Below are 144,179 nucleotides of genomic sequence, written 5' to 3'. Positions count from 1 at the left end.
TGACATGATAATGCTGGTAAGACGTTTCCCTTCATGGGTGCGGTGAGATTGCGATGACAAAAAATTTCTCCTTTCTAAAGGGTGTGAGGCTTTGGAATTTCTTGCTCCAGAAAACTGCGCAGGCTGAGATAGGTTGTTAATCAGCAAAGGGAGTAAAGCTCATGGGGAGGGGTTGGGGAAGTGGATGAGGAAAGTTGGATCAGTCACAAACATATTGAATAGCAGAGCAGGCTTGAGGGGCCAAATGGCCTCTTTGTGTTCCTATTCACCATGGCCTTACAATTCAACAAATCAATACTGATGAAAGGTCATCAAACCCAAACATTAATTCTGTTTCTTTGCCTACAGATGCTGCCTGGCTGGTTGAGGATTTCAAGCATTAACAGTATGTTGCTTTTGAAATTATTATCAATGACTACTGTCCTGTGAAAGAAAGAAAACTCTGAAGTTACATCGCAAATTTCACACCTTTAGGGTATCCCAAATTATGTTTCAATTAGGAAATGTGGCAGCAAATTTTTACACAGTGAGGTCCCATGAATTGAATGATAATCTGTTTCAGGATATTGGTTGAGGATAATTGTCAGACTCTAGGGAAAACTCACTTGTTTTTCTTGGAATAGCGAAGTGGGACTTGAGTAGGGAGAAAGTAGAATGAAAGCAGAAAATGCTCAGAGTACTCAGCAGGTGAGGCAGCACAGGTGAAATGACTCAATCAAAAATGTGGCTTTGGTTTAAATATCAGCCAAGAAACAGCTCCTCTGGCAGTGCTGCATTCCCTCAGCGATGCTCTGAAGTTTCCAACCTGACTTCCAGTTTCAGCAATGTGCCTTGGGCTGTCGATGAAGCTTCCACCCATTGAGATGCAGCCAATTACTGCTCAAGTCCTGGCAGGAAAGGCAGCTTTGGTCACAAGGCAATCATCGCAAATGATAAAAGGTCCTTTGTGTTTCTCAGTAGCCAATGTTTGCTTGGATGGGACTCATCTTGAAACATGCAGATTGAAAACTGTGTAGGAAATTTTTATATTTGATATTTGAACTCTCCTCCATGACCTTGGTCTCTGCGGTCTCTTCTGCAGTCTTTTGTGCCATTTAATTACACTTCTTGTTAGCAAATGCTATAAATGATTGCAAGCTTGTATGCTTTTTTTTCCAGAATAACCACAATGTATTGAGGTTAATCCTAATGAAATCATTCTCAATACATATTGAACTTTCATACATATTGAACTGGGGTGATGTTTTCCATGCCTGGGGTGTTAGAATCACAGGTCACAGTCTCATAATAAGGGGTTGGCTATTCAGGACAGAGAAGTAAGTTTTTCATCCAGAGAGTAAATGATGGTTTGGAATTCTCTAAGAGGGCTGTAGAGACTCTGACTGAGTAGATTCAAGACAGAGACCGATATGAAGGGAACCAAGGATTCCCTTGGTTCCTTACTTTCCTGTACTAAGGCTTTCCTGTACTAAGAGATCAGCCATGATCTTATTAAATAAAAGCAGAGGCATGAGGGACAGAATGGCCTACTCCTGCTTCACAGCTCCACAGCTTATCATCTCCAGGGTTAAAACAAATGTTCCAAGGTTCAAAAATTTTTAAAGTGTTCTGAACATTTTAATTATTTCCTTTGGACATATAAATGTGCCAGCGTTTTGGTGGACTGAAGAATTATACTTCTCTTTGACATTTTCCTAATTTGCTTCGATTACTTTGAATGTTGCACTAAAATCAAATGTAAACGGGATTGACGTTAATAGTTTACAGCTTGGATTATTCTTGCCTCCAGGAAACCATTCTGTCCTTTTGTATTTAATTGGTAAACTGCATTGTCTTCATGACACACATGAATTATATTTACAGTGATGGTTCGGCAGTGACCTCCTGTGAGTTTTTAATCATAAACATGAATCATATTACATTTCAATATTAAAGCACGTGCTGATTTCATAATGCCTTGTTAATAGGTTGGATTGTCCTGACTGATAGCTGCCTGCTCTAGAGGGAATCTCTGGCCAGCAGCTGTTGCTTCGTGGGTCTCAGATTTCCCTCTGTACATCTGACTGGCCACACTGTTGATGATTCACCATCAGGCCCTGTGGCACAACGGTGACTCCCCAAAGATGCCTCAGAGGACCAGCCTTTGAATGATGCCTCTACTCAATGAATGGGATCATGACCCTGTCTGGAAAGGTCATTGCAGGTAAGCGCTTTATTTTATATTGTTAAAATTTTGTTTTAATTATCTTTAATATTTTAATGTGCTTTTAATTCTTTTTAACCTTTATAATAATTTTATTTTATATTACTTAAACATATTTGAATGGGTTTTCAGCAATTTCCAACCATCAGTTGGAAATGCCTTTTTTTTGTACAATACGTTGGTGAGGCTGCATTTGGAATATTGTGTTCAGTTTTGGTCACCCTGCTATAGGAAAGGTACCATTAAGCTGGGAAGAGTGCAGAGGAGATTTACAAGGATGCTGCCGGGATTTGAGGGACTGAGTTATGAAGAGAGGTTGTGCAGGTTGGGACTTTTATCATCGTAGTGTATGAAAATGAGGGGTGATCTTATAGAAGTGTATAAAATCATGGGGGGGGGCATAGATAGGGTTAATGTGCAAGTCTTTTTCCTAGGGTTGGGGAATCAAGAACCAGAGGGCAGAGGTGAGAGGGGAGAGATTTAATAGGATCATGAGGGGCAACTTTTTCACCCAGAGGGTGGTCAGTATATGGAACGAGCTGCCAGAGGAAGTGGTTGAGACAGGTACATTAACAACATTTAAAAGGTACTTGCACAGGAATGCGGATAGGAAAGGTTTAGAGGGATATGGACCAAACGTGGGCAAATAGGACCAGCTTAGATGGGGATCTTGGTCGGCATGGACCAGTTGGGCTGAAGAGCCTGTTTCTGTGCTGTAGGACATTACTCTATCAAATGGTGAGCTATAAATGACAGACAGAATATTCCAGGATGGAACCTCAGAGATAGATGAGACCTAAATGATGCTCAGAGCCCTTTCTGAATCATGGGATCCCTCTCTGGGAACAATGAGTTAGCTCGTCCGGTCCTTCTCACCTGGAAATAAAATGGGAGGCTATGGACAAGACCAACCAGTAGGCTGGTATCGGGGTGATCTTTACAGTTGGACAGACAAAAAACTGGGGACAGATCTGTCAATTAACTTTTGGTTGTTCATGGCTCCATCATCTCCTTCTGCTGACGAGCAGCAGAGATTCAGAAGTGGGGATATTCGCTAAAGATTGCAAAAAGTTCAATTCCATTCACGATTCCTCAGCAGATGAAGCAGCCCACACCTGCGTGCAGCAAGATATTGACAGCATTCAGTCATGGTCTGATAGGTGGCAAGTGATTTTGCCCGTCATCAGCTCATGCCTGACTGTTTACATCTTACTGTATGAGTGGTAAGTGGAAATGACCATCTCCAACAAGAGAGAGTCCAACCACCTACATTTGATAGTCAATGGCATTACCCTCAGCGAGTCCCTCACCCTTTATATCCTGGGTGTCACCATTGACCAGAAACTCAATTGGATCGTCCACATACCATGGTGACAGGAGGACCTCATAGAAACATTTAGAACGTTGAAAGGACTGGACAGAGTAGATGTGGTTAAGCTGTTTCCCTTGGTGGGTGAGTCCAGGACTAGAGGTCACAATCTTAGAATTAGAGGGTATGGGTTTAAAACAGAAATGAGGAGAAATTTCTTTAGCCAGAGGGTAGTGAAATTATGGAATTCTTTGCCACGTACAGCTGTGGATGCCCAATTGTTGGGGGCTTTTCAGGAGGAAATGGATAGGTATCTAATTAGTCAAGGTATCAAGAGATATGGGGATAAGGCCGGAAATTGGGGCTAGATAGGAATAGTTTTAGTTTAGCTCATGGAGCAGACTCGATGGGCCGAATGGCCTACTTCTGCCCCTTTGTCTTGTGATCTTGAGGACAAGAGGTTGGGTACCCTGTGACAAGTGACTCATCTCCTGACACCCCAAGGCCTTTCCATTCTCTATGAAGCACAAGGGAAGAATGTGATGGAATACTTTCCAATTGCCTGGATGAGTGCAACTCTTAAGAAGCTTGGCACCAATTCAGGACAAAGCAGCCGCTTGATTGGCACCACATCCACCACCCTAAGTAATCATTCCCTCCACCAGCAGCTCACAGTGTACAGAGCATCCATAAAATGCATTGCACTCAGTCGCTCAGATTACCCAAACAGCACCTTCCAAACCCAAGAAGACAGCTCACCTCCACCTGCTCATGGGCAGTTAAATATGGGCAATAAACACTGACCTTACAAATAATGCCTACCTCCTTGAAGTGAATAAGATGAAATATAAGTGGTAAGATAGTGAGCTTTGGAATAATTGATTAAAATTGCTCTTCTGGTTGACTGTGAAGATTGCAGGGAGGGGACTTCTTGGCTTTCTTGATTTTAGGCCCTTTTGGGCCACATTAACCAAGGAGACGACCATGACAGAGTTAGAGAGAGATTCGGCTCGGCTCTTCAACCCCAGAGTCCACACTGACCATCAACCACCCATTTGCACCAATCCTATATTGATCCCATTTTATATTTTCTCCACATTCCCACCAGCTTCCCATAGATCCTGCCACTTACCTACACACTAAGAGCAAGTTACTGTGCTACCTTCCAACCTACAGGTCTTTGGGATGTGGGAGGAAACCGGAGCAGTCAGGGGAAACCACGTGGTCACAGGGAGAACGTGCAAACTCCACATAGACAGCTCCAGAGGGCAGGATTGAATGTGTTTCTGGCTCTGCGAGGCAGCAGTTCTACTAGCTGCGCCACTGTGCCAGCCTTTTGATTATAGAGCAGTACCGATACTAAACCATTTCTAAATAAGAAAAAACTAGTATTAATAACAGAATTATTATTATTTCATAAGACAACAGGAGTTAAAACAATCCTAGCTTTCTACTTTAAGATGGTACAAACTTTGATTATATATACATTCCAAAACAATTCTATAACACACCCTTTTCTACAATAACATGTAGTATCTGTTACACTGTAAAATATCCCATGATGTTATGAAATAAAGTGTTGCACTAAAGTTAAGAAGGAGGCACAAGAACATATTATTAAATGCTTAATCAAAGAAGTGTAGTTTATGCAGTTTTAAAGGAACAGACAGAGGTGGAAAATAAATGGATCTGAGGAAAAGAATTCCAGAGATTAGGGTCTGGGCAGCTGAAGCCACTCATAATGGTGGGAATTGGGGGATGGATAAGAACACAATTAGGATTGTTGAGCTGAGGGGGGGGTCACAAAGATGAGGGAGCTTTGTGCAGAAACTGTTGTGTCTCCAAGAACAAAAACAATGCATTTTCTGATCCCCATGTCACTCACATGGACAAGAGTCATAGAGCTTTTCAGCCCACCAACTAATTAACCCACCAAGTGGCCAATTAACCAACCACTTATTTTTTAACATTGTATTTGCATCTGTCTCTACCACTTCCTCTGGCAGCTCTTTCCAAATGACCACGACCCTCTGTGGTCAGATTTCCTTTAAATTTCTTCCTTCTCACCTTAAACCTGTTGTTCTAGACTCCCCTGCTATGGGAAAAAAGATTCTGACTAGTTATCCTATCTGTGCCCCTCGTAATTTTATTAACCCCTATAAGGTCACCCCTGAGCCTCCTGTGTTCTGATGAGAATAAACCCAGACTATCTAATCTCTGTATAACTACAGCCCTCCACTCCAGGCAACATCCTGGTGAATCTCTTCTACACTCTCTCTATTGCTGCAACCCTTCCTGCAGTGTAGCGACGAGAACTGTACACAATACTCCGGCGTATCAAATGCCTTCTTCATCACCCTTTCCATTTGGTTTGCCACTTAACGAGCATTGGACTTGCACCCCAAAGTCTCTCTGAACATCAATTCTCCTAAGGTCCCTACCATTTACTCTGTATGTCCTACCAGAATTGGGCTTCCCAAAGTGCATTACCTCACACTTGTCTGGATTAAATTCCATCTGCCACTGCTCTGCCCAGTTTTCTCACTGATCTATGTCCTGCTCTGTCCTTAAATAACCTTCTTCACTATTTATGATTCCAACAATTTTCATGTTAACTATAAAATTACTAATCATACCTCCTACATTCTCATTCAAGTCATTTATATATTACAATCACAAAGGTCCCAGCACCAATCCATGCAGTAAATCACTGACTTCCAGTCAGAAGAATATCCATCCACCACTACCTCTGCCTCCTATCACCAAGCCAATCTTGGATCCAGTTTGCCAACACGCCTTGGATACCTTTTAGCTTGACCTTCTGGACCAACCTACCATGCTGGACCACGCCAAAAGCCTGATGAAAGTCCGTGAATACTACATCTACCACTCTGCCTTCATCAACTTCCTCAGTTACCTCCCCAAATAAAAACTCAACCAGACGAATGAGACATGATCTCCCCTGCACAAAACCATGCTGACTCCTTCTAGTCAGTCCCTGCCTTTCCAAGTGAACATAAATCCTGTTCCTCAGAATTTTCTCCAACAACTTCTCTACCACTGCTGTAAGACTCTTCGGCCTGTAGTTTCAAGGCTTGTTTCTACCACCGCTTCTGAACAAGGGGACAACATTAGCAGCATTAGGTACCTCACCCGTCGCTATCGAAGCTGTAAAAATCTCCGTCAGAGCCCCAACAATCTCCTCCCTTGCTTCCCTTAGCACCTTGGGTTAGATACCATTGGGCCCTATGAGTTTATCCACCCTAACGTGTGCCAATATTTCTAACTCTTCCTCCTTCCTAAAACCAACATGCTCCAGAGTATCAATGAGCCCCTCCCTTCACATTTCTCTCCCTGATAGAACGTGAACATGAGAAGTATGCAGAAGATCCTCTCTAGAGATTGTGTTGCATCCTGATTTGAAATTATTCTGACAGATTTTGCAGGGGAATGCTGGCATATTCATCTGTCTCCCTACAGAAGTGGTCACAAGTTCATTTCAAATGTCTGAGTACGTGGAAGCCCAAACTTGCTGATAGCTGCTCTTTGACATTGGACTTCTCACAGCATAGGGGGTCAAAACTCCAGTATCTCCCCAGAACTTAGGTGGGGGATCTGTCTGAACAACCTACTCCAGGTTGGAATGGATGCACATTGATTTCAAACACAACTGGATGTAAGAGGACTAGAGTAATTGGTTTATTATTGTTACATGTACTGAGGTAGAGTGAAAAGCTTTGTTTGCATGTCATCCAGACAGATCATGCGTACATAAGTACATCGAGGTAGTACAAAAAGTAAAAAAGAACAGAGTGCAGAATATAGTGTTACAGTTACGGAGAAAGTGCAGTGCAGGGAGACAAATAAAGTGCAAGGACCATGATGAGGTAGATTGAGAGATCAAGAGTTCATCTTTAGCCTATAAGAGGTCTGTTTAAGAGTCTGATAACATTGGGATAGAAGCTGTCGAGTCTGGTGTTCTCAAGCTTTTGTATCTTCTTCCCAATGGAAGGGGAGTGGCTGTGGGAAAAGTAGATGTTTAGCCTACAAAGACAGAAATCGACAGATTGATGAGCATGGTGGGACTAATATTCTGAGATGCATCTATTTCATTGTGAGGAGAATTGTAGATAAGGCAGATGAACTTAGAGCATTGGCATTGGTATTGGTTTATTATTGTCTCTTGTACTGAGGTACAGTGAAAAACGTCTTGCATACCGTTCATACAGATCAATTCATTATTCAGTGCAGATACATTGAGGTAGTACAGGTAAAAACAATAAGAGAGTATAGAGTAAAGTGTCACAGTTGCAGGGAAGTGCAATGCGGGTAGACAATAAGGTGCAAAGTCAGAACAAGGTAGATTGTGAGGTCAAGAGTCCATCTATAAGGGAACCGTTCAATAGTCTTATCACAGTGGGATAGAAGCTGTCCTTGGGCCTGGTGGTACGTGCCCTCAGGCTCTTGTATCTCCTGCCTGATGGGAGAGGAGAGAAGAGAGAATGACCCGGATGGGTGGGGTCTTTGATTATGCATGGATTAGCATGTGGAATTATGATGTTGTCGCCATGAGTGAGACTTGGTTGCAGGAGGGGCAGGACTCACAGCTCAATGTTCTGGGGTTCTGATGTTTTAGGTATGATAGAGAGAGAGGTATTAAAAGGGGGGAGGGGTGGCATTATTCATCAGGGAAAATGTCACAGCAGTGCTCAGAGAGGGCATACTGAAGGGCTTGTCTACTGAGGTAATATTGGTGGAACTGAGGAATAAGAAAGGGATGACCACATCAATGAGACTATATTTTAGATTGCCCAGTAGTCAGCGGGATTTAGAGGAACAAGTTTGTACATAGATAGCAGACATTTGCAAGAAAAATAAGGCTGTGATAGTGGGTGATTTTAACTTTCCACATATTGACTGGGACCCCCATACTGTAAAGGGATTAGATGGGTCAGAGCTTGTCACATGATACTGGATCTCCTCTTAGGGAACAAGACAGGGCAGGTGACAGAAGTGTGTGTAAGAACATAAGAACATAAGAAATAGGAGCAGGAGTAGCCCATCTGGCCCATCGAGTCTGCCCTGCCATTCTATAAGATCATGGCTGATCTTGCCATGGACTCAGATCCAACCACCTTCCTTTCGCCATAACCCTTAATTTCCCCTACTATGCAAAAATCTATCTAACTGTGCCTTAAATATATTGGGGAATATGTAGGCGAACACTTTGGATCTCGTGATCATAATTCCATTAGTTTCAAGACAATTATGGAGAAGGATAGGACTGGTCCTTGGGTTGAGATTCTAAATTGGAGTAAAGCCAATTTTGATGGCATCAGAAGGGATCGGGCAGGCGTGGATTGGGATAGGCTGTTTTTTGGCAAAGAAATATGTAGTAAGTGGGAGGCCTTCAAAAGTGAAATACTGAGAGTACAGAATTTGTACGATCCTGTTAGAATAAAAGGCAAGGCTAACAGGTTTAAGGAACCTTGGTTATTGAGGGATATTGAGGCCCTGGTAAAGAAAAAGAAGGAGGTGCATATCAGGTATGGGCAGTTAGGATCAAATGAGGTGCTTGAGGAGTATAAGGAATTCGATAGAACACAAAAGAGAGAAATCAGGAGGGCAAAAAGAGGACATGAGGTTGCTCTTGCAGGCAGGGTGAAAGAGAATCCCAAGGGTTTCTATAGCTATATTAAGATCAAAAGGGTAGCAAGGAACAAAATTGATCCTCTTGAAGATCAGTGCGGTCATCTATGCATGGAGCTGAGAGAGATTTTTTTGCGTATTTACTCTGGAGACGTACAGAGAGACTATAGAACTGAGGCAAAAGAGTAGTGAGTTCATGGACCGTATCCGGACTATGGAAGAGGAGGTGCTGGCTGTCTGGAAGTGAATGAAGGTGCATAAATCCCTGGGGCTTGACAAAGTGTCCCCCTGGACTTTGTGGGAGGCTAGTGCAGAAATTGCAGGGGCCCTGGCAGAGATATTTAAAACATCCTTAGCCACGGGTGAGATGCCAGAGGATAGCTAATGTTGTGCTGTTTTTCAAGGAAGGCTCTAAGAATAAGCTGGGAAATTATAGGCTGGCGAGCCTGACGTCAGTCGTGGATAACTTATTGGAAGGTTTTCTAAGGGACAGGATATATAAGTATTTGGATAGACAGGGCCTGACTGGGGATTGTCAACATGACTTTGTGCGTGGTAGGTCACATCTAACCAATCAGAGTTTTTTTGAGGAGGTTACCAAGAAGGCTGATGAGAGAAAGGCAGTGAACATTGTCGAAGTGGACTTTAGCAAGGTCTTTAACAAAGTCGCGCATGGGAGGCTGCTCCAGAAAGTTAAGTCGCTTGGCATTCAGGATGAGGTAGCTAATTGGATTCAACATTGGTTTAGCGGGAGAAGCCAGAGAGTGGTAGTAGATGGTTGTCTCTCTGACTGGAGGCCTGTGACTAGTGGTGTGCTGCAGGAATCAGTGCTGGTCCATTGTTGTTTATCATCTACATTAATGATTCAGATGGTAATGTGGATTACACCAAGATTGGGGGCATAGTGGACAGTGAGGAAGGAGATCAAACCTTGCAGCGTGATCTTGACCAGCTAGGAATATGGGCTGAAAAATGGTAGATCGAATTTAATGCAGGCAAGTGTGAGGTGTTGCACTTTGGGAGGACAAACCAGGGTAGGACTTACACAGTGAATGGTAGGGCTCTGAGGTGTGCATTAGAACAGAGGGACCTGGGAATACAGATACATAGTTCTTTGAAAGTGGCGTCACAGGTAGACAGGGCCGTAAAGAGAACTTTTGGCACTTTGGTCTTCATAAATCAGAGCATTGAGTACAGGAGTTGGTGTGTTGTGTTGAAGTTGTACAAGACATTGGTGAGGCTGAATTTGGAGTATTGTGTGCAGTTCTGGTCACCTACCTACAGGAAAGATATCAATAAGCTTGAAAGAGTGCAGAGAAAATTTACAAGGATGTTGCCACGACTTGAGCACCAGAGTTATAGCTGAATACGTTAGGACTTTATTCCCTGGAGTGCAGGAAAATGATGGGAAATCTTATAGAGGTATTCAAAATTATGAGGGGCATAGATAGGGTGAATGCATGCAGACTTTTACCCCTAAGGTTGGGTGAGACTAGAACTAGAGGTCATAGGCTTAGGGTGAAAGCTGAAATATTTAAGAGGAATCTGAGGGGGAGCTTCTTCACTCAGAGGGTGCTGTGAGTGTGGAACGAGCTGCCAGCGGAAGTGGTAGATGCAGGTTCGAATCTAACATTTAAGAGAAGTTTGGATAGGTACATGGATGGGAGGGGTTTGGAGGGATATGGTCTGGGTGCAGGTAGATGGGACTAAGCAGAAGATCAGATTAGCATGGACTAGATGGGCCGAAGGGCCTGTATCTGTGCTGTAGTACTCTATGACTAAGAGAGAATTACCAGTGTGGGAGTAGTCCTTGATTATGTCGGCTGCTTTTCCAAGACAGCAGGAAGTGTAGACAGAGTCAATGGAGGGGAGGCTGGTTTTCAGGATGGACTGAGCTGTGTTCACAACTTTCTGTAATTTCTTGCAGTCTTGGGTAGAGCAATTGCCTTCCCAAGTGGTAATGCATCCAGATAGGATGCTTTCCATGGTGCATCTGTAAAAATTGGTGAGAGTCATCAAGGACATGCTGAATTTCCTTAGCCTTCTGAGGAAGTAGAGGCGTTGGTGAGCTTTCTTGGCCAGAGCACTCACATGGTTGGACCAGGACAAATTGTTGATGATGTTTACACCGAGCCACTTGAAAGATTCCAACATTTTTTATGGTTTGAGTTCTCTTGAATGTTTTTAATTCGTTTTGAGTGTTTTAGTTGTTATATTTTCCTTAACAGTTATGAGATTTTTTTCTTTTTTTTAAGTAGTTTTAGAATATTTTTGAAGAGAGTGGAGCAGCCAGTGGATCTGCTGCCTCACAGCTCCAGTGACCTGGGTTAGATCGTGACTTGGGTGCTCTCTGTGTGGAATTTGCACGTTCTCCTTGTGACCGCTTGGATTTCCTCAGTTGTTTATCCCTTCTGCTGCCATGGGCATGCAATGTAAAGATGTGGTAAATTATCCTCAGCGGAATAATTACAGCAAAGCTTTTAACAGGACCAAGACCCGAGGCAGGTAGCCTACCAGTGACACCTAATGGTGGTGTTGGTGGCTGGGGTTTTATGCCTGTCCTGATCCAAAAATCTGGAACTGCATCCGTGGTTGGGAGTGTCCCAGAAACCTGAAGAACCAGGTCGAGGATTTCTGCTCTCACTTTCAATAGGAGGAGGGTACTGAAAAAGTGTAACCTGGGAGATATATTCAGTTCCTCTCCATATCATTCAACATGCCAAACAGAAAGTAAAACTGGCTTGAAAACTTATCTTGCGTTATTTACTAGGTACAACAGAATGGCTCTGTCGTTTAGTACTGAGGAGTAATACCTCTATGGAACATACTGTCCTGTAATATTGTTCTATATTAAAATGAAACACTTGAAAAATCTTTGGAAGATTAAATTCACAATTTTTTAAATATTTGTGTGCTTTGTAGCAGTTTTTTGTCATATTTTCGTTCGAGCAGTTGCATTGATTTGTTACGCCATTGAAGGGGTTGGTTGAAGTAAGTGGGAAGTCAGTTACAGCAGAACAGAAACTTGCCCGTGTGATGTGACTCTGTGAGGAAAGTCGGAGATCATTAGCACCTGTAAGTTACTTTAACGTGTGACTTTCATGTCTCTCTGATCCAACGGTATGGTCTCACCCCAGAAATGTTTCACAGCTGACTGCGTGAGCACCAGACACCAGCAGTAGCTAGTCACTAAAAGTTGAGTGGATGTTTGGTGAAGGACACAACTGACCCTTGAGATGGAGGAAGATTTGGGAACCTCTCTAGGGATTGTGGGCATAAGATCCATCACTAAACAATGGCGTCTGCTGGAGCCCCAACTTGTCAGTTGAAAGAGGCAACTAGAAGACTGAATAACTTGGAATATAACTGAGCTGAGCTTGAGAAGTACAGGTAGCAGGCACGGTAGTGTAGCGGTTAGTGTAACGCTTTACAGCGCCAGTGACCTGGGTTCAATTCCGGCCGCTGTCTGTAAGGAGCTTGTACGTTCTCCCCGTGTCTGCGTGGGTTTCCTCCGGGTGCTCCGGTTTCATCCCACATTCCAAAGAAGTACGGGTTAGGAAGTTGTGGGCATGCTATGTCGGCGCCGGAAGCATAGCGACACTTGCGGGCTGCTCCCAGAACACTCTACGCAAAAGATGCATTTCACTGTGTGTTTCAATGTACATGTGACTAATAAAGACATCTTATAAAAAGATACACACCCTCTCTGATTGGCTGTGTTAGTTTTCTTCATTATTGATGTGTTGGCTGCTGTTGTTCATTGTGTGGAGAATGTTGTGGCTTATCATCTGCCTTAGACAAACTGTGGGTCATTCTGTAATTATTGGATGGCCTCCCCATCTTGTGTCATCGCAGTCCTTGGAGAAACAGGGAACTGGAAACTTTGTATAACCAGTATCACATGTGATTTGTCAGCAACAATCTCTCTCTGAGTCAGAAGGGGTAGGGTTAAGGTCCCACTCAGATACTGGAATGTGTAACTTAGTCTGTGATGGGCTGGTGGAGTTCTGTAGTATTGGAAATGCCTTCTTTTGAATAAAACACTCAACCAAGGTACTGTCTGTTCTCTTGGGTGGTAGGAGATCCAAGAACTATGAACTTGAAGAAAAGCAGGGGATTCTTCCTAGTGCCCTGGCCAATATATATCTCTCAACCAATACCTAAAGCAGATCATCTTATCGTTGTCATGATACCATCTGTGGGAGCTTGTTGTGCACAGACAGACCTTCCTCCTAATTTATAACGCTAACTTTGAAGCATCCTGAACTAGTGTAAAACACACGATGCATTTATTCAATATCATTTATTATTTCCCATTAATTTTACTTAAGGAACAGAACCCGGGGCTCAACCAGTCAGTATTGTGACCAGTGTTCACTCAGTTCAGAATCCCCCATTTTAATACTTTTGGAAATCTGCAGTAACCAACATTTTTTTGCTTTCAGGTTGTATATCAGAATTGATCAAGCCAGTTACCGCAGGGCATAACTAGAGACAAGAATGGTTTCCAGTGAGTAACTCCAACTAAAATTACCATTTTTAACAGGCTCTTTATGCTTAATAATTACTAAAATGTGAGTGATCTGCTATGCAGACCTGGTACGGAGCAATCTGTGGCATAAAAAATGTTTTACTTGCAGTTATTGCATTAAAAACAGAAGAGTATATTATATTTTATTCTCTCTCTATATATTAGCAGAATGAACGCAAAAGGCTCAGACTCCAAGTGAGTCAATGCTGCCTTCACAATCCCACCTACTACATCAATGGGACTGTGATATTCTGTCCAGGTTGTTAAATGTGTAAGGCCAGGGAGGGAGGTGTTGGTGACCTGCAAAGTGGCTGGAGGCAGCACCTCTACTTTCTCATCTCTCTGTTGTATTGTGTGCCCATTATTCCTGAGAGAACAGACCTTATGAGCAAGTGTTGATCTGATGGATGGAGAACAAGGGCAGGCATGGTAGTGTAGCGGTTAGTGTAACGCTATTACAGCGCCAGTGACCTGGGTTCAATTCTGGCTGCTGTCTATAAGGAGTTTGTACGTTCTCCCCGTGTCCGCGTGGGTTTCCTCTGGTTGCTCTGGTTTCCTCCCACATTCCAAAAAAGTACGGGTTAGGAAGATGTTGGCATGCTATGTCGGCACCAGAAGCGTGGCGACACTTGCGGGCTGCCCCCAGAACGCTCTACGCAAAAGGTCCATTTTACTGTGTGTTTTGATGTACATGTGACTAATAAAGAAATCTTATCTTATCTACCTGGTGAGCAGTTGAGCTTCAAGAGAAATAAGGATAGACTTCACCGTTGGGATAGATTGAAGGGGATGTCACTGTGTGTGTAGACAGAAACTGGTGATGCAGATGCTTCAGAAGACAGAACAGGGATGGTGCTATGTGCACAGATGATTGCAGCTGAATGTATTTTGAGCTGGGCTGGTCATCAAAATTCTTCCCTCCTGGCCTCCCTTATATCAGTGAGACCAAGTGCTGACTAGGTGACTGCTCTGCTGAGCATCTCCGATCTGTCCACCATAACCTTCTCGAGCTTCTGGTTGCTATCTATTCCCCTCCCCATTCCCACACTGAACTCCCTTCTCCACTGCCAGGGTGAGGCTAAACGTAGACTGGAGGAACAGCACCTCGTATTCTGTCTGGATAGAATACAACCTGACAGAGTGAACTTTCCTTTCAGATAAACTGCAACTCCTCTGTCCCTTCTCTCTCCTCCTGGTCTACCCAGTTTGTCCTACACCCCCCCCCCCCCACAGTGAGTCCCCCATTACCCTGTTTCTCTCCCCTTTCTTCACCTCTTCTACCATCTCCGTCTGCCCATCACCCACACACTCCTCCCACTGGGTCCCCCTCCCCCACTGTTCCCATCTGCCCCCCCCCCCACCTGCCTTATTTGGTTCCATGCTCCACCTTCCTCTCCTATCAGATTCTATATTCTGCAACCCTGTGTTGCCCCCACCTATCACCTCCCGACCTCTGTCGCTATTCCCCCTCTCCCCTCCTCCATCTGCCCCTCGCCCCCCTCACCTGGAACTACCTACCGCCCGCCAACTCTTGCTCCACTCCTTCCCCTCACCTCTTTACACTGGCTACCTCCCCTCTTATCTTTCAGTCCGGATGAAGGGTCTTGACCCAAGACATCAACAGTCTATTTTCCTCCACAGATGCTGCCTGACTTGCTGAGTTCCTCCAGCATTTTGGTTGTTGATCAAGATTCTTCCTACGTTGCTGACCCCCACCGGTCAAATCTTATTGGTCTTCTCCTCCTCCCTTTGCTGGATCATAGGATCTCCGACCAGTCGTGCATTTAGGAGACCATTGAAGTAGAATCAGAATCAGAATCCGATTTATTATCACTGACACATGACATGAAATTTGTTGATTTGCGGCAGCAGTACATCACAGAAAAAGGCCCATCCAGTTCACACTGACCATCAACCACACTATTTACATTAATCCTGTTTTATCGCCCCACATTCTTCCATTTTTTTATTCTTCCCTCATAAAATCAGATTCTTAGGCTTATAAAATTAGTAGCTCATTTCTAGAATTTGATTCAGGGCAGTTTTTTTAGGAACAGCGAGGCAATTGACGTTACAGCACTGCTAAAATCAAGTCAGCAGGGTTAGGCTTAGAAATTCATATTTGTTTGGTGCCGCTAAAAAGAATATAAGGAGTTGCCGTTGTATTCTACTGCGCTGATTCATAACGTCATAAGATTTCTTTATTAGTCACATGTACATTGAAACACACAGTGAAATGCATCTTTTGCGTAGAGTGTTCTGGGGGCAGCCCGCAAGTGTCGCCACGCTTCCGGCACCAACATAGCATGCCCACAGCTTCCTAACCTGTATGTCTTTGGAATGTGGGATGAAACCGGAGCACCCGGAGGAAACCCACGCAGACACGGGGAGAACGTACAAACTCCTTACAGACACAGCACGGAAACAGGACCTTCGGCCCACTGAATCTATGCTGACCATTTGCAATAATCTTCCATTGATCCTACTTTTTATCCTCCCCACATTCCCTTCAACCCCCTCCATATTTTACCACTTACCTACACACTCGGGGTAATTTTCAGCGACCAACTCATACAGTATGTCTTTGGGATGCGGGAGGAAATCAGAGCACCTAGAGGGAACCCATGTGGTCACAGGGAGAATATGCAAACCAGACACAGATAGCACCCAAGGTCAGGATTGAACCTGTCTCAGTTGCTGGGAGGCAGCGGCTCTAGTAGCAGTGCCACTGTGCCTATCTTGCTCCCATTCCTTGCCTTCCACTTTCCTCATCTTGAATTCCAACACCCTTGTGTTGCTCCTTTCCATTCTCCCTTTAAACTTTGAAATTGCGAACAACATCATCCTCATCATGGTTGCTGCCTCTGACAGGATGCGAAAACTGGGAATAAAATGATAATGAGTTAGCTGCATTAAAAATCCACATCTCAGCACCTGCCACAGACATTCTCGTCCTCCTCTGTTTTGAGGTCATATCACAGGTAAGATTATACCAATGCATCATTATGGGTACAGCAGTGAAGGGGTTTTGTGCCTGGACTAGTAATCCAGAATTAATGGACTAGAAACAGAAGTACAAATCCTACCAAAGCCACTGCAAGTTTAAATTCAGCTAATTGAATGAATCTGGAGTCAAAAACCGGTATCAATAATGGTGATTATGAAGGTTCTGGATTGTAGTAAAAACCCAAGTGGTTCACTAATTTCTTTTAGTGAAAGAAATCTCCTGTCTTTGGCCGGGCTGGCCTATATGTGACTGAACTGAATGTCCCAGTTACTCAGAGGCAACAAATTCTGTCCTTGCCAGTGGTGGCCATCAACTGGGAATGAATTTAAATGAAAAGTATTCTCTACACATTGACCGATCTTAGAGGGAAGTTGTATGAGTGTCCTGGACGTCCAAGCAAACAACTTCCCTGCTCCAGCCCCTTGAATTCATCTTAAACGGAACTTTGCAGCAACTCAGTTCAGACCAAAGCTGCGTGGAAATTGCAGGGACAAGTAGTGTAGTAGTCTTGTCACCCCACTGGTAATTCAGATACTCAGATCCCACCTTGGGGCTACAGAATTTAAATTAAATGAAGCAATTAGAAATAAAGAGTTTAGTATATATACTGGTTGCTGTGAAGTCTTTGATTTGTCAAAAAAATCTTCAAGTGTGCTTCAAATGTGCTTTGAGGATGGAATTTTGCTGTCCCTAAGAAACCTCTGAACTGGCTTAGCTAGCCACTCAGTTTTACTAAAGTGTCCCTACAAGTGCAATAAGAATAAATTATTATACAACCAACTATCGTCATCAAAGGCCCTAAAAGCTCTGACCCAGGTTCAATTCCGGCCACTGTCTGTAAGGAGTTTGTACGTTCTTCCTGTGTCTGCGTGTGTTTCCTCCAGGTGCTCCGGTTTCCTCCTACATTCCAAAGATGTACGGGTTAGGAAGCTGTGGGTATGCTATGTTGGTGCCAGAATCGTGGTGACACTTGCGGGCTGCCCCCAGAACACTACGCAAAAAGATGCACTTCACTGTGTGTTTTGATGTACATGTGACTAATAAAGATATCTTATCTTATATCTGAAGATGTACCTAGATTGAGAGATTTGTCCCATGGAGTAATGAACATGCCCAACAGACTCTCACCCTTCCGACAACATTCACAAGCCCTGTAATACTTGACCACCAGCAGAGGGGGTGAGCCAGTATCATTCTGGGCCCCAAGGCATCAGGTCAAAGGTGGGCAGCTGATAACCACTCATTACCCTCCCTCAGCTGGTGAATAACTGAACAGCAGTTAAACGAAGCAATGAAAGTAGCAGAATGTACTCAGGGACTAATTCTCATCATCAGTGGGCAAACTGTCACTGACCAGTCAAAAGCTAGAACAAATTCAATGGGCTGAATGATCTGTGCTTTGATTCTAGAATTCTATGATTGGCAGGTTTCATTCCCTGGAGGATATCCATCGACCACTTTGGCAATTATGTTTATTTCCATTGATGGTAGGTCTGATATCTAGCTTCTTCTTGTCGAGGTGCTCTGTTAGCTAACTACCACACAACTTCATGTGCCAGTGAGGAAGTCTCGGCAATAAAACACCTCTAATTATCCAATTCTCAGGTACCATTTTGACACAATGGCTGCCTTTGGTTTCACATTTGCTGAGAGTAAGCACCTTAGATAATTTGCCTGAGCTTCTGTTATAATAACATTGGAATGCACTGTCTTGGATTTGATCTAACATTCAAATTCACCCCTCTAGTACTTGCCCATATATCCACACCAACCTGTTCTGGATAGAGAAGATCAGTCAGACTGGCTCTCCACACCGACCGCTATAGACTGTGGATGCAGATGGCTTCAGATCTTGAAGCCCCATCATCACAACTCCCTGATGACCGGTTGACAGCTTGCCCCATCAAATGCTTTTGAAAATTCTTTAAACATGTCCGATAATAAGACACTTAAAAAAAAGTTTGAGTAAACTTATATAATTAAAATAAAACTACTAAAGATGTAAAAAACTAAATTTAACTAAGAACACAGTTGAAATTAATTAAAACATTATGACATATGTGAGATACTTCCTGAGGCTCATCTCTATACTCAGGGTCAACAACTCCTTGAAAAGAATAGATTCACACCTCTATCTTTAGCCTTCCCTGCCACAGAACACAGGGGCCAATGCTCTTCAGAACAGGCAGCTTTTGGGGATGGTTTGCATTCACTTCATTTAGCCTGGAGTTTTCTTCTCATAAATTTTGGATTGCGAACATTTTGTGTCACACCTTGTGCACCTGGTGTTCTCCTCCCTCAGCTTGTTGCCAGAGAACTTGGAGTGAGACTGTGAAGCACTTGCACCTCTACACTTCTATTTCTGTAACTCTGTCAGTCTTGGAAATACTTCACTGGAATTTATCCTGAGATCTAGATCATTGATCCCAAGAGAGGAGTTCACTTATTTACTTATTTTGGCTAACTGTGTCCATGCTGGCTCCCAGCAGGGCAAATACCATCAGTGTTACTCCTCTCCATATTTCCCTGTCCTCCTGCAGCTTATTCTCTCTCGCATACCCATCAACTCCCCTTTGATTCTTTTGCCACTTACCTACAATTACCTTATTTATAGTAGTCAGTTCATAGAGTCATATGGCATGAGAACATGCCCTTTAGCCCAATCACCATCAAGGGAATCAAAAACTAGAGCATAGATTTAAGGTGAGAGGGGAAAGATTTAAAAGGGACCTTGGAGTGGGGGACAGGAGGGGACAACTTCTTCCTGCAGAGTGTGGTCAGTATAGGGAACGAGCCACCAGAGGAAGTGGTTGAGGCAGGTACAATAACAACTGTTAAAAGACATTTGGACGGGTACATGAAAAGGTTTAGAGGGATATGGGCCAAACGCAGGCAAATGGGACTAGCTTGGTCGGCATGGATGATTTGGGCCAAAAGGCCTGTTTCCATGCTGTATGACTCCATGACTAAGCGCTCACATACAGGCTGCCTCCAAGTTATGAACACCCGACTTATAGACACCCTTACATACGAACAAGCTCCCATAATAGTATTAGATTCAAAAGTAGAAGCCATGGCCGAGAAAGCTCACCAGCGCCTCTACTTCCTCAGGAGACTAAAGAAATTTGGGTTGTCCCCTTTGACACTCACCAACTTTTACAGATGCACCATAGAAAGCATCCTATCTGGATGTATCACGGCTTGGTACAGCAACTGCTTTGTCCAAGACTGCAAGAAACTGCAGAGAGTTGTGGACACAGCCCAGCGCATTACGGACACCAACCTCCCCTCCTTGGACTCTGTCTTTACCTCTCGTTGTCTTGGTGTAGCAGCCAGCATAATCAAAGACCCCACCCACACGGGACATTCTCTCTTCTCTCCTCTTCCATCAGGTAGAAGATACAGGAGCCTGAGGGCACGTACCACCAGACTTAAGGACAGCTTCTACCCCACTGTGATAAGACTATTGAATGGTTCCCTTATACAATGAGATGGACTATGACCTCACGATCTACCTTGTTGTGACCTTGCACCTTATTGCACTGCACTTTCTCTGTAACTGTGACACTCTGTACTGTTATTGTTATTACCTGTACTACATCAATGCACTCTGTACTGCCTCAATGTAACTGCACTGTGTAATGAATTAACCTGTACAATCAGTTTGTAAGACAAGCTTTTCACTGTACCTCGGTACATGACAATAATGAACCAATACCAATACCAACACCAAGTCCGACGTACATACATATGTTTGTTCCTATGAATGGCAGAACTGGGTTCCTCTCTCTGTCCACTTTGAGTATTTAATCTTTCTTATCAATCTTATGTGCTTTAGATGCCACTCATTACAATACTGTGGAGATATGGTTACTGTAGCGACTGATATTTGTGTATTTTCCGACTTACTGACAAAATTGACTGATGGACGTCTATAAAAACACAACCTGTTTGTTACCCAGGCATGGCCTGTACACTCATCCTACTTTAATCTCCCGACATTCCCCTCAATAACTCCTAGATTCTATCACTGACAAGCACACCAGGGGCAACTTACAGTGGCCGGTTAACCCACCAACCCATACATCTTGGAGGGATATGGGAGAAAACCGGAGCACCTGGGGAAATCGTCACGGCCACGGGGTGAACGTGCAAACTCCACAGAAACAGCACCCGAGGACAGGACTGAACCCAGGTGCAATGAGGCAGCAGGTCTACCAGCTGTGCCACTGCGTCACCCAATCAATAAAATACATTAGCCTACTGGCACATCGACGTGATATGGTTTGCCACATAGTTTGAATTCCATCAGGCTTGTTGCAGAATTTAGTTAATTAAATAAATCTGATCTCCTGGTTATCACTGACTCTCTGCATTTCAATCCACAGACATTAAAATCAGAAAAGCAAGCAACAAATTCTCTACAGAACCATTGGCTGAAAGTGACATCAATTAGATTAAATGTAAATTGTACACCATGCACATGGAAATCTCTGTCCCCAAGAAAAAAATGCAGATGCTGGAAATCTGAAAGAAAAACAGAAAATTCTGGAAATACTCAACAGGTCCTTTATTTTTTTTTATTTCTGCTCTGTGTATGATCATTATCTTGGAAAAAAGTGTAATTGTATCAGAGTAGATGAGAATATTGGTGATGGTCCAATGCAGGTAATTTACTCAGGAAAACGGCCTTGAAAATTGGTAGGCAATAGGGAATTCACAATTTTTGTTAATGCTTGCTTTAAAGGGAAAATACGGTTGTGTATGATATCACATTGTGCAGTTGGAAGAATTTTCTTGGTTTTTGATCCCCCCCCCCCTCTGCTAATGCAAACCTGCTGTGCTGTCTGACACTTTGAATAACCACACTATGCAAGCAGTCAGCATTTATATTTGAAATGAGCCTGCTGCAGTTTCAACGTTCAAAATATTCCCAATAAAATCTTCAACAATGTGTTGCTGGGTTTTAGCTGCCGTGTCAGTGATGATCCAGATTTTCACTGCCAACTGTGAAGAGAATAGTTGAAGGTCAAAATCATTGCAACTCCGGTCAAAGGGCAGTGGAGGTAGATTGGTCCAACTATGGACACTCAAGAGACCGCAGAAGCTGGAATCTAAGCATCAAACAAACTGCTGGAGGAGCTCAGCGGGTCAGGCAGCATCTGAGGAGGGGAATGGACAGTCGATGTTTCGTTGAGACCCTTCATCTGGTTTGGACAGCCAACGTTTTGGGAAGGGTCTTGACCCGAAACGTTGACTGTCCATTTCCCTCTATAGATGCTGCCTGACCAGCTGAGTTCCTCCAGTAGTTAGAATCATAGAGTCATATAGCATGGAAACAGGCCCTTTGGCCCAACTGGTCCATGCTGACTAAGATTCCCATCCAAGAGACTCCCACTTACCCACATTTGGCCCATAACCTTCTAAATCTTTCCTATCCAATGTTTTTGTTTTTTTAGTCCCCACTATGCTGAGATTGTGTCTTTTGGAGCTAAGTTCTCTTGTTAAGGTACCTTTAAAAAACTGTGGCTGGTTACAACGGCTGGCAGAGCGTCTGTCACCCACCTTCCTTTGCTTATCCCCAACCTCATGACATTCAGGAGGGGGCTTGTGGGCTGTTTCTCTTTCCTTGCCCAGCATTGGAAAGGAGGGGGTGAGTAGAAGAGAGGAAAATAAAGTTTGAATGTTTGCTTAACAGTGCCAGTTTCACAGGTGCAGAACAGGCAGAGAAATTGAGCCTCCAGCTTTTGGGCATAGTTTGCTCTCACGTTATTTAGATTGTAATTTTCTTTCCATAAATGTTACAATAGAAGAGGACTGGTGTATATTTTGCCCAATAATATCTGACAGTATTTTCACTTAACACGCTCTCCTCTTTGCAACAATATTTGAGGTGGTTTAGAACAGCTTGTTCCAAGAGACTAGGGTTGTGAGACTGGGATGCACTTTGCAGCTCATTTCTAACTCTGTAATTTTGTCAGTCTTGGATATTTTACTGGATTAACATCCAGAGGTCTGGGCTATAGATTCAGGGAGATGTCCCTACAGTCCAGCAGCAGAATTTAAAATTAAAACAGAACATGCTGGAAACACTCAGCAGGTCAGGCAGTATCTGTGGAGAGAGAAACAGTCCATGGTTCCAGTCTGAGACCCTTCGTCAGAACTGGCAAAATGTCTCAGACCGAAATGTTAACTGTTTCTCAAGCCACAGATGATGCCTGACCTGCTGAGTGTTTCCAGCATTTTCTGTTTTTATTTTGGATTTTCCACCATTTGTAGATGTTTTGATTTTCATTTACCGCAGAATTTAAATTCAGTTAAGTAAGTAAATATGGAATAAAAATTATTGATAACTATGAAACTGGCAAACTGTCATTAAGTTCCAGATGGTTCATGAATGACCTTAATGAGGGGAATCTGTCCTTGCCCAAACCAGCCAATATGAGACTCCAGGCCCAGCAATGTGTTGACCCTTACCTACCATCAGGTCTAGCCTGGCCTGTCCCTTCAGCCAGAAAGTTGGGATGGATATTAAATGCCAGACTTCCAATGGATGCGCATATGCCATGAATAAACAGAGTGAGGGTCAGACAGACAGACACATAGATAGATAGATAGATGGATGGATAGATAGACAGATGGATAGACAGATAAACAGATGGATAGATATGAATAAATAGATGGAGAGATAGAGAGATAGATAGATTGATAGATAGATCGATAGGTCGATTGATAGAGACATAGATCGATAAAGGTTAAAACGCAATCTGACCCCAGCCCAGCCATGGCCAATCCAAACCTGACTAGACTATGGCCAATCCAAACATAACCCGAGTCTGAATGTTCATAATTCTTTCCATGCTCTTTCTGATCTGAAGGCATTTTCAGAAAAGTGGAAAAAAGACTTGCCATGCTGCTCATGCCTTGCTACTGATAGGGAGCAGAGGACACACAGGGTTGTGCTCAGAAAGTCATCCTGATCAGGATGGTTCTGAGCTGGACCGACCCAACCTGAGCTGAACCCACCAAGAATCCACCGCACTGGATCTGCACCCAACGCATCGAGGTTTGGGCCAGGTAGCCCAGCTCCAGCACAATCTGCAATTGCTCGAGTAACTTGGTCCCATGCAGCTAGAATAGTTAACGATCAATTAACTTTCTAGCTCTTCAAGTGTGTGAGTGTTCAATTGCAGTTTTATTGTGTGTCCTACTGAAGCTATCTGCTGATGTAAAGCTTTTATGCAGCACATTATAGTTCTTCGCAGCATCTCAGGACTTGACAGTGGATACATGGATACATCCAAAACACCTGCCTTATCATGAGTTGTTAGGTCCTTTCACCTTGCTAGGTTTACTAAAGGGTCCAGCCTTTGTCTTATGCTCTACAAGTTCTGTGCACTTTCAGCTTGGTTCAGTACAATCCTGGATAGGTACTGCTACATGGTGTGCTGACTGGGGCAACCATCCTTCAAACAGTCCTCACAATGCATTTCTTTGTTCAACCATTGCCCACTGTGTTAGATGCCACTCTGACTCTGGTGCCAGATTTTCCCCACTGGTTTTGCTGATCATATCTGTCTCGATACATTTATCTCCTGGGTTAGTTGACAGATGGTCAAAAAATAATTATTGGCCTTCGCAGTGCAGAATACATTATAATCAGAGGTATTCTGGCAATGGGCAGGGTCAGCTGGCTGGAACAGATCCCTGAGGTGAACCGAAAGCATGCAAGGGACTGAAAATCTGATCTTAAATGCCGTTCACTGGGATGTTCAGAGCCTGTGAACATGATAGATACTGTGAAGGACAGAATAACATATTTCTCATATTTGACGCAGAAGGTCAGTCAACCTGGGGAGCCGAAGAGATGAGAAAGCTCCCCATTAACTTCTCTGTAACTTATTCTCTCTCACGTGCCCATTGACTCCCCCGATTTACACTGGTGGTATTACACAATGGTCAATTAACCTACCAACCAGGATGTGGTAGGAAATTGGAACATCTGGGGAGGGGGGTGGGGGGTGGTGGAAACTCAGGTGATCACAGGGAGAATGTGTCAACTTCACACTGTAGCACCTGTGGTCAGAATCGGACCTGGGCTGCTTGAGCTATGAGGTAACAGAACTAGCAGCATATGAAGTCATAAAAATTTGAAGAAAGAGTAGAAAGTCCTTCAAGTTTGCTTTGCCATTCATCAAGATCATAAGTGATGATCACGGCCACTTAATCTACCAATTTACACAACTTTGGAGACCTGGGACACTGCATATGCTGGAATATGGAGCAACAAAAAAATGACTGCTGGAGAAATTCAGTGGGTCAGGCAGCATCTATGGAGGGAAACGGACAGTCAGTGTTTCAGGTCAAGAGGTGAAGGGCCTCAACCTGAAATGTCGACTGTCCATTTCCCTCCACAGATGCTGTCTGTCCTGCTGAATTCCTCCAGAAGTTGTTTTTTGCCATACGTCTTTGGGATGTGGAAGGAAGCTGGAGCGCCAAGGGAAATCTCACGTGGTCACAGGGAGAACATGCAAACTCCACACAGAGAGCACTGGAGGTCGGGATTGACCCTTGGTTTCTGGTACTGTGAGACAGCAGCTCTACTGGCTGTTCCAGTGCGTTAATCCGTAAGCGTTCATGATTTAGCCTGTCTTTTAGTTATGTAAAAACAGGGTAATTGAAGTCTATAAAACTACATCTCCTCAAGCAGTTAACACCTTTTTTCGAGGAAAGGGAAAAGTCAAGATTGTGGTCATTGAATCCACAGTCCACAGCATAGAAAAAAATCATTCAGCCCATTTAGTTTTGTGCAGGTTCTTTGATAGATTTATCCATCTAGTGTCTCTTCACTTCCAAAGCAATTTGGATAAATACTTGAAAATCTAAAAAACTGCAGATGCTGGACATCTGAAACAAAAACAGAAAATGCTGGAAACATTCAGCAAGTCAGGAAACATCTGAGGAGCGAGAAACAGAGTTCTGAGGAAGAGTTCTTGACTTGACACATTAACTCTGTTTCTGTTTACAAAATCTGCAGGGATTTTGCAGAAGGTAACTTAATAAATTTCCTTTTGAAATCTACAGTGGAATCTGCTTCCACATAACTCTCAGGAGGTGCATTCCAGATTGCTAAACAAAAGGTGGGCTTCTCTCCATCACGTTTGATGTTTTGGACAATAGCCTATAATCTTCATTCTCTATTCACATTCAAGTAAATCAGTTCCTCTGTATTTATCTGTCAAAATTGTTCAAGGCAACCAAATTACTTCTTAATCACCTTTGCTCTACTCTGGATGGAGATGGTTCTTTGCAATCCTGCAAAAACTGATCAGTTGTAAGAGCCATGCGTCCAACTCTGAGCCCCACACTTTAGAAAGGACGTGAAGGTCCCAGCGTCGATGCGGAAGAGGTTTACTGCAATGGTTCCAGAGATGCGAGATTTCAGTTACAATGTTGTTCTCCTTGGAACAAAGGAGATTGAGAGGTAATTTGATAGAAGCAGACAGGATTGTGAGGGTTTAAAAAGGGTAAAAGAAAGCTGCTGCCTTGAGCAGATGTGCTGAGAACCAGGTGACACAGATTTAAAGAGAAGAGTGAAAGATATGCAGAGGCTGTGAGGAAATGCTTTTCTCTGCATAGAGTGGTGTTGATCTGGACTCTCTGCTTGGTAAGCCACAAAGTCATGGGCAGTGAAGGAAAAGAATTACTGTGGGGAAGAGCAGAGGAATGAGACTGAATAAATTACTCTGTGAAGAGCTGGCATGAACGATGGGCTAAATAGCCTCCATCTGTGCCATAATTATTCCACGATTCTACCATCATGATTCAGCTATACTAAGTTCTAAGTTCCTTAATAAAGAGTCATAGTCATACAGCACAGAAATAGGCCCTCGGCCCAACTGGTCTGTGCTGAGCAAGCTCGTCCCATTTGCCCGCGTTTTGCCCATATCCCTCTCTAAACCTTTCCTATCCAAAGTGTCTTTTAAATGTTGTTGATGGACCTGCCTCAGCCATTTCCTCTGGCAGCTCATTCCATATACCAACTACCCTCTGGGTGAAAAAGTTGCCCTTCAGGTTCCTTTTAAATCTTTCCCCTTTCACTTTAAACCTGTGCCCTCTTGATTCCCCAACCCTAGGAAAAAGTGTGTGCTTTCACCTTATTTATGCCCCTCATGGTTACAGTATATACACCTGTATAAGATCACTACTCAATCTCCTACCCTCCAAGGAATAAAGTCCTAGACTGCTCAACATCTCACCAACGTCTTAGACAACTGTAACATAATATCGCAACTTCTATACTCAGTGCCCTGACTGATGAAGGCCAGCGTGCCAAAATCCTTCTTCGCTCCCCTGTCAACCTGTGACACCACTTTCAGGGAAAGATGCTGCATAATATTGCATCAGCACAGTTCACCAGTGCACGTATTGTTGGAGATAAGCTTACCTTTAAGCCTGATATTTTTGGCCTAAAGGCAGGTTTATTTTCCTTCAAGTGGGATACGGTACAAGGGATTATACACATTAAAAATTTTTTTAAAACTACAGATGCTGAAAATCTAAAATAAAAACAGAAAGTGCTGGAAATACTCAGCAGGTCAGGCAGCCTCTGTGGGATGAGAAACAGAGTTAATGTTTCAGATCGAAGAGGGTGCAAGGAATTATACTCAATGTTTGCCAATGGCAGGGTGTAAACATGCAGCTAATCTCTTTTTTTCATAACTTGTTTTAGCCTGGCAAAGCAATTCTGGACAAATAATTTTGAAGTGAATTTCCATTTTGGGTGCAGGTGAGGTGAGTATGAAGTGATCTGACTGCTCACCTATGTTGGGGGGGGGGGTGCAGAGGCAGCCATTTCTACCTCCCACTTTAATGTTGCGTATTTTTGTTTCCTCCTCAGCTGTGTTGAATTGAACAGATTAAAATGAATATGTCCTTTCCTTCAAATGTCAGACAGAGGATTAAACAACTCTTAACATTTTTGTTCGATACATATGCCATTAATTATTATAGAATTACCTGGAAAACCAGTTGCGCTTTAAAATATGGATCCACTTTAGCTGAACATCACTCGATGCAGCAACTGCTTCCATCTGTATGAAGACTGGCTTCAGTTGTAAGGCTGTAGTTGTGAAATTACTTGATTTTTGCTTTATTCTTTTTTTAAGGATTGATAAAATATTTCTCCAACTCTCAGGTTATAACTTTCTTCCTGAAGTGGTATTTTATACACATAATCCGCATTTTTCCTTGCAAAGATTTCTCCTGGTCTCGTAAGCTCGTAGTGACTGACACAGAGGCCTGAGCCCACATTCCACCCAAGATCTAGGGCTATTGGTGGAGGAAATCTCTGTATTCAGCTGCAATATGTACATGTGCACTTTCCAAGATGTATCTTAGCACCAAATCGTTCTGTAAATTGCCCACTGACCCTGAAGCGTGAGTTTTCTTTCCTTTGTATTTGGTTCCTCTTCACTGGGTTGCTTTTGCATCAAAAAAGAACCTGGCATCTCTTGGCAATCCCCACCCCCTCCCTGTCTCATATTTCCTTATGACATAGAAAGTGGACATTTGGCCCATCAAGTGAATACCAGCTTGCAGAGCAATCTGTCCCGTTCCCCCACTTATTTCCCAGTAACCTATTCTCTCTCACATGCCTCACTTTCCACTACCGCTCACCTACACTGGGAGTAACAATAACTGTTTAACCTACCAGTATGTCTTTGGGAGGTGGGAAGAAACAGGAGCACCCGGGGGAAACCTACATGGTCAGAATCAAACCCAAGGTCAGAACAGAACACTGGTCACTGGAGCCCTGACTCACAGCACTACCTGCTGCACTGCTGAGCCCATGCTGCAACAACACATTAGAAGATATTCCCAAGGTGACCCAAAGATAAACCTACCCAATTTTTCTTGGTTCTCCCTATAGGACCAAAAAGCTAAATGAATGGGAGTCAGGGACCGGTGGGTATCTGGAGTAGTTTGTAAGAACTAAGGTGTATCATCCCACAGTGTGATGCTTGCAGTGAAGTCATTTTAAAAGATTAGGAAGCAAAGTTCTATTTTCAAACTGATTTATTTTTAAAAAGCAGGTCTACTTACAAGGAACTACAAATGAAGCAGCTCTTTAATTGAACAATTATCCAAACTGTGTGAAACAAGGCCAGTTGAAAGCAATAGTTCTCCAGATACCTTTTCATGGTATTCACAGTGCACTTACATCAAGAATGCAACACATGTACATTTTTAAGCTGTGTGTCTATGACCTTAATTCTTATAACTTTGAGTAAATGAACTGATAACAAATTGAACTGAAGTAAGTCAGTGTGATATTGAAACACATCGTACCACTGCTTTGCTGAGCAAACATAAATCTGGAAGGAAATAAATGATTATAAAGCAAAAAAAAAACCCCAAAAAAACTCAAAAAATAAAGAAGCTGCTGATAGCTAATTGAAATTTACAAGGCTTCATTTTCAGTATGTAAATAATTTCTTGGGAAGCACAAACAACAGTGAAGCTTGACGTCAAAATGTTTGCTTATTATCTTCCTAACCTCGTGTTCTCAAACCTACAACAACAAAAGTCAGTTCTTACCGAAGCTTCTCCTAAGTTTCCTACTTTGTTCATTACACAAGATTCATTCCCCAAATTACTCATTAATGCTAGGTGAACATTCAAGAGGTTCAAAGCTGTCAGCCATAAAATATGGACATGGGAGTCTTTGGATGCTGTCCAACTTCTACAGCACGTGAAATTTGATGAATATTTCAATTTTTTTCATATTTTACCATTGTGTCGTAGAAGAAAGTGATGATTAGTTGTTAAGTCCAAACCGCAATAGTGAGCACTTGCAGTTTTGGAGCTTTGGCCAGGTGCCAAGTGGTTTTCCTGACTACTCTGTGTGTACCCAGAGTCCCTGAGCAGGTCTGACATTTCCAGGGGGGATTGCAGCACACTGTAATCTTGGCTGACTGCTCACGGTTCAGGCAGGACTGTATAACTCAATAAAATTTCCAACCCTGTGCTTGTTTGTATTTTGTGATTCTCAGGGGTTGCCAATGAACTGGGTGTGTCGATGGGGGAAAGACAGCATCAGCTTTTCTGATATTCCAGACATCCTCTCTTTTCAAATACTCTTTTGGCAGATGTTAGTTCTGACACCCCGCCACCCCCTGCCTTCCTATATATATATTTTTGGACAGCCTCGACTTTGCTTAAAAGCCTCAGAATTCATCATGGCACATTCTCTTCTCAATTTGCCTCTCTTTGCTGGCGTATTGGTCTATGCTATCATACTTATCAACAGAAAGAAACATACAAAGAATCATGTTTATTACACATAGAGAATCTAAAAAAAGGAGGAAAGAATCATAGTTCAAAGAAAAAGACATCCTATTTTATAGAGGAACAAAAAAGTTTACTTTTTTTTAAGGAAAGCATGTGCAAGTTCAGATGTTGTTTGATTTAAAGAACAGGCAGATAATCATTTGAAGACCCCCTGGTATGTGGGACACACGTGAGTCTTCATTTTCTTCACAGCTTTTCTCACCTCCTTGCTCTTTTTATCCCACCTGTGAATAACCGTCAGGAGATTCTGTTTGTTCACTTTGCGACCCATGATGAGGAAGTTACTGTTCAGGTTATCCAGCTGGTGACAAGGACAATCTGCACCATTCTTAATGTACAAGGTAAGCTTCTTCAGGTCTTTCTTCTTGAGTGGTCCCAGCTTCAGAGGCTTTTTCTTCTTCTGTGGTATGATCTTCCGATCACCGTTCTCCTTCTTCACTTCCTTGATCTTCATCTTAAGAGCTGCAACAAAGCGATACAATTATTAGCAACAAACAGTCTGCTGGGGGAGTTCGGTGGGTCGAGCAGCATCTGTGTAGCAAACTATTACCTGGGGGACAGGGAGAGAGGGGTTGGAAAAAGAATAGAGTAGAAATGGAGATGATATTTTTACTGATCTTTCCATGGAACAAGATTGGATGGAGCTCACTTTGATGAGTCTTCTCGATTTACAATTCACAATCATAGAACGGGAAGACATAGATGGCCACTTGGAACATCTTGTCCATGCTGGGAGAAAATGGGCCATTTAAACTTTTCCCACATTCCAGCTCTTGGAATGTAGCCTATAGGTTGCGGCACCTCAAGTGGTAGAGATCCTCCCCAGTATACGGCAGGGTTCTGTTCCTGTGAACTGTTCGTAACCCAAGCAGTCCACAAGTTGGAAATGCGGCTGCGAGCTGAGCTCTCACTCAACAGAAGATACCTGCAGCCCTGCGGCAGACGGCAAATACATCCCGCTGGTCTCCCAAGCGCTCGTTCGCGTATACGGGCTTGTACGTAAGTCAGGCGTTCATAAGCTGGGGAGGACCTGTGCTCTTAAATGTGCTGAGTATTTTTGCCTTCATTGTCCTTTCGGGCAGTCAGTTCAACACTCAACATTCCCAACACTGTTTGGTTGAAAAATTATTTCCGCAGTTTCTCTTTAATCCTTCCACCAATTTCCCAAGCCTCTGTCCCTTTGTTAGTGACCTCTCTGCTAGGAAAATCAGTTTTTCCTGTCTAGGCTTTTCATACACCTCAGTTTAGTCTTCCCTCAGCTTCCTTTGATCCAAAGAAAGCAACACCAGCTCACATCATATATAAAACTCCTCAGCCCTGGCAGCATCTCCGTGATTCTCATCTGTACCCCCTCCAGTGCTTTAACACCTCTCCAATAGTGTGGTGGCCATATCCTGCTTAATTAAATAGAATGTTCTGGGGATTTAACTAGTTGCCAAGAAACTTTGTCTTGTGAGATTTCAGGATGGCTATTCACTATAAGAGACCCACCTTGGATCTCAGGAGAACTATTTTGCTCAGCAAGATTTTTGCAATAATCTGTTTCAAGAGGATTGACTCAGGCTTGTTTTGAAGAACGATCCAAAGCACAACCTACCAAGAATTTTCAATTGATTCAAATAATGGCATGATATTGGAGGGGCAGAGTTTATATGCCCATATGTTCATCCCCTTTCAAGACCTCTAATCAGGCCAAATAGATGTACTCTGTCTCTGAAATTCATTTCCTTAAGTGGATTTTCATTTTCAGTGGACTGAAATTCAGAGGGGTACTGCAGCATACTATTGCTCCTATGTACTAATGATTCAGGTCAAAGTCCTTTGTCAGAACTGGGAAAGTAAGATAGCTTTAAGCTGCTGAGATGGTTGGGTGGAGATGGATAGGACAATGGAAATATCTCTGAGGATAGGGTTGCCATGGTGATTCTGCTGGTTATGGAGACATCTGGTTGATAGATTAATGAGAGTAGATAAATAGAGAGATAGAGAGGGAGAGAGAGAGAGATAAGCAGAGGGAGAGAGAGATAGAAGGGGGTGGAGAGAGAGGGAAAGAGTCAGAGGGAGAGAGAATGAGAGAGAGGAGTGAGATGAAGAAAGGAAGAGGGAGAGAGGGGGAGAGAGAAGAGTGGGAGAGAAAGAAAGAGAGAGATAGATGGAGAGGGAAAGAGAGGAAAGAGGGAGAGGGGAGAGAGAGAGAGAAAAAGAAAAAGAGAGAGAGATGGAGAGGGAGAGAGAGAGCAAGACGGGGAAAGAGAGAGAAAGGGGTTGGGGAGGAAAGACAGAAAACAAAGGGCCACTTAAAAGCTGTGAAAAGTAGGTCAGAGCTGTTGCTGGAACCAGTGCTGGTCAGGCAGGGTCCGGAGAGAGAAAAACTGAGTATTACAGCTGGATAAACTACAGCACAACTGGTGAGCCCTGATACAAGCAGGAAAAAAAATGATGTGAAATTGTTGAATTCTGTTTTCATTTTAGATCTTCAGCATTTGCAGTTTTTTGATCTTCATTATCTGATAATGACGCTGTGATTGTGAAATGCAGAGACTGAGAATAAAGTGGATGCATTGAAAGGTTTTAATCAAGAATAAAGTATAGCCACAATCTACGAAAACACATGGAAAATGGTTTCCATCAAGTAAATATGATGAAGAAGTTGGATAAATAGATATCTTCCTACACTCAGAACTGAGGCTGGTTGTTCACTTCATACCATATGTGATGGGGACCTGATACATATCTGCTGTAACAATAACAAACTTGTATTATGTGGGATCTCATAAATTAAAATTTGACCCCAAGCCACGTTAGAAGATTTCTTTTTAGAAAAGATGGGAATAGTTTCATCAAGCTTGTTGTAAGGAAGGAGAGATAGAAAAGCAGGAGTTGGGATCGGTGGGATCAGGTATCTGAAGGCATGCCTTGCCAGTGGGGCAGCAGTCAAAACTGGAGATGCACAGAAGGGTTATGCTGGAGGAGTGGGGATATATACAATGCTGGAAGGTAGGGGGAGTTCAGGAAGGTAGGGAAAGATGAGATCATGTAAAGAGATAATGATGGGCTCAATGGCACAGCTAGTAGAGCCACTGCCTCACAGCACCAGAGACCAGAGTTCAATCCTAACCTCAGGTGAGGTCTGTGTGGAGTTTGCACGTTGTCCTTGTGACCGCGTGGGTCTCCTCCGGGTGCTCTGATTTCCTCCTATATTCCAAAGGTGTGCGGGTTGGTAGGTTAATTGGCCACTGTAAATTGCCCCCCTGTGTGTAGGTTGAGTGGTAGAATCTGGGGGATTTGATGACACTGTTGGGAGCATAAAAAGTGGGATTCATGTAGGACTGGTACAACTGATGGTCAGTACAGACTGAGTGGGCTGAGGGGCCTGTCTCTGTGTTCTGTGACTCTGTGACTCTCTATAACAAGGACCCAAAGGTGAAGATCAGGTTTGAACTACGATGTGAACAGTAAAGCAAAAAGTGAGGAAATGGAAACATTGGGCAGGGTTCAGAATGAGAATTCTTTCACTTCAGGCAAGAATGATGCCATTACAACAGTCAACAGCAGTGAGACCAACAATTTCTTCGCAAAATGTTCTTTGTCTTCAAAGTTTTGGAAAGGATACAGTTACATTGTTGGCCAACATTTTCATTCATTGCCACTTGTGCCAAAAAAGTCAGTAGGGGTTCCTTCCATCAACATTGTTCCTGTTTCCTGAATTTTATAGACTTATAAAGCAAGATTTAGATTGTTCAAACCTCCACGTTCTCCTACTTAAACCTTCCAATTATTAACAAACATCAAATTAATAATATTTATAAACCTGTACAATAAAAGAATGTAACATGTCTGAGGGAGCAAGGGCTAAGTGCCATAGTACAGTTTCTGACTGCCACATCAAAGTTCTAGCAAAGACTCACAGCAGTGTGCTGAGGGAGTACTGCATTGTCAGAAGTGCCACCCATCAGATGGGGTACAAAACAAAGGCTCAGACAGGATCCCACTATGTTAAGAAAAGTGGGAAGATTTCTTCTTGGTGTCCTCTACAATATTTTTTTGATCAACATCACCATAACAAGTTAGTCTGGAAGCTGCAGTGAGCCAGTAGTTGCTGTTGCACAGCACTTAAATTTGTTAAGGAAAAGGAGGCCATTTGGCCCATTGAGTCTATGCCAAGTCCCAGGAGTGCAATCCCATTGATCCTATTTCCCTCTCTATATTCCCCTGGAGCCTTGCAATTTATCTCTCTCACACATGCCTATCAACTCCTCTTTGACTCCTGTTGTTACTAGGTTACAGAAAGGGGTAATTTACATTAGCCTACGCGTCCTTGGGATGTGGGAGGAAACCGGAGCATCAGGGGAAACCCGCGTGGTCACAGGGAGAACATACAAACTCCACACAGACAGCACCTGAGGTCAGGATCAAACCTGGGTCGCTGGAGCTGTGAGGCAGCAGCATTTCCTGCTATACCACCATGACAACTGCGTATTTCTAAACGTCAGTGCTACATCACTTGTGCAACTGAACCAGCACTGCATTTCCACTTTGTGTGCTCTGATTACAGGGGAGCGTGGGTGGGAGGTTGACAATCGCAGAATAGGAGTGGAACAGCGTTTGTGGAGATGGGATCCTGGATCAGTCATGGGGTGAGAGCTTGGGCCATCAGGGGTCCAGGGGGTGAGCTTTGGGTGGAGGGGGAGTGGTGGTACTAATGGAGGGGCACAGGGAATGAGTTCAGTGTGGTCCCAGCCGCGCTGCTCTACGAAGGAGTGACCTAGCATTGTTGCACCAGTACATAATATGGACTAATTTCCCCTGCGTTGAGGATTGATATTATTTGGTGAATGTCTGATGGTGAAAACCCTTCAGAAACACAAACAGGACTTAGAATCATAGAGTAATGCACCACAGAAACAAGCCCTTCAGCACAACTCGTCCATGCCGACCATGGTGCCCACCAAGCTCGTTCCATTTGCCTGCATTTGGCCCATATGTCTCTAAACCTCTCCTATCCATGTACTTATCCAAATGTCTTTTAAATGTTGTTATTGTACCTGCCTCAACCACTTCTTCTGGCAGCTCGTTCCATATACACACAACCCTCTGCAGGAAGAAGTTGTCCCTCAGGTCCCTTTCAAATCTTTCACCTCTCACCTTAGACCTATGCCCTTTAGTTTTTAGTTCCCCTACCCTTGGAAAAAGACTCTGTGCATTCACCCTATCTATATCCCTCATTATTTTATACACCATGAAATGCCAGGTCGATCTTTTGGAGTGACAGGAAAGGACTCAAAAATGATGGTTAGCCCATTTCACACCAGCCCAAGTGTCCCATGTGTCACACTGAGACAAACAGTGATTGAATTTCTCAGCCAAGAGCTGGTCACTTCCACACTGTTGTTCAGTGGGACAATACTTTCATTCAATGCAACTAACTTCATCATGATGCTGTGAGCTGGACACCCTGTAGACAACTCCACTGGGGATTTTGCAATCTCAGTAAAACCCCTCTGCATAACAAGAGGTTGCATAAAAGTTCTGGAGTCCCACTTTTCTACTGAATGCTCACAGGGAGTTTTGTCAGCACAAAGCATGTTCACAGACTTCGTCTGCAGTTCCATGACATGAACATGTATAAAGTAACACATGCATGTTTTACTCTCCTTCCAAGGTTCATTGACTAGAATGGAACAGCATTGAAAGCAATCTATAATACACATACATTGCAGTATTGTGCATTTACCACATGTGAGTGAGGATGATTTTGTTGCTTAATGTTGACTTCCTTCAAACTGAGAGTAAAAAAATAACTGCCATTTGGTGTTTCAGTCCTGTGAAAATACTCCATTATAAAAGTAAATTCCAAACTCTGATTCAGATGATGAGGAGATGATTGGAAAGAACGAGTAGAGAGGCACCTACAAAAGGTGATGGCCTCACTGGGTCTGATTTTCAATGCACGTTGGTTCCATATTATTTCATTGCTTTCTCCGAATACTTACACGAAAGTTCAGGGTCGAATCATCTAGTAATTATGGAAGTGGGTAGGTGGAGGATATTGAATATTACATCCCATTTGTGAGGCAAGCTTTTTATTCCAAGTCTAATTAATTAACTGAATTTAGTTGCAATAGTGGGATTTGAACTCAGGTTTCTGGAACTATAGTCCAAGCTTCTGGATTCAAGGCCAAAGAACTTAAAACTCTTCGTTTCTTTCATCAAACAAGTTATTTTGCTTCTTTGGGGCCTGACTGTAGGAAGACTGATGCTGCCCACAAAATACCAGCCCTTGTATAGAAATAATTAATGGGCTGGGACACAGTGGGACAGTTTGAGCACAAGAATGTGGCATACAAATGCACGACAGACCTTCCTTCATTGATGCTGTTGTTTTTTTTTCAATTCCATGTCTTACACCCCACACAACAGCAGCCTCAGTGCAGTTGTTGCATGTTAGTGGATTTCAATTACCACTGTGCACTAACTAAGTGGTGTCATTATCCACAGCTGATTTTGTAAAATTGTCCTTCTGGGAGGGAGCCTCTCTCACCCGGAGTCCATATCTGGAATAACTTAAATGGACAAAAAAAAGGAAGGTTTTTCAGTGTACAGTGTATGTTTTTGGACAAAGAAGACCCCCTACCAGCAACACAATTCCATAAAACCAGATTTTCAGGCTTATAAAAATTAGCAGCTTATTCCAAGAAGATTTACGTCAGGACAGTTTTTTTGGAACAGCAAGGCTATTTACCTTACAGCACTGCTAAATTCAATCCAACAAAGTTAGGCTTACAAATTCATCTTCGTTGGATGCCACTAAAACAAAAATATAAAGCATTGGTGTTGTGTTCTACTGTGCTGAGTCATAACGTCATAAGGAGGTATAGCATGGAAACCCCTTTGGTCCACTGAGTCCATGCTGACCATCAACCATCCATTTACACTTATCCTACATTGATTCTATTTTTCTGTTCACCGCAGATTCTCATCAGCTCCCCTCAGATTTAGTTCCATTTAGAGTGGAACATGATGGCCAAATCTTTCTCATCCCCATCCCTCAACCACCAAAAATGTCATCAACACTCTCCTTGAAACTTGGATCTAAATTTTGCACAAGGAGTGGAACTCGCTAAAATAAGGGCTTGGTGCAATTGTCTGATGAATGACCAGTAAGTAGATTTTATCATTGCCTCCAAAAATAGCACCCATCCAATTAAGTATCCAGCTGGAGTTCAATTCCTGGCACCAAACTTTTGGAAAGAGGTCAAGGCTTCCGAGGGGTCACAAAGGAGATCGAAGAGCAGTAAACCAGTGACTTCAGTAATGACTGGCTACATTGGGACTAAGTGGGTGAAGGGCAGGTTACTCAAAGGCTTGAGGTGTTTTGCTAGGGTGTGGTCAGAGGAACTGCTCTCAATGGCAGGGAGGCCAGCAACCAAATTTGAGATAAGAAGCATAGGAAATAGGAGCAGGAGAGAGCCATTCGGTTCTTCAAGTCTGCCCTATTATTCAGAGAGATCATGACTGATTTTTGACCTCAGCACCATTTTCCAGCACTATCCCCATATCCCTTGATTCTTTTCATACCCAGAAATCCACCGATTTTTGATTTGAAGGAACTCAATGACTGAGCTTCCAAAGCATCCAGGGTAAGGAATTCCAAAGATTCACCATTCCCTGAAGGAAGATGTTTCTCCTCATCTCAGTCCTAAGTGGTCTACTTCTTATGTTCAGACTGTGCTCCCTCGTCATGGACTCCTCAGCCCAGGGAAGCACTCTCCTTTCATCTAACCTATCAAGCTCTTTGAGAATTTTGCAAGTTTCAGTGAGATCTCCTCTCAATTTTTCAAACTCTAGGTCACCTACCATCTCTGGAACCAGTCCAGTGAACCTTTGCTACACTCCCTCTGTAACAAGTGCGTCCGTTCTCGGTCAGGAGACCAAAAACAAAAAGGAATAGTCTCGCCAAGGTCACATACAATTGCAAATTAGACTTCTGCACTCCTATAATCAAACCCTCTTGTAAAAAAGGCCAATATATCATTTTCTCTCCTAATCACTTGCTGTACCTGAATATTGGCCTTCAGTGACTTGTATGCAAGGGCCCTTTGAACATTTGGGCAGCACGGTTAGTGCAGCGTTTAGCGTAACATTATTACAGCACCAGCAATCGGGGTTCAATTCCTGTCGCTGTTTGTAAGGAGTTTGTATGTTCTCCCCGTGTCTGTGTGGGTGTCCTCCAGGTGCTCCGGTTTCCTCCAACATTCCAAAGATGTATGGGTAGGTACGGGAGGAAACATGGGTTTAAATGGGCGGCGCGGACACTTGGGGTCAGAAGGGCCTGTTACCGTGCTGTAAATAAAGTTTAAAAGTTTTAAAATTAATACCAGCAGGAAGACTGTCTGCAGTACCTACATTAATGGAACTGCAGGCTTGCACCAGCACTGTGCAGTTTGTGACATATTTCAGGAAATTGTCGGCTAAGTTGTAGTTGCCCTTCCTCTCATGCTTTGAGACCCAAACTTTCAAAGGCTCTGGGTGCCGTGTGACATGAGAAACAGAAAGGCTGGGCAACGGTAAGGAGTCAACACGTCTTGCCTTAGGTGATTGTGCATCCACAGGGCTATCTCTCACATTATAAATTGGTGAATTGGTTTATTATTGTCACATGTACTGAGGTACAGTGGAAAACTTTGTTTTGCATGCCACCCATACCGATCATTTCATTACAACAGTGCATTGAGGTAAGGGAAAACAATAACAGAATGCGGAATAAATTGTTACAGTTACAGAGAAAGTGCAGTGCAGGCAGACAATAAGGTGCAAGGCCATAATGAGATAGATTGTGAGGTCAAGAGTCCATCTTATCGTACTAGGGGACTGTTCAATAGTTTTATAACAGCGGGACAGAAGCTGTCCTTGAGCCTGGTGCTTTCATACTTTTGTATCATCTGCCCGATGGGAGGGGGGGAGAAAAGAGAATGTCCGGGGTGGATGGGGTCTTTGATTCTGTTGGCTGCTTTACTAAGACAGTGAAATTCCTTGCACCTAAGTTTTGTCCTAAGAAGCTTCTAGAAACATGGATATACAGGAGTTGATTTTGTACACATGGTGTGGGTTTTGCTTCATTCAACAGCAAGTTCTGGTAAGTTTAAATTTTTTACTTCTTCACCTAAAATATACTCCATTGTAGCTGTTGAAATTGTATTTGATCATTTGGAAAATAATCTGAAATTATGACATTTAAAATATTAAAACTGAAATAACAGTTGAGACAGGAAAAGATGTTGTAAGCTGAAGTATTGTTATCCAAGGGCATGAGGAGAAGGGGAGTGAAGGAGCTGTGTTAGACCTAAGGTTGTACAGGACAGAGGGATCCATCAGCCAGTAAGCGCAGTCAGGAGAGGAGAACCTGTAACTCCAAAAAAAAAGATCTTGGCAGGGAGACCACTGAGAAAGATCTACACCGAGACAGTGTCTGCAGTCAGGTAAGTGACCTGGGCATTCACAAGAAGCCATTTCTCACTAGGTCATTGGTGATTACAAAGAATTTAGCTTGTAGGAAGTGGGGTGGGGTAATGAGGGAAGAAAATGGTTGTAGTGTCTATAATCTCTATATTAAGGTCTCCATAATCTCTCAAATAAAGCCATTTCATTACAGGGTATGTTGCTTTGTAGTCATTTACCACATATACCTTGTCAGGATTGCAGCCTAGCTGGTGACAGTTACTTTAATGGCCTGTTGTTAACATAGAGGCCAGTGAGATACTCTATGGATTTTCTTCACCCAGTGAGGAAAGCAGAGTGTTACAACTAGTGTCATTAGTATAGTGTGCAGTTTGTTCAAACTGATTACCAGGGTGAACTAACAGGGTGCAGAGGATGTGGGAGTAACACTGCGCAACTATTGTTGCCACATGTGTAGGTTACTTCAAACGTTGCCCATGCCCCAGAGGGCAACGTGTTCACCTGTGAATTCCATGGCCATTTTTCCAATTCCCACTACAAAAACATGAGCATAAAATCCACGTTGACTCCTCAGTATGGGACTATGAGTCCGACTGGACCTGGGTCTGTGGGTCAGGTTCAATTCGAGGTGGATGTGTGATCTGAGAGGATGGTTGTCTTTGCTCGGGATGGATCATTGTTGTGATGGGTTGGATGTATGTTCTGATGGGATGGGTGTTTTTGGTCAGGATGGAAATATGTCCTGATGGGATGGTGATCTTTGGTTAGGTTGGCTCTGCTGCATCAGAACAGCTCAGCACTTCCTCCGGGTCAGGATGACTTACTGCATGTTTCCTTCTTCACGATCTCCCTCTTTTATTCCAGTTTGCTGTAAATGTCTTCCCGTCGGGTTAGCCACAGACAAAACTGTAAGAGCTTGTGCTCGATGTGGACTGATTGCAATCAGGTTTGGATTTTAGTTTTATACCTAAGAAGACCTTTCAATCGGAACATTTGAACATTTAATTAAATGCTGCTTTGGGAGATTGATGAATTGGCTGTAATGTTTCCAACATAAGAATCGACCACACATCAAAAATGTTTCCTTGGCTCGGAAGCTCTTTGGGACATCTCAGTATTAGGAAAGGCACTGCATGAATGAGTTTTTCTTTCCTTTCCTCATTAAACACGTCCTCTTCAGATTTGACTGATTAAATACTCTAACAGTAACTTATTTAAGCCAAGAGTATCTGTTGTCAGGACTAACTCTTAAAATGCATGACATTACTGTGGTAAATCAAATCTGCAGTTGGTTCTTCTTCCACACACTTTTCAGACTGCACATTGAAGAATTATGCTTGGCAGATACTAGAAACTCACAGTGAATTCTCATTAATTTTTTTTCTTTCTGAGCTTTATTTGCTTCTTAATTGCAAAGCAGGCAGCAGTATTTACAAAACACTATGATGCTGGAGGAACTCAGCAGGCCAGGCAGCATCCATGGAGATAAGCAGGCGGTCAGTGTTTCTCCTGAAGAAGGATCCTGATCCGAAACATTGACCGCCTACTTTTCTCCACGGATGCTGCCTGGCCTGCTGAGTTCCTCCGGCATCGTTGTGTTTTTCATCTAGATTCCAGCATCTGCGGTCCGTTGTTTCTCTCACAGTACTTGCAATGTCTCTGGAGGCATCTGATGAAAGAATCGATGAAGTGATTGAATTAGTCCCAGCAGAGCTGCAGACATTGACCAGTGTAAGATTTAACTACACTATATTTAGTGGTGCTTCCAGTAAAAACAAAAGAAATAGAGACAGTAGTAAGCCATTCAGTCCCTTATGCCTGCCCTAGCAATCAATAGCTGATCTTTTACCTCAGCACTACTTTCTTCCTCAAACCCCAATCCCTCGATTCCTGTAATATTAAACAATCTGCTCTTGAATAACCGAGCATCCACATCTCCCTTGGATAGGGAATTCCAAATATTCACTACTCTCTGCGTGAAGAAATTTCTTCTCATCTTCCTCCTCAGTGGCTGACCCATTACTGTGTGAACCCTACCACCAGCTGGGGGAAATATCAAACTCTGCTTCTACCGTGTCAAGCCCCGTTTGAATTTTGTACATTTCCATTAGAAAGCTCTCATTTTCCTAAATTCAAGAGACCATAGGCCCAGACTGCTTAACTTCCTCTCATGCAACTAACTTACCATCCCTGGAGTCAATCTGGTGAACCTTCACTGCACTCCTGACATTGCAAGTGTATCTTTCCCTAGTTAGCGAGACCAGACCATGCACAATATTCCAGATGCGGTCTCACCAGGGCTCTATATAATTGGAGCAAGACGTCAGTTGCACTCAAATCCCCTTGCAATGAAGGCCAACTAATGTTTCTCTTCCCAATTGCTTGCTGTGTCTGGCTGTTAACATTCAGCGAATTGTGGACAAGCACACCCATGTCCCTCTGAACTCCATCACCTTTCAACTTTCCAACATTTAAAAATAACACCGTCTCTCAGTTTTATAAAGGTTCTTCTAGGCCAACATGATGGACACCTTCAAGCAATGCTATGCAAGGACCAAAAGTAACAGAATGAGAGACGGTTAAGGAAAGTGCAGGTTACTTAGAAGAAAACCTTACAGAAATGTTTAAAGGGCTGGCCTTATAGAAATGTTTAAAATGATGAGAGACAAAGATAAAGTGGATGCTGACAATCTTTTCCCCAGGGTAGGGGAGTCCAAAACTATGGGGCATAGGTTTAGGGTGAGAGGGGAAAGATTTACATGGGACCTGAGGGGCAACTTTTTCACACAGAGGGTGGTGAGTATATGGGACGAGCTGCCAGAGGAAGTGGGTGAGGCAGGTACAAAGGTATCATTTAAGAAGCACTTGGATAGGTACATGGAGGGGAGGGGCTTAGAGGGATATGGGCTGACCACAAGAAATTGAGACCAGCTGGGTGGGCACCATGGTCATCATGGACTCGTTGGGCTGAAGGGCGTTTATCCGTGCTGTATTGCTCTGTGAAAACCCATGTTATTTTTTTTATGCTCCTGTTATAAAAGGCCCTGTGAGATTATTTTGAATGATGGAGCGAGCACAGTGGGCCAAATGGCCTACTTCTGCCTCTACTTCTTAAGTTATTATGTTCTCTCCCTTCAGCTTGTCACTAGTTGAACAGTAGTCACCTCTCACAAATTTAGTTTATGATAAGAATCTCACCAGAGGTGCGACTTGAGGTGCAGGATCAGCCATGATATCAATCAATTTCTGATACTCACATTCTTAGAAACTTATTTGCCAAAATTCCACATTGCAGGAGTGCTTTCTGCTTATTTGACACAAAGATATATTGATCCAGAGGAGCACGATCTTTTCTGGTGGAGCACATTCAGATATTTGTGCAATATTCGACAAATGAGAACTCTTACTGTAGATTCACCAATTCTGCATTTTTAGGAGATGGTCTTTATTGTAATGGATGCACGAAATCATCAACATCAACTATATTATTGATAGGAATAAGCAATGAATACTTGGGCAACTCCTGCTGCCATGGGAACATGTTGTTATGCAGCTGTAATTCTGAAGAGATTGGGATTGGGGAGTGCTCGTTGCTGATTGGCCCAGGCTGACCATGTGCTATCATTGTGTGGTCAACCCAATCCAATCACATTGAAAATGTCATGATGCTGTGCAGTCGAACTGCTGTCTGCAAGTCGCTCATTCTGTGGTCTGTTTGCAGCCTACCTAGTTATCAACGCACCCACACTTGACCACACATAATTCGCCACCCAGTCCTCACACGCATGGGTTGCAGCTGCCTCGTCTGTCGTTGCTCTCCGTCCTAATTCAAACCCAAGTTCACATTCATTCCCAGTTCCCTACTCTTGGGAAATATAGGAGATCCATTGTAATCATTAATTTAATAGTGGAGCGACATTCACCCTTGAGATAAATTCAATCCAGAAGTGAACTGATTTACTCAACTCAGCCACTTGCTTTAACTGTTCCAGCTACAGGGTCCTAATTCCAGGCAGGAATTTTGCCTAAATGCAGAATGCTGACAATAATCATTGATTACCAGGTATTACTTCAAGCTGGTCGCAAAGCATCTTTCAAACTCAGTGACAAAATCATGTTTCTGCTGCAGGATTCATTAACCATTGGTGTGTTGACAAACTTCAATAAATTTGAGATAAAAAGGTTCTGAGTTCCTGCAACATTTTCTCATGCATCTTTTGAAAATACAGGGGCAAGTTATTCTATTGTTATGGAGTCATGGAGTCAAACTGGTCCATGCCAAGCAAGATGCCCATCTAAGCTAGTCCCATCTGCCTGCATTTGGCCCATATACCTCCAAACCCTTCCCATCCATGTACCTCTCAAAGTGCCTTTTAAATGTTGTAATGTACCTGCCTCAACCATTCCCTCTGGCAGCTCATTCTATATACCGATCACCCTCTGGGTGAAGAAGTTGCCCCTCAGATTCCTATTAAATATCCCCCCTCTCACCTTAAACCTGCGCCCTCTAGTTCTTCATTCCTCAACCCCTGGAAAAAGACTGAGTTCATTCACTCTATCTATGCCCTCATGATTATATACACCTCTATAAGATCACCTCTGAATTCTCCCACACTCCAATAAATAAAGCTCTAGCCTGCTCAAACTCTCTCTATAACCCAGTCCTGGCAACATCCCCGTAAATTGTAAATGTTCTGCTCAATGATGACATTTTTTAAATAACTCATTGCATCTGTGTTGTGTGCCGATAGTGTATTTCCCCTGTGTGTATGATCTATAAATGCACTGTCCATTGGGCAAAGGCAGTTGGATCCACTGCCATCCAACACTAGCTTTAACATCACTTACAAAGGAGTGTCCTTCAAGGAGGTTCAGTACAAACCAGCCCACTTAATTAACACCAAATCACCATCCTGAACATCCGCTCCCTCCATCTGTGGCTGTGAAGTGTGCTGTCTAGAAATGCAGTGCACACACCTGGGCTCCACTGACAGTACTTCCTAAACCCACATCCTTTACCACTGAGAACAAGGACTGCAGATGGATGAGACCACCAGCCTCTGCAGGTCCTTTTCCAAGTTGCACACCATCCTGACTTGGACAGTTATTGCTGGTCTTTGTGGTTGCCTGTTCTAAATCCCGAACATCCTTCCTTCCCAACAGCACAGTGGGTGCATCTTCACCAGAAGGGCCACAGCTGTTCAGAAAGGCGCTTCACCACCACCTTCTCTATGCCTGTTAAGGACAGGCAACATGAACAGTGTGGGCCCCAGGCAGTGAAACAACCCCAAATCAGAGTGTTGAGGCTGGCATCAGGATCCTAATCTCACCTGACACAGGAATAGGCCTTTCAGCCCAACTAGTCTATACTGGCATTTACACTCCAATTGAACATCATCCTGACTCCCTTCCTCTACCCCTATGAGCATAATAGTAGAGAGTATAATGGTGAAACAAAGAGGTGTTATACCAAAGTACGTTAAGTTGATATCAAATAGAGGGAGAAGTTTATGTAATCACTCGAACCCCAATAACCGCAGTGTGGGTCCAACCATATGGAGGTCAATCTTTTTGCCATGATGATATGTGCAATGATTTAAACAGTACTTCAAACAGCACTCCTGCTCATGAATACTTTTTTTACAAGTTATTCCATCCTGGGCCAGTGCTCCTTGCATTTACATAATATCCACAGAAACAGACAAACCCTGGAACACATGCCACCCAACTTAATGATAGAAACTCTGTGTGTTTTATTATGTTGATCATATACGACAGCCCAAATGCCCAGAGATTATTGTTTCATCATGTGGATCGTTGACCAGGCAGATCACTGCCCAAAGGATACTGCAATTTCCGATACAAAGCAATTTCACCCTTGCACAGGAAAATAACAACACCGACTTGTATTTATGTAGCAACTTTAATATATTAAAGCACCCCAGGCATTTTATAGATGCATAATCAGACTAAAGGATATTGGCAGTAAGCCAGAGAAGGAACTATTCCAGCAATGAGCAACAGTTGGTCAAAAAACAAAAGTTTTATACAGGAGAGGCAGAGAGGTTTAGGCATCGGTGTGCATTGTGTTTGTCTGCACTCTGCACTCTGAAAGCCTGTTCTGATGTGCACTCTATACCACCTATGTTCATGTAAGCATGTGCTAACATTTGCTGTGCAGGAACGCAAAAACCTCTTGACCCTCTGTCTGCAACCACTTACTATGTCTCTTGTGCTTTGGTGTCTGCCTTTTATAATAAAACCCAGCTGTGCACCTCAACACAACTTTCAAGTTGTCCAAGTTGCTTGAAAGATATTATCTGTGGAAGAAGAGTTTTGTGTTTATATTGCGGGTTTACTGAATTGATGGGAGGAAAGGAAACAAAGGAAGGGATTATTTTGCAATGCCTCTTTATGAAAAATATTTGGCAATATTTTTTGTTTGCAAATGAGCAACACTGATGTAACATGCGGCTTGTGTGTGAGTTTGTGGTACGAACAGCGACACAGAATTCTTCCACAGTCCAAACGGAAAAGTAGTTTGGGAAACTGTTTTAAGAACACAATGACGTTCCCTTAACTTTCAGTATCTCAAGCATCTCGGTGTTTCTTTCTGAATCAGGAATTAACTATGAATGTTGAGTTACTTTATTTTCAATGAGAATTAAGTTAGCCCAACATTTAGGTTGAACAATGAGAAAGTGGCACTTGCCTCTGACCTTGCAAAACACCACTCACACAGATCTAGTGATCTTTGTGTCATGGAGTTTCCTGTAAAAAGTCCATTGCTCTCATCTTTCAGTTCAACAGGATCCCCAGATTCTAGGAATTGTGAAGTCAGCGAGTTGACTGGGCAGCCAATGGCATTTAAGAATTCCCATGGGCAACAAACCGGGAAGCAAAAAGCACAATTTTTAACTAACTTGTTAAGTGTTTTATAGAAAGTGAAATAAATTTTGGAGTACATACATAAGATGAAAGTGGGTGCAAAAAGAAATTAAATATCTAAAAATATAATTTTAAATCTATTAAATTTTGAAATATTTTCCTAATGAAAATATAATCAATGTACCTAAAAGTAGTGTTTTATTATTAAAGAACTATAATAATAGCTTGGAATCCCACTAAAAACTTACATGCAAAAAATGTCAAAATTTCCAGGATACTAGAACATAGAACCTAGAACAGTACAGCACAGGAATAGGCCCTTTGGCCCATGATGTCAGTGCCGACCATGATGCCAATTTAAATTAATCCCATCTGCCTGCATGTGGTCTGTATCCCTCCATTCCCCACCTGTTCACGTGCCTGTCTAAATGCCTCTTAAGTGTTGCTGTTGTATCTGCTTCCACACTTAATCTGGCACCTACCATTCCAAGCACTTACCACTCTCTGTGTAAAACACATGCCCCATGCATCTCCTTTAAACTTTCCCCCTCTCGCCTTAAAGCTATGCCCTCTAATATTTGACATTTCCATCCTGGGAACAAGACTCTGACTTATCTACCCTATCTATGCCTCTCCTAATTTTATAAACTTCTATGAGGTCACCCCTCAGCCTCTCGTACTTTCAGTGAGAATGGTTTGCGTATACGACTTTTCACCAATTTACGAATCATGCCAGAGGAGCCAGTGTGGCCTCCATGGCAGCGAATGCAAAGCATTTCAAAAGTGAGGAAGAACAATGGTCCATTCTAAAGATTGGTGTGATAGAAGTGCACTTTTTTTTCACGCTCTGTCAGAACAAACTAATTATCCTTCACTGGGACTTGTTGTTTGACATTTTGTGTGTTAAGATACATTTTTGATTCAAAGACATTCAAGGAAAGGTTGTTTAGAATTGCTCCAGATGGTGGAATTGGTTTGATTGTATTCAATTCCCAGACCATATTGAGTAAGTCAATCTCAGATGTGTCAGTAATAGACCAATATGGGGATCACTGGGTTAGTAAAGGCCCTACTGTTACTACCCAACCCTCCCCTGCTGAATGTTGTTGGTGTGTGAAAACTGGATGAGTTTGATTCTGCTATCTTTACATACACCACCTATAAGTTAAATAGATTCACACATGGCCTTTGGGTCAAAGGAATAAAACAAGTACAGGGAACAGTGATTCGAAAGAAACAACATCGAGAAGAAGAGGGAGGCTGTGCCCTGCGTTTATTTATTCACCTACGTGATTGACAAGTACAGGATGAGACTGAAATGGCTGCAAAAGATCAGCATCTGGAGAGAGAAAAATGTGATGTTTCAGATATCACCCCGAAGGGTCTCGGAGACGTCCACCTCTGACAGATGTGATTGGTATTTGATTGACACTGTAAAAATCAAAAAGCAGCATTCCAGAAAAATAAGGAGTAAAGAGGATAAAAGAAACAAGAGCACGAAAATGTGCACTGCAGCTTTACTTATGTAATGTATCTGGGTTAAGACAGTTTGATCTTACTCAAAAACTTCTCTTTATGAAGTCAAATAGAAAAAGTCCATGGAATTAATGGTAACACATGACGAAACCTAAGTCCATCGCAACACATCGTTTGGTAGTTTTAAGAATTACATGGAATTTACAGATGCTGCTGGATCTACTGAATTCTTCTGTCATTTTCTGTTTTATTTCAGATTTCCAGCATATTTGGCTTCAGAGCTTGCAGCACAGATCCTTCTGTCCCGTTCTGGTCGCCTCATTATAGGAAGGGTGTGGAGGCGTTGGAAAGGGTGCAGAGGAGATTTACCAGTATGCTGCCTGGATTAGAGAGTATGGATTATGAGAGGAGACTAAAGGAGCTAGGGCTTTACTCATTGGAGAGAAGGAGGATAAGGGGAGACATGATAGAGGTATACAAAATATTAAGGGGAATAGATAGAGTGGACAGCCAGTGCCTCTTCCCCAGGGCACCAATGCACAATACAAGAGGGTATGGCTTTAAGGAAGTGGGTGGGAAGCTCAAGGGGGATGTCAGAGGGAGGTTTTTCACCCAGAGGGTGGATGGTGCATGGAATGCACTGCCCGCGGTGGTGGTGGAGGCTGATACATTGGTCAAGTTCAAGAGATTGTTGGATAAGCATATGGAAGAATTTAAAATAGAGGGATATGTGGGAGGAAGGGGTTAGATAGTGTTAGGTGTGGTTTGAAGGTCGGCACAACATGGTGGGCCGAAGGGCCTGTATTGTGCTGTATCGTTCTATGGTTCTATGGTTCCATGCCGATATATGCCTCACCTCACTAATTCTTCATCTTCCGCCGCAATATACCCTCCTGCTCCTTCATGTATTTATCTACTTTCCCCTTTTCTTGACATATGCAATTTCCTTCACCCGTTGTATGTGTTGGAAAGTTCCATGCATTCTCTGTGTAAAGATGTTAAGATGAAGTCCAACCAATCTGTGCATATGTTTAAACAGAATGAGATTTGGGGTGTTTTACAATTAATGCAATTGTTTTGCTTTGACAGTGGACAAAATTATTTGAATTCCACAGCATTTTAAGGTTCCAGAACCCTGTTGCTTTTTTTGTCTGTATGTAGGCTGTCTCTGGGTAATGAATGGGTTCCGTTTTTACAAATGTCCTGAAGTCAATTTTGTCTATCAGTCAGCAAATGCACAAAATCACTCAATATGGCAACCATACCTCCAGAGTATTGTAATGAATGGCATTAAAAGCACATAAGATTGATAAGAAAGAACAAATACTAAAAGTGGAGAGAGAGAGGAAATTAGTTCTGCTGTTTGTAGGAACGAACTTATGTATCTATGTTGGACTTTTGAATTGAATAACATTATGGGAGGTCGTTTGTATGTAGGGGTCCTCATAAATTGTATGTTGTAACCCAGGGATGGCCTATATGTAGTAAAGTTTCCTCTTATAAACCTTGAGTACAATATATCTTCTTTCTATCTTTCATTTCACTTTAAAATCTATTGTGGCCAGTATCACTGAGATAGTCTTTGCTGTCTGAGAAACTTATTTTCGTGGATTAGCTTCTTTGCCCACTAATTTGCCACTTGGACTGGGCCTGTTGTTGAAGCATTGAATTTGCTGGACGTGTATCATTTGAATGCTGTTGTGGAATTTTCATTTAATAATCCTTGTGTAGGTGGGTGGCCCAGGGGTTGCCAAATAGAGTATTTCATAAGTGGAGTTTTATGAGATGGAACACACAGAACACTTTACAGGAATTGTAGGATTATGAAAACTGTGCAATGCAATTAATAGCCTGGAACACTCTTTCTGCACTTTTTCTATTTAATATTCCGAAGAACGTTGTTGGCTTCAGAGGTTTTCAGAGGAGTATTAAGAATAGTCCAAAACAGTTTAACTAAGTGTTAGCACTGTTCATTCTAAGGTTGTAGGTACCTATCCCATGCCAGGATAGTGCTGTGCTGTGCTAATGAAGTGCTGCCCTATTTACTCTGGACATAATAATGAAGGAAGACCCCAGCTGCCGATTTATGAAAGTATTGTATGCAGTTTTGGTCTCCATACCTAACAAAGGATATATTTGCCATTGAGAGTGTGGTCTGGATGGATTCAGTGAGTTATAGAGGGACACAGCATGGAAACAGGGCATTGGGCCCAAGTCCATGTTGATAATCAACCACTCATTTATACCACCCAACTCCCCCCAGATTTCACCACTCACCTGCACACCAGGGATAACTTACAGTTATCCTACCAACCTGCATGTCTTTAGGATATGGGAGGAAACCGGAGCATCCAGAGGAAACTCATGCAGTCATTGGGTGGATGCATACACTCCACACAGACAGCACTTGAGATCAGGGTTGAATCCTGGCCGCTGGCACTCTATAACTTCACTGCCCTGCTGCTCTCAAGATGGTAGAACTGCTAATTAAGGAGGCATTTGGTTGACAAGGCCTGTATTCAGTAGAATGGGAAGAGATCTCATTGAAATGTACAATATTCTGCAAAGGTTGGACAGACTGGATCTGGGTAACTTCTTCCACCTGTCTAGAACCAAGAGTTAGAGTGTCAGGAAACAGAAAAAGACATAATTAGGATGCGATGAGGAGAAATTTCTTCACTCAGAACCTATGGAATCCTCGACCACAGAAGGCAGTGGAGGCCAAGTTGCTGAATATATTTCAGAAGGACATCAATTTCTAGACATGAAAGGTACCGGGTGATGTAGAGAGAATTGGGATGGAGGATCAGCCATGATCATACTGAATGAGTTGGAAGGCTTAAATGACCTACTTGAAGAAGAGCAAGGAGCTGTTTCGTGATCCAAAACAACTTCCATCTACTGACAAATGGTGGAAGAGTGGAGAAAATGGAAGTGACAATATTGCTATTTTACAAGCAACGCACAAAATGCTGGAGGAACTCAGCGGTCAGGCAGCATCTATGGAAGGAAGTGGACAGTCGACGTTTCAAGTTGAGACAGGAAACGGAGCTGGAGGCCGCATGGGATAAGATGGCGGTGTAGACAAGTGACCAGGAAGGACAGGTGACTGTGGTAGCGAGTCTGAGTGAGAGTGTGGTCGAAGAGCAGGAGAACAGCAGAGAACACAGAGAGAGGGCAGTGAGACAGGGTCTCACAGAACTCCCATCGGAGGAAAACTTCTTCCAAGTGAGAACAGCTTGAAGAGACCACAGTAGAGCAGCAAAATGGAGACACATGAGACTGCAGATGCTGAAATCTGGAGCAACAAACAAAACACTGGAGGAACTCAGTGGGTCAGGCAGCATCTATGGATGGGAAATGGAGAGCTGATATTTCGGGTTGAGATCCTTCATCAGTCCAGAGCCAAAACTTCGACTGTCCATTTCCCTCCATAGATGCTGTCTGACCTACAAAACCCTCTGCCATTTTGTGTGTTCCTATGTTAGGAACAGGCATGGACTTGATGGGCTGAAAGACCCCTCTGCGATTTTTTTGAAAAACTGATAGTTCAGTTCTTGTTTGTAGCTCCTTGATTTGGGTATATTGATTGTGGAAATTAATACTGACTGAACTTCACAGGATGTTCTTGGGTATCCTGAGGATGTGAAAATTGCAATAAAAGTGCAAGTTGCTTTGTGTTAGTCACTGTTTCACTGCCCCAATAATTGATCTATAAAAAGACAAAAGATCAGTACTGGAACATTGTAAAAATATGACACTCATGTTCTTAACTCATTGCTTCCATCACAACATACACTCAAAATAACACAATCCCATTCAGCCCCACTTATGTTCTTGAAACTTTAATTAGATCGTGTATAATTGAGACTGAACAGCATACGATTGAGTTCCCTACAGTAGACATAAAACAGTACATATGCGCTGCTTTATAATAGTAGAGCATAAATGCCTAGAAATGGATTTCATCCACTTTTTGTGGTGATGGGCATGTGTTTAATACAAATGCATGATTGGATATTCTGCAAACATTTGTGAAATTGACCAAAAATATGTTAAAGATGACACTGTGATGGTTATTATCCAGATTCATGCACTAAAAGCAGAACAAGTACAATTCCCACCAGGAGCTGCAAGAGAAGATTCTGACTGCTATGCATCACTGAAGATAGAACGTAGAACATAGACCAGTACAGCACAGGAACAGGCACTTCGGCCCACCATGTCTGTGCTGAACATGATGGCAATCTAGCTAATCTGCTTGGACAAGGTCTGTACCACTCTATTCCCTGCCTGTTCATGTGCCTGTCCAAATGCCTCTTAAACATTGCTGTTGTATCTGCTTCCACCAAGAACAACGCAGGGAAGCTGCCTGAATCAACCTTCCCTCCAAGGGATTCACCACATGACATCCACAAGCAGTGATGTCAGGAGAAGGTCCGATTAGGGGTGAGGAATCTATATTCTAAACTCTTTGCCATCAGCATCTCAATTTGCTTTACCTTGTGCTAATATGATCAACAAGTAAGGGAAATACCACGACCCCAATGGAGGGACACAGGTGAGCTGAGCTGAGGACACGGGTGCACTTCACATCTGGCCCCTCAGCTTTATGTCAAGAGAGCAAGAATGGAATCACCAGTACTGAATTAAAAGGCAGGTAATTATTTTTTCCTTATTTGACTTTACTTATGTTTTTGATTTACTGAGGATTTTAGTTGTTCTATTCAAATCCAATTTAAAAAAAAATTAAGCTTGTTTTAAAATCTTTCTTTTCATCACGTGAGTTGTCGAAAGGCCATCAGGGGCATGCAGGAGCAAGACCTCAGGATCCACCACCTGAGGTCTAGTCACTACGGGCGACCCTCCTCCTCTTTACGGAGGTGTTCCCAGGTACAAAGTCACAGTTCAGTTGGCCCTCTCTGTTCAGATTAGGTTCGTGCTATGGGTCAGCGCCAGTGGCTGTATGTTCGGGCAACTGTAAATCCAGAACAAATGGGTCAGTGTTTCTGGTCAATCCCTGAAAAGTTTGCATTCCTTCTCTCACTACAAATGCTGTCTGACCTTTTGGTTATTTCTGCTTTTATTAGCTGAAGTGTATAATATTGCAACATACCTTCTACCTAAATGCCAAAGTTCAGACAAATAATAGAGTTGTAACAGTTTAAAAAGATTTTTATCAACTGGCAGAATTGTGCTAAAAAGTGCTGCACTTTTGTGCATTGGTGCCCAATAAGTCCTGTCACATATTAAATGTATTCCTGAATCATGATTCCAAAAATGCAGCGAAAGGAAAATGTGTGAGAAGACTCGGTTAATATTTCTTCAAATGTGCAACAGCTGCAGAGCCTTGGCAATTGCTCAGAAAACAGAACTCTTTTGTGTTTCTTACAAAATGGAAGAAAATTGATGGAAAATAATTTGCAACATGTTGTCTATCCCCACATCAGGAATGGTAAAATTCTTATGAGAAAGTACACTGAATAATCCTCATCCATAAAAGAGCTAGCTTTAACAAGGTGACAGGTATTAGAGTGCGGCGTGTCATAAACTGGTTTTAAATTACATTTTGTTTTTCCATCTGCCTGGTAAATTGTTGTTCTTGGTTAACTTAGAAATGGTTTTAAAGATGTAAAACAGACTCCAGAGTGCAAAAGCAAAACACTGACATAAATATACAAATAAAAATGGCTGTACATTTATAAGTCTGGTGCCTAGTTAGTGAATTTAAAAAAAGATTCTGCTTCCAATCAATCAGAGTTGTGCACTGAGGTGTCACATGCATTTATTTCCATAGATACACATCAGAGTATGAGTTAGCCTGGTTTCCATCTTATGTCAGCACACAATTCCAGGTTACTTTCAGTTGGAAATGAAAAATATCCACCGTAAATTGCATAGACTGCTTACTCTCCATTAAGAACACTAGATTCAACTCATAGATGCCTCTTATTTGATATGGATTGTCAACATTAAGCATCATTGATTCAGAGCCTGATGGCAACATGTCATACTAATTTATTTTTACTAATTGGCTCCATTGCGGAAATGCAGCTGCAAAGTGTCCCGCTGTTTTAGTAACAATCCTGTAACTAGTGTCTTAATCCCTTGCATCCTGGTGTAATAAGTCTGATTATTTCACTCAGGAGAGACAGAGGATGCAAGTAGGGTTTGCCTTGGTGTGTAGCCCTCTCAACTCTGGGACTCACTCCAGAGATTTCTAACACAGGGGCCAGGATTATATCAGAGGAGTGCAGCCAGGTTAGTGATGCCTTTAGGATAAAGTGGGACACTCGTGCTGATTTGGCCTCCATTTCAAAGAGCAGAGGTGTTCTCTTGTCACTGGCCAACATCTACCGCTAACCAATGCAAATAAACCAGTTTATATAGTCTTCCCACTTTTGTACAAACTTTTTAAAAATAAGATATTGCCCATTTAAGACAGAGGTGAGGTGAAGGTTTTCTTTTTCTCTCAGATGGTTGTGAGCCTCTCTTCCTCAAAGGATGGTGGAAGCAGAGATAGGTAGATACTTGCTGATCAAGGAGGTGAAAGACAATAGGGTAAGCTGGAATGTAGACTTGAAGTTATAATCAGATCAGCTATGATTTTATTGAATGACAGGGCAGACTAGAGGGGCCAAATGGCCTTCTCCTCCTCCTTATTTGTATGCTCATACGTAATTACACTGCCTTTTGTCTATTATGAGAGTGGCTATACTTCAAACTGATTAACTGTCCGTAATGCATTTTGGGGATGGTGAGAGCTGCTGTATAAATGCATTTTAATTGCAAAAAGGTGCAAACAGAAGTTAAAGGTTAATAATAATCACAAGGTGTTAAAATGGGTACACCCATGCATGACGTTCTGTGTCATGGATGAAAGACGTGGGTGGGTGTTTGTCCCCTGAACATGAATAAAGACGACCTGAATCATTATGTCCCCATTAAGGAGAATGGACAACAAGTTAAGCATTTATGGATTATTAGTCCCACAATGTAATTTCAAGGCTGAGGTGTTGCTTACAGGCACTTAAAAATAAAACGGTGTATGACAGTGTAAGCTTAAGCTAATTGCTGCTTTGAAGTGGAAGAGCCAATGCTAATGCAATATCTCACTTCTGAGAGAAAAATTGAGATGAGAAATTTGCCATGTGAAAATTGCAGCTGTGAAGCCACATCCCATTGCTGCCTCAGGTATAAATCACAGAAGCCGCAGTCTATACTGAGATGTGTCATAAAGAGATGAATTCTAAAATTGCTTCTGAAGTATTTCCAACTTGAATGGAAAAAGTAAATCATTTCTCATTTCCTTTTAATTATCGAGATAGAGCAATGTTGCAAAGGTTTTTATTTGTTTGTGGCACTGTTGGTCAGTGTAGAGATCATGGCAGAGATAGCACACTGGAGCTAAATGTGATCATAGACAAAGCTAATTGATAGCTTCAAAGTCAAACCAATAAAAATATTCAGTACTCTAACGTAGTTAAATAGAAGTAGTTATTTCTGTTTTGTTTTAAATTAAGGCTATTTTTGGAAGGAGGTTTACAACTGGAAGCAGGGACCACAGCCTCAGAAAAGGGAGGCTGTTATTCAGGAGAGAGATGGGTTGAAATTTCTTCACTGAAAGGGTGGTGGTTCTGTGGAATTCACTGCCCAAGGGCTCCATGGGGGAAAATTGAAAGGCCTGGATAAAATGGACGTGCAGAGGATGTTCTCATTAGTAGGAGAATCTAGGATCTGAGGGCACAGCCTCAGAGTAAAGGGACGTCCTTTAGAACTGAGATGAGGAGGAATTTCTTCAGCTAGAGGGCGGTGAATCTGTGGAATTCTTTACCGCAGAGGGCTGTGGAGGCCAAGTCATTGGGTGTATTGAAGGCAGAGATCAATAGGTCCTTGATTGGTAAGAAGGTTAAAGGTTTTAGGAAGGAGGTGAGAGAATGGGGTTGAAAAGAAAATCAGCCATGATTGAATGGTGGAGTAGACTCGATGGGCTGAATGGCCTAATTCTGCTCCAATATCTTATGGTCTTATAGTCAGTGAGTAAATTCAAAATAGAGATCAGTAGATTTTTAGATGTAAAGGGAATTGAGGGAGGGGTTAAAGTTACCAGTACGGTCATATTGTTAACACTACCAATTTAACCGATTTATGCTGGTTGCTTCAGCAACTTTCTTACTGTCACATCATACTGATCAGCACGTTAACCATGACAGGAGGTTAGTGCAGGAAAGAGCCGCGGAGGTAAATGATCAGCCATGACCTCATTGAATGGTGGAGCAGGTGTGAGGGGTCAAATGGGCCACTGCTGCTTCCATTTCTTATGTTCTGATGTGTTAACTAAGGTGGCATTAACCCTGCTACCAGCAAGCCTTAAGTGGATGCTGGAGAAAGGCAAGTCAGTTGCTCGGGTGGGAGTGAAGGGTTCACCTCAGCACTGCCTCGTCAGTCAGGATCGCCTGAGCCCCCTGGATGCTGTTTCCTGAAGGATTTCTTCATCATTATTGCGATATCCTGAATGGTGATAACAGAGAAGAGGCAGGACTGCTTGATCTAGTAGTGACTCAAGATCCGATAAGCAGGGATCTGAAAGTTGGCATAAAGCAACAACAATACCTCTGTTTCCCTCCTTTACCAGCATTTGGGGATTTAGAATGGATGTGATTTCTTATTCCAAAAGGATGGAGTTTATTGTTGATTTGATACAATAAAACTCCAATGATCCAGCACCTTTGTGACTTTGGTGGTGCTCGACCAGTAGATTTTCCAGACTTTTGGATGTTGGTCCTGTTAGTTCCCAGCTACATTACTTTCACTTTTTCGACACATTATGCAGGCGTGTGGTTAACTTTCCAGTGAACCCAGTGACCTTAAAGGGAGCGGAAAACATACAAGAATTCTGGACGTCAGCTCTGGCTACAAACCCACCCACATTTCTGTCTTCTGGTGTTCTGGACCCCAATCCCAGTCTGGCCACACACCCAGCTGTACTCTGGACCTTGACCCCAGTTGTACTCTAGACTTCTGGCTCCCATTCCAATGGGTGAGCCAGATGCTGGACCATCAGGATTTCTGGATAATAGGATGCTGGATTATTGAACTTTTACCTCACAAGGGCTTCTATGTATAATTGTTTGCTCTTCCATATTTCCTTTCCATTTCAAGGAGAAAATTCCCACTCTCCTGGCCATCCAATGTGCAAAGCTACAGCCTGGGCATGGAGGCAGTGTGATCAAAGACCCTAAGCTCATTTCCCTGTCTCACTTCCCACTGATCACAGTGCAGGAAAGGGATGCTGAGTTATTGTGTTGCTGATAAGTGAACTCTAATTCGTCTGTGTAAAACAAGCAAATCATCACCGTGGCTGCATGCAACAGCGAGATACATATTGTATCCATTACACATTTCATCATTGTGTTTGTCTTTTGGAAGATATCTGTACTCATCAAACGGACTGTCAAATAAATACCCATTGGATTCATGAGATCACAGCAGAGAAACAAAATAAAACATTCTTTTGAACTCTGTTCAGTAAGGGAACTGAACTGTGAGGAATATTCTGATTTCGGCCTGGATGAATGAGATAGGTAATTCACTATAAAATACATCTGTAGAAGGACAGTTGGTCAAAGCAGCAAAAGCCATAGAAAATCCAAGCTTTGATCATTAAACCACTTTGCCTAGCTAAGAAAATGAAAACAACCTCAGATGCTGGAAAGCTGCGATTAAAAAAAAGAAATATTGGAAACACTCAGCAAGTCAGGCAGCATCTGTGGAAGGAGAGAGCTAACAATTCAGGTCAAAGATCTGACTGATGAAGGATCTTTGATCTGTTACATTAAGCCTGCTTCTCTTCCCACAGATGCTGCCTGACCTGCTGAGTCCTTCCTGGATTAGCTAGGGTTATCTGAGGTAGTTTTTTTTAAATGCAATAATAGGTTGTGGGTGTTGCTGGCAGGGAAAATATTTATTGTTCATTCCTAATTGCCATTGTGAAAGTAGTGGTGAGCTGCTTTCTTGGACTGCTACAGCTCTCCTGGTGAAGATACTCCCATGGTCCTATTAGCAGGTAGTTCCAAGCTCTGTCTACATTTCTTACTGCCTTGGTAAAGTAGCCAGCATAATCAAAGACCCCTCCCACCCCGGACATTCTCTCTTCTCCCCTCTCCCCATCAGGCAGAAGATACAAAAACCTGAAAGCACGTACCACCAGGCTCAAGGACAGCTTCTATCCCGCTTGTTATAAGACAATTGAATGGTCTCCTAGTATGATAAGATGGACTCTTGACCTCACAATCTACCTCATTATGACCTAGCACCTTATTGTCTACCTGCACTGCACTTTCTCTGTAGCTGTTACATTTTATTCTGCATTCTGTATTGTTTTACCTTGTGCTGCCTCAATGCACCATGTAATGAATTGATCTGTATGAATGGTACGCAAATTTTTCACTGTACCTCGGTACGTGACAATAATAAAATAATTCCAATTCCAATTCCAATATTTAAGCCCAGTGACAAAAAAAAGGGTGCACTTCCAAGTCCATATGCAGGTTGGAGGGGAACCTGCAAGTAATGGTGCTCCCATATGCCTATTGCCCTTGGTGGCTTAGTGGTAGAGACTGTATGTTGCAGGTGCTATTAGTAGATGGTACACTCTGAAGCCATAGTGCGCCAATGGTGGATGGATCTTTAGGGTAATGGAAAAGGTGCCAGGCTACTTTGTTCTGAATGTCCTTGGGCTTCTCAACTATTGACAGAATGCCCTCAGCCAGAGCACTGTGCATGGGTGGTAGAGTGAGTGAAGGTGGGTGGGTTGAGGGTCTATAATTGGTGTCAGGCAGAGTATGGATCAAATCAGCATGGGCCCCTGTTGTAACTTTCCATCCAGCAAGCCCGTGTGCAGATATTGTGGGAGAAGTTATGATCCCACTCACAGAGTGATCAAGCAGTTCATGATACTGACCGTCTCACATCCAGGTTAGTGGCAGAGAAGGTGGGAGGGAAGAAGTAAAACATGACGCCATGAAGGGAATGGACTAAAACTCAGTTCATCAAGAAAGCCACTGTTGGCGTGATTCAAATATTTAGTTATGCTCTCTTGATTTTTCACCTCACCTTATCGCCACGATAATGTTTTAGAGAAATGTAGTTTGCCTAGCAGACTTCAGAAAAATGGGACCCAATCTGTCACTTGCACCCAGTCCCCCGGGTTAATTCCACAGCTGCACCTACTTGCACGGCGCTGCGGAATGGAGCAAGCTGGAGGCCTTTAGCGTGTGATGGCTAGGCCTCAGGAGGTAGAGTCTCAAACCCCTCCCCCAGCTTGCCCTGTCAACTTTAGCACTGGCTGCTCCCCAAGGCATCTTTAACTGTGTTAAATATCCCTGATATTCAAAGACATTCAAAAGCAGTTGAAATGAATTAGCATTTGAGAAGATAGAAAAGGTAAATAAAAATAAAAAATTTACCTTAAAAAGACATTACACTACTGTTAATTATAAACATAAAACTACAGTGAAACAGAGAAAATTAAACTATAGCCCCCGGTAGCTAAAACTTACTGTCAACTGCCTATTGAATTCATGAATTTATAGAGAGTCTGTACAGCAGAGAAACAAAATAAATTCATCCTTCTGAATTCTGTGCAATAGCGGACTGAAATGTGAAGATTATTCTGATTTATGCCTAGATAAATGAGATAGATAAACTTGGCAAAACTTTCTTCTTTTAATCAAGGTCAATGATCCTATTAAATAGATGGGCTTATGGCTAATACGCTAGCCATTGCTGGTGTAAGGCTGAAGATTCAGATGTGACGTTCATTTGGTGCTTCAGGTGGGTCTATTCCAGAGTCACCCCGGGGTTCAGTGGCCGAGCAGGAGATCAAGTGTGTTGGCATTGACCTCCAGTGTTTTCCTTACTTTGGGCTGCAGTGTGGACACGAACAGCCGAGGGCAGGACCGGCAGTTGTTTTATGTAGAATCACCTGGGCATGGTGCAAGATGTGTCACAAGGCAATCTCCTTCTAGGTGCACAGGGTGACCCTGGATCCTGCTGTGTGCTCACCTTGATGATTAGTGCACTCCCCCCAACAGCCCAGTTCTCCAAGAGGTGAAAATTGTGACTTTTGAAGATATGTGCTACTACATTAACAATCGCCCCAAAAGGCACTGTATTAATTTTGCCATAGGCATTTGCTTGCTAATTAACAGCTTCCTCTTTTCAACTGAGCCTTGAAATTTCTGCTAAAAAGATATGGGATCATAGAATTGTTGCAGAACAGAGGGAGGCCATTTGTCCCATTGCATCTGTGCTGGCTTCCAGTAGAGTAATCCTATTAGTTATTTTGCTGAACTTCCCTGAAGCTCTGTGCCATATTCTCTCTCCAGCGCTGATCCAGTTCCCTTTGAGGGCACGGATCGATTCTGTTTTCACCAATCTTACAGGCACTAATTTCCAATATTTTCCCTGTGTCTACCCAATCCAAACCCATCGCAACCCTGTCTACCTCCATCAAAATTCCTCTCAACCTTCCTTTCTCCAAGGAAAACAACCCTAGCTTCTCTGGTTTAACTTTACAGCTGCTGAGAAAGATTACCAGGGGATTAAGTCTTCTTCCCAAGTAAAACATTCAGATAATTTAAGTTGATTTCAATCACTGTTTCACTTTTTCTGCATTTTTATTTTTCAAAGCCTTTGAATTTTTTTAATCATGGTTTTTCAGATACGTGCCCAATCTCAGAGTGAGATTCTTGAGTAATTAGATAGGTGCTTTATATTATCGTCATGCCAAAGTGAACAGATATCAGCTTTTGGGAACATAATTAAAAGATCAATCGTGGATTACTATATTGTGTGCAAATGACATCGAAGGAATTAATTGAACTTTTATCCCCTGTGCAAGGTTCAATTCATTGCTTTTTGATAAGCTTAGATAAAGGGGTTAGCTCTAGGCAGGGTTTTTATCAACCTAACATTTCATTTCACTATAACAGAACCAAAAACAAATTGTGCATGTTTCAACTGGTCGAGGACTGATCCTTATACAAAAAATAATCTCTCAGCACACAGTTAAAATAAAATAGTGTGGCACATTGTCAAAATCCTCTTGCGTTTGTACTCTGGGGAGCAGCTTAAACAAAAATCACATTTCTTACCAATGAAGCATTGTTGCAGCCAGAACTGATTGGCCTGTTGTAAATCAAAACAAGCCTCCTACAAGGGGAAGCTTATTTTCATCGTATTAATTAATCAGTTGCACATTGACTGCGCTGAATGAGTAGTATTATTGTCTGGTATGAGTTACAACTTGCCTTATCTTATTAGCAGAAACAAACCGGTGGATCGAAAGCAAAACAGAATGCAACTGTTCAGATAACTTTGCTGCCCCTTGACAAACTGATGCTATGCTGAAGAATAGGTTTCCCTGTCTTGGCAGAGGTGTGCGTGCGTGCGTGCGCGCGTGCGCGCGCGCGCGTGTGTGTGTGTGTGTGTGTGTGTGTGTGTGTGTGTGTGTGAGCATAGCATTATGATCAGGGATGCACAGAGGTCACTGTTGCAATGGCCCTTTGACCATGATAGGAGCAGAAACAAAGTAATATATTTTTGGCACAAGTTTGTTACACAGGCTACCACGATGATGCCTTAAAAATCATAGAAATCTTGAGGCCACTTGGCAATGAAGATTGAAGGGAGACTTGATCGAGGTCAACAGGATTGGGATGGGTTCAGATTGAGTAGGCAGAGGAAACTGCTCCCAGCGGATGATGATCCAAGGACTGCAGGAACAGAGTTAATAGTTTGGTGAGGAGGAAAAACTGTTCTGATTGGAGAGTGGTTAGGATATGGAATTCACTGCCAGTAAGGTTGGTGGAAACAGACTCAAACAGCGTTCTCAAAGTGGAAATGGATTAGCAGTGGAGGGAGGGTGTCTCAGGGCTACTGGGAAGCAGGGGAATGGGACTGAAGGATTACCCTATCATGAAGCAGAATTAAGTCCATGTTGGATCCTGGCAGAGCTATTCCATTGGTCCCACTCTGTGATTTCCCCCAGAACTCTGCAAATGATCCTCCCTCAAGTGCTGATCCAATTCCATTTTGAAGCTGCTGATTTGCTCTGTTCCCACCATATCAACAGGTAGTGATCTCCAGAACATCACCACTCTCTGCAATAATAACTGTCCCAAAACCCCTTATATCTTGTTGAAATTTTAAACTGACATTCCCTCGTTCTTGATGACTTATCAATGATATCAGCTTCCTCTTTGTTAACCCTATTTAAACCAGCCATGATTTGTATATCCTTAAGGCAGAAAATAATTTTACATGGAATAAGTGAAGCAGAAATTGAATTTATAAAATATGGTTTAAGTGCAAGAGAAATTCTTTATTTTTGTGTGCATCCTTTGCAACAATTGAACGAGGTCTGGATTTGTGGCCAACAGAGAGGTAGTACTGTCAGGTGGAGTGCCTTACCAGCCAACATCCAGGTTGAGCCAATGTCAACCCCATCAAAACCTAACCTTCCAAAACAAATAATCATTCAAAAACTTGAAGAAACAGATAACATTTAAAAAAAAACGTTTTTAAAAGATGAGAAAAAATTGAAACACTTTTTTAAGTTGGTTAATTAAACTCACTTATTTACCCAGGTACCCTGCATGTGCTCCTCTCCACTGAGTTCTAGAGTCATGGAGAGAGATAGCACAGAAACAGGCCCTTCCGCCCACCGAGTCCGTGCCGACCATCAACCCCCCATTTTCACTGTTGCTATTCTATCCTCTCCACATACCCATCAACTGTCCCCAGATTCTAACTCTGACCCACACACTTGGTATAATTTACAATGGCAAATTAACTTACTGACCCACACACCTTTGGGATCTGGAAGGAAACCAGAGCACCTGGAGGAAACTCACTGGGAGAACATGCCAACTCCACACAGACAGCAATGGCGATCAGGTTTGAACCTCGGTCGCCAGCGCTGTGTGACTAGCTGCGCCACTGTGCTCCACCATCCAATAACTTTTTAAATTGACACAACACTGATTTGTCAGCAGCTTTATTTCAGGAAACAGACCATGGATCCGATTTCCTGAAATCTGCTCCACTTTTGAACTGTGATTTGTTCTATTCTGTGAACACCTTCTACTGACGTCTCAGACTGCTATTCTCAAACGCTTTCTCTTCCCTGGTCACTCACTTACCTGTACCTGCATCTTCTCGCAGCTACCATCGGGCAGGAGGCACAGAAGCCTGAAGTGCCACACCACCAGGTTCAGGAACAGCTACCTCCCTTCAACCATTCGGTTCTTGAACCAACCAGCACAACCCTTACACAACAGCATTGCAACACTATGACTACTTTGATCACTTTGCACTAAAATGGACTTCATTTTTTTCTGTTCTGTGTTCTTTCTTGTAAAAATTGTGTAAAATTAATGATTAATTTATGTTTTTCTTGTGAATGCTGCTTATCTGATGCTATGTGCCTGTGATGCTGCTGCAAGTAAGTTTTTCATTGCACCTGTGCATACATGGACTTGTGCATGTGACAATAAACCTGACTTTGACGTTGACTTTGATGTATGGAACCAGCACCAAGATTGCTGGTGAGGGAGATAATGTAGGATAATTACATTCTCCTACATTGATGGACAAATTCAAGTCTTTGGCATGGAACAATGCTGTCTAACAATCAACAATCAATAACAATCATACCATCTTTCTACCTCCACAGATGCTTCTTGACCCACTGAGTTCTTCCAGCAGTTTATTTTTTTTTGCTCCAGATTCCAGCATCTGCAGACTTTTATGTCTCTGCTTTCTAAGGGTTTCTGCTTCGGAAATCAAATACGACTGAGTATGCGAAGCCTCACTCCATCACAAAGCAATTGTTATGTTGACTGAGAAAACAGATTCCTTCCCAACGCTGGATATCTATTACAGTCTGGTTTAGCATTTCCGTACCAGCCAGCACCCATGTCTAGGAGCCTGCTTTCACTTGGCAAAGTTAAAATCGCTTTTTGGATTGCTACTTCAGCAGAACTCCTGAATGAGCTCATTGTCCTCAGTCTCTGCCAACCATACATTATCCTGTGCACATTCAATTGTTGCAGCCATTTTGCAAGCAGATGAAAATTTATATAATCTCCCTTTGTGTAGCTAGCTCCTCTATCCATTTAAAGAACAGAATTTCACATCTGTTTGTTATTTTACAAATAAAGCTCAGACCTAACTCAATAAAAAGGAAGATGAAACAAAAATAGTCAAACATTCGAGCCCTCTTTCACAATTGCCGGAATCTTTGCCATGCAACATGACTGCTGGTGGAGCCTTCTTAGCTTAGATCAATCATTACTTGGTTGCTATGGGAGATCAGTGCTGTTTCTAAGCAGGCCCAGGTCAACAAGAAATAAAACAGTATTTCCAATGATAGGCCAAATAAATGTCAACATGTAGAAGGGGTACAAAATCTAGATTAACCATCATAACTGAGCTGGCTTATCAAAAACCATGTACCTGGAAACTAGGGTATAAAGCAAATTGTAAACCTTAAGTACTGCTTTTCAGTGCAATAAGTCTTCAGGCTAATGTGTAGGTGTCTACTGTATTAGTTGGCATAGTGGCCACTCTCTGCTTGTCTGATGTAGAAATGGTTTGTCAAATATCGCAGCAACGCTGAGTTCAACCCAGTAATTATTGCAATAGTGTTCCACTCTGCAAGTAATTCATTTTCCAATGAGAAGTCTCGAGGTAGACACTTCTATGCAGACTCATGTCACTAGGCAGGACCTGGAGGAAAGATCTTTCCAAAGCGCATCACCTGTCTTGTCGCTTGTAGTGTCAGCAAGGACCGCACTGCAGAGATACTTATATCCTGGGGATGTTTACTCAAGGTGCAACATGTTATTGTTCAGGATTAAATATTAAGCTCCTGTCTTAAGAAGATATCAAACATCCTTTGGAAATATGTGATGAAGTCCAAATAAGTTTCCTTATATGGTGGTCATCCTTTACTGTTAAATGTGCATCAATAGAATAAATTGGTCGGTCATTTATCATAGAGCTCCAACGCACATGTTATGTCAAAGTCAAAGTTGAGTTTATTTCCATGTGCACAAGTACATGTGTGCACAGGTGCAATGAAAAACTTACTTGCAGCAGCATTACAGGCACATAACATCATATAAGTAGCATTCACAAGAAAAACAGAAACATAAAGTTCTTTATAGAACAATAATCCTATTTTGACTGCAGTATATCGGCACTGAAAATTATACAGGGCTTCTGGAAAATGAATGACTTGCAAAGGGGAACACCACTTTAGTAACTGCTGGGTTGAATTGCCAGCAGGCAGTTCCAGTTGACCATTGTCTATTTGCCCAATGACATGACTTCTGCATCAGAGGAGCAGGGAATGACCTAGTACCTGAGCAGTGCTACTTCAGAGTCTTGGCCTGGGAAATGAGGTCACATTGTCTGAGGAATGTTTGTTAATGAGTATTCTCCAAACAACCTTGTTACAACAGCAGGGTCGTTTTGTGGTCCCCTATCCAAAACAGTCACCTTGGCCCACCCCTCCTGGAACCATTGAATTGCTAGCACAATACTTCTGAAGTTAAGCCTCAAAATAATGGTGTAGAAATGTGTAGATTATTCCAGATGTGTCACAAAATTGTTACGTGAGGCAGTGATGGATGGGGAAAAATGGCAGGAATGGCATGGTGAATTTTGTTAAAAGAAACGGGAACAAAGGACGCGTTGCCTTGGAGAGAGTGCAGAGGAGATTCACCAGGATGTTGCCTGGATTGAATGACATTAGTTATCAGGAGAGATTGGACAGGCTGGGCTTGTTTTCCCTGGAGTCAAGGAGGCTGAGGGGGTGACCTGATGGAAGTACATAAGATCATAAGAGGCATAGATAGGGTAGATAGTCATAACCTTTTTCCTATGGTAGGGGTATCAAAAACAAGAGGGCATAGATTTAAGGTGCGAGGAAGGAGTTTTAAAGGGGATCTCAGGTGTAAGGTTTTTTACACAGAGGGTGGCTGATATCTGGAATGTGCTGCCAGAGGAGGTGATGGAATCAGATGCAATAATTAAGGTTAAGAGGCATTTAGACAGGCCCTTAAATAGATAAGGCACAGAGAAATACAGTGCTTCTGCAGAAAACTGGGATCAGTGTAGAGGTCAGCATGCACGTTGGGGGTTGAAGGGCCTGTTTCTGTGCTGTACAATGACAGCACATTGTGTTCTATATTATCTGAAATAGTAACTGTTTGTCTCTCCACAGATGCTCCTGAATAATTCCTGCAAAGCTCTGTTCTTAGTGCAGTTTTCCAGCTTGCCAGTGTTTTGACTTTGTACAGAGTGAAACAAGTGGGAGAGTTCACATGACGGTAAAATGAAAGACAGGTCATTCCCTGGTGATGACAAGAAGATATGGGGGCCAGGCGGAGGCCATTTGTCCCCTCAGGACTGATTCACCATTCAGTAAGGTGAAGGTCTCAGCTCCACTTTCCTGCTTACTCCCAGAGCCCTTGATTTCCCTATTGTCTAAAATATTCCTCTGTCTGCCAATGGGTGGACAAGCAGACATTGGGAGGGATGAGGTGGCAAAGGGTTGGGCTCAGACCATGGTTACAAATTGCAAGAGCTTTGGCTTTGTTCTGTTTGGTGCCTTTGAGTAGTTTGGTAATCTGGAATACTTTAAGTAAAAGCTTTGAAAAAAAAGGGCAACTTTCTGGAACAAAAATGACAATGTATCTAATGGACATGTGGCATTCACATAATGGTGCTCTCAGTCCACTGATGTGTTATGCTATCACAAGCATTTCATCTGGACTGCCCACCAAATTTTGGAGAATAATCATTTTTAATCCCCAACAAACAAATGACTTGAGGTTGGGTGAGGAGCAAAATTGAATTATATCACAGATCTGATGCCAACTCATTGATCTCTGGGGTTGGCAGAGAGAACTGAGGTGGACTGCTAATTGTATCCCAGGACTTGACTCCCACTTACTCACTTCTACTAATCCCACTCCAACCTCACATCTACCTACTGCCATCATTGAAGAACCGGAGTTGTTGGATGGGACAACCCTGAGACTCCGGGATTGGATATTCCATTTCTCTCTGCCCAGTGAGGACTGGTTCTCCTCAATCTCCTGGATTCAGGAACAGAAACCCCTGCAAGCCCAAAACCCCGCCCTTGTGGTTCATGCCTCATGTCGGTCCTACAGGTTGCTCTTAATAATTCCTCATCCAAATAGGAACCAAACTCAAATAATCCAGCAGGTTTCCAGGGGTGAGAGTGGGAGTAAATACATGCAAGGTCAGACCAACCTGGGAGGCAATGGTTGCCTCAGTATCCATACCAATTGATCAAGTAAAGTCAGGCCTCCTGTAGCTAATGCTTAGCTAAACCACTTTAGTTAAGTCAAGTGGTTCTCATGTGCCTTGTAAGCTCAGAACAAGTCTGTACAATTGACAACAAAATGCATGGAGGACCTAGAATAAAAATCCATACTTTGACGAAATTTCAACCTGTACTAAAATTTCGAAGGCCATTTTTTTTTCTATAACATGTCAGTAATATAGTATTACAGCAGAGGACAGCCAAACAGTGACATAAAAGATAGTCAAGACCAAACAGACTGCAATACAAGTGTAAGTACATTAAAGTGCTGTAAACTGGCAGAATCACCATGGAGTTACGACTCTTCGTGATATGGCCATGTCAATGTGATGTGCAACCACTTTATGCTGCAAAGATCATGTTTTACAGCTCAAATTTTTTTAATGGAAAAATTGTATATTATTTTGGCACTTGGCTGTATATAGTTTTGCAGTTTTGTTCTTTTCCTCTCCCTGAAGGCATCTAGTGCCGTGCAACAAAATTGTTTTAAATTGCCCAAAGATTATATTGAAGCTTTTAGTTTGGAGAAGTTACCAGTCATTTGTGGCACAAAGTTCATGTATAATCACAGTAAAATCTTCTGCTGCTGCTACCTGATGGAGCAACCACGCAATAAATCTAATTGCAGCAGAAATAAATCAACAGCTAATACTGCAGGGTTTTCGGAGCAGAACGGTTGAGTTATGGTTTTGTATCCTGATATCTGGATGCAGAGATGAGTTTAATTCACATTATAGCAAATGGATAAATTAAATTGAAATAACTGAATTAACCTGGAGCTTAAGAAGTTGATCTCAGCAATATTAACAATGAAAATACTAGACTATTTTAAAACTTATCTGCTTACACTTGGAATAAAAACAGCCTCAGTAATGGTGACCACAAAACTACTGGATTGTCATAAAAACCCATCCGGTTAACCTTGTCCTTCAGGAAAGAAAATCTGCTGCCCTTGGCTAGTTGGGTCTCTATGTGATGCCACTGGTTGGCTCTTAACTGTTTTCTTGGTTTTAGCGCAATGTGGGCCTTGACCAGTGAATGATTAAAAAGAAAGGTTAACCCTCAAAGCACCCGACATGGGAAAAATTCCATTCTTGTTGCAAAACTAAAATTGAGAAAGTCTGATGTGAAGCTGAGGGCAGTAGAGATGGTGAATAAAGAAAGAACAATCTACCAAACTGGTCAAAGAAAGCAATTTTTGGTATTGATATTGGTATTGGTTTATTATTGTCACTTGTACTGAGGTATAGTGAAAAACTTGTCTTGCGTACCAATCATACAGGTCAATTCATTACACAGTGCAGTTACATTGAGTTAGTACAGAGTGCATTGATGTAGTACAGGTAAAAACAATAACAGTACAAAGTGTCACTGCTACAGAGAAAGTGCAGCGCAATAAGGTGCAAGGTCACAACAAGGCAGATCGTGAGGTCATAGTCTATCTCATTGTATAAGGGAACCATTTAATAGTCTTATCACAGTGGGGTAGAAGCTGTCCTTGAGCCTGGTGGTACGTGTCCTCAGGCTCCTGTATTTTCTACCCGATGGAGGAGAAGAGAAGAGAGAATGAACCAGGTGGGTGGGTCTTTGATTATGCTGGCTGCTTCACCAAGACAATGAGAGGTAAAGACAGAGTCCAAGGAGGGGAGGCTGGTGTCCCTGATGCGTTGGGCTGTGTCCACAACTCTCTGCAGTTTCTTGTGGTCCTGGGCAAAGCAATTGCCGTACCAAGCCGTGATACATCCAGATAGGATGTTTTCTATGGTGCATTTGTAAAAGTTGGTGAGAGTCATAGGGGACAAACCTATGTTTTGGTGTTGAAGAAATGAGACAGCCAGCTTCTGGAACACAAGCCTCCCAAACAGCATGGAGATAATAAACAGAATTTGAATGTGTAATTATTCATAAAATCAGGTTCAGAGGCTGAGGCTGGAGTATTCCCAAGAAGAACCTGAAATGCCAGAAGATATGCATTTTTCTCCAGATGCTGAAGTTAAAGCATCCAATTTATCTCCAACCTCCTGGATTTTGAAGCAAAGCCGAGCTGATGAGACAATGTTGATAGAAACATCCGAGTTCGATTCTATTCACTCAAATGTGGAGCGATTCTTCTTTAACCAAAATCACAATCATTAAAACTATGAATTCTTCTTTTACAGACATGGCTCCAGAAATATCAGACGGGCTCTGGCACTCCATTGAACGGTGAACCAGTCAGCTGTCTGAGGAACGCATCACTGCTAAACTGACAGTGTCTTCAATGTACTGTATAATTTCAACCAAATGTAGACTGAGGAGAATGCCATCAACGGTCCCTTCCCTGTGTCACTTTGTCATCACTGGAGCTATCATACACCAGACATCCAAAGCCTATGGCCTTCTTCTTTGTAGAACCAGATGCAGGTTACATTGTTTCATTTTCTCACACCCTGAATTCAAGGACTGTGAAACTTGCATCATACACCAAGTCCCACACTCAATGAAGAATCTGAATCTGGGGGTAGGTGTCTCCTTCCCCATTTTATCTGCCTGTGTAAGAATTTGAGTTTTGGTCAGGTTATTCATGGATTCCAAATATAAAAAAAAATCAATGTCTGACTCAAACCCATAACATTAAGTAAAGATTCACTAATTGGTGGCTGAAACCTATAGACTCCTTTTGCACTTTCACACTAGAAGGCCAATGTGAATCCTTGACATCAAAGTGAATGGGCTGTGCCGGGTGGAAGATTTCTGTTTCAAGGCGAGGGTCCTTCTTCTGACTTTCTATTCTAGTGCCTTAAAATGAATGCACATTTGGTTCATAAAGAGTCTGCAGACCTGGTAACAAAATGAGGAGTGAAATCAAACGGAATATCGACATTAGTATCTTCCAAAAAGAGAACAAAATGCTTGTGAGCAGAATTCCCCATAATGTCCACGTCTTTGCTTTTAATCTCATATCCTCATTTTTCCTTCATCCAATCCCACAAGCAGTGAACAATGCTTGGGTTTGATTCTGTGGCCATCTCTCATTCTCCAATGCCTGGCAGTTGTTCTCTGTGGTGAAAAATGAGTTCCTGTGGTGGGTCAGCCATAAGAGCTTCCCAGCCAAGCAGTGTCTTAAGTGCGCGCACACACACACATGCACACACACACATGCACACACATGCTCACTCACACACAAACACACAGACACATGAACATACACACACTCATTCACACACACAGACACGCACCCTCACATATGCACATATGCACACACAAACACACATGTGTGCACATGCACACACAGACATGCACATGCACACACAATGCACACGTGCATGCACACACATGTGCACATGTGTACATGTGCACGCACGCACGCACACACACACACACACACACACACACACACACACCTTCATACATGTGCTGTTTCTGGTACATGGGATAGTGATCAGAATTGAGAGTAGTGTACATGACCAGCCCCAGCAACGCCCTTCACTCTTATCCCCTTTCCAGCCTGGACACTGAGGCCAACTTAGCACTTTTATTGTTACATTGGCTGAGATCATTGCTTTAGTAAAGTGGTCACTGAACACATTGGAGGACTTTGACACACAGCTTGGGCCACTAGTGTAAGGCCTGGAGGGAAATGTCTCTGCTCTCAGTCTGATCAAAGACAACAACCTGTCTGAAATAATGGCAGGCAGAGGAAATTGCACACTGTCAATAATGCACTGCCAATATATTCAAACTAACAGAATTTGATGAGGCAGACCACAGAAGTGTGTCCACAAAGTGAAGCGGGTAGCAGGTAGTTTGCCAAACACTTGTGCAGCCTGCCTCCTGAGACGTGACTGAAGGCAGCTAATCATAACTTCTCACAATAGTTTCCTCTCTGTGACAGCAAGTTGTTCTATCAAAGGTCTTTATCGATCCTTTCATCTCAAGTGGAACCTAGAATTACTTTCAACTCCTCTGAAAAGATTCCAGTCCTGTGGGTCTGTGTCGCTTCAAAGACTGCAGGATAATTATGGAAGTTACTGTAAAATCCAGTGTACTAGCTGACTTTCTAAATGCTTTGGGAGCAGCAAATAAAAGCAGATAAACCATTTCAACTTGTAAACTGGTCAATACAAAAAAAATTAGACGATGGAATTCAAGTCTAATTTTCAAAAGATTACTATTTGCGTTGTTATGTTTATTCACATTCTACAAAAGTTTACCTGAAGACATGGAAGTGTAAAGCATAACATCGGATATTGTCAATGGAATAACCAAGATTTCAAAACTGAATTAACTTTTATTTATTTATCAAATACTTACAAAGGAAAGATAAACTTATTTGAAACCAATGCAAGGTATTTTCTGAAAACTGAAGTCCCCAGTAGGTTGGAGGGCAGGGAGTTGTGACTTATACATTGTATTTTACGGTTGATCATAAACTTAGGTTATTATTGTAGAAAAATTGAGCTATAACTAGAGAGGTTGTGGCCCATTGCTTCTCTGTGCTACCTCACCACAAATGCGTGATTGCTGCCTCTCTCGGACCCTCGATTTTCGAGCCAACAAGTTAGAGCATTCCAGCATCCTGGGGAAGGTCAAAGTTCCTTTAGCCTCAGGGAGGGAGAGCAGTCCAATCCACATGCAATCTGCATAAATTGACAGCCTCTTGTTTTTTAAACTTTCCAACCCACAGAATAATCCGTTGGAGATCTGTTCCTTACTCCCAGAAGCTTGGCACTACAGGTAATTCTACTTGAGCATTTATTTGCTTTGCACAGCATAGATGGAGTATGGAAGGAAGCCATTCAGTCTGTCGAGTATGTGCCAGCTCTATGCAAAGGCAATCCAGCTAATCTCATTTCTTCACCCCCTCCCCTTCATCTCGCAAATTCTTTCCATTCAGGTACTCTTTTGAGCATCATCATTGAATCGGTTTTCACTACAACCCCTGGCAGTGCATTCCAGATCCCAACTATTCACTGCATAAAGAGGCTCTTCTCGTGTCATTTCTTTTTTACCCATTCCCACCACCGCAGCCTCAGTGAGCAGTTTGGAGACCTCTTCAACTCCACAACTTTTATACAAGGAAAAAAAAAGAAACCCCAAAATCCCAGAAGATTGTGCCTATCCCGATTTTTAAATAAACCCAGTTTTCATTTTTGACTTGGTTCCTTCTGGTTTGATCCCTTTTCCCCTCGAACCATTCCTCCTTCCTGAGATGGTGACCACACTTTACAGTGTTCAGATTCAATGTCTGGCTCTGGGGCCTTCCTCAGTTCCCCTCTCAACAGTGTCTGGTCCTATAATCATCTGTTCAAGGTTTCTCAATTGGCATCGTTGGTTTACAATCAGGATTGGGCGACACACCCTCTTAATTTCCCCTTTGTAATAAAGAGGACTGATACAAATTGAGTTTTGCTTTTAGGTTAACCGGACCGACTCATCAGGAAGCCCCATCAGTTTTCCATCTCTACCCCACAAATCCCATCATTTCTCCTCAGTCTTCCAATCAAAGCAGCCAGGATCCTTCTCAATCTGTGCCAAGCTCCACCTGCAATGCCAGACGGTTGGTTAGTTCTCCAGAAATGAGTCCATTTGCTCCAACTGGAACTTCCACTGACCTTTCGTAATCTCTTCCTCAACAACCAAGCATATTCTGAAGCATTTCACCTAATTTATCCTACCAGAGTCCATCATCATGAGCTCTTCCGTGATACTCACTCTACTAGCCAAGTGACTCTCTCCAAATACAACCTATGACCAACAAACAACCTGCTTGAATTCCTCCAGTAAATTGTATGTTCCAGTATCTTCAGTCTCTTGTGTCTTCACAACCTTTGAGCACTTAACTCCATCCCTTATAGCTCTTACTCACAGACAAGTAATCTCTGTCCTCTATTTCCACCTCTGGAAGTTAATTTACTTTTAAAAAAGACTATTTATTGACAATTCCATGCCACAAAGTGAGTTGGAGGAGGGGTGTGGGTAACAGAGTTTCAAAGGTAACAGTCTATTGTAAATCAAAGTCAATTTAGTCAGGGAAAAGACTGGAGGAAACAGAAACTACAGCAAATCTTTCCCAATCAAAGCAGGATAATTTCTCCAGAAAAGGAGTGGATACAGTAACACATAGATTGTCTGCAAAATATCACTGTCAATCACTTACACCAGTGTGATTACCAAGCATGATTGACAGGAGACTGACCCAATCACCTCCATTCTGCCTACATTGCCACTATATGCAGCTGTTTAAAAAAATGCAATTTAGATGCAGAGCATAAAGTAAAAATTTAAATCTGCACATAATTTCCTCGGAAGAGAAAAAGCCTCAGGGAAAAGAAAGTGTGATATGATTCAACCCTGTGTTGAAGGCAAGATGTTCTCTGAATGTGTCATAGGACTGTCTGGCTCTGAGGATATTGTAAAGCTGAATAGTTTCATGGTGTAGTACAATACCCAATCCACTGGTAAGACCCAGTGATTTCTAACCATAAGAGCTGGGCTTTCGTGCAATGAATAGAAAGTTGTTATTGCTCAGATGCTTTTACATTCAAAAAGTGGATATGCTCAGTGAAGGTGTACAAGTGTGTAATAGAGGTTTATTTGATCATGTGTCGTACTTGACTATTTTTTCATGCACAGAACTTAGGATATTGTTTTTGGGAATGGTATTTACTGAATTAGTGTTAGAGAATTGAAAGGACGTATATTTAGGTTAGGTTACCACATTAAGAATGCATAATGGATCCCTCAAACATAATGCCACATGGTCACAGTTTGCAGGACCACACACACACACAGCTTTCAATTTGCCTGTGCAAACTCACTACAATGTGTCCGGCACACATCTATCTTAACTGAAGTGAGAATTCTGACTTGTCAGCTATAAGTTTCTTCAATTGACTGTGTATATTGCTCCCATCCATTCTGGTATTCTTTTTATATCTTCACTGCTCCGGCATGTTGAGTGACTGACCTGTCAGTCATAAGTTCAATCCCTTTGTGTGTGAGACTTGCCACTGGGACTTAGATCAGAAAAGGTCGGGATCAACCTTTCTGAATTTTGGGTATGCTTGTATCAAGCCTCGAGGCCAGAGTCAGGCACTCTGACCGTCACATATTTCTATGTATTAAGACATGTTTGTAAAATGGGATTGCAAAATCATTGTTGGACTGTGTTGCTCAAGCTTCACACACTCCACAGCTGGATAAACTAAATAATTGCCCTTTATTCCTGGTCCTGTTCCAGCTGCTGTGAGCGATAAGCCAAAGGAGCTGAATTTACATGCACAGTTGAAATGAAATACTGCTGATGCTGATCCAGGTTAATGGCCTGTACCTCTGGTCTTCATTCACTCCCACACACATTGTTAACATCACTTTGTTCCTCCTTCAAGCTCATATTGCCCAAATTTGCTCATCACTCCTCATCAATTACAATAAAACAAAGTGAAAAGAAAGAAAAACTGTTACCAATTGCTGATAAATGTAAGCTGACCTGTAACTCTACACAATCACGTAAAGCAGAAATTGTTGTTCATGCAAATCAAACACCCTTGAATGTAGCTCTCCATCTGTGAAGCACTAATCAGGTTTCTGATGCTATTATTTATCTTATAATATGTCCGCTGCTTCCTTTTCCTTTGTTTTTGCAATAGGACCTTGATAATGTTAGTGCAGCACACACACATATCATCTCTGTATCTACCATGAACCTCAGGCACTGCGCATGGTCTAGCTCTCTGCAACAACCTGAATTCGATCTTGATCTCTGGTGCTGGTCATGTGGAGTATGAATGTTGTCCCTGTGACTGCCTGGATTTCCTCCAGGTGACACGATTTCCTTCCACAGTCCAGAATAAGAGTCTTGGTTATTTCTAAAGTACAGTGTTAGATCTGCATTCATTTCTGAGTCTCCTAAAATTATTTTTTGTTAGATTTTGCATACAGATTAAATAAGTTCTACATTCTTACTGTCACATATTCCCACAGGGTGGTGAATCTCTGACATTCTCTACACTGGAGTGTTGTATAGGCTGGATCATTGGGGGTATATTTTTGAAAGGTTGGGGAATTGAGGGCTGTGGGCTGTGATTGTATTGAATGGGGGGCAGGTCTGAGGGGGTGAATGGCCTACTTATTCTCCCTATGTTGTGCCTCAGCAGTGTGAGTGAGACCTTTCCATGGTATCACTTTCTCCTGCCTCATTGACTGGTTCTTGGTGTCCTTTTGAGTTAAATGATCTTGAAGCAAGGCCAGAGGAAGGTCTATTTCAAGCCAGTGCTTTGGGTTGAAGATCAGGTCTGTGAGTTAAGGTTGGGTTGCGTCTTAAGACTGGGCTTCAGTTTATTTATTCTAGGTACAGGGGATGGGGTGCAATTTGTAAAGTGCATCAAGGAGGGCTCTTTGAATCAATACATCAACGTGGCTCTACTGGGCCAGATCTTGGGAAGTGAGGCTGAAAGTGTCAGTGGTGAGTGGTGAAAGTGTCAGTGGCAGAGCATAATTCTGTTAGCTGTAATGTAGTTATGGAAATGGATAAGGATGACCAATGAGGGGAGAAGTTGTTGGGGCAAGACCCAGTGACTGGGCAGGACAGCAGAGAAGCTGTCTTACAGTTCCTGTCCCGCACAGCGATGAACAGGCACTTACCTTCCCCCGCCAAGGCCATCCTCCAGAGTTGCGTGAGGGCTGAGAAAGCCTGCTTGGACAGGGTCAAACCTAAGTAATGTTTGGAAAGCCAACTCCCTTCCTGTTGGCTACTTGCCCCCGTTAAACACGGAAGTGTACGGATTAGGGACGGATATTGGTCAGCTTTGAGATTTATTTTTAATTTTTACATGTCACCCAAAGTAAAGCAACTCACTATTGGGTGAGAAAGTGACACTCATTTCCATATTGATCTGTTAGGATTGGTGGAGTGGCAATGACAATATATCTCAAACCAGCTGTGTATTGTATTGTACTCTGCCTTGTATTGTCTGCTATCCCTGACTATAGATCCCTAATATTAAGGCTGGGAATCACAACATGAGCAGAGCTACAGAGGGGCAGGGTTAGGGTAAACAATTTAACTGGTGCTTGCCAGGAAGGCCCCTTGTTGGGTGATAGTACTGACTGCACATTCTGCTCTGCAGATCAAATTTGTTTCCATGTTAATGGAATCGAACTTCAGTCGTGGAGTAAGAGGCAAATCTGCAACTACATAACGTGTTTGATGCTACTGACTGGCTATAAATCTCTGGATAATAACACATGTACCTCACTAAACAGACAACACCCTTGAGAGGGTTTGTCTGGGTAAGTGCACAAGGGGTGTTGATGGCCATGTTACAGAGTAGAGAAAGGAACTGGACTAATGGGGTCAGTGTAGAGCCAATGGACTGCATAACCTCTTTCAGTGTTGTAATAAGATATAAGATATTTAGTTATTAGTCATATGTGCATCGTAAAACACAGTGAAATGCACCTTTTTATGTTACTGAAAATGTGCTGGGGGCAGCCCACAAGTGTCGCCACTCTTCTGGCACCAACATAGCATGCCCACAGCTCCTAACCTGTACATCTTTGGAATGTGGGAGGAAACCGGAGCACCCGGAGGAAACCCACGCAGACACAGGGAGAACATAAAAACTCCTTACAGACAGCGGAGGGAATTGAACCCGGGTTGCTGGCGCTGTAATGGTATTACACAAACCGCTACACTTTCCCTTGTCTAAAGAGTCCACAGTCTCAAAATAAGAATTCCATTTTGGGTTGAAATGAGCACAAATTTCTACCTCCAGAGGGTGGTGAATCTTTGAAATTCTGCACCAAAAGGGACTGTGGAGGTTCAGTCATTGATTGCATTCAAAGAAGATTTCTGGATATCAGATGAATTAAGGGATAGGGGGATAGAGGAAGAAAATGCTGTTGTGGCAGAAGATCGGCCATGATCTTGTTGAACATCAGGGCGAGCTCGCCAACTGCAGCTCCTATTTCTTTTGTTTGTAGGGTTATTAAGAGTTATGAAGGCAGGTAATTAGTCAGGTCAGCCAAGTATGAGGCCAGATCCTGTTCTTACTTTCCAATGCTGCAAACACAATATCTGAAATCATGTTACATAATCAGTCTGAGGTCAGTTACTGTCATTATGCAGATAAAGGAATCAGCTATTCTGCACCAGCAGTTAATATACAGGAGAAGAGTGATTGATGATCTGCTGTTTTGTTGGTGCTGATTGAAGGAGCAATGTTGGTGCCCACAAGCTTGAGGTCATCCAAAATCTGCAGCCCAGCTCTTAACTAACATCAACTGCTGCTTATCCATCAACCCTGATCTACACGGTTTTAATATTTTTATCCTTGCTTTCAAAACCCTTTATGTCTCTGTAAGCTGCTTCAACTCTACAACCATCTGTAGTATCTGTGGTCCTCTCATTCTGGCCTTCTGCACATCCCTGAATTAAATCCCACCATCATTGTTTGTCATCCCTGTTACTGTCAAGTCCCTAAGCACAGCAGCTCTCCCCCCGCCACCATCTCCTTCTCCCTGCCCCACAAACCACTCTGCTTCTTTTGCTGCTCCATAAAGCCCATCTCTTAGGCTCGGCTCCATTTTATATTCCCATGCTGTGCCTTGGGACATTTTACTATATCAAAGGCACTATAGAAATACAAGATGTTGTTGGTGCGCTCGTAATGTGTGTTGTTACTTGAAGAATGCCTGCCTAATTCCAAACGTCTCTATAAACTTTACCAAGTAAATATGATTCATTTTTTCAGTCAGCATCACTGCTGAGAAATGGATTTTTTTCACATTTCTTTTGATTGGGAAATGGAATGTTCTGACTTTCAACACTGCTGCCATGCATTAAGCAGAATAGTACCAGGGTTGAAAGGGTTAAACTATGAGGACGAGCTGCACTGACTAAATTTGTACTCTCTTTTACATAGAATATTGACCTAATTGGTTTAAGATGAAAATAAGGAGCTTTTTTTCTCTCTCTCTTTGTTTCTCTTTTTTTCTCTGTTGCTCTTTCCCTCTGTTCCCTCCATCCATCTATCTATCTATCAATCTAGCTATCATCTATCTATCTGTCTGTCTGTCTGTGTATCTGTCTATATATCTATCTAAAGAAAGCAGTTCAATATGAGTCAGTTTACAACTTTGAAACTGAGACAGATATTATTTTTTTATTAGGCAGAGCTATTAGTGGAAGTGGATCAAATTAGGGTTGGGCCACAGATCAATTCTTGTCTAATTGAACAGTGAAATAGTCTGCTCTGGCTCATTTGTCAGCTTCTCCTAATATAACTTTCCATGTTCTTATCACTGAGTTTAGAGAATTCCTCTAAACTTTCTATTGCATTTAATGGTGAATATCTTATACTTACAGTTCCCAGAATCTGCACATCCCCTAATCCCCACAGAAGAAAATGGAATCATCTTCTCTCAATGCACCCTAAGAAACACTTCCATAATTTTAATGATGCCTTCTCCATCTTTTCTGGAGTAGGTCACTTCCCCCTCTTCCTGGTGAAAAGTATCACCGTAATCATTCCAAGGATGAGGGACTTTTGTTCCTTTGGAGAAGCAGGGGTTGATCTTTGAACGGAGGTGATAGAGGTAGTTAAAATCAGGACAGGTCTTCACAAGAGTAGGTGAAGAGAAACTCTTCTCGTTGGCCAGGGGTCAATGACCAAGGTTGAAAGAGTGAAGGTGATTGGCATAAGAACCCAGGGTGATCTGAGGGAAAACCCTCTTTACCCAGTGAGGGCTTAGGAGCTGGATTTTACTGCTGGGTGGCAGTGAAGGCTTTTGAAAGGGAACAGATTTGTACTTGAAGTGACCTCAATTGTGCTGCAGGGTTTCTGTGAGTCCATCTACGCCATCAAAATGTGGTTGTGGCAGCGGCTTTCCACTGGTTTCTGGCCAATTTATTCTTTCATTTGCTTGTCACCTTAAGGGTGCACCCCAGTCAGAGCAGTTCCTCAATCTTCATCATCATGACGGGAAACGTTTGGGAGGTAAAAGCCCAATGATTTTAATGACTGACAATGACTTTCTTTATCGAGACTTGGGACTGGCATTAGATGGGGCAAACTGTTGATCCCTGGCAATGTTCTCAAGAACACCTACATGGGACATCCAGAAAGTACTGTTTGCTTCAAGTTCTATCAAGTCCCTCCCAATATAGAAAAATGTGAAATCACAGTAAGTTTAAAATAATGAAAGATTGGGAGTGTTGGTGTTCAAGGACCTGGGTAATCTTTTACTCAAGTCCCTGGAAGGTCAAATGATTTGTTGGCCTTTATTACAAAGGACTTGAGTACAGGAATAAAGATGATTTACTGCAGTTATATTGGACCTTGGAGAGGCCACACCTGGAGTATTATGTACCGTTATAGTCTCCTTATCTAAAAAAGAATGTACTTACCATAGAAGGAGTACAACAGAGATTCACTAGTCTGGTTCCTGGTATGGCAGGTTTGCTATACGAGGAGAGATTGAGTAGACTGGGCCACATTTGTTAGAAGTTAGAAGAAGATAAAGAGCTGATCTGATTTAAGCTTACAAAATTCTTACATAGCTAAGCAAGCTGGATGCAGGAAGGATGGTAAACTTGGCTGGGGAGTCTACAACCAGGGATTAGGGTCTCAGAAGAAGGGGTGGGCCATTTAGGACTGGGATGAGAAGCTCAGGGGGTGGTGATTCTTTGGAATTCTCTGTCCTGGAGGGCCCTGAGGGCTCAGTCACTGAGTTGATTCACAGCAGAGAGGACAGATATTGGGTTACTATGGGAAGCAAGTGATACGAGGACAGTAAAGCTGAGGTAGAAAATCAGACATGACCTTAATAAATGGCAGAGCAGGCACCAAGGGCCAGGTGGGCAACTTCAGCTGCTGATTCGTAGATGTATTCTTGTTCTTATCATTGTCTGGTGTTTCCTGAATTCCAGTCATTTGTGATTTTTGTCAAGTATGAGTACATATTTCTTCATTCACCCAGTGGAAAACAGACCACCTTGTAACGCCTGCACAGGAGGTACGGCTCAGGTAAGCTGGCAACCATCCCGTGGAGTGTCTATATCCCGGCCGATCGGCACAGTGAGGCTCCTGTGCTTCTGATGCACATCCTGCAGGATGGCTGGAGCCGCTGGAATACAGCGCGCGGTGAGGTAGCTGGTCCCCGCAGGCGCATCAGCCTTAATTAATCTCAGTCTCGCTGAGCTGAGGAAAGGAAAAGGTCTCCAGGATTCCCCTCTTGACTGCTGCCCAGAGACCTCTGCTGAGGTGTGAGTGAGCTGAATTCGGGCGTCGACAGGTCGAGCTCAGTCGTGATGCCTACAGGGATGCTAATTAGTCTTTTCACAATTCAAAATTAAAATCTGGCAAGCTATTAATCACCAGTCACCACCTTCCTCGGTCTCTAATTAGAGAACTTGGAGTTGCATAAAGTAAACAAACATGAGAGGCAGGGTATTCGATAGACTGTATGACCTCAGGAATAGTTTATACTCAAAAGTGATCATAACTATCACGTCAGCTGGCTTGGAAGCTCAACATTAGTGCAAAATAGGTGCTGCAATGAGCTGGATATTTAGCAAAAGGCATGGAGGAGGTGAAGCCATGCTGCAATATATTGTCCACTCTTTGTATCAAAACATTGACCAACCAAATAAACTGATACCTCATTTGTAAAGCAGCCAAAAGGAATTGGATGAGCAGCCCATTAAAATGGTGCAATTTTCAATCGCAAGTAATTTGGGGAAGATGTAGGTGGCACTGCAGTAGGTTTGCTGCAAAAGTGGGTGTTGGTCAATCTGAAAAGCTCCTACAACACTGCCCAGTCACTTAACCATGCAGAATTTTCATCCCATTAATTATAAACTGTCAAAATACTCTGCAGATTTTACCTTTGTTTAATGAACGTTGCAGTTCAACCATTCTCCTTGTATTTGGCTACACCGGTTTTAACCCTGGTCACTTTTTTTTACGTGTGTTATTCATTTCCAGACACACTTTCCCTTTAGAAATGTGTTTTAAAGCAGCATAAGTATCACGTTTCTGTTTGTTGTGCAGGAATACCTCTGCAGTCCTGGTAGAATTGAATGAAGACTGTGTGCCTCCTTCATTGAGTGTGCCTCTCATTTTTCTGCTGACACGATAGAGGAGCAGTGTTTGACCTCTCTGTACTTCTGTATTTTGCTTATTTTTCCATGTCAAGGACATGGTATGAAGCAAAAGAAAAGCCTCTGTCTCTCTGCTGATTAAATCACAACTGCCCTTTTTGTGGATTGTGATGTCAATATGCAGAAATAATTATTTCCATCCATTTGCCAAAACAATTTTATTTTGCTTGACATCTTCCTCTCCAAGAAAAATGAAGTCCTTTTTAAGGAATCGTCATGGAGCCAATTTTATTTTAGAGTGGAGCAGGTAACATTGCAAACAAACCCTGTCTTACTCCTGTGGCAGCAGTCCATAGTGGGCATGTTGTTGCTATTGTAGCCCTCAGCCAAACATGCCCACCAACGTTCTCGCCTTCATGACCACGTTCTTGTGCACTGTATGTTACTCACATAATAAACCTCGACCCTTACACGGTCCCTGACAGTAGATGGTCATGTTTGTCCCTTGTCTGCTCTCTCCCTTTACATCTCCCTTTGCCTGCGAGATGTCACATCACTTACTGAAGTGAGTGCTGTTTCTCCCTGAGCTGAGACAGATCTCCAGCAGGTCTGTCTGCAATAGGAAGTGTCACAGCTCAAACTGATGAAGTCTAATTCCAGTCACGACCCCTCAGCAAATGAAACACTCTGTGCCTGCACACTGCGAGACCGAGACAACATTCAGTCCTCTGCCGGTAATGGGGAGTAACATTTGAACTACCACAGGCGCAGGCAATGACCATCTCCAACAAGAGGGAGTCAAAGCGGCTGCTCTGGACACTCAATGGACTTAGCGACACCCTGTCTCCCACCTTCAACATCCTGGGGATTACCACCGACCAGCAACTTAACTCGACCAGCCACATAAATACTGTGGCCACAAGACCAGGTCAGAGGCTGGGTTTCCTACAGACTGACTCACTTTCGGACAACTCAAAGCCTCTCCACAATTTTCATAACAGAATACTTGCAGCTTGCCTGGAAGAATGCAGCTCCAACAGCTATCAAGGAGTTCAACACCATCTAGGACAAGTCAGTCCACTTGATTGTCACCCTATCCACTCCCGCCACCATTAGCACATCGTGGCTGCATTGTCGCCCATCTACAAATTATACTGCATTTACCTGAACCTGTCATCAGGATCAAGGACAATAGACACATGAGAACACCTCCACTTGCAAATCCCCCTCCAACACACACACACTGTCCTGACATCGCCAGTCCTTCATTGTTGCTGCACTTAAATCTGAAGTGGAGTAGACAAATAAACAATGTGGGTAGAGAGGCAAGTCAGAGGTGAGTATGTAACTCGCCTCCTATTCCCCCAAACCTGTCCACCATCATCCAGGCTCAAGTCAGGAGTGTAATGGAACACTCTCCACTTGCCTGGATGAGTGCAGATTCAACAACAATCAGAAACTCAACACCATACAGGACATAGCAGCCCACTTGATAGGCACCCCAAGCACAACCGTTCACTCACTCCACCACCAACACACAGTTTGTACCATCTACAGATGCACTGTAGCAACTCACCAAGACTCCTCAGACAGCACCTTCCAAACCCACCACCTCTACCAGCTAAAAGCATGTGAACAACATCATGTGGAAGTTGCCCTCCAAGCCACATGCCATCCTGACTTGGGAGTATATCACTATTCCTTCACCGTGGCTGGGTCAAGATCCTGGAACTCCCTCCCGAACAATACTGTGGCGTACCCACACCTCAAGGACTGCAGCGGTTCAAGAAGGCAGCTCACCACCACCTTCTCAAGGGCAACTACGGACAGGCAATTGATTGCTGGCTCAGCCTGCGAAGCCCACATCCCTTGAATGAATAATAAAAAAAATCCTGGAACTCTTCCCAACAGCACTGTGGGAGCACCTTCACCAGAAGGATGGCAGCGTTTCCAGAAAGTGGATCACCATCACCCCTCCAAGGGCAAATCGATTGAGCAGTAAATTCCAGCCTTGCCAAAACACCCACGTCCTAAAGGTGAATTATAAAAGGTGAAAATTTTAAGACTGCAGATGCTGGAAATCTGAAATAAACCCAGAAAACATTGATAATGCTCAGCAGGTCAGGCAGCATCTGTGGAGAGAGATGGAGCTTGCATTCCAGCTTAAGCATAGAACAGTTAGCACAGAAACAGGCCCTTCAGCCCACGATGTCTGTGCTGAACATGATGCCGAATTAAACTGAATCTCTTTTGCCTCTAAATGATTCATATCCCTCCATTCCCTGCATATTCATGTGTCTAACAGTCTCCTAAATGCCACTATTGTACCTGCTTCCACCACTTCCCCCAGCAGCGTTCTAGGCACCTACCAATCTCTGTGTAAAAAACTTGTCTCATAAATCTCTTTTAAGCTTTCTCCCTCTCACCTTAAATGCATGTCCTCTCATTTCTACCCTGGGAAAAGGATTCTGACTGTCCACCCTATCTATGCTTCAAATAATTTTATAAACTTCTATCAGGTCTCCCCTCAACCCAAGTTTGTCCAACTTCTACCTCAGCTTTACAACTTCTACCCCAGCTTTGGGATGCTTAGAGCATCCCAAAATATTAGCTGATATGATACTCTAATTGGTGTAATGAGGCAGTTAATTTGTACACAGGTATGTTCCACTCCCAGCACTGGGATCATCCCTGTACAAGCAAAAAGATACATATCAGCCATTATAGATTTATTCTTCGATGAATGCTGTGGGATCTCGTACAACGTCATGAGGGGAGCAGTTGGCTCATCCTAAAGACCATATAATAGCAAAGCAGCACTCCCTCAGCTGAATGCCCACCCACAACAGACCAACAGAGTGTTAGAAGTGCTGAAACGTGCACATGTTCCAGAAAGGGGTTGGGGGCACTAGGAATGTTCACCAGAGAGCAATTAAAGAAAGAGAACATTGGTTGGTTTTCTTTATTTCCAATACCGAGACTATGGCTGCTGTTCCTAAATTCATCCCAAATGTTGATTTGACCGAGACCAGCTAGGGTAATAAGATAGCGTTTAAAAATATAGTTCCTTAAGCTTTATCCAATGTGTGCTCTGCAAGACCAGTTCATCGTTATCTAAAAATTATACCTCACACACTTCCCAAAAGAATCTCTATTTCACTTTGTGGATCCAGTATGCTTTAGGATTTTTTTCATATGCTCTCATCCTTCTCGTAATATAAAACTTATGAAATGCAAACTTTGCAAATAAAACAACTTACCCAGTTCAGAGGAAAAAATTGGCATGTAAAATAATGACTTATTTCAAGGACTTCATTTTGGCTAATGTATGTACGTAGTGTTGCACTGAGTATATTTTTAATGGGACAAGTAAATACAATGTATAGGTTATTGGGATTGCAAGGCACTAAACAATAGCGTAGCGGTTAGCATAACACTATTAAAGTGCCAGCGACCCAGGTTCAATTCTGGCCGCTGTGTGTAAAGCGTTTGTACATTCTCCCCATGACTGCGTGGGTTTCCTCCGGGTGCTCCGGTTTCCTCCCACATTCCAAAGACTTACGGGTTAGGAAGTTGTGGGCATGAAATGTTAGCGCCGGAAGCATGGCAACATTTGCGGGCTGCCCCCAGAGCACTCTATGCAAAAAGATGGATTTCACTGTGTGTTTCAATATACATGCGACTAATAAAGATATCTTATCTAAATTCTAAAAGCTGCTTCTTTCTGGAGATACTTTTGGAGAGAGCGGTGTGGTGGATATCAAATAATTAAATAGTGAAATGAAAAATACATTCAGTCTTGACTTTGTTGGGATGTTCCTGCATAATCAAAAGTGAGCATGGAAAGGGTTAACAGTTGAATCTCCACTTGAATATCCATCATGATCAACAGAGAGGAGGGAGAAAGGCAATGAACGGAGTAGGGTGAAGGGAGATTAAATAGGATCCTAAATTCGAAAGGATTTTGACTAAGGAGATAAACATTGAAAGAAGTGAACATCAATCTAATCTTTCCCTGGAAGACCAAGTAAAATTTGCTCTGTGCCCATCTAAAAAGTGAAGTTAAATTGTTTTACATATCAGCAATTAATACCGTAATGTGTTCTTAAACAATGTTTTACCCAAGCTGTTGAATAACGATAACATTTGTAGTTGGAGGATTTCATCATACATGCAAACAATGTCACATACCAATCTCACAGCAAGATTCCATGCCCCCAAAACTAAACAATGTTGATTTATTTTGAATATTTTTTTTCCCCATCTGTTTTGCAAGGCAGCCACCAGTGTAGCTCTAAAAAAAATATCGGGATGACCACAAACACAGGCCCCTCATCTTATCTCTGTTTTGAAAAATCTGTTCCTGATGAAGACTGTTTAACGTACAGGAAGTAGAAAATTGCATTAAACTGAGTCACAGAAATAAAAGCCAGAGAATATTTTCTTGGCTGTGTAAAGTTGAGGAAATGCTACTGAAGCCACCACTTTCCATGTCCTGTCATAAACTCTGTTTCCAATCCACAGATTACAGCCCCATTCTGAGAGGTTTGCAGTAAATCTACAATCAGACCATGGAAAGACGCAGCAAGCTCTGGAGCTATTTGATCACCCTGACCATTTATTTCCACCTTCAATGTGGCAAATCCTTACGAATTAAAAAAGATGGAAATCCCATGGCAGTCTGGAATATTGTGCTCTGGGGAGCAAGTAACTGAGCTTATGTTTGTATCTATTGGCAAAGCAACTTCCTAATCCCAGCTGTATCAGCAGGCAGTCAAGCATGCCCCAGTAGCAGGAGCAGATAGCCAGTATGTTATTAATAACAAAATTGTACCTACACATATCAAAGGCACATTTACTCTCTAGCTACAGTTGGCCTCCTGTTAAAAAGATTTTTAGTAGAGAAAGAGCAAAAAAAACATTCCATTTGGTTATGCTGCTTGGTGCAGAAAACTCAAAATGGAAAATCAAGAACAACTGCAGATGCTGGAAATCTGACACAAAAACTGAAAATGCTGGGAAAAAACCCAGCAGGTCAGGCAGCATCCGTGTAAAGAGGAACAGTCAATGGTTCCGGTCTGCGATGCTTTGTCAGAACTGTGGCTCCTTCCTTCCTACTGAAGTCCTATTTGCATCTCTCTCTTTTATAGTTCTGATGAAGGAGCACAGACCTGAAACGGTGACTGTTTCTTTTTCTACAGATCCTGCCTGACTTGTTTTTAGGTATTTTCCGTTTTTGTTTCAGAACTTTGGTAAATTGGCGCAGTGACACACTGTGCCACCATCTTGCTGTTTCTTCTTCTCACCATTTAAAGTCTGTGCCTTAATTTTCCAATGGTTCACATCCCACTGGTACTTCTTCTGTCCCTTCCTACTCCACCCATGTGATAAGTATCTCCTACCACCTACGTTTCTTGCCTCTGGGTCATCTTGGAATATCCTCACTCCATTATTGGCAGGTGGGTTGCCAGCTCCCAAGGTCATAATCCCTGAAATTTCCATCCTAAATCCAGTTCTCTACCTCTCTTTTCTCCTTTAAGTGGCTTCCTAAAACCTTTTTATCAGCTGTTTAGGGGTGAGAACAACCTTCGTTTACTTTGTATTCATGGTGGCACACTGGCAGAGCTGGTAAGCCACTACCTCACAGTGCCAGAGACCCAGGTTCAATCCCGACCTCGGGTGCTGCCTGTGTGAAATTTGAATGATCTCCCTCTAACCATGTAGGTTTCCCCTGGGTGCTCCAGTTTCCTATCACATCCAAAAGATGTGCAGGTTGGTAGGATAACTGGCCACCGTATATTGCCCCTCCTGTGTAGGTGAGTGGTTGAATCTGAGGGGGACCTGATGAGAATGGAGGGTGAATAAAGCATGGGATTAATGTAGGATTTGTGTAAATGAGTGGTTGATGGTTGTCATGGACTTGGTGGGCCAAATGGCCTGTTTCTCTCTACAACTCTATGAAAGGAGATCACTCTTATATTTCCACACTCATGTTGAGAACCTGCTGCAAAGTACTTAGTGAGGAGGTGCTGCTCCATGTTAGAGACTTCCACTCATACATCCCAACAGGAAATAGGGACATCAACGATCCCTGCCCACAAAACTGCCAAAGAAGCTGTCAAAACTCTCTGAATCTTTCTCGTATTCAGAATTGTTCAAACACATCCCCAAACTATTAAAATTTCATCAGACATTTGGAAAAATGAAATAAAATTAAAATATTCAAAAAGAAAGCTAAACCACATTCAAAACATTTGAATAAACTCAAATAATTAAACAAAGTTGAACTTACATTCATCCCTCAAGGCAGTTCCTTTTGGAAGTCAATGTATGCAGGATTATTGAGCCCATTCCTCGGCACTTTCTGGCTGGACTCCATGGGGAACCCAGCATTAGAGCACAGTTGGCCATATAACTGCGGCCATCAGCTGGCAAATTCCAGGATTCCACGGTTGTGCCTGTGCATGGGAATCCCAAACTTGCTAGCATTTTCTGGCAACATCCGGACTAACGTTTCCTCATGAAGTACCGAAGTTTATATGAAAGCCTCCTTGGGACGCTTTGTTTAGTTAGCAGCGCTGTGGAAATGGAAGTTGACACTTGTGCCTCCTCTATGTATTTGCATGGAGGGTTAGATCAATCACCTTTGGACACTGGATGGGAAAGGGAAGCATGCAGCGATGGGGGTTCATCACAGTAAAGTTCCTCTTTGTTGTCACTCAGTGTTTGTCAGCCTGTATTTACCATAAGGATGCAGATTAGAAACAGAAAACCAAGGTGAATGATCCTCATCCCAGCCTCGCTGAATAGAATCCGTACACTGCCCAGCAGCAGATCAGTCAACAAGGAATTGATTGACGTCATCAAATGTAGAGATGACAGAAGTATGTACGGTAGTGTAGCGGTTAGCATAACGCTATTACAGCGCCAGAAACTTGGGTTCAATTCTGGCCGCTGTGTGTAAGGAGTTTGTATGTTCTCCCCGTGTCTACGTGGGTTTCCTCCGGGTGCTCCGGTTTCTTCCCACATTCCAAAGACATATGGGTTAGGAAGTTGTGGGCATGCTATGTTGGCGCCGGAGGCGTGGTGACACTTGCGGGCTGCCCCCAGAACACTCATTGCAAAAGATGCATTTCACTGTGTGTTTCAATGTACATGTGACTAATAGAGATATCATCTTAAAATGTGGCCAAAACTGTAGTGGTGTACTGCTGTACTCCACGTGACCTAACCATCATCTTTTATTAATCCAGCTACCTTTATGCTTTATGTTCTTGCAGGTATAAGAGGACATTATCCCTTTTTATGGCATTTTCCATGTGCAGTCTGTCAGCGTGCTTTGATTTGATTAGACATTTCTGTTGCCTCGCTCTGTGGGCAATATTTCTATTCACAGAATTATGGAATGCTACATCATAGTCCCTGCTGCCCGTGCCAGCTCTTTGAAATCCAACCTAGTCCACCGCTGCTTCATCGTGGTCCTGCAAATCATCCCCCTTTAAATATGTATCCAATTCTCTTTTAAATTATTGCTGAACATGCTTCCACTGCTCTTTCAGGCAGAGTGCTGCAGATCATCATAACTCAATGCATTTAAAAGATATTCTCTTCATCTTCTGCCAGGTTCTTTTGAAAATTACCTTAAGCTGGTGTCCTCCATTCCTACCAGGGCAAATAATCCATCCTTACGCATGCTATCAAAGCTCTTCATGGTTTTGAACACCAAGATTTAACCCTGAATGCACAATTTTGCACGTCTGCGATGAACTACCTTAGCTGCCATGTTCAGGCTCTGAAGCTGGATCCTCCAACAACCACCAGCATTCAGACATCATTCGCTGGGTCTTCATCAAATATTGAAGGAAAAATTCATCTCCTCATCCTGAAATTCTGAATCTACTCCATGTAAATAATCTGATGCTATCTCTGGTTGTGCACAGCCCATGGCATGTGTAGTAGCAAAGCTTTAGTGTTCTGTTTTGTTTTTAATGTAGTTCCTATATAGTGTCAACTGGGTCCCATTATGTCACAATCATGGAGAGATACAGCACAGTAATAGGCCATTCAGCCCATCAGGTCCATACTGACTGTCAGCTACCCATTTAAAACATACATACCACCAGACTAAAGGAAAGCTTCGATCCCGCTGTTATCAGACCCTTGAACAGGACTCGCACATGCTAAAAGATGAACTTTTGATCTCCCATTCTACCTCATCGTAGCCCTTGCACTTTATTTGTCTACTTGCACTGCACTTTCTCTGTGACTGCAACACTATATTCTGCATTTAGTTTCTCTTTTTACTACCTTAATGTACTTATGTATAGCATGATCTGTCTGGATAGCACACGAACAAAGGGTTTTCCCATGTGACAATAATAAACCAATACCAATGCTAATACCAAAATAATCTGACATTAATTCCATTTTTTATTGTTCCCACATTCTCATCAGCACCACCCACATTCTACCACACACCAGGGATGATTTACAGCGGCCAAATCGCCTACCAACCTGTATGTTGGGATGTAGAAGGAAACTGGTGTACTTGAGGGAAATCCACCTAGTCACAGGGAGAATGTACAAATTCTACACAGACAACATCTGAGGTCAGGAATGAACGCAGGTCTCTGGAGCTGTGAGACAGCAGCTCTACCAGGTACTCCACTGTCCTGCCCTGCACAATAGTTCTTAGTGCTGAACAGATAAATGGTAAACAGTGGAAATAAGTCTGACGATTGTTCAAATTGCATATTTGAGACATTTATTTCAACCTGATTAGGATAAGGGGAGTGTTGGTGGTTCTGGAATCTTTTCAGTTTCAGGCTTCTAGGGCCAGCTAGTGGCTTTTAATGTGAAATTCCTGGATGCAGTTTTGGCCTTGCAGGTACGTGGGCAAGAAAATGACAGAGCTGGTGGGGAATCTATCCCCTTCTCCAGGTGGGATTGCAAAGATCCTTCACGGTGGAATTTGTTTCCAACAGGAAAATAGGGAATAAATTCTTCCCACCACACGCACCAACCCCAGAGTTTGTTGCATGCATGGTTCCATTCAATGAGCTTACGTTAATTATTTTAGAGACCTAACCCTGTTGAACATTATGATAAAGATCCATTGTAGCATGACTCTGCCTCCTCAGGGACTGTCTTTAATCTATGTGCCTGCTGATTTCGCCACACCAATGCAGTGCAAATTTCATTATGCTTTACTGAAGTGTAAACAATGAGGTGTCTTCATTCTGTCTGCTGTTTATGAACCAAACAAAAAGCATTGACATTCTTACAATGCCATTAGTGGACTCAAGTCATTGGGCTAATAGAGTAGGAAACATTTCAAACATTCTTTTGACATTTCATCAATTTTCTTCGTGCATTGTGTGAAATAAAGTAAAGCCATGAACTTGCTTATTCTTCCAGCCTCCTAAGTCAGCACAGTCCAGTTCGAGGTCTCTGAAAGTTCTTCTGCCCACATTTACTGTTTTCGTCAAGAGGCTTTAACATGCCTTTTCAACTTGTGCAGCAATGTTTAAGCCTTCGCCAAAAAAAAGGAATTATTTTCATCGTTCTGTGCTCCTGTCAACATTGTATGACCACTTAATATTCAACTTCTTCTTTAGATTGTGAGTGAGAAAATTACTTTACCTGTTTTATTTGTATATGGGCTTCGCTGGCAATGTCAGTGACGATTGTCCATCCTTAAGTGTCCCTGAGCTAAGGAAGTAGTTGAGTCAATTTCATTGGTGGGTATGAGTCAAGGATTGGCCAATCAGGGTAGGGATGACAGATCTTTTTCCTTGAAGGATGTTGGTGAACCAAGTGGATTTCAGAAGTTTCATGGTCACCATTACAGGTATTTGCTTTTTAATTCTTAATTTATTTAATTATTCCAGCTTTTGTGCTGGGATTAGAACTCATATCTCTGGATCAATAATCCAGGTTTCTGGGTACTACTCAAGTAACCTAAACACCATGCAAAAGGAATAGATTTGAAGCATTTGTGGTATTTTGTCAAAGTTCATGTGATTGGGATGGGAGTGGTTAAACAGGGCACAATATACCTGGAGCAAAAACAGCTCAGCACCCGCTATCCCTCTGCCCTGTATCACCAGCAGTTCCAGTGAAAACCTTGTAAAATTTCAGCTCTAAAATAGCATAGAAAATATTTGGGCTTGCTTTTTGTTGACCAGGATGAACTAGGAGAAAAAGGAGACAGCAGTGAAAGACCAAAATTATTCCTTCAGTCTAGTCCATTGTATGCAGTCATTCTATCTGACTGCTATTACTCTGTAACACACCAGTACTGACTGACAGATCTGGGACTCTCTGACATGTCCAGGTGGCAACAGTCCTGCACCAAAATATTAATAGAGGATTTTTCAGACAATGGATATTTTTGTTATCTATTAAAACTGGCCTGGCATTATTACAGATCCTGTAACAACATACCATTAAGTTTAGATCATAAAAGTCAATAATATCCATTATCCTGCTTCATGTATTTTCCCTTCAGTGTAACTGACATTGAAAAATGGCATATCAAACTAATAGGCTGAAAAACAGTGATACTCATTATTATCCAATAACGTTTAATAATGGTGCACCTTGCAGAGCTGTTGCCTCGCGGTTTCAGAGACTCGGGTTCAACCCTGATCTCTGGTGCTGTCTGTGTGGAGTTTGTGTGTTCTCTCTGTGATTGCATGGGTTTCCTCTGGGTGCTCTGGTTCCCTCCCACGTAAGATTTCTTTATTAGTCAAACATACATCGAAACACACAGTGAAATGCATCTTTTGCGTAGAATGTTCTGGGGGCAGCCCGCAGGTGGCGCCAACATAACATGCCCACAACTTCCTAACACGTACGTCTTTGGAATGTGGGAGGAAACCGGAGCACCCGGAGGAAACCCACGCAGACGCTGGGAGAACGTTCAAACTCCTTACAGACAGTGGCCGGATTTGAACCTGGGTCGCTGGCGCTGTAAAGTGTCACACTAACCGCTACACTACCATGATGTGTGGGTTGGTAGGTTAATTGGCCATTGGAAATTGCCCCTAATGTGGAGGTGAGGAGTAGACTCAGAGTGGAATTGATGGGAATGTGGGGAGAATAAAAAATGGGTTAATGTAGGATTAAAGTAAGTGTGTGGTTGATGGTCAGCACGGACTCTGTGGGCTGAAGAGCCTGTTGTCTATGAGTCCATGACTCCAATATCATTGAAGGAGTTCATGGCATCAACTAAATCCCAGAATTCCATTGCACTTCATAAAATCACTTCCTGGAGACACAAGAGACTGCAGACGCTGGAATCTGGAGCAACAAACAAGTTGCTTGAGGAACTCAGCGGGTCCAGCAGTTTCTGTGGGAGGAAAGAAATTGTCGACGTTTTGGTTTGAAACCCTGCATCAGGACTTGATTGGATTCTTGTTTGCTTATATGACAATCGATTCCCCCAACATGTCCTCATACACAAGATTCAGATTATTCACCTTTCAAAATTCAGTACTTACAATGCATGGAAATGTGCTTCACTTGTAACAAGCTTCTTGGCTAAGGTCTTTTTCTGCAGGAACTAAAGGCCACATTCCCCTTTGTGGGGACCACTCAGACTGTGGTAGGATTGAGACCTTTGCCCCACTTGATTGAGGAATGATTCTGGGCAGGAGTGAGAAACCACAAAATAAATAATAATTTCAAAATGGGAGATGAATGATACAGCACAGATCATTAACAAGGATGCTAGGAATGGTAGAACTCACGTAGGGACAATCAGGGACTTTATAATCATAGAGTAGCAGACAGGCTTTATTAACAGCACATCTGGTACTGTGTATCTCCTTGACAATTACAGCGGTTGTTATCTATGGAGCATGCAGTACCCATAACAGAGCAGAAATTTTCAAAGTGCTGCCTAATTGGAGTCAGATCCAAGCTGGATGAGGAGGCAGATTAAATGACATTGACTGATCTGAGGTGGGGTAATGTGTATCATTTGTTACTGCTTTTATGGACTTGTTTGTCTTCTTGTCCCTTGATACCATGACATGAGATGCATTTCTCCAAAGCGGACTGCCTTTTAATTAAAATATTCCCCTCCTGGAAGCATCCACAAAAGCTGGGTGACCTCAGTGGTAATGTTGAAATTTCTCTTGCTATCTCACGCTAATTCAGTAACAGCACATGGACCAACACCAGATGAAGATACAGGCCAAGCTTTTGCAAGAGAAGTCTCTTCCATTTTAGGCGTCTCACCTTTCAGGCTACTAAAAATGAAGGTGAACTTCAAACCACACTGAGGATTATTCTGCTGTACAACATATCTTCGCAAGCAATTTGTAGAAATTCAGGGTTCCACATAACTCTGCACACAATTTATATCATGCGTTCACATTGATTGCAATCTGCTCATCTGGGACAGCTTTCATGTGCACAATATAATCTGGAAATTTGCCTCGGGCAGTCACACAGTGCATGAGACCGGTTGTCTGTTGATCACAGCTTTATATTCTGTTCAATGAAGCAGAACTGAATATCAGGCCTGACATATTACAGGCGGTTAGTATGTAATATGTGCACTCAGTTCCCATTCCAACTTGAGGTGAATTTATTCCTCTCAAAATCAATCTCAGCGTTTTACATGGACTTGACAGGAAATAATTCAAAATGTTCAGGGAGACCGGAACATCCATTAAAATGTGATATAGATGTCTTGAATGCATCTTAAAGATGTTTTTTTCTTCTGAGAGACCTTTTCCTTCCAAATGTAATGAATTGTTCCTGCAAACATGCCTCCACCATTGGTTTTGGTGGGCAGACTCCCTACCGGGCACAATGTCATGGAGATCACACCTTCCAATACTACTTCATGGAAGTAGCTGTTGTTCCTGTGTGTACTTTGATAAAGACGTGTTCATTCAAGGGGTACATTACACACAAGTCAGTCCTGTTTTGGGAGAGGTGACCCAAGCTCATGCTGTTTATTTGCTGATAGAACCTAACTAATTCCTCACTCCCATACATGGAACCAGAAGTCCAACTTTATTGACACAGTTACTGATTTCAGTAGGAATTGCAAAGATGATATTAGAGTCATGGAGTCATAGAGAGATACAGCTCAGAAACAGTCTCCCTGGTCCATCAAGACCGACTAACTTATTGTTATATTTATCTTACCTTAACCCACTTTATTCTCCCCACATTCTCATTAACAGCTGCCCAGATTCAACCACTCATCTACATACCATGCGCAATTTACAATGGCCAATTAACCTCCCAGCCCCGACATTTTTGGGATGTGGGAGGAAATTGGAGCACTCAGGGGAAGCCCATGCAGTCACAGGGAGAACATGCAAACTCCTCACACAGAAGGCACCTAAGATCAAGGTTGAACCCCGGTTTCTGGAGCAGTGAGGCTCTACTAGCTGCGGACTGTGCACCCCAAAGAATAAAATCTTTTCTTTTTTTATTGTGTCTAGTATAACTCTTCATATGAATTCTAAAGTTGCAAGACAGATATTTAATTCTGATTCTCCAGTCTCCTCAGTATGTAGTAAATTCATGTTGAAGTGTGAAGCATATGAATTAAAAACAAAGGTGTACAAGATCACCAGGGGTTTAGATGGGTGAATAGAGGGAACTTGTTAGCAGTCACAGACAATTCAAGGATGAAGGGGTTTAAAGTGATGGTAAAATACCACAGAGGGAACGTGAAGAATTTTTCTTATTCAAGACTGATTGTAATCTGGAACTCACTACTTGTAAGGGTGGCAGAAATGGAGCCAATCAGGATATTCAGAAGGATAGACTCTTGGGAGAGAATAACACAGAGTGCTAAGAGAAAATACCAGGAGAATGAAACTGAATGGTTTGCTTTACCAGCCATGGACAAGAAGGACTAATAACCCTATCATATTGCCCTCCAGCAGATCAGCAGAATGCCTGTCTGACATATGGAGCTTGAATAGCTTGGAATCAGTTCTCTTTCTATTTTGATCCCTTGCGTACCCTGGTTCCTGTTTGGCAGCACTGGTGTCTGTACCTTCTGCAGTGGAAAGTTTAAGCTCAGAAGTCCCCTCCCCAAAGCTCCCAACTTTTCTCCTGTTTCAAGGTGCTCCCTAAAGTCTCCCTCTTTTATCAAGAGTGTTGTCAACTGTCCTGTAGGGACAGCCAAATTCTGTCTGATGATGCTCTTAGAGTCATAGAGAGATACAGCAGAGAAACAGAACTGTCAGCACGTAGAGTCCGCAGCGACCATCAACCACCCATTTTGTGTGATCTTACGGTAATTCCAGTTTTTTTCTCTCTGCATTCTCTTCAGCTCCCCTCAGATTCTACCACTCATCTACACTCTAGGGGCTATTTGCAGTGGCCAGTTAACCCACTGACTAGCATGTCTTTGGGGTGTGGGAGGAAACCGGAGCACCCAGAGGAAACCCATTCGTCACAGGAAGAACGTGCAAACTCCACATAGACAGCACCCGCGATCAGGATTGGACCTGGATCTCGGGTGCTGTGAGGCAATGGCACTACTAGCTGTGCCCCTGTGTTATGCCTGTGAGTCACTACAGTAGTGGAACTATGTAAGTGCAAGATCTTTTGCTGAGATTCTTCCATCCAGCCCCTTGCACCATTCAGTTTGGACCGCTCACTAGCGATGATGACCAGAACTCTCGGCTCACTGCACACACTGTGGTCCTCAGCACTGATGCACCCACCTCCTGCATCGGTCCTGAGGTTTTCTCAGCAGGGATGGGTCTGAACCACAGTCTGCCATAACCCACTCTACCTGCTAACCTACCAAGAATGTAACAAGTCAAAATATTTCAAACAAAACAAAACCTAAATTTGTCACTGAGGGTCTTAAGTTGAAGGCAGGTGAGGGAGAATGAGTGTTTGGTGTGGATCAGAGGGTGCCACGTGGGAGCAGTCAGTGGAGGCACTAACTAAATAGCGGGAACTAAATTGATGCTATTGCCCAATCCTCACCACTTATCCCACTGAATATAAAGCCCTTGCCCAAATTTACATTGACCAGGACATGGAGGTTCATAAATAGGAAAAGCTTAGGGACCTTCAGGAAGACCTCAGGCATTCTAACTAATTCTGCTTAAGCTTTGAGCTTCTTGTATGTAGGCGCAGTGAAGCAATCTGTGTACCACCTCAGGCATAGTTGCTTCATGCTTCAGTTACTGGAAGATTATCCAAATGCTTGGACCACTAATCTGAAGATGTGAGCTGGAATCCCACTACGACCAGTAAAAATGAGCATGGTTCTTATTTAAATGCATCTGGGTCACTAATGTCCTTCAGGGAAGAATATCTGCAGTTCCTCCTTCGGTTGTGTAACACAGCAATGTGGTTGAATAGTGATTCCCCTCTGAAATGGTTCAGGACCAATAGCAGATGATTAATAAGTCCTGGCCTAGCCAGCAGAACCCACATAAATAATACAAAAGCATTTTTACAATGTTAATTAAAACAATAGCAGCTGGTGCTAAAACTAGCTATCATTTCAGAACTACATCTGAATGTGTGAATTAGAGCAGGAGAAACCATTTGGACCTTGGAGCCTGCTCCACCATTTACCAAGGTCATGACCGTTCTGATTGGAACCTCAAGTTTTTATTTTCATCTGCCTGTGGAAACCTTTCACCCATTGGCTTACCTCTGCCCTCAAAAGTTTCAGAGCTGCTTCTACCACCCTTTCAGGAAGAGAGTTTGTCACAGAGAGAGAAAAATGCCTTATAAATAGGCGATCTCTGATTTTAAAACAATAACCTCCCCCACATCCTGAATGTGTAGTTTGAACAAGAAATGTATCTTGAAATTTGTTCCAAAAAATCAAATCTTCATTGCTGGACTGAGACTTCATCTGACAGAGACCTATGTAACAAGATGTTGACTGAGTGACACAACAGTTAGTGCTGCTGCCTCAGTGCGCCAGAGAACCAGGTTCAATCCTGACCTCTGGAATTTGAAACCTGTTAAAAAAAATCAAAGCTTCATTGCTGTCTGTGTGGAGTTTGCATGTTCTCCCTGTGACCGCATGGGTTTCCTCAGGGTGCTCTGGTTTCCTCCCACATCCCAAAGACATGTGGGTTAGTAGGTTAATTGGTCAGTAGGTAACTGGCAAGAGAATTGGTTTGGGGTGGGGAAGTTTATGGTGGGGTTGGAGAGAAAATATATGGTTATTGTAGGATGAGTGCAGGTGTTTGATGGTCGCCATAGGCACAAAGGGCCGAAGGGCCTGTGTCCATGCGGTGTGACTCCAGGTTAGGTCAGATGAGCCAAACTGCATATCTTCAGAAGAAACTTTTTATGCGGCGTGCTTTAGGGAGGGAACAAACCCTTTGTTTGCTCCCACTCTGCTGTTGACCTGCTCAAGTTCTCACCTGGATGATGTGCCTTGTGTAGCTGTGTCCCGGGAGTGCCATGGGGCGTGATGAGTGGAAGAAGAGGCTGAGGTGTGGTGATTAATAATTGGTTCATTAAACAACCTTCAGTCAGATGATTCTACTTTAATTCTGCTTTGGCTGTAATGTTCTGCTTACTGCAGGGTCAGAAAAAGAATAAATTCCTTCCCTGGTCAAAACAAATGGAGTTGATCTAAAAGATCCATGGAAATATGGTGGGTGCATTGAAGATGATGTTCCCTGCTGGTCAGCTGAAGCCACATTTTCATTTGCTCATAGCATTATCACCGCAGCTGTCTATTGAACAGCAAGGTAGCAATGAAAAAGACACCATGCCTGCAGTCTCTTTCCACTCGGAGTGGATGAAAGGCTTTTTTTTCTTAATAAAACCACTCTTTTGATAACTGTAATTTCAGGGTAGTGGAATCGGTTTCAGCGTTATGTTACACACAAAGTTCCTGTGGCTTGAATTCATCTTAACAGCTGTGTGGCAAAATTATATTTGATGACTAGTTCAGTCAATGGACCATAGTTGGAAGTCCTACCACGTTCATAGAGTTGTAGAGAGATACAGAAACAGGGTCTTCAGCCCACTGAGTCTGAAACATTGGGACCATTAAATACCCATTCACAGTAATTCTACATTAATTCCCACAGTGGTAGGCCGTATCTCAAACAGCGATGAGTCGGAGTACTGGAAGGAGATAGAGAGCTTAGTGGAATGGTGTCATGACAACAACCTTTCCCTCAATGTCAACAAAACAAAAGAGCTGGTCATTGACTTCAGGAAAGGGGGCAGTGTACATGCACCCATCTACATCAATGGTGCTGAGGTCGAGAGGGTTGACAGCTTCAAGTTCCTGGGAGTGAACATCACCAACAACCTGTCCTGGTCAAATCACGTAGATGCCACGGCCAAGAAATCTCACTAACGCCTCTACTTCCTCAGGAGGCTAAAGAAATTTGTTTTGTCCCTTTTGACTCCCACCAACTTTTACCGATGCACCATAGAAAGCATCCTATTTGGATACATCACAGCTTAGTACAGCAACTGCTCTGCCCAGGACCGCGAGAAGCTGCGGAAAGTTGTGGACACAGCCCAGCGCATTACAGACACCAGCCTCCTCTCCTTGGACTCCTTGTCCTTACCTCCCATTGTCTTGGTGAAGCAGCCAGCATAATCAAAGACCCCACCCACCCTGGACATTCTCTCTTCTCTCCTCTTCCATCGGGTAGAAGATACAGGTGCCTGAGGGCACGTATCAACAGACTTAAGGACAGCTTCTACTCCACTGTGATAAGACTATTGAATGGTTCCCTTATACAATGAGATGGACTATGACCTCATGTCACTTGTTGTGACCTTGCACCTTATTGCACTGCACTTTCTCTGTAGCTGTGACACTTTACTCAGTACTGTTACTGTTTTCACCTGTACTACATCAACGCACTTTGTACTAACTCAATGTAACTGCACTGTGTAATGAATTGACCCGTATGATCGGTTTGTAAGACAAGCTTTTCACTGTGCCTCGGTATAAGTGACAATAATAAACCAGTACCAACCAATACCAATACCATTCTCATCGACTCCTCCCAGATTCTACCACTCACCTACACATGAGGGGCAACTAACCCAACGACCCGCACGTCTTGGCGATTTGGAAGGAAATTACAGGTAAGATAACCGAATGGGTGGAGCATTGGCTGGTTGGCAGGAAGCAAAGGGTTCTGGTTGGCTACCGGTTACCAGTGGTGTTCCGCAGGGGTCGGTGTTGGGGCCGCTTCTTTTTACCTTGTACATTAACGATTTGGATGATGGAATAAATGGTTTTGTGGCTAAGTTTGCGGATGACACCAAGATAGGTGGAGGAGTAGGGAGTATTGAGGAGACAGGAAGTTTGTAGAGAGACCTAGACAGTTTAGCAGAATGGGCAAGGAAATGGCAGATGAGATTCAATGTTAAGAAATGTGTAGTTGTACACTTTGGAAACAGAAATAAACGGGCAGTTTATTATCTAGAAGGAGAGAAAATTCAATGTACAGAAGTACAAAGGGACTTCGGGGTACTCGTGCAGGATACCTTAAAGGTTAACCATCAGGTCGGATCGGTGGTAAAGAAAGCGAATGCTATGTTGGCATTCATTTCCAGAGGTATAGTGTATAAAAGTAAGGAAGTGTTGATGAGGCTGTACGGGGCACTAATGAGGCCTCATTTGGAATACTGTGTGCAGTTTTGGGCCCCATATCCTAGGAAGGATGTGCTGATGTTGGAGAGGGTTCAGAGGAGATTTACGAGGATGATTCCAGGAATGAAAGGGCTTACATATGATGAGCGTTTGTCGGCTCTTGGACTGTACTCACTGGAGTACAGAAGAATGAGAGGGGACCTCATAGAGACATTTAAAATGTTGAAAGGACTAGACAAAGTAGATGTGGCTAGGCTGTTTCCCTTGGTGGGTGAGTCCAGGACCAGAGGGCACAATCTTAGAATTAGAGGGTACAGTTTCAAAACAGAGATGAGGAGAAATTTCTTTAGCCAGAGGGTGGTTAATTTGTGGAATTCCTTGCCACGTACAGCAGTGGAGGCCAGATCACTGGGGGTGTTTAAGGAAGAGATAGATAGATATCTAAATAGTTGGGGTATCAAGGGATATGGGGATAAGGCCAGAAATTGGGATTAGAATAGTTTTTTGCTTCCTCCCCCCCCCCCCCCCGTTTCTCATTTCTTTTTGTTTTTTCCCTTTTCCTTGGAGCAGACTCGATGGGCCGAATGGCCTACTTCTGCTCCCTTGTCTTGTGATCTTGTGATCTGGTGAAATTGGAGTGCCCAGTGGCCATCCACATGGTCACATGGAGAACATGCTAACTCCACACAGACAGCAACCAAGGTCAGGATTGAATCCAGGTCTCTAGTGCTGTGAGGAAGCGGCTCTACTAGCTGTGGCACTGTGTGACCTAACAAGGCACTGGTGGCTGCTAAACAATAATCAGAATCAAGTTTATTATCACTGACATATGTCGTGAAATTTGTTTTAGCACCACTTATATTTGTACAACGCCTCAGAGGAATGTAATCAAAAACACTTGAATACCAAGTCTCATGACTAAAGCTAGTGACCAAAGCTTAGCCAAGCAGGCAGTTTTTAAGGAAGATATAGAGAGGTGGAAAGGTTTAGTAAGGAAATTCCCCAGTTTAGGGTCCAGGGAGTTGAAGACATTGCTGCCAATCATGGACAGATTAAATTCAGGGATGATCAGGCAGTCAGAACTGATTGGACCAGAGATATCTCGGAGCGTTCCAGGGCTGGAGAAGATTTGAGACACGTGGAGGATGTGAGAGCCATGGCAAGATTTGAAAACAAGGACAACGAGTTTAAAAATGTGCTTTTAATTAGTTTGAAGCCAATACAATCATGAAGTTGATGGGGGAGCCGGACACGATGTGACTTAGAGACACAAGAGACTGCAGATGCTGGAGGAACTCAGCAGATCAGGCAACATCCATGGAGGGAAATGGACAGTCAACATTTCAGGTCAGGACCAGTCCTGATGAAGTGTCTCCACCCCAAAATATTGACTCTCTGTTTCCCTCCATAGATGCTACATGATGTAAGCTAGGACTTGGTAGTAGAGTTTGGTAGTACGTCAAGCTTTTGAGAGGTTGAATGAGGGAGGACTGCCAGGAATAGTTTGAAGTAATCAGAACGAGAAGTTAAAGAAAAACTGTAGTCAAGGCTTTTAGCAGCAGCTCAGCTGAAACAGGGGCAGAATTTGGTAATGTGGCAGAGCTGTCCTAGTGATGCTGATACATGGGGCAACCCTTCTCTTGGGGTCAGATATGTCTCCTGTTCTCTTTTGTGACAAATTCATCAACACTTATGCTGTTATGTAAGAGGTGGTCGGTTTGAGAGTTACAGGTTCCAATCCGATACCACTGGACTTTGAGCACATATTGCAAGCTAACACTCCTAGTGCTAGCACTGAGGGAGCTCTGTGAGTCAGAGGTGCTGTCTTGTGGAGGAAGTATTAAACAGAGGCCCGTTGCGGGTGAAGATAAAACATTTCACCACACCCTTTCCAAGAAGAGAAAGGGAGTTATCCCTGGCGTTGTGGCATTGGTATGAGAGATTGTCTCCCCATTAGCATCCCATTGTTTGTGTGGGATCCAGCTATGCACAGCTTGGCTAACCCACTTACTGTGTTCCAAAAGTGACAACACTTCAGAAGTATTCTATCGACTGGATATAATCCTTTAGTATGTACAGAGGTTGCTGTACAAGTGCAAATTATCCACATTTCTTTTTTACATCAATCTATATTTTATCTGACACAAGCCTCTATTTGCATTAAGTGAATTCTGGCTTGTAACCAAAGTTAGACAAGCTCCATAAGTGGCGTCAGTCATAATGAAGCCAGCATAAACATATCTGGTTCCATGCCGATACAGTTTTAAGGCTGAAAACCAAATATAGCCCTAAATGAACTCAGCCCCAACCCCAAAATAAAGCAGAAACAATCCAAGGGTTATTTCAGCTGAAACAAATATATTCAGATGTCAAGCCATCAGCTCCATAAATATGTGGAACCAGTCGTATGTTTCCCGAGCAGTCAATCATGAAGAGGGATGGCAAGTCTTTGCAAAGTCAGTCCCCAGGGATGGTGTAAATCGGAGAAGGGTGAAGACTAATACATCAATGTATGCAATTCATCTACTGACAAGTTTGTGTTTTTTTTTCTGTCACCAAAGATTACTGAATATTTGCTGGGGGAAGAAATGCTTTTGTTGGTTACATTTTCTGTTTTGAACACTCCTACGCTTCAACATAAATGTCTTTACCAGAGGAGAACATGCATCTCCCACCATTCCAGAAACAAAGCAAAATTACGAACAATAGAATGTTTGGCAGAAGACTGTGAACATGGTGCAAACAATAAAATCCCCCCTGTCTGTTTTATATCTTTCCTGGCAGATATGGTTTTGGACAAAGAAAGGCAAAAGGTGACTAGATACAGCATCTTCTCTGATTCTGTCTGAGCTACCCTAGAACACTGTCCTCCTCAAAAAGGAAGAGAGGAAGTGTGGAGTAAGCCAAGCTGCTCTGGTCACTGAACCATATGAGGAGGAGTGACCACCATTGGAGGACATAACAGGGGCAGATAATAGGGGGAAGATGTTGGAATATACCGAATGTGTCGTGTAGGTGTGAAATTATGATAACAATGCAAAAAATGCATGCAATGTGGCTAGGAATGAAGGAGATATGAAAACATTTCACATTTTCAAAAGCTATAACATGCTCTACTGCAGAAGTTGTCCTCTAGCTACTTTTTATGTTAGCTGCCGCTCAGTGGGCAACACTACTTCTGCCTCTGGGTCAGGGACCTTGATCGTATAGATAGGTACTTGGTGGTCAACATAGACATAGTGGGCTAAAGGGCCTGTTTCTGTGCTGAATGGCTGTATGAACTGAGCACAAAAATATCAGCTGGGGAAGTTACTTCCAGTACTTGTTAATGCCACACTCTCAGAGACATATGTCCTTTGGAAGAGATATTCTCTCAGGTGAATGTAAAAGAACCCATTACATTATTTTGAAAAAGATAAGGTGAGTAGTCCCCACCTGGTCAATACTGATCCCTTATTGAATATTTCCAAAGAGATATGGTTATCTGGTTATTATCATTCATTGGTTCTAGTGGCAACTTGGTGGAAGTGAGTTGGCTGCATTGTTCCCTACATTATTCCCGTGAAGACATAAATACTTTATCAGCTATAGAGCCCTTCTGGAGAAAGAGAAAGGAACTGTACAAAAGGAAACACAAGAGATTGCAGATACTGGACTTTGGACCAAAAAACGAAACTGCTGGAGGAACTCATCCTGCTGAGTTCACATAAAAAGAAACATTTATTTCCCTGAAAATCAAATAAAACTGCAGATGCAAGAAATCTCAATATTGAGTTTTCCAATTTTGAGTAATTCACTCTTTCTTTCTGTCTATATCAGAACTACCCATTTCTGCCTGTCTTCATTTTGGCTCAATCTTTTTTTCTATAAGTGTAGTCTGGCCTGTTGGACATGTTCCACAGCCTTATTATTTAGCAACACATTACACAGACAAAGAAACATAATCTGATCCTAAATGCTCCTCTAACTGCCACATTGCCATTTGGTGTCACCCTATCAGAGACATCCCCTTTGTTCTACCCATCCTGCTCCCACCTTCTCGGCTAATGAAAACTAACCCGTCTTCTCTTTCCCAGTTCTGATAAAGGGTCCCAGACTTGAAACATTAACTTTTTCTCTTCCCACATTGCTCCAACATAACAAGGGGAATATAACAAAACATAATGCATGGTCAGTATGTAAAATTATGATAACACTTCAAAGATACAGGCACAGTAGTCAGGAATGAGGGAGCTTTACATTTTCCTTTCTGTTTGGTGTGTGTTAACCCATTTAGATTCCGTTTCCGAACCCAGTCTTGAGCTGATGATTTCAATGCATCATTTTCCCACTGTCCCAACACCGCAGCAAGGTCATCACAATTTTTTGTTCTTTGCACAATCTAATTTTACACTTTATTTAGGGCCACTTTATTTATTACTATTTAACCTAGTGCCGTTGGGCTCTTAGCCCTTCGTGGGATAAGATGTTTGCAGCGATTGCTTTCTCTCTTGTGGTGGGGGCAATCAGTGTTCCTTCAAAATGCTGAGGAAGCAGGACTCAGTAAATCCAAGATGTGGAATGGCATTGTGGTAAGTCCTGAGCGAGGCAGTGTGTTTAGACTCCTGGTATGTTTGACGGAAAGAGAGTTAGACAAGTAGTAAACTAGCTGACAGGAACACTCATCACAAGTGAGACTGTGGCAGGAACAAAAGTGGTTTTATTATGTTCTTGCCCAGTCTAACTGAGTGCGCTTTCAAAATACACACAAGTGCCACCTTCATTCTCCCTGCACAATGTTTCACTTTTTCTGTCTGGAGTGGTGCTGAATTACGAAAGTTACCGGCATTATCAACCAACTATTCAAAAAATACTAAGCTGCAGACTGAAATCTTGATGAAATAGAGAATTTCTTTTTTTTTGGAAACCTGTAAAGTGATTCACTTGTAAAAATATTTCATTAGCAGCTGTGCGACTGTTTGACAAGTTTAGCTGGTTGCTATCCAAGTCGTATCTGCGGTATGAATGTTAACTCTTAATTGGGTTTAAAGGCTCTAAGTATGAAAGAATTGACTTCTTTTGCCCAGAGGGTGCAGAGGAAATTTACCAGAGTGTTGCCTGGATTGGAGAGCATGTCTTATGAGGCTAGGTTGAGTGAGCTAGGGCTTTTATCTTTGGAGCGAAGGAGAACCATAGAACCATAGAACAATACGGCACAATCCAGGCCCTTCGGCCCACCATGTTGTGCCGCCCTTCAAACCACACCTATGACTATCTAACCCCTTCCTCCCACATATCCCTCTCACTTAAATTCCTCCATATGCTTATCCAACAATCTCTTGAACAGAGGATGAAAGGAGGATGAGAGGTGACTTGATAGAGGTGTACTAGATGATAAGAGGCATAGATCGAGTGGACAGTCAGAGACTTTTTCCCAGTGTGACAATGGCTAACATGAGGGGACATAATTTTAAGGTGATAGGAGGAAGGTATAAGGGGGATGTCAGGGGTAAGTTTTTTGCACAGAGAGTGGTGGGTGCGTGGAACGCACTGCTGGCAGAGGTTGTGAGGGCAGATACGTTAGGGACATTTAAGAGACTCTTAGATAGACACATGAATGATAGAAAAACAGGGGGCTATGTGGGATGGAAGGGTTAGATAGATCTTAGAGCAGGATAAAATGTTGGCACAACATTGTGGGCCAAAGGGTCTGTACTGTGCTGTAGTGTTCTCTGTTCTATGTTATTTAGGTCTCATTTATTGCTATTTTCTCTTCTTCAGTTATAGGTGTCCCCAGCATTTATTAATCATCCATAATACTCACGAGAAGGTGGTGGTGAGCTGAAGATGCTTCCATGTTGCCTCATTGGTAGGGACATCCAGGATTTAGTACCAGTGACAATATATTTCCAAGGCTTGAGATGGGGAATGTGGGGGTCAATAAAAATTTCCCTCACACCTTACAATAATTATGCCAAATGAAAATTAGTTTGAAATTTCTCCGATTTTTATCAAAGGTAAATTCAGCTTTTGTACCCTAGGTGGTGGACAGACATATTGGGTTGCAGAGTCCAGCTCAAATTCATCCCAAGTATTTTAAAATGTTATCATCATAAGAAGCAAAGGAAAAAGAGAATGACTGAAATCTTGATAGAACTGACAGGTTTCCTTGGTCAAGTATCTTGTCCCTGGTTGTGGGACTGTCAATTTTAATGATGCTTTAAAATTGATTTGGTGACTATGGGTGCAATTGATTTGACTTTCAATGGGAGAGTCACTAACATACAGAAAGGAAATCTGGTTCCACCATGGTTTCCTAATGTTGTGGTCTGGTTGTTCTCAAATAGTAGCAGGCATGGTAACACTGCACAAACTACCCAACTGTTTGTCTCACCAAGCACTTCCTGCCCCATCAGTCACCTCAGAACCCACATGAAGCACTGAAAGATTGACTTCTTTTGCCTGTTTTTTTTAGGTCTTATTATTTGCCATTTTTCTTATTTATTCATGGCGTGAGGGCAACACTTGATGCCTCAGCATTTATTGCCTCTCCTTAATGCCCCGAGCACAACTCTTTGTCCATCCTGAGAGACAGTCTAAGATGGAAGAAGAAGTCACATCTTCCAATGATAGTGAGGAACTCATTCATCATAGACCACATTTCTGGGCTCCTGAGAGGCAGGATCTTAAGGGGATAGGTTGGGTTCATCAACATGAACTTGGCACAGGGAAAATTTTGCCAGGTTCGAACCCACTGCCAACGTTCACAAAGAACAGGGGGAGCAGCACCACAGAAATATTGTGCAAGGAATCAACATCTTCATTGGGGGTGGGTTGGGTGGTGAAGAAAGGCTAACTAAAGAACTGCATCAGGCTGTTGGCAGCCAAATGTTGCATCAGGTAGTGCCACTGCCTCACAGGCCCTGGAACCCATTTTCAATCCTGACCCCTGTGTGGAGTTTGTACATTCTCCCTGTGACTCTGTGAGTTTTCTCTGGTGCTTCCACATCCCAAAGATGCTCTGGTAGGGTAACTGGCTACTGTAAGTTACCCCTTTGTGTTGGTGAGTGGTTGGAGACCCAGAGTGGGGCTAAAGAGCACGTGAAAGAGAATAGGTTAGTGGGAAATAAATGGGATAGATGGGATTGCTCTGAAGAGCCAACATAGACTCAATGGGCCAAAAATCCTCCTTCTCTATCAGAAGAGAATGTAACAACTCTTCAGCTAAATGAGGAGCTGTAAACATGACAAAAAGGACACTGATATTTACGGTTGGGAGTTTAGGGGATCTTTTTATCAGAAGATTGCTGAACTCACTTAGACGAGGAATAGTTGAGGTAATTAGAAACATTTGAGAGAAAAACAGGCAAGTACATGGGGCAGAAAAGAAGAAGGGATATTCGATAGGGGGAGATGAAGAAGGGTGGGGAGGAATCTCTCATGGATCATTGGGATTTTCAGTGCAATCCCTCAATGTGTGCCGTTGTCTCTGCAGCACTGCGACAATGTCTACACTTTTCACCAGGCTCAAGGACAGCTTCTATCCCATGGTGATAAGACTATTGAATGGTTCCCTTATACGATGAGATGGACTCTTGACCACACAATCTACCTTGTTTGACCTTGCACCTTATTGTCTACCTGCAATGCACTTCCCTGTGGCTGTGACAATTTACTCTGTATTCTGATATTGTTTTTACCCTGTTCTACCTCAATGCACTGTGTAATGAATTGATCTGTATGAATGGTATGCAAGACAAGTTTTTCACTGTATCTTGGTACAAGTGACAATAATAAACCAATAAACTGATTGTGGATGAGAAGCTGCAGTGTGACACAGCTCCTGCTGCATTTCCTCTGTCTGTAAGCTGTTTGAATTCCTAAAACGATGTTTGATTGGACTCCAAAATCCTACAACCTGCCACCTGAAGTCTTCCTGAACACGGAATAATTCCTGAAACAATCGACGATTGCTTTCCTTCAAGGATGCTGTTGACCAAAGTGGAAATGTCTCTTTTTTTTCGTCTCAATCGGAACAAAATGAACAGGAAAGAGATGGATTTACACTTCTCAAAATAGAGGCTTGTTATACTGGTTCATTTGACTGCAGGGACAAGGGAGTTTCCAAGTCATTCCCCAGTCTGTGTTGTGTTAGGTAAGTACATCAGAGGGCATGGGATTATTGGCCCCCAAGCTATCCACTGGCACACTGACCCCTGTTGACATAGCCAGCAGCTCAACCACCTGTGACAGTGCCTGTGCCAAGGTAGGAAGATAGGGTGGAAGAGACCTGCCAGTCAGTAATAAGCGGCAGTGCAAGTAGATCGGGCAAAAACAAGAGGGGAGATGCCAGCAGTGGAAAAGGTGAGCCTGATCTATTACCATGCAGAGAACCACTTGTTCCAAGCTAAATATAGGCTGATGCTGGTGAAAAGGCTAAGAGTGAGTTATTTAAATGTTATATGGAGTGTCTAAGTAAGATCTTCTGTGGTTTTCATGCTGAATTTTTCAACTTTCTTTCTGAAACCCGACGAACAGAAGGAGCAGTGTTTGACCACGTTCTGTGTGAAACAGTTTTCTGTGGTCAGGAGCTGAATGCTGTAGGATTGATCCAGACTAATTCATCAAAAGTGCGCCCACTTGCTCGGGTTGTGTTACTTCTTTCAACTCCAGAAACCATTTCTGATTTAACCCTTTCCCAAGCCTCACGCCAAGAAATAAAATCTGTCAACTTCTGAAGGTTGTTCCCATCTGCCTTTCTTGCCTCAGCTCCACTTGTCTCCTGTAGGCAATGTCCCTTCACTGTGGATGAAGCCCAGCTGGAGGGGAGGGAGAGGTGCAGGGGTGTACCAGCCCAGCCAGACTCTGCTCTCACCCGATCACTAGATGCAAACCTACTTCAGAGATCACTGTAACCCTGAAGAATGTCCCCTGAGTGAATCAGTGAGTTAGTTCAACAATATAAACCACAACATGAACAGGAGATGGATTCCCATTTCCCTCATTAATCCAGGGATATGGGGTTGATACTAGGTCTGATTGGGAGTCATAGAGTAATACAGAGCAGGAGCAGGCCATTCGGCCCAACTTGTCCAACAAAAGATGCCCATCTAAACTAGTCCCATTTGCCCATGTTTGGCCTATATTCCTCTAAAACCTTTCCTATCCATGTACCTATCAAAATATCTTTTAAATATTGTTATTGTTGCACCATCTCAAAGGCCACTCAGCCCAGAATGGTCTAACACCACAGGTATCGTGCATTTTTCTGGTCTGTATTGCTTTACCACATTGTAGGATAGAAATTAATTTGTAAAACAGACATTTGCAGCTCTGATGTGCCAGGCAGCAGTGCGCACTCGCTGCCAGCGGGCTGCCTGATTGAATCGGCTCCCTCCATAGGTGTCCGAGGAAGCAAACCAACAGTGGGGCTTTTCCAAATGTATGTGATGACCCCATGCCCACTTCAGGCCCCTTTGTGACAGTGTCTATGAGATGTAGCATGCTGAAAAAAGTTCTTCATTCATACCCCAGAGTACCCTGAAGGGATTGCTGGTAGAAATTACTGTGAGTTTTGAGTCTTTTCCCTTACCTCATAGTGAAGCCTTTCTGTGGAGCAGCAGTTTCCTGTCTCCATGTTAAATGGCGTGTTTAATGGCATACCTGAAGCATTCACCATACACCAAGCTCTGAAACAAGTGTGGTCAAACAACGTGGCCTAACCGTGCACTCCTTCTCATCCAAATGGCAGAGTAACTCTTTGCTGCTTGATAGAGTGAATCTGGATGGCAGTCACATCAGCTGTGAGCTGAGTCTTTTTAGGGAAAATGGAAGAATTGTCCCCTTATTCAAGAAAGGGAGTAGAGATAGCCCAGGTAATTATAGACCGGTGAGTCTAACCTCAGTGGTTGGTAAGTTGATGGAGAAGATCCTGAGAGGTAGGATTTATGTACATTTGGGGAGGTATAATATGATTATAAATAGTCAGCATGGCTTTGTCAAGGGCAGGTCCTGCCTTACGAGCCTGATTGAATTTTTTGAGGATGTGACTAAACACGTCGATGAAGGGAGAGCAGTAGATGTAGTGTATATGGATTTCAGCAGGGCGTTTGATAAGTTACCCCATGCAAGGCTTATTGAGAAAGTAAGGAGGCATGGGATCCAAGGTGACATTGTAATGTGGATTCAGAACTGGCTGGCCCACAGAAGGCAAAGAGTGGTTGTTGAAGGGTTGTATTCTGCATGGAGGTCGGTGACCAGTGGTGTGCCTCAGGGATCTGCTCTGGGACCCTTACTCTTTGTGATTCTTATAAACGATCTGGATGAGGAAGTGGAGGGATGGGTTAGTAAGTTTGCAGATGACACAAAGGTTGGATGTGTTGTGGATATTACAGAGGGCTGTCAGAGGTTACAGAGGGACATAGGATGCAAAGCTGGGCTGAGAAGTGGCAGATGCAGTTCAACCCAGGTAAGTGTGAAGTGGTTCATTTTGGTAGGTCAAATATGATGGCAGAATATAGTATTAATGGTAGGAACCTTGGCAGTGTGGAGGATCAGAGGGATCTTGGGGTCCGGGTCCATAGGATGCTCAAACCGGCTGCACAGGTTGACTCTGTGGTTCAGAAGGCATATGGTGTATTGTCCTTCATCAATCGTGGAATTGAATTTAGAAGCCGGGAGGTATTGTTGCAGCTGTATAGGACCCTGGTCAGACCCGACTTGGAGTACTGTGCTCAGTTCTGGTTGCCTCACTACAGGAAGGATATGGAAGCCATATAAAGGGTGCAGAGGAGATTTACAAGGATGCTGCCTGGAATGCGGAGCATGCCTTATGAAAGCAGGTTGAGGGAACTCGGCCTTTTCTCCTTGGAGCGATGGAGGATGAGGGGGGAACTGATAGAGGTATATATGATGAGAGGCATTGATTGGGTGGATAGTCAGAGGCTTTTCCCCAGGGCTGAAATGGTGGCCACAAGAGGACATAGGTTTAAGGTGCTGGGGAGTAGGTATAGAGGAGATGTCAGGGGTAAGTTTTTTACTCAGAGAGTGGTGAGTGCATGGAATGGGCTGCCGGCAATGGTGGTGGAGGCGGATACGATAGGGTCTTTTAAGAGACTGTTGGATAGGTACATGGAGCTTAGAACAATAGAGGGCTATGGGTAAGCCTAGAAATTTCTAAGGTAGGGACATGTTCGGCACAGCTTTGTGGGCCGAAGGGCCTAAATTATGGTGTAGGTTTTTCTATGTTTCTATGTTTCTAAGAAGCCTTTATTGTTACAAGCAAGTGTGTCAGGTCCCTTACGACAGCCACTGGCAAATCAAATTTCTGGTCTGATCTTTTCCTCTGTGGGTATTTCCCTCTCTTCAAATAGTGCATTAAATATGAACTGGCCTTCTGGTACATCCTCCTCACCACTTGCAGAAAAGTTTCTGTCATCTTGATCATGCTCTCTGGAACTCTCTAACAACCAGCCATCTTAATTCTCCACTGACCCCTTTTCTGACCACCAGTCTCCTCTCTTCCTCCCTCTTCCATGGCCCATCGTGGTTCATTTCATTATAGAACATAGAAAACCTACAGCATAATTCAGGCCCTTCAGCCCACAAAGCTGGGCCGAACATGCTCCTACCTTAGAAATTACTAGGTTTACCCAGAGCCCTCTATTTTTCTGAGCTCCATGTACCTATCCTAAAGTCTCTTAAAAGACCCTATCGTATCCGCCTCCACCACTGTTGCCGGCAGCCCATTCCATGCACTCACCACTCTCTGAGTAGAAAACGTTCCCCTGACATCTCCTCCATACCTACTCCCCAGCACCTTAAACCTGTGGCAATCATTTCAGTCCTGGGAAAAAGCCTCTGACTATCTACCCGATCAATGCCTCTCATCATCTTATACACCTCTATCAGGTCCCCCCTTATCCTCCGTTGCTCCAAGGAGAAAAGTCGAGTTCACTCGACCTGTTTTCATACGGCATGCTCCCCAATCCAAGCAACATTCTTGTAAATCTCCTCTGCACCCTTTCTATGGCTTCCACATCCTTCCTGTAGTGAGGCGACCAGAACTGAGCACAGTACTCTAAGTGGGGTCTGACCTGGGTCCTATATAGCTGCAACGTTACTTCTCGGCTCCTAAATTCAATTCCACAATTGATGAAGGACAATACACCGTATGCCTTCTTAACCACAGAGTCAACCTGTGCAGCTGCTTTGAGCATCCTATGGACTTGCAAATCCTTGTGGAACAAATAAAACCACTATGTAAACCAATGCTGTCACCTTCTTAGCTTATGTGATGAATAGCTGCTCAGGTAAGACTCTCGAGTGCCAAGGCCTGTGTACCCGATCTTAGGAGTCTATCCTTTTCAGAGACAGTATGGGGAAGTCAGAAAGAAGTAAAAATCAGAAATCAAGCATTCAATTTATATTCATCTGGTCAAAATCTTCAGTTAAATTTATATTGTTATTCAACTTTCAAAGGGCATGACATTATAAGACAGATGGACTTTTTCAAAGGAAAATCGCAACTGTAGAACTCCAGAGACAGTGAAGATTTGCAAACATTGTGTGGGTTTAATGGACAGGGTCTGCAGGCTCCCTGACTGTCAATGAATAAAGTAAAGCAGGGCCAAAATAAATGGCAAAATGCCTGACACACTCTGCTCTCAAGCTGTTAAAATCACACTTTAATAAGCTTCGGTCTTTGAGAGCCATCAAACAGAAGTGGTTTATGGTTGGACAGATGTTATTGCTGCTGAAGCATTTTAATTGAAGTTGCACATCTGATAGCTGTAAATAAACATAGTCATTCAGCTCTGCTAAATGTCCATTTAAATGTCAGAAATGGTATTTGGTAATCTCTTGCCAGTCCATTAATTTTGTTTAGACATTTAAATTAAAAATAAAGACATTTTTATCAATCAGACCAATATTAAAGTTTCCATTGTTAGCCTTGGTAACAGAGGTTGAAGAATCTTGGTTGGAGAATCCATCAAGATATTTGCAAAGCACAACAAGTGTTTAACAAATTAGCTAATTGTCTCCATCATACAATGGTGCCACATAAAGAGGTGTTTAAAAGTGAGCAGATACTTTTTAGCTGAACCCCAGTGATTCCAATTGTGAGAAGTACTTGTGATTTGGTATTTTTGTTTTCTTTATGTTGCAATTGTCATCTGTAACTGAATTAAAACAGTATGACAGAATGAAAGATAGTATTTACATGGGCTCTGGATGACAATGTAAAATGGATGATATCCATTTAGTTACTTCAACAGAAATGAAATTGAGGAGAGATGTATAACAGGCAACCATCATCCAATGAACTCCACTGTATGAAGTATTTGTTAAGTTTATAGATGTTCTAATAGCAATTGCTCAGCCTGGTGGCTTTACCCACTTCATTGCAAGATCGGAATCATCAATTTTCCACCATGTATTTCTGTAGGCAACCTTTCCTTGTCTCAACTCAGATTTGAAAGGTGGGACTTTCGATGTATTTCAGGGAAATAAACTTCCCTTCCCTCTCTCCACTTTCTTCAAAAACAAAACTTTGCACCTGGATTAAATTCATGTTCGTCACGACCATCGGTCAATATGCTTGCTGGCTCAATCTCTGCATGTTCTTCTGTTATTTCACTTGATACTTACAGAATTCATCATGCTCCTCCCCATACAGAATTCATCATGCTCCTCCCCAGGGAAAAAAATCTCCTCAGTCACATTGCAACAAAACAATCTTCCCAATGACACAGCAATGCAGACATTTCTGCAGGACAACATAAGATTAATGCCTTGAGGATGTAAGACTGCTCACCATTCAGTAAAATCAGATATCCCTCATTACATAAAAGTCATTCTCAGTTCTGGCTATGAAACTAAAGGAAACTCCTCTCAACTTCCACTCTGTCAAGTCTCTATGAATTTCATTTGTCCAGAACTTGCTTATTCAGGGAGTAGCTCATGCTCAACGTCCACCTTGGTGGCTGAGTTGTAATTACCACTTGTGAATCTGCAACTATCCATCTTCTGGAAAGTGCTGTCTCCATCCTAACTGATGAGACTGCATGGAACAGAATGCTCTGTGCAGGGTGAAGACATCACATGCTGAGGGACTGGGATGTCTGTGACAGCTGGGGGGTCAGAACAAGAAAGCTATGGACCAAATGCTAGTAAATGGGATCAATACAGACTGGTCCTTGATGGTGGGCATGAATAGGACCTGTTTCTGTGCTGAATGATTTTATGACTCTGTAGCAAGTTCCATCTATAGACAGCTGAAAAAATGCTAGAATCAATTAGGAAAGGAATGGTAACAGGACATTGGAAATCAGTAATGAGATTGGACAAAGTCAGGGTGTCTTCATGAATGGAAAATCACCTTCAACAAATGTTGTGGATAGCAGAATAGATAAATGTGTGGATGTGACGTATTTGGACTTCCTGAAGGCTTTTGATGAGGTGCCACGCATAAGGTTAATAAACCAAATTGGAGTATATAGGATTAGGGTAATAAACTGGCATTCATTGTGGACAGGAAATGGAAAGTAGGAATAAACTGGGGTGGGAGGCTGTGACCAGTGAGTATCACAGGTTTCAGTGCTGGGGCCCCAACAGTTCAAAATCTGTATCAATGACTTGAATGAAGAGACCAAGTATGTCCAAGTTTGTCGATGATGCAAAGCTGGGTGGCACTGCGGGATGTGAAAAGAATGTAGAGGCAGGCTATGAGGTGAGGTGATCCACTTCAGCAGGATGCAGAATATTTTTTGAATAGTGAAAGATTGAGAGATTTTAGTGCTCAGAGGATCCTCAGGTCTCTTTCTAAATGAAACACAAATGCGGCCGGAGAGGCTGAGTATTTCCTGCATTTTCTGTTTTCGCTTGCTATTTCAAATATATGAGGCAAAAGTTCCTTCATTGATTGTGGAGCTTAATGTGTAGGGACAGCAAACAATTAGGAAGACAAACATTGTGTGCTCATTCTCATTGCAAAAGGATTTAAGTGCAAGAGTGCAGGTATCTTACTGCAATTTTATTCGGCCCTGCTGAATGCAGATATTTGAATTTTTAGAAAGCATTGGAAAGGTGGCACAAAAGTGGATACAACTGAAATATTATGTATGGGTCTAGTCTCCTTACTGAAGGAAGGATCTACAGATGCTTGAGGGAGTGTACAAAGATTTATGAAAGGATGGAAGATGAGAAGCTATTGGACAGACAGGACCTTGAGTTTAGAAGAATGAGAGGAGATCTGAATGAAACTTACAGAGTTGATGCAGGGGTTGATGTTCCTCTGGGTGGAGTAACTAGAAATAGGGAGACAAAAGAGACCAAAAATGCTACTGGCACGGTAGTGTAGCAGTTAGCATAACACTATTACAGTGCCAGCAACCCGGGTTCCATTCCCACCGCTGTCTGTAAGGAGTTTGTACGTTCTCCCTATGTGTCTGCATGGGTTTCCTCATGGTGCTCCGGTTTCCTCCCACATTCCAAAGACATACGGGTTAGGAGCTGTGGGCATGTTATGTTGGCACCGGAAGAGTGGAAACACCTGCGGGCTGCCCCCAGCACATTCTCAGTAACACAAAAGGATGCATTTCACTGTGTGTTTCGATTTACATGTGACTAATAAATAAATATCTTATCTTAAAAACGAGCTGCTGGAGTGACTCAGCTGGGCAGGCAGCATGTGTGGAGGGAAATGGACCCAAAACACTGACTGTCCATTTCCTTCCACGGATGCTGCCTGACCCACTGAGTTACTCCGACAGCTCACTTTTTGACTAGATAAGGGGTTGGCCATTCCGTTCTCAGATGAGAAGAAAGCTTGTCATGCATGGTGTGGAGAATCCTTGCAAAATTCTATCCACGAGGCAATGTAGGCTCAGACGCTAAGTATGTTCAGAGATTGATGGATTGTTGGATATATAGGGAATCTGGGCATATGGAGTTAGTGCAGGGAAATGGCAATGAGGTAGAGGATCAGATATAATCTTACTGAATGACAAAATGGAAATGAGAGCTCCTGCTTCCATTTCATGTGTTCTTATGTAACACCCTGACAGCTGGTGAGAGCATTCTTCCTGTATTAACAAGCTGCCAAACCTGCCAGAACTCCTTGATATTTAAAAACTATTGAAAACAAATAAAATAATTTAAAAACTTAAAGGTTATCCTAAATGTTTTAAAAATTAAAAAAAATACATGGAAACAATGAACTCAACTCAATAATTCAAGAAATTGTAAATTGACTAATGTTTACTCCAGTCCCTCATAACTAAATGTTTCTCACAGTTGAATTGAACGGACATGTTATCCCGACACCAGGTTTAATCTGGGTCCAATTCAATAAGTTGTCCAACGAGGCAGAGATGAGAAATTGCCAGCAAGTTCTTGGTTTATGGTTTCAATAAGACGATGTCTCATTCTTCTGAATTCAACAGACATTTTTCTCGAACATTCCTCAAGTAGTAGCCTCTGCTACCATTCAACAAGATTATGACTTAATCCTGTGTCCCATTCCTGCCTTACTTTCTCAAGCAAGTCTGTCATCCCAAGAATCAAACTTGTGAAACTTTATTTCATTCCCTTGAAGTAAAATTACTTGCCAAGGTAAGAAAACCAAATAACTGCACAATGTGATTTCATATATGAAAATTGCATCTGACTACAAATGTTAACCTTGTTTCTCTTCCCACAGATGTGGCCTGACCTGCTGAGTATTTCCAGCATTTTCTGCTTTTGTTTGTGATTTCATACATATATCAGGCAAAGCTTCCTCCTCTGACTGTTTTGCTCTCTCCCAATGAAAGTTAATGCACCACTTGCTCACCTAATTGCTTTCACTTCTCTTGAATCCTGCCCTGAGGAAAAACAGCATTGTCAGAAGCACTAGTCAAACACCTATTGTCCACTCATCTCCACGTTGTTCCTATACATTGTTAGTTTCCAGGGCCTTAAGCTCTGGAATTCTTTCCCTAAACCTCTCCACTTTGTAAGAAATTGGAGGAAGAGTAAGGCATTCAGCCCCTCAAGCCTGTGCTACCATTTGACAAGACCATGATTAGTTCCGTGTCTCTTTCCTGCCCGGTCTCAACATCCTTTGAGTGTCCAAAAGTGCATTAATCTCACGTTCAAAAATGCCCAATGACTAAGCCCTTGGGATGGGGATTTCCAGGAATTTCCAGCCCATTGCAAAAGGAAGGTTCTCATCATCACACTTCTTGATGTCTAAACTTTATCCTGAGGTGGAGACAGAAGAGACTGTGGATGCTGAAATCTGGAGCAAAAAGCAAACTGCTAGAGGAATTCTAAATGCCAACAATTTCTTCCCCCCCCCCCCACCACCACCCCCCACAGATGCTGCACAGCCCATTGAGTTCCTCCAGCAGTTTGTTCTTTGTTTTATCCAGAGAATACGTTCACCAGTTTCAGATTCCTCGGACAGAGGAACCAGGTCCATGAACCCATAAACATTACCTTGTTATTCCTTTTTTGGCATTATTTATTTATTCTGTAATTGTATGTCTTGCACTGTACTGCTGCTGCAAAGCAACAAACTTCACTTCCTATAAGACAGAGACAATAAACCTGCTTCTGATGCTGATTTACTCTCTATCAACCTCCTTTCCATCTCTCTCTTTGATTAAGGTCCCACTCATCTGCCCTAATATCACTTTATGTGATGGTGTCATACTTTTGTCTGATAATACTCATTGGGACATCTTGCTGCATTAAAGTTCCTACGTAAATGCAATTTGTTGCTTACATAGTTCAGGTGGTTGGTAAAAATCCAGTAGTGCTAGGAACCCAGTCATATTCCCTTTCTCAGACTCCACTCAGAGCAGCTGTTGCTACTGCATCTTGTGTAAAATGGCCACTGGAAATAGCCACATAACAAATCTATCAGAGTAGTAGGGAGACACAAGAGACGGCAGATGCTGGAACCCGGAGCAACAAACAATCTGCTGGAGGAACTCAGCAGGTCAAGCAGCATCTGTAGGAAGAAAAGGATTGTCAATGTTTCTCGTCGAAATCAAGACCGATGCAGGGTTTCGACCTGTCATGTCAATAATTCCTTTGCCCCCCTCAGATGCTGTTCAACCCACTGAGTTCCTCCAGCAGTTTGTCTTTTTGCTTTATCCTGAGAATATGTTCACCAGTTTCAGATTGTATGTTGTTATCAGAATAATAAACTGAATAGCTCTGTTTTAAATTCTTTGGACTGTTTCTGTGAAGTGTGCTGAGGTAAATCTCCATACTCTATGCATATGTGATTAATCCTCTGGGAGATCCGACAGTTAAAAGAGAATTCTCTCATGGAGCTATAAAGTCATTGGGTCATAGAGTCAGACAGCACAGCAACAGGCCATTCAGTCCACCAGGTCCATGCTGACCCTTTTGCCCATCTCTGCCCAAACCGCAAGAAATTTCAGAGAGTTGTGGACACAGCTCAGCATATCAAGAAAACCAGCCTCCCCTCCATGGACCTTGTCTATACTTCTCGCTGCCTCAGTAAAGCAGCCAGCATAAACAAAGACCCCTCCCACCCCATGCATTGTCTCTTGTCCCCCTTCCCATCCGGCACAAGATACAAAAACCTGAAAGCACAGACCACCAGGCTCAAGGACAGCTTCTATCCCACTGTTATAGGATTATTGAATGGAGCTCTTGTACGATAAGGTGGACTCATGACTTCACAATCTACCTCATCATGGCCTTCTACCTTATTGCCTGACTGCACTGCACTTTCTCTGGAACCGTAACACTACATACTGCTTTCTGTTACTGCTTTTTCTTTGTACTTGCTCAATGTACTAATGTTGTGAAATGATGGATGGCATGCAAAACAAAGTTTTTCACTGTACCTCAGTACATGTGACAACAATAAACCAATTTACCAATTACCATGTACATTAATCCCATTTGCTCATATTAGCATCTTATCCTACTACGCCTTGTCTGTTTAAGTGTCTGCCTAAACGCCTCTTAATAATTGTATCTGATCCCAGCACCTCCTCTGACAGCACATTCCACTGAAGTTAATGAATGGTCGCTTGAGTTCCTCGACACATACAGCATTGGATTTCTGGATTCTGACAGCAACCTACAACCCGTTAACACCATTAAACCAAATTTAAATGCAGCTTGGCAGAGACTCTGAATTCTCAGTCCTGTCATTCTGGTTGTGAGTCTGTCAAGTGGGGTCTCCCAGAACCAAACTATTTAATGGCGGAGGCTTCAACTGGTAGCTATAACAGGGTACAGTACTTCTGACCACAGCCTGAGACTACATCACCGGAGTACTCTGTCAATTTCACTGGAGAAATGGAGAGGTGTGAAGGCAGAGTAGGATGTACTGAAATTCAGTTCCAGCTGCTTACAATCCCTCCCCAACTAACCCAATCCTGACAAAAATAACACTGAACATTGCGAAGCTCTTCTCCCTGCAGTGACACACTAAGGATGTCCTGGAATAAAGTTAATGGAATTAAAGACAATTCTAGAGAAAGGTCATCTGGAGTGCAGTACTGATGGACGATCCTTACCGAATTCGCTTGCGCAGAGGTGATCCAGGATAATATCTGTGTTCATCTCATTGTCACACGGTGGACACACTTCCGATGCTGCCGGAATAAAACAGACAAAACTCGCGGTCATTGAGTGCAGAGGAGCTGAGAAACAGCACTAATCGTTGGCTCAACAGTATTACCAATGGCTAGCACTTATATGGGCCATTAAAGCTGGAAACATTTTTTCACAGCTGTAGAAGCAGTTAAAAGTTCACAGAAGTTGAAAGAGAAATTATTAGGAATGGTCTTTACCTTGGAGATAGGGTTATAGTTGTCTAAGAGTATGTTTCAAGACAGTGTAACATTTACGAGTTTCCCTGGTCACAGAATGAAAACAACACCAAACATTTATAGTCCGTAAGGACTCCAGTACTTACGTTGTGTTGTTACTTGGACAACACCAGTTTCACCTCCAAACTCTAAGGTGTTCACCTACTCTTGAAGATGACTCTGTCTCGATTCTGTGTTCAAGTGGCCACATTCGTTACGGGGCCCTGATGGTGTGTTAGTGGGCAACCCAGGCACAGTTTGGCCACCTTGTGCTCACCAGAACCCTCCATGGCTCAATGGATTACACTTGTGTGTCTGAGACTGAACGTTGTGGAAGCAAGTCTCAGTCCAGAGACTTTATCACAAAAATCAGGACTGCTACTTTAGTGAATGGACTTCTGAGGGAATCCTGTATTGCAGGAGGTGCTGTTACCAGAACCAGACATTGAACCAAGGCTGTCCTGAGTGAATATTTCCTATGTACTCTCTCAACAAAGGGGGAGGGAGTTATTCCCATTGTCCTGGCCAATATCTTTTGCTCAATCAACATGGGCAAGTTGTGCAAATTGGTTACCATGCTTCCTAAAGTTTTGTAGTTGATAAACAGAGACTGAAGGATGGAGGTGGGGGACATGATAGCGGGGCATCTGTGACGTTATTTGGGGTCAGATATTGAATGGGGAGGTTGGGGGCTTGAAGTCGGGTTTCACAGGTTGGCAGACGAGGGGGTCAGTGCCTGGGACTCGAGGGGTGATGAGACCACACAGAGGTGGAGATCTGCAGGGTGTAAGGTAAGGTGTCCTGAGGTTGCAGAATGTGAATCACAAATACCGCATGTAATCCTGAGTGATGATGATTATGCAAATAACAGAGGGCAATAAGGACCCATGAGTCTTTCCATCAGCAATGTTATTGGAGCCCAGCATGTTAGTGAAAGTGTGAGGACAAAAACCGTCTTCAGCCAGAAGCACGGAGCAGACAGTCCATCTCTGTGTCTTCCTGAGGCCGGAGTCTACCACTCACCTACATGCTCGGGCGATTAAACCTACAAGTCCGCACATCTAAACATGCACCCCTTTCAGCACAAGCACAGAGCGAAGGTCACCTGTACCAACGACAAGCTGCACTGCTGCAACTGACTCAGGCCTCTTTAACAAAATCATCTAATCACAAGGAGGGCAGATGTAGAAAGGATAGGGGAATACACCCACTTGTGACAACCATCTTCTCCAGGCCACACACTGTCCTGATCGGGAAACATATCCCATATCTGATCTTTCATAATTGCTGGATCAAAATTGCAACACTGTGAAATACCAGTGGCAGTGATAGATATGTTATAGTCACAAAGGCCCTTCAGCCCATCAGATTCATGCCATTTACATCCATTTACACAAAAAGCTTTCAGTGCTGCCTAACTGGAGTCAGACTTGAGGTGGATGAGAAGCAGATTAAATGACATTGACTGATCTGAGGTGGGGTAATGTGAATCATTTGTTGCTGCTCTTATGGACTTGTTTGTCCTCTTGTCCCTTGATACCATGACATGAGATGCTCAAAAGCAGACTGCCTTTTAATTAAAATATTCCCCTCCTGGAAGTGTCCACCAAAGCTGGGTGACCCAAGTGGTAATGTCGACATTTCTCCTGCTCCCTCACACAAATTCAGTAACACTGCAGGCAGCTACCATGATACCACATGGTTTCCATTACATCTTGAGGTGAATTTGTTCCTTAAAAAATCAATCTCAGAATTTTACATGGACTTGAAGGGAAACAATTCAAAATGTTCAGGGAGACTGGAACATCCATTTAAATATGATTTTGATGTCTTGAATGCATCTTAAAGATTTTTTTCCTTCTGAGAAATCTTTTCCTTCCAAATGTAATCACTTGTTCCTGCAAACATGCCTCCACTATTGGTTTTGGTGGGCAGACTCCTTCCCGGGCACAATGCCATGGTGATCACACATTCCATGATGACTTCACGCAGGTGGCTGTTGTTCATGTGTGTGCTTTGATGTTGACGCGTTCACTGGGTGATATTGCAAGGGGTACATTACACACAAGTAAATCCTGTTCTGGGAGAGGTGACCCGTTGCTCATGCTGTTTGGTTGCTGATAGAACCTGGCTCTTCCTGGTTCTGATAGAACCTCATTCTCTTGCCTGGGACCAGAAGTCCAACTTTATTGACACAGTTGATTTCAGCAGGAATGGCAAAGATGACATTCGGATCATAGATACAGCAGGGAAACAATTTCTTGACCCACTGAGTCCAAATGACCATCAAGTACCTGTATATAAACATCTTACCCCAACCCATTTTATTCTCCCCACATTCCCATCAACTACTGCCCAGATTCAATCACTGATCTATGCAACTCGGGGCAACTTACAGTGGCCAATTAACCTCCAAAACCACACATTTTTGGGATGTTGGAGGAAACTAGAGCATGCAGGGGAAGCCCACACAGTCACAGGGAAAATGTGCAAACTCCACACAATATTTAATGTCTTTTTAATTGCTTTCTTCTCAAGGGCAATCAAAAACAGGCAATAAGTATTAGCATGATCAGAGACAAACAAAACTCATGAATAATGATAAAAGTGACAGAAGATTGCGTCTTGGCTTAATGTCCCATGCACCTCCAGCAGTGTAGAATGCTCTCAGTCCTTCACCAGAGTGTTAGCCTGGATTTTACTGAGTCTACATCTTTCTAATTCACAGGTATGAGTGCTATCTACCAAGGGACTGCCAACTCACTTACTTCTATATACTGGACAAACAGCAACAAATTGCATTTCTGTAATTGTAGTGCATCACAAATTGTTTCTAAGGAGCGTTATTCAACAATATTAGGATCTTCTACCATCCGAGATCACAGTATCAAAATAAAGGGACATCCCTTTAAAACTAAGATGAGGAGGAATTTCTTCATCCAGAGGGCAGTGAATCTGTGCAATTCGTTGCCACAGAGGGCTGTGGGAGGCCAAGTCATTGGGTGTAATCTCAGGCAGAAATTGATAGGTTCTTGATTGGTAAGGGGATTAAGGGTTACGGGGAGAAGGCAGCAGAATGGGGTTGAAAAAAATCAGCCATGATTGAATGGCGGAGCAGACTTGATGGGCTGAATGGCCTAATTCTACACCTTTATCTTATGGTCTGAAATGTGACGCTGAGCCGTCAAGGAAGATATTAGGGCAGGTTGGCCAGTTTTAAGGCATTTATGAAAGGAGAGAGAGAGGTCAAAAGGTGGAGAGATTTTGCACAGCTTCAGACTGAATGAACATTGGCCAATATTGGAGGAGCACAGATATTTTGAAGAGATGCAAGGCTAGAGGAGAAGACAGACTTAAGATGGGGCTAAGCCACAGACGGGTTTGAAAACAAGAATGATGATATTGAAATGGAAGTGTTTTCTCAACCAGGACTCAGCGTAGGACAGTGAGGACAAGACTGATAGACAGAAGGGAGGGTGGAAGTTAGAGCATAGGTAGAAGATTATTAGATGACCAAGTTTATAAAGGTGGAAACAGGAAATCAATTGGAAGAGCATTGACATATTCAAGCCCAGGGGTCTGGTGAAAGGCATTAACCTCATTAATTAACTATCGAATGATAGGATCATTGAGAGATACACCGCAGAAACAGGCCCTTCAATCCACTGACACTACACCAACCACCAACCATTTACACTAATCCTGCATTAATCTCTTTCTTCTTACTCTCCCAGCATTCCCTGCAACTCCCCCCCACCCCCCATATTCTACCACACATGTACACATTGGGAGCAATTTACAATGGCCAATTAACCTAGCAACCTGTACACCTTTGGAATTTGGGAGGAGACTCAGGAGAAGCCCATGTAGTCACAGGTAGAATGAGTAAGACAACGCCAACAGCACCTGAGGCCAGGATTGAACCCAGGTCTCTGGTGCTGTGAGGCAGTGGCTCTACTCGACGCAACGTGGTGCCACAATAATCTCTGTTTCCCTCTCCACAGATGCTGCCTGAATTTGCACCATTCTCTTTTTATTCGAGACTTCCAGCATGAGCTGTGCTTTGTTTCAAGAGGTAACCATTATGCGGAGGAAAGTTTCAGGGTAAGCCCAAGGCAGGGTGCTTGAAGTTCAGTACTTAACCACATCCCCTGCAGAATCCGAGGTAAGTGGTACCACAGTGAAACAAAGTTTGGGGGAATAAAGCAAGTTGTATACACAGGTGTTTCATGCAAAGCGTGGTAAGGATTCCATCAGCTGGTGAGTAGTGAAAGATTGATTGTGCTGGCGTGTTGGATTGCAGTTTCCCTGACAGACTCTGCTCAGAGCTATTTACGTCACATACTGATACAGTGGACCCCAGCCTCTCGCTGCCCGCTGCTGTTTGTTTTACTTGTCATGCTTAATTTCACAGTGAAGAAAGTAAAACCTGCTTCAGCATTTTTCCCCACTCTAGCCTCAGGGAGATTTTAATGCTTTTGTCAAATGACGGAAAAGACAAGCAGCTTTTATATATTTTTTGCTTCTTTTTCTTTTTCAAACAGCTTTGGAAAACTTCTCCCAGAATGAGCTCGCTTTTTAAATCGCATAAAATGAAGAGGATTTTAAACAACATTTTCAAAGAACTACTACACTTTCAGTTGATAGTTCTTGACATTATTGCTTGCTCTGAGACTTATGTTGCTGTAGTGAATTTCACTTTAAAACCTACAGTTGCTATTCCCCCAAACGCTTTCCACCAAAATCCCATCTGTGCTCCCCTCCCCACTATGGATAATCTGGTTCAGGTATCATGAGAAACTCGGCAATTTCTAAACTAGATGCACAGGCAGGAAACCAATGAAGTGCATCGCAAGTAGTTATCAGATGGTTTCTGTAATGGGCAGTCAATCCATTGCATCCACTGTTACCCTGGTGCAGGATTGGAGATCTAAACTATAGCCTCTTCTGACTCTACTTGTCGTCAGAAGTGAAGATCCTGTCCTCTTCCAAAGACACGTTCCCCCACTTGCAGCTACAAAGAAGGAAAATTCTTGGTTAAGTTACCCTCCACTTTCCCTTCCTATCTCCTTAGAAACAGAGCAAAGAGGAGCAGCCTGGTCCCTGACTAACTCAGTAGAGGGGAAGGATCGAATCTGGAGGCCTCTGAATTGTAGTGAGTTCTTCTTGCTGTTTGTTTTTTTAATATTGTTTTTAGCAGGATTTCAGATTTCAGATTAGATTATTGTCATTTACACCAGGGTGCGTTGAAATTCCTTGCCTGTGTGAAGGTCACAGAGTAAACAGTATACGTGGTATTAATAAATACAATAATAAGTACAGTGACAAGCGCAAAAGCAATGGAATGATGCAACGTATAGCGGTGCAAACTGAGGTAATGCAAAAAGAAAGAGGTAGGAAAAAGTGTTTGAGAACGTGGCAGCATCACAGGAAAGGGGATGTGAAAGAGATAAATTGATGTCAGTGTGTCACCAGCTACATCTTTCCCGTGGCAAATGTAGATTGGAAGTTCATCTATTTTGAAGAGAAACTGGATAGGATGATGTCCCTCATTCCCAGTCAGATGTTTTCCCATTTCTTCCCAGATCCACCTGAAGACACTTTCACATGTTTGCAATGACTTCTGCTCCAATCCAATTCAAATTCAAGTCTAAGCCAGGAGACAGACCACCAAAACAAGCACTTAGAAAAGGAAAATCTTTGAATTAAATCACTTCCTGGTAGACTTGTCTAAAAGGGCCAACAGCTGCTGGGGACATTTTATCAAACCCGGATTTCCTTTCTGCATCCAGAAGTTTGGGGAGGTCTTGCAGCATTGCCAGGCAGAAAAAAGATGTTAGTGCTCTGGGAGTGGAAGTTAGATTCCTTATGTTGCCAGATTCATCATTTTGTTTTAAGGAAGAAAAAATATCCAGTATTGCAAAATGTACCATGACACACTGATTGCGGGGATGCAGAGAATTTTTTTTAAAGTATTTAATTACTTCTCAGGACCTGGACATTGTTTGCAAGGTCATCATTTACTGCTCAACCCTGACTGTCCTTGAGAAGGTCGTGTTAAGCTACCTTCTTGAACTGCTGCAGTCTGTGTGGTGAAGGGGCTCCCACAGTGCAGCAGGGGAGGGTGTTCCAGGATTTGGACCCAGTGACTGCAAAGGCATGGTGATATACTTCCGTGCCTGAGTGGTGTGTGTCTTGGGGGGTGAACCCACAGTGGGCGGTATTCCCCTCAAATGAACCCCTTGCCTTCTTGGTGTGGAGATCGTGGGTTTGGGAGGCACTGTCAGAGTAGCCTAGGCATGGATGTGGCAAATACTGCAGCCACTGTGTACCAGTCGCGAGAAGAATGAATGTCTAATGTATGGATGGAGTAACAACATTTTACATTGTAACCTGCATCAGTAAATTAAGGGAAGCTCTCCCCTGCTGTGGTTCATTCACAGTGATGGGAGGAAGTGATTGTTACTTTCAACTAAACACCATAACATTAGGAATTAGCAGGAAACATTAGAGAGGCTCATAAACACAGGGTTCCACCAATAGGTCTGGGAATGTCCAGGCTCTTCCCAACAAGAAGAAGCATGGTGAAGGTGTTGGCCCAACAACCCCCCATTAGGTGCTTGTGGGAAACTCATGTGATATTCCAAGTGATTATTGTTTCTGCAAATGTTATAAGTGAGCAAAGGTGCAGTTTTCCATTTACTGTATTCTTACCACTGACCCTACCATATGCCTGAGCACTCTCATATTGTGCCATCCCCTGTATGATATGCGTACCATCACAGCATGTGATTTGCACAGCCCCTGGTAACTGCAGAGTAACCCTTCACCTCTTAAGATGTCCTTGAGTCTCCGTTCCATTCAGTGAGACCATGACCATCCTATACCTTAAATCCATTTCCAACTCTATTCTAATCCTTTGACTAATTCCCTTAGCTCACAGGAATCTATGAATCTTGAATGTAACCAAAGACTTAACTTCTCCAACTCTCTAGGGTAGAGATATCCAGAGTGAAAAACAGAGCCTTTCACTTAGGAATATAGAGTTTTATTTATCACAATTAAGTCACAACTGATGTGTAATCACTGCGATAATGTAAAAAATACATCTGCAAATTTGCACATAGCAAGATCACACAAAGAGTAATGTAGGAACAAGCAGATAATATGCTGTGGATCCCCTGTCTTACATCTCATCTCTGAAAGTGCAGCTCCTTCAGTGTGGCACTGGAGCGTCTGCCAAGTTTCAAGTTTTCAAGCCTCTGGAGTGAGATTAAAACTGGCAGAATTCTTGCAGACCTTGAAAGAGGTAACCTAATTGGCTTGCGAGATCTTACTCCAAGCTGACAGGGCCGTCCATCTACCCCTTGACCATACTCAAATATAATTCATCGTTGGATGGTTGAGGGCATATGAAAGATGAAATACAAACATAAGGGTATCTCTTCAATTCACAATTTGTTACATCATTGAGCAATTCCCATGGATCTGCTGGCCTGCTTACTCTATTTACAATGTTTGCTATTCATTATTCTTCAGGCTTTGGAAACTTTAATGCGCTCCCTTTATTACAAATGAAGGAAGAGAGTCTGTCAAAATACAAAAAAGGAATGAAGGTTGGTTTCTTGGAGGAATGGGATGAGGGAATTAATAATGAGGAAATAAGGAAATAGGCAGTAAAAGTTATCTGACTTGTATCTGACTTCATAGTGGAAAACACTCAAAGTATTCCAGTAATATGTAGTAGGTAATCCAGGGACAAAAGGAGAGAGAAATTTAAAACAATCACTATGATTCAATGAAAGGTACAGGTCAAACAAATGGGACTGAAAGCTGACATCCCCTGGAGCTGGGAGCCTGCAACCTGAGGTCTCACAGGAAATAGCTGCAGGAGTGGATGCATTGGTCATGATCTTCAAAAGATCACCAGTATCTGAAAAGATTCCAGAAGATTCAAAAACCACAAATGAAGCATCCCCTTTCAAGAACGGAGTGAGAGAAAAAGCAGGAAGCTATAGGTCAGTTTGTCAAGCATTTGTCATTGGAAAAATCGTACAATCCATTAATATTGAAGGAGTAGCATCGAGAAAACCATAAAACAATCAGGAGTATAAATATGTTTCCATGAAAAGGATATTGTGTTTGAATTCTTTGGATGGACAATTGGGAACCAGATGATTGAATGTGTTTGGATTGACAAAATGTGGTTGATACCAGATAAAAATTCACGACATTGGAGGGGATGTATTTGTTTGAGTAGAGAACTGGCAAGTCAACAGGAAATAGAGAGTTGGGATGAATGGATCATTTTCAGATTGGCAATTTGTAACTAGTGATGTGCCATTTGGTAGTTGGAATATAACATGGGGAAGTCTGAGGTTACCTACTTTGGTAGAAAGAATAAAAAAAATCAGAATACTGTTTAAAAGGAGAGAGACAGCAAAAAACTGATGTACATGAGATCTGTGTGCCGTTGCACCTTCACACACAGGTACAAATAATTAGGAAGGCAACGGGAATATTGGCCTGTGTTGGAAAGGGAGTGGATTATAACAATGGACAAATCTCGTTACGACTGTTCAGGGCCACACCCGAGGTACTATGTACAATTTTGGCCTCATTTAAGGAGGGATATACTTGCATTGGAGACAGTTCAGAGAAGATTAGTCAGTTGATTCCTTGGATGAAGGGGTATGTTGAATAGAAAAATTGAGCAGGTTTGTCCAATACTCATTGGAACAGAGAGAATGAGAGGTCATCTTAATGAAACAAACAAGCTTCTGAGGGAGATTGCCAGGGTAAGTGCTCACAGGATATTCCTCACTGGACCCAAGGGTACAGGTGCATAGTTCCCTGAAAGTGGCAACACAGGTAGACAGGCTGGTGAAGAAGGTGTTTGGCATCTTGCCTTCATCAGTCAGGGCACTGAGTGCAGGAGTTGGGATGTAATTTTGCAACTGTACAAGTCGTTGGTGAGACCTCACTTGGAATATTGTGTGCAGTTCTAGTCACCCCTGCTATAGGAAAGATAGATTGTAAGCTGGAAAGGGTGCAGAAATAATTCACAAGGATATTACTGGAGAGTTTAAGTTATAAGGAGAGGCTAGATAGGCTGCGACTTTTTTTCCGAGGCTGAGGGGTTATCTTGTAGAGCTACATAAAATCATGAGGGAGATAGATAAGGTGGTTGGTCACGGTCTTTTTCCCAGGGTAGGGAAGACTAAAAATAGTGGGCATAGATTTAAGGTGAAAGGGGAAAGATTTTAAAAGGCACTGAGGGATAACTTTTTCATGGCAGAGGGTGGTTGGTATATGGAAAGAGCTGCTAGAGGAAGCTATAGAGGTGGGTACAATTGCAAATGTTTAAAAGATATTTGGACACGTATGTGGATTGAAAAGGTCCAGAGGGATATGGGCCAGATGCAGGCAAATAGGAGCAATATCTTGGTTGGCATGGACAAGTTGAGCTGAAGGGCCTGTTTCTGCGCTGTGTGACTCCATGACTCGCTCTCTCCCTGTTACTGATAGTGCAGGAAAGGTGTTGAATATACTGTAAATGTCCACTCTTGCCTCACTTGGATTAGCCAGTCACACTTGCTTACTGTTTGGCAGGTGTAGTTAAAATGTCTCACCTGGTTACCATGGAGAACACTCCCTGTGAAGTGGCTGCAGATGACATGAAGTGATTTTCCTAAATCACACCAGAGATTGCAGTTCACAGTTTTCACTGTCTGTCAAATGCTCCGGCATGTTCCATGGTTATGAATGATGCCACATAAATGCAAATTTTCAAGGCCATTTCATCCATTGACAAATTAAGAAGCAAGAATAGCAAATCTAAAAACTATGCATTTTTACCAAGCTTTAATCCAATTAAAGCATTCAAATGTCATCATTAACCACAAAAATACAGCTGGAGTATGTTTATAATCGTCATCTGAAACTAGAGATGATGCAGCTGGTTTGATGTGCCTCCTCTGGTATCTGCTATGTTATGCACTCACTTACAACTTACACTGTGGTGTTTATTTCCATGAAGGTGGTGGTTTATGGCACAGGCTTCTACAGAATACACCACTAATGGCTGGGTGACATTCACAATGATAGTACTAACGGCTGCAATATAGCTGCCTTAAATTTATTTAAGGGAAATATGTGTAAGGATTTAAGTTCTGATTTACTTCTTCTTTCTTGCTTTAAAAGCGCCATTGGACTTTTTCCCCCTTGTGATACTAGCCTGTGATGGTATTTCAAAGACTAGTCTCATTTGCTATTCACTCACTTGCATCTCCTGCTCATTATAGCCCAAACCCCAACACTACATCTTGTTGTTTCATCCCCAATGAGTTTGTTGCATTTATTACTGGAAAGATATGGCTACCATTGAATTACATAGCACATACTAGAAAACAAAACCAGGTCATATTTGTTCCAAAATTCCACTGCATTTGCATTTATCGCTTCCCAGTGCACAGAAGTACCTACCCAAATGCAATTGAGGCTGGAGGCCAGGCAGAGCAGTGAATATTCGGGGGATGAGTGACTCCTCAAAAGCCTTCATGCCACCTACATCCACAATGCTTCTGATGTCCTTTGAAATGTTTAACAATTTCCAGTTCCTTTGAATATCCAATCCCTCTATACCTCCATCCTCCAGAAGACGCCTTTGCTTCTTCCGAGAATGCTTTCCCTCCTCCACCACCTTTCTCCTCCTGTCTGAATGTTCACACATTGAAGACCTTCACCTGCTTCCTCCAAGACAGAACAGAGTACCAATGAAAGGTCACAGATCTGTTCTCTTGCCCTGCAGAACAGTTAGAGCAGCTTCTTTGCTCCACTAAGCCTTGCTGAGCCTGTCACTTCAGGAGCTAATCTTCTGTGTAAGGAAGTGCTCTGATGCCAAGCTGTTGTGGTTCAAATGTACGCAATGGCTTGGAAATGATCACTGCTACATTTAGGGAATGTTATCCACAAATATCCTGGAACTGAATATGGAAAGAAACTATTCCTTCCATCGCATGGATATTTGAGAAAGTTATTAAATGAGTCTCATTCTCCCAATTTTTTAGGGAAGTCCTGTGACTCTATCCTTTTGAATCTGCAATCACCAGTCTTCCAAGCAGTGAATTCCTATCGGAATTTGGGGGAAATCATTACTATAATTGGACTACTGACAAAACTGATAACCTCAAAAGAGCACAACTAAGTGTGTGCCATCTTTTAACACAACAGCAGTGCAATCTCCACTGCATTATAAAGGAGTTGATTTTTTTTAAGTTTAGCATCTGATTCAAACAAAAGTCACCCACGTGAGGGGTCTCGACCCAAAATGTCAACTATCCATTTCCCTCCACAGATGCTGCCCGACCCGCTGAGTTCCTCCAGCAGTTTGTTTTTTGCTTCAGATTCCAGCATCTGCAGTTCCTTGTGTCTCCAAACATATTCAAATTTGGATGCCAAATTTCAACCACTTCTTCACTCGATCTGATGCCAGTGGAGATGCAGTTTTCTCATCCATGAGCTGTTTTTGCACCAGCCAATTCCAACACAAAGTATATGCCATTGAATTGGAATATCAGTGAGCTAACCTGTTCTAATTGGCCTTCCAATGAGCCTGTGGAAAACTGATAAATATAAACTGTTACTCCAAAGTGATAATTGTGACCTCTCCCAGGAACCAACACTGTAAGGCTTAAAGGTTAACAGTGAAGACCACGGTGGTTTCTTGAAGATTAAGGGAAACCTTGGGAACAGGATATGTGTACAAAATGCCACTCTGCGTATTTGCCACTCAAGATCTCTTTAGAATATAATTGCAACCAATGTTCCAATCCATTGCCTTCCAAGGCTAACGTTGTTTCCATCAGCAGAAAGTGCTCTCAGGTGAACTGAATTATTTTAGAGTTGATTTAAAATAGAGATCTGAGTAATGTGGAAAAATTGCAATCAGAGCAAAGGCATACAGCTGTCCAAGCACCCTGTCCTGATGGCTTCAGTGTTGACTTTTCAGTATAGGCAGCTCAAAAAGGCAAGGGTAGTCAAAAGATCTCCACCACAGACCATTGGTGCCACCAAGGACTGGTTGGTTCAACTGATGACTTTTTAAAAGTAATTCTGAAGATGCTGCAAGTTGGGAGGTGAAACAAAGCAACAATCCGTTCCTCCAACTCAAAAGAGTTTCTCTCACTACCTGATCTCCCTCCAGGCTCCTTCTCTCAATCTTTCCCCATCCACCCTGCTCTATCATCACTTCCTTCCTCCTCCTGTGCTCTGTTTACAGGGAGGGTACGGGGGTTACAGTGATATTCAGGAAGAAGCAGCCTATCCACCAGCCTTGATTTTTATTCTCTGCAACACTGGTGCACTGTGGCTGCAGTAAGTGCCACCTACAATGCGTTGCAATTATTCTTTTAAGAATAATCTGACTGCATCTACCAGACCTTGTGATCTCATCCTCCTGGAGAGACAAGGCCAACAACAGTGTAGGAACACTACTGCCTGTGGCTTCCATTCCAAGTCATAGAACTTATTGACTTAGAAATATGTAGGGAGTTCTTCACTGTAGCTACGTTTAAATCTTGGAACTTGTTCCCCAACATCGCTGTGGGAGCACCTTCATTGGAAGGATGGCAGAGGTTTAGAACATGGCTCACCATACCTTCTCTCGGGCAATTAGGGAATAGACAGTAGATGGAAGCTTTGGCACTGATATGCCCCCTTTGTTAATGAACGTAAGAAATAGGTTTTGCCATAGAGTCTTACAGCAAGGGACCAGGCCTTTTGGCCCAGCTGCTCCATGCCGACCAAGACTCTCATCTAAGCTAGTCCGATTTGCCCATGTTTGGCCCAAATTGCTCTGAACCTTTCCTATCCATGTACCTGTCCAAATGCCTTTTAAATGTTGTTAACGTACCTGCTTCAATCACTTCCTCTGGCAGCTCGTTCCATATACTGACCACCATCTGGGTGAAAAAGTTTCCCCTCAGGTTCTTATTAAATCTCTTTCCTTCACCTTAAATCTATGCCTTCTAGTTCTTGATTTCCCAACCGTAGAAAAATTATTTAAGTCGGCACAACATCGTGGGCCAAAGGGACCATCCTCCATCCTATGTTCTATGTTCTATGTTCTATTGTTCTATGTTCTATGTTCTAAGAAGACTGTGCATGTTGACCTTATCTTATGTCCCCCATGATTTTATACACCTTTATAAAATCATCCCCCATCCTCCTACGCTCCAGTGAAAAAAGTCCCAACGCTATCTATGCCCTCCCCCCATGATTTTATACACCTCTATAAGATCACGCCTCAGTTTCATACACTACAATGATAAAAGTCCCAACCCGCTCAACCTCTCTCCATAACTCAGTCCCTCAAGTCCTGGCAACACCCTCGTAAATCTCCTCTGCACTCTTTCCAGCTTAATGGTATCTTTTCTATAGCAGGGTGGCCAAAACTGAATGCACCATTCCAAATGTGGCTTCACCAATGGTCTTGTACAACTGCAACCATAAGATGATTGCCCAAGATGATTTCAGAGAAGAGACAAGTGGCCATAATGACTTCTTTCAGTGCAGTAGATTTTTATGATTCTGTTGTATTCCACATGTCTGCCTAATCTTCAATAGAAGGGTTTATCTCATTCCTTCTTGTATCCCTCCCTCTGTCGCTCCCAAGATCAACTTGACATAGTAACATTAGGGACAGGAATAGGTCATTTGTTCAATCACTGCTGATCTGTAACTCAAAGGCACTTTCCTTCCTTTGCATTATATCTTGGTACTTTTAGCTAACATTAATCAACCTACTTGTCTGGAAAGCTCCAGCTCTCCTCAGCATCTACAACCTTTCGCTGGAGAGGCATCGCATTTCTGCTATTTATCTCTTCCCACATACCCTCACAATCATGCTCTCTTTCAAAAAAATTTCCCTGACTACAGGCTGAAACTGCTATTGTAGAAATATAATGGAATCAACATTCTTAATCTTCCAATCACAACTTCTTTTGTATCTTAATTCCATTGCTCCTACCAGTCCAAGCTTCCACATTTCCACAGCTGCTTTATTCCGAACCGCGAACTATCATTGAGCAATGAGATTGTTTTATGTACCTCAAGGCAGGTCACTTGATGAACAGAGCAGCTACTCACTGCGCTGTGATTAAAAACAGAGCCTTAATACCACCCTGGCACTGCCGTAAAGCTCAGCTTTCTTCATAAAAAATTAAACATAATGATCCTTCCCACCCATTTTATAGACAACTTAGAAATTACACAAAAATATAGCAAATATTTCCTTTACAGGATTGGATGCAATAGAAATCCTACACTGAAGATGTGTTTGTGTACATGTGCCTGTTTAACTATGAATGTGAGTGTTAGTCTTATGTATGAATATAAATATCGCTGTTAATTGTATGTGGGAATGCATGCTATATTTGAACATTTGAACCATGTTTGAGGCAGGTACAATAATACTTGAGGCAGGCACAATAACAACATTCAAAACACATTTGGATAAGTACATGGGTAGGAGGGGTTTAGAGGGATATGGGCCAAACGTGGGCAAATGGTGAGCACCATGGTTGGCATGGACGTTGGGCTGAAGGGATTGTTTCCATGCTGTGTTAATCTATGATTCTATGACTCTATATGCATGTACATGTCTGCATGTTTCACATGCATTCGCATGTGTTTATATAGGTGTGTGTTTGGTGAGTATATGCATGCATGTGCGTCTGTCTGTACGTGGTTGCACACCTGCGTATGCTTCGGCTGGTGTCTCACAATGTGGTTGAGAAGCCGGTAACTGCAATTGATTCTTGTTATTCCAGAACCAATTTGAAGCAAACAAGTACCTTCCAAAACTAACACTTCTGCATACAAGCAGACAGAAAGTATGCCCCAGGTTTCTGTGGCTCCCTCCGGTGGAAATTTTAACAAAGCTTTATGCACCAGTTGAGCCTGTCCCCAATTGTGTGCCATTTGAGCAGGACCACAAGTGGCTTTGGATGAGGTGGGTGCCCAATTCTGTTCCGGGAATAATTAATTTTGTTTGGGAAGTCAGGCAAGCCAGGATTGTGTCCAATGAGATCAGAGCTGACTGACATTGGGGAAACGGCTCCTGGCACCAGGAGCAGGTTGCCTAAGATCAATGTCAAGAAGAACCAATAAAAACGGGGTGTGCCTTTACTTTCCCAGTAAATTACAACCAGAGATTATTTTAGGAGTTCACTGCACTGGCATAGATCCCTCACTTTCACATGGAGCATAAAGCTTGGTGTGAACTCGTTGTCCTGGCATGGATCTCACTCACCAGTCAGGTATGGAGTTCACTGCCCAGGTATAGAGTTCACTGCCCGGATATGGAATTCGTTGCTCTGGCATTAAGCCCACTGACCCAATATGGACCTTAGTACGCTGGATAAGAGCTTACGCCATACAGGTAAGTTAATGCTGTAACAACTGAAGACAGAAACTCAAGTGCACTTCAGTATTCAGATGCCCACTGCCTTGTGTGAAACTGCACTGCACAGCTCAGGAAATTTTGAAGTTTTTTCCCTGATCTATACTGAGTTAAATAATTTAAACTGGGATGGAATTACCATCGGTCTCAGTGCTCCTAGGCTGCACGGGGAGGATTTCAGATTTGATCTCCACTTCTATTTGTTATTCATGATCATGTAAAAGTGGGTGAACATGTGTCTGTGCCAATATAAGTCTGTGTGTGTGTGTGTGTGTGTGTGTGCGTGCGTGTGTGTGTGTGTGTTTGTGTGTCTGTGTCTGCACGTGTGTGTTTGTGTGTCTGTGTGTGTGCACGTGTGTGAGCACGTGTGTGTGTGTTTGTGTGTCTATGTGTGTATTTGTGCACACATGTTTGTGTGTCTGTGTCTGTGTGTGTGTTTGTGTGTATGCATGTGCATGTGTGTTTGTGTGCCTGTGTGTGTGATTGTGTGTGTGCGCATGTACGTGTGTGTGTTTGTGTGTCTGTGTTTGTGTGTGTGTTTGTGTGCCTGTGTGTGTGTTGTGTATGCGTCTGTGTGCGTGCGCATGTGGCTGTGTGTGTGTGTGTGTGTGTACATGTGTGTTTGTGTGTGTGTGTGTGTGTTTGTGTGTGTGCACACCCATGTGTGCATGTGTGCGTGTATGCCTGTGCCTGTGGGTGTGTATTTGCACATTGATGCCAACTGAATTCTTATGGCCCGATTGAGCTGCCCTACAGTCAAATAGCCTGAAATGAGATGTTAGTGTACGATAGTAACCTGCCACAAATAGGAGGAGTGGAGAATAGATAAATAAAGAAAACAAATGCAAAGATTCCACACAGGTTTCTTCCTGTAAATCTGTTCTACTTGCATGCATAACCAACATACACTACACCACAAGGTAATTACTTTCCTGACACAGTGCTAAGTTTGTTGCTCTTTGTTGCTAGCTAACAAGAACACAAGAAAATAGGAAAAGCAGTAGGCCGCTCGGCCCCTCGAGCCTACCCCGTCAGAGAGTATGATCTGCCCCAGGCATTAATTTAGCATAATTCACCCAGAACTAGTACAAAGCACTGTCGAACTTCAAGCCTGTATTTGGTTCATCCCACCTTGAGTTTCTGCAATCTTTTGCACCATTTTATAGAACGTGCTACCAGAAGCAGATCCATCCCACAAAACTGGCCTGGGGTGCACAAAACACCACCAGGAATTTCCTTTAATTGTGCTGTTTTGAAAGATTCTGAGAAAACTATATAAACAAAAGCTGGATCCGTGGGTCCAAGGACGCCCATAAAAATATTTTAAAAGGTCATCAGCAGGGTTTGTTTTTGAGAAACTCATAACTGTTTCCCAATGTCATTAATCAATAGATTTGTATGTTTTTTCTAAAAAAAAACAAATGTTGTTTGTATAAATTTGGTTGCCCACTGGTAGTGGATTGACATTTTAATTTAAAATGGTTATTGTTATATTTCCATTTTCGACTGCAGAAATCAAACTTGCCTTAGTTAACACTCCAGGCGTAACAGGAAATACTTTTTTGCAAAATGTTTAAAAGATGATTTTATAAAATGCTGCCCCGTTGCACACCCCTGGCATATTTTGCATTTGGTAACGTGGAAACGATTTGTGTGGAAAATTGAGAAAATCCACTTGTCAAAGCATTGCTCAGTTTTGGAGGCATTTTCTGCCTGACTTTGCCCAAACTGGAATCTCTGCCCAATAGTTCTTTTCGTTCACTTCACGAAACATGTGGCAATAAATGGTTTAATTTACTGCCTGTTTAATTTTCTGCCATTCACACACCCAAATGTGAATCTGTTAATAATTACAAAATCAGAGTTCCAAAATCTGGTCAAGATAAACATCATATATACAGACCATTACACAAATCAGACTGTCGCTTTCTGATAAATACACACAGCATTCTTCCCATTGCATGAATTTTTGCACCATTGGGTACTTTATCAACACACTCTGAAAATGATATATTTCATGTTCAGGGACAATCTCCTCTGTTGATATAAAAAGATTTCCTGTTAGTTAAATTTAAATGCTGTGTTTAGACTGGACTAAGTTCATGTGATGAAGTGTCGGTTTTCCAGTGTTTTGCTGGCTGAAGCCAAAGAGTCGTTCATAGTTTTAAAAGTGATGACACTTGAAAAGTGAGTCTTTGGGCTGTAACACTAACAGATAATGAGACTGATATAGAGCTTCGTCAGTATACCGGTTAATCTGCAAGTCTATGTAGTGAACAGATGACAACTTGCTTTCCTTTAACCAAGCAAAACACTGCCTGGAATGTCATCACATAAAGCTACACAGAAGGAGAAGTTACAAAAGTGTTCAGATGTCAGATTCAAGGCCCTTTAGATGATCAGAGAGATGTAGGGAATGAGGGAGGGCAGAAAAACCAACATCCTCATTTTCAAGGTTTACACGTTAAAGGTATTTGGCCAGATAGAATGTGATTAGTATCCAGGGACCTATATCCTTACAAGGTTGTGCCCTTAGCAGAAGGCTAGTGGACAAAACTGGTGCAAGGTTTGTAATTGAATGCTGACTACAAAACTGTGATTATTCAACGGTATGTGTTCAGAAGCCAAAGATAACAAGTATTTATTTGTGTATTTGGTGAATGCCCAATAAATTATCCTAACCTCTTCATTATATTAGTCAACCAAAAATAAACAACAATTTCCTCTTTAAGACATAACAGGGTCCTATGACTGCTGGAATAAAATGGAAAAAATATTAAATAGTTTAAGTGTTTCCATATCCCAGTAGGGGGACTGAGCTGATGGCCAACAAATCCAGAGCCATTCATGTTGTTAATGAATTTCAATTAAATATTCATTATTACATGCAATTTCAATTTAATGTAAAAATGCTCATATTTTTTCTCTTTTGGCAATTTTCTACTTTCTGCACCAAAAGGGTTTGATTATTATGAGGCTGCGAATTCACGGCCTTCTGATAAATCACCATGACCTCATGATCAATATCTTGGGGTGCTCAGCATTTTTGGGGAGGGAGGGGCATTGGAGATGGTATAAAGGTGGCCTGGCCCTTAGCTGGTAAGCAGTAACTGCTGTCAAGAGCAGGAACTTTGCCTGTTTCTCTCCCTTCCCACTGATGTGCCCCAACTATCAGTCCAACTGAAAATCACACCTTCGGTCATTGTGCCTCAAGGAGTTCATAAAATGCACTCAATGTAGTTCCTTTCAGAACTACTTAATGTGTGCCACGTTTCCAAGGAAACGACTACAAGTGACAGGCCAATAAAAAGCTTCAGTAATGATGCTGTATAGGAAGCAGTGGGAATAAAATCCTGCTTTGATAAAAAAAAGTGATGGACAACTGCCGATTAAGAACAAGCATAACATCAACATAAAAATCAAAACCATGCAATTCACAGAGTATAAGACAAATAACATAGAGATGTCCTACACCAATAATATAATCAAAAGCTTCAGACTATGATAATGAATTGCTCAAGATTATTATGTGAAACCTTTGATTACATTGTTATCTTGAAATCCCTGTAAATATCTATAATCGGATTTAATTACTTTCGATTTCAATTTGCTTGGGCTAGGTTGAAAGAAACTTTACAATAACACCCTTAAGGCATTTCTGAAGAAATTTGGCATTGGCACTGAAAGTTGGGAAGTTCAAACAATGAAGAATCTGCATTGACAGCGACATCTGTATCATGGATCCTCCCACTTTGAAGACCGTGGCCTCTATCAAGCAGCCAAGGGGAAAGGAACAAAAAGGAATGTAGCCAGATTTTCCCTTGACCAGCATGTGCGACATCTGTACACAGGTATTCATCTTGAAGATTGGGCTCATAAGGTGCTGCCAGGTCCACAAGCTACCCTGACTCTGAACAAGAACAATATGGAATGGAACATCTTTGTTTCCCAAGAGTTTTGTCAAGCAAGACCGGGGGTAGGAGCGGGAAACATACCAGAAAACAACTGAAAAGAAGTCAATGTTTGACTTCTATCCCACAGCTGAAGTACGCAATACTTGGAAGTTTTGAGACAGGAAACTTCATAACACAAACTATAAAAGACAACCTAGGGTTAACGTTTTCTTTCAGAGCTCTAAGGCTGGATAAACGATGCGGAGCCAGTGTTTGACAGCTCTGTTCTCACCAAAACTTATCCACATCCCATCAAAAATAATAGCCTTGACCTCTCAAACTGATTTTCGTTGACAGAGATGCACCCTCCCTGACAAGTCAAATGTCTGAAGCAAACTTTTCGAATGAAACAGACAAAATAGAATGGACATTTTGAAAAGTAGAGGTCAGAGAAAAAAATATTCTGTGTGCGTTACAGAAAAGCAGTTAACCATTTGAGAGCAGAACTGGTATCTGGGCAGCCATCACTCCCAGTCCTCTCCCCAACCCTTTCAATCACCCACCCTTGGTAAAACCAGGGAGACTTTTCCTGCTGAACTTTCACCACAACTCATCTAGTGTCAGTCATTTATAGCACATTAACACAGTTTCAAAACATCTGAATTTAAAGAAGCGAGAAAGGATTGCGAGCGTTCACCAATGATGACTCTGCCCTCATTTTACAGCTTATAGGATACATTTCTTGGTTTCTTATTTGTAAGCAGTTTTTAGCTCAATTATTTAAAATGGGTAACCATCCAGTTGAAGCCAAGGCAAAAAAGGAATGCAGTACAAATACCTTCTTAAACAAACTTCATTAATAACACAAGAAGGAACTTTAGAGGTCAGACAGTCATGGAGAGACATAGCACAGAGAGAGGCCCTTCGGCCCACCGACTGCTCACTGACCATCTACCACTCATTTACACTAATCCTACATCAATTCCATTTTTTTATTCTCCCCACATCCCATAAACTTCCCCCAGATTCTACCCCTCACCTACACACCGGGGGCAACTTACAGTGGCCAATTAACGTACCAGCCTGCACATTGTTGGGACGTGGCAGGAAACCGGAGCACCTGGACTAAACCCAGCCGGTCAAAGGAAGATCGGGAGGTCAGGATTGAACCTGGGTCTCTGGCGCTGAGAGGCAGCGTCTCTACCAGCTGCGCCACCGTGCTGTCATTTCACTGCTTCCATTGTAATTTGCCCCCTTCCCCTTACTAGCTTTAAGCAAGTAATTTGGTGAGTAGCGAGCTTACTAGTGCACTTTTGCTTTAACATTTGGGAATTTAGACAGACGACAGTGAAAAGATCAAGTGTTACCTTGTGAGTTTGTGGAGAAGGTGGAATTAGGATTTGGGAAGACGATGCACAAATCATTGTCAAGGGGGAACTTGTCGCATTTTAGCATATCTGGCCACGGGAAGCCAAAGAACTCCATGACAGGTGTGCAGGCGTCTCGGACTGCTGTACAGAGCGAGCGGCATGGGTAGATGGGTCTGTCGAGGCAGATGGGTGCGTAGAGCGAGCACAGGAAGAGCTGTGTGTTGGGGTGGCAGTTCTTGTTCAGCAACGGTACCCAGCTGCTGGCCTGCTGCTGCACCTCTTCCATGGTCTCATGGTCCAACAAGTTGGGCAAGCTCATCTTGTGATAACCCACATTGTTGCAGAGTCTCAGGGCAAAAGGAATATCCACGCAGTGCGGTGGCTTGATGTAAAAGCGACTGTCGGCTTGCCAACTGGATTCTTCCTCCTCCATTGCAGCACAGCAGGCAAAGAGTCCCATGCTCAGTGTGAGAAGCACAGTGCAAAAGTTCCAGCAAGTTTTGCCTGAAATCCCTCTCTCCCCCATTTTCCTTTGGTTTCTTTGTTACTGGCAAAGCCCTGTGCGTAGGTGTCAAGATTACTTTTCTCTGCTCTGCACCACTGCTGGACTTTATCTCTGATCTGTAAGCAACAGTCTTAACAGAAAGCAGCAGTGATTGTTTGATTTTAATACGTCTCTGCTTTAGAAACAGGAAAGCCTTGAAGATATCAGTACCTGTCTCTGCTTTTTCATTATCCAGGCTAGCCAGGCACTTTCCCTGTCTTTTAATTCACGTTTGAGTCTTCAATGCATGAAATGTATACATAAGGAGTGCTGATTTATGACGCTTGCTCCACTGATGTCAGCATCCAGCTTCTAACCACGGGCTTGCACTGCTTGCAATGTGCAGCTCTCTGTCTTCATCACGGACTATGAGCCTCACAGACCAACCAATCAGCCTGTGGCCGTCCCCTATTACACTCCTCTGGAAGTGTCAATTACAGCTTTTATTTACCAATCAGCTTTTTGTAGGTGAAGTGACAGGCACCCCACCTCCCCCACCCCACCACTATTCACCACCCACTCCCCTCTTTTCCACCACCCCAGCTCCAAGCTTTCATTTCTTCCTTCAAAAGAAAAGTGAGGTAGTGTGGAACAATTGTGGTGAAATATTTATATGACAGTCCGAGTTCTTTCTGAAAACTCTTGAGTGCTAGCAGTTGCGAGAGACATTTTAAGCAAGTGATTCTTAAACGTGTGGCATTGTTTCAGTGAGTTTTAGTTTAACTTGCCTGAAGCCCTGTTTGTATTTGTCCAATGACCTACTTGTCAGCTTTAGATCAATTTCATAAATTCAACAAAAGAGAAACAGGCCACCCCGGACTCTTGGGCCTAACTTAAGATCCTTTCGCACTGTAATTGTTATACCCACTCCTCTTGGGGAAGTGGGGAGAGAGGGGAGAGGAATCTGTCCATTAGTGTAATGCTGACAAGACCTCAGCAAAACTTGCCAAAGTGCTCAAAATGGGCACACATACAGACGCACACACACACACACACACACACACACACACACACACACACACACACACACACACACACACACACACACACACACACCCACAAACACACACACACACACACAAACACACACACACACACACACACTCCAGGATTTATTCCAGGAAGGCACTTAGCAAAACAAAAATCCCTCTTCCTTTGTTTCACCTTCCCAACTAGCTTGGCGAAAGTTGTGCTTGAAGGTGTGGGTTTTCTAATCAATCTCTTGGGACAAAGCTACTGTCTTGTCCCTGGATTTTGTTAGTAAAATCGTGCTAATGGTGTTTTACAATTTGCGGTGCTTGTGTTCACTGTTGTGAATGAAACACTATCTGGCTCACCCAGATCTTAATTGGTTGAAACAATAGTCATAATTAAATCGAACCACTGCCAGGATTCTGATGAATGTCAGCATTCCGCACCTTTGTGCTTCTCTCTCTTCTTGTCTTCTTCTTCTCTGTGTCTTGTTTTGGGAGGAGGTAGATGATTAAATCACGGGGAAATTGGATAAGTTGCTGCATCTCAGAGTGGGCAAGATCTGAGTCACTAAACAGCTTACCGCCAGTCATCCTACTATTTCAGGAGTGTTGGCTGAGGCTCATAAGGTGGCCAAAAGAAACGGCGGAATAACATAGTCATGGTTGCCATGGAGATGGAGGGATGGACACTGATGATTGGGAGGAACAAGCTGCTAACTGCTCAGAGTGGTGCCATCACAAGTGGGCGTCTCTAATTGGGCCAGATTTCATTGTCCATTGATGTGTACGCCATTTTGAGGCCTATTGACTTGATGCTGAGGGGAGTGGTGGTAGAGGAAGGGAAATGGAACTAACCTAGGGTGGCAAATACCTCTCTTCCAGACATCAACATGTCCCCACTGTTGAAGAACATGCACATCCAGAATTTTGCCTCACAAAACATCTGAAGACCCACCAAGCCTGACAGATGACATCCTTGATTCAAGGACAACTGCCTACGGTCATCAGACAGTATGACCTGATGTCCACCCAATTACATTTGAGAAACATATTATATACACACAGTTACATATAGACCTCATGGGCTAGTTGTTTAAGCACTTAGGGCTTGTGGAAAGTTTTTTTTTGAAGCCTAATCAAAATCTCTGCCACTTACCTCCTCTACAATGCCCCTGATGTGGGTCCATAAATCATGGATCACATTATAGTTTTATGAGAGGCATAGATAGACAGCCAGTGGTCCAAGGTCAAGGTAAAGATGTCTAATACTAGAGGGCATGCCTTTAAGATGGGGGGGGGGGGGAGTTCAAAGAAGATATGTGGGGCAAGTTTTTTCAGGCAGACAGTGGTGGGTGCCTGGATTACGCTGCCGGGGTGGTAGTGGAGGCAGATACAATAGAGGTTTAGAGCTCTTAGATAGGCACATGACTATGCAGAGAATGGAGGGATACGGACCATGTGCAGGCAGATGGTGTCATTAGCTTAATTAGTTCGGCACAACATCGTGGGCCGAAGGGCCTGTTCCTGTGCTGTGCTGTTCTAACTTCTACATTTCATATCACGGGAGCCACCTTTCAGCAAAGGCAGATATCAACTATGAAGATCACCGCTGCATCCTAAGGTGGCTAAGGTGAAGAGTGTTCAGAGAGCAAGCCCTCAAAGTTCATGGTTTACTGACCAGTGATCCCTGCACTCCTGTTCTCTATAAAATACTGAAAGAATACCAGTTTCAGAGGGATAGATAAAATGGCTCAAAGATGTTCTCAAGTGTGTTTGAAAAATGTAACATCATCACAAACCTATAGGAACCCTTAGACTGTGGCCATTCAAACAGAGGAGCACTCAGGAAGGCACTAAGTACTTCAAGACTCCAAAATGGGAGCACACGAGTGCCAAGCACAAGCAGTGGAAGCAAACCTGAACAGCCCAAACGGCCCAGACAACGATCCTGTCAGTCACCACCCCCGCCACCCCCAAACTCCCATCAGTTGCAGAGTCTGTGGGAAACTATATGGAATTTGTCAGTCACCTCAGAGCTGGAATGGAGGTCACCTTTGAACCCAAGGGATTGCCTAAGATTTTGGAAAGTCACCCATGTTAATTCCTGATTTTTCCTGAGTCAATGGGTTGGGC

The 144,179-nt window shown here is 42.8% G+C and overlaps 1 protein-coding gene across 1 annotated transcript; it reads right to left on the bottom strand.

Annotated features, from left to right (window-relative positions):
* Window positions 1–28,759: 28,759 nt before the first annotated feature.
* LOC127584282 (secreted frizzled-related protein 1-like) lies at window positions 28,760–141,423 on the bottom strand. The gene is made up of 3 exons (XM_052040949.1): window positions 140,526–141,423; window positions 119,509–119,586; window positions 28,760–30,514 (listed from the first exon to the last, which is right to left on the bottom strand). Exons 1-3 carry the CDS (start codon window positions 141,052–141,054, stop codon window positions 30,189–30,191), a joined length of 933 nt encoding a protein of 310 aa, XP_051896909.1. The 5' UTR covers window positions 141,055–141,423; the 3' UTR covers window positions 28,760–30,188.
* Between the last annotated feature and the right edge of the window lie 2,756 nt (window positions 141,424–144,179).

The sequence above is a fragment of the Pristis pectinata genome, chromosome 29 (assembly GCF_009764475.1).
Source record: "Pristis pectinata isolate sPriPec2 chromosome 29, sPriPec2.1.pri, whole genome shotgun sequence".
Taxonomy (NCBI): Eukaryota; Metazoa; Chordata; class Chondrichthyes; order Rhinopristiformes; family Pristidae; genus Pristis; species Pristis pectinata.
Note: the sequence above shows the minus strand (reverse complement) of the source record. Positions and strands in the feature narration are given on the sequence as shown.

What these genes read in the sequence shown, in the direction of transcription:
- LOC127584282 (XM_052040949.1), bottom strand. Translation starts at nt 141,054, where the DNA reads ATGGGGGAGAGAGGGATTTCAGGCAAAACTTGCTGGAACTTTTGCACT. An exon ending in CTTCTCCACAAACTCACAAG is followed by an intron (nt 119,587 to 140,525) that starts GTAACACTTGAT and finishes TTATTCCGGCAG; the next exon opens with CATCGGAAGTGTGTCCACCG. An exon ending in CCTCTGCGCAAGCGAATTCG is followed by an intron (nt 30,515 to 119,508) that starts GTAAGGATCGTC and finishes GCTTTGTTGCAG; the next exon opens with CTCTTAAGATGAAGATCAAG.